Source organism: Plectropomus leopardus, chromosome 18 (genome assembly GCF_008729295.1).
Source record: "Plectropomus leopardus isolate mb chromosome 18, YSFRI_Pleo_2.0, whole genome shotgun sequence".
Classification (NCBI taxonomy): Eukaryota; Metazoa; Chordata; class Actinopteri; order Perciformes; family Serranidae; genus Plectropomus; species Plectropomus leopardus.
This window is the reverse complement of record NC_056480.1, coordinates 28592977-28737155: the sequence shown is the minus strand read 5'-3', so window position 1 is coordinate 28737155 and position 144179 is coordinate 28592977. Positions and strand designations below refer to the sequence as shown.

The 144179-nt window shown below is 40.9% G+C and overlaps 2 protein-coding genes across 3 annotated transcripts; both read right to left on the bottom strand.

Moving 5' to 3' along the window:
* Positions 1 to 31987: 31987 nt before the first annotated feature.
* trim71 (tripartite motif containing 71, E3 ubiquitin protein ligase) lies at positions 31988 to 80039 on the bottom strand. Its single transcript, XM_042506770.1, has 7 exons — positions 78356 to 80039; positions 54208 to 54375; positions 45089 to 45223; positions 39484 to 39726; positions 37894 to 38391; positions 36777 to 36917; positions 31988 to 35990 (listed from the first exon to the last, which is right to left on the bottom strand). Exons 1-7 carry the CDS (start codon positions 79085 to 79087, stop codon positions 35418 to 35420), a joined length of 2490 nt encoding a protein of 829 aa, XP_042362704.1. The 5' UTR covers positions 79088 to 80039; the 3' UTR covers positions 31988 to 35417.
* Positions 80040 to 85650: 5611 nt separating this feature from the next.
* topaz1 (testis and ovary specific TOPAZ 1) lies at positions 85651 to 105401 on the bottom strand. Of its 2 annotated transcripts, none has more exons than XM_042507245.1 (20): positions 104978 to 105401; positions 98949 to 101592; positions 98807 to 98856; positions 97624 to 97724; positions 97032 to 97078; positions 96870 to 96934; positions 96056 to 96114; positions 94552 to 94638; positions 94264 to 94321; positions 93646 to 93797; positions 93376 to 93468; positions 93171 to 93286; positions 92959 to 93022; positions 91258 to 91429; positions 90152 to 90252; positions 89628 to 89793; positions 89069 to 89221; positions 88235 to 88438; positions 87071 to 87257; positions 85651 to 86456 (listed from the first exon to the last, which is right to left on the bottom strand). In XM_042507245.1, the coding sequence occupies exons 1-20, from the start codon at positions 105258 to 105260 to the stop codon at positions 86258 to 86260; spliced, it is 5001 nt and encodes a 1666-aa protein (XP_042363179.1). In that variant the 5' UTR covers positions 105261 to 105401; the 3' UTR covers positions 85651 to 86257. The 2 variants fall into 2 exon arrangements, with proteins under 2 accessions (XP_042363179.1, XP_042363180.1); XM_042507246.1 differs by having other exon boundaries at positions 105313 to 105401.
* Positions 105402 to 144179: the final 38778 nt, after the last annotated feature.

The window sequence follows — 144179 nt, the reverse complement described above, 5'->3', positions numbered from 1 at the left end:
TGTTGGTGCAGCATCCTCCATGAGTAGTCTTGGCCAAAATAAATCCTGTTTCCCCTGAGTAAAACTGTTTTCTTCTGCCATGCTTTTTTCAATATCATCTCCTTCACGGTGAACTGCTGAAAGTTTAGAACAACAGATCAAGGCGGTTGACCAGCTTTGGGCTTTGGAGCTAAGGCTCTGTGTGCACGTTGAATCTGGAGGTCGGAGAACTCTTCACGGAGCCATTTATCCATAAACTGTGCAACCGACTCACTCTTCAGCTCTGCTTCCTTTTGTATGCCATAAATCCGTAGATTTTTCCATCTAGATCCCAATTGCGTCTAGTTTGTCCATCATCATCTTCTGTTCTTTCATTATTTCCTGCAGTGCACAATTTGCTTTGTGGCTCCACAACTCAGTTTCTTCTTTGCGTATCAGAGCGGCACCTGTCTTCTCATCTTGCTCTCTTGATTTCTGTGGTTATTTTTGCAATCTTCTGGTCAATGTCTTTTATGAGTTCTGTCAGTTCGTTTCTCATTTGAGTTGTGGTTTTGTCCATGAATGTTTTCAGGTCTGTTTTCAGCTCGTTTTGCAGGGCTTGAATTTGTTTACTAATGCCGTCCAGGCTGCTTTGAAAAGAAGCCATGCTAGCTTCAGATGTTAGCGTGCTCTCTTTAATCGACTAATTGTACTTTTTAGTCTTTTTTTGTTGAACCTTCGCTCACATTGAATGTTTGTTGGCCCTTCTGAGTTTATTTCTTGAGTTTTAGTGGAGTTTATTATGTTGGCTTGTGGGAGCTCTCGACTTATGCGTCCATGCTGCTCTACTGTCCCACTGGAAGTGGGCTTCTGTTTTTGATTAGTACTGCTGTAAAAGATTGAAGGACAATGGAGGCCAGACGCTAGTTTGATGAAGAAGCTGATACCAGTCAGGCAGGTCTGGATGGTGAAGGACTGGATTTTTAGGATAGAATGAGCTTGGGTGATAAAATTGCATATGGACATGACATCCAGAGAAGAGAATGGAAGCTGGTAAGTGGAGTACCCCAGTAAGTCCTAAAACCCAGAAAAATCAGTTAGCATTTCAGCACCACAGATTCCCCTGTCTCACAATGAAACAAGTTTTTTTGAATGGGATTTGGGTTAAAAACCTACTATACAGTCTATGGTTAACACAAGCTGAAGAGAATTTCGCGTTGTGCTCTACGGCATAATATGTGTTAGTATATACCCCACTTGAAGTTTTAAAGAGTCTTAAAAGGGCGGTTGCTAAAAAGTGGCTTAATGAGTCAGCAGAACATCATCACCATCATCACTAACTTATATCACAGCACTGTGGAGAGTGCCCTGACGAGCTGCATCACTTCGTGGTACGGGCAGCTGCAGTGCGGCTGACAAAAAGACTCCTCAGCATGTCGTGAGGATGACTGAGAAGGTCATCAGGGTCCCACTCCCCTCCACTGAGGACATTTTCAAAGAGAGATGCAGAAGGAAATGTATCAAACATTTTAACTTTTTTAATCAGGCACTTGAAAGTACTTTATAAGTATTGCATTTTATCATTTATTGCACTCTCTTTTTAACTGCTGCTCAGTGTCTTTTGTCTGTCTCTGTTTTTAGTTTTTTATTCTGCACACAGGTCCGGAGAAATTTTATTTTGCTTTGCTGTATGTGTTCCTACAGATACGGATGAAATGACAATTAATAAACTTCAACTTCAACTTGATCATCAAGCTAAAGTGTGAAGAATGTCTTATTAAACAAAATGTGTTTATCATAAACGTTTGGACAGACAATCATAAAGGTGGGAAAACACACAAAGGCGAGAAGTAAAATGAGACACAAGGAGCTTGACTTTCAAAGTAATAAAAGATTTAAAGTACAAGAAAAACAATCATAAAAGGGGGAAAACGGCCAAAGGCGAGAAGTAAAAAATATAGCTGCAAATTGTTAACTCATAAAGATTAAGAGGCAGGAAAACATCCTTTCATTTTATAGTTATAGTTTACTAGTGTCTGTAAAACTTATCACTTCAAAACCAGCCAAAACTCAGGCCTTAGCACATACTATTGATTCTCTACTGACCAGTGAACAGACTGCAGCGTTTATTGCTCTACCTTTTTGCGAGCCCTTGTATGCACAAACAGTTTCAGTAAGGGAGAGTGCATTTTAATTTTTCAATGCAGGACAATCCAGTATTAAAGTTACACAGTGCAGGTGGCAACCTATTCCTCTCAAAAAATATATGCTGATTACAAGTGGTTATTGTTACTAGCATTGGGTGTGTAGGGAAAATGTGTACTACTCAGTTCAGCTATGGATAAGGATACAAAAGCACTGTTGAAAAAGAAAGAAAATGAAGCAAAAACAGGAGAATAGGTACATCAACTTCTACGCCAGAGCAACTGAGTCTTTCTCACCCATCCTGGAAAACGCTACAGCCCATTCTATTTGTTATAGTTTACCGTGCCCCAGCCCATACTCTGAATTTTTATCCAGATTCTCAGAGTAAGAGTTAATATCAAGTTTAGTGCTTAAATCAGACAAAGTAATTATTGTAGGTGATTTTAACATTCACGTGTATATTAATAATGATAGCCTTAGTGTTGCATTTTCCACACTTTTGGATTCAATTGGCCTCAGTCTGTGTGAACATAAACCTACCCACTGCTTCAACCACACCCTAGATCTTGTCCTTGCGTATGGCATCGAAATTGAATAGTTTTCCCAGAGAATCCCACTCTGTTAGACCATTATTTAACAACTTTTGATTACACGCCTCTCAGCAACCAGGACCACAAAACAGGCACAGCTTCAGATAGGACCACAGAAACAGCAAAACAAAGACCACGATCAGGGCAAGCCGGGGGTACAGTATCAGTGCAGCTACAGCACGAGCACAACCAAAGGCAAGGTCACAGCACCAGCACAGCTATCACCACGATCAGGCACACCCAAGGTTGCAGCCAGGAAAACTAGGAAACAAAGGAGCAGGAATGCTCTGGAGAGGCAACAGAGTTAGCGTAATGCAGTAGACAGACATGACGTTTGCAGATGGAGGGAGCAAGAGAAGGAAAAAGGGGCTCAGTGTATCATAGAAAGTCCCCTGGTAGATCAAACCTATGTCAGCCTAACTAGGGGCTGGTCCACGCAACCTGAACCAGTCTTACCTTAAGTCTACTCTTAAAAGTGAAAACGGTGTCTGTTTCCTGACCAAAACAGGAAGATTGTTCCATAAAAGAGGTACATGGTTACTGAGGGCTCTGGCTTTTGGAGACTTTGGGAACCACAAGTAGTCCTGCATTTTCAGAGCGCAGTCATCTTGAGGGTTGGTAGGCGAACTATGAGCTGTGGCAGGAGCCTGATCATTTAGAGCTCTGTAAGTAAGGAGGAGGATTTTAAATTCCATTCTGGACTTTACAGGGAGCCAGTGCAAAGAAGCTAAAACAGGAGAAATGTGATTCCTTTAGTTGGTTACTGTTAGAACACATGCAGCAGCGTTCTGCACCAGTTGAAGAGACCTAAGATATTTGTTGGGGCAACTAGATAATAGGGAGTTACAGTAATTCAGCCTAGAAGTAACAAATGCATGTACTAATTTTTCGGTATCTGTTTGGGACAGGATATGTCTAATTTTTGGCAATATTACGCAAGTGAAACAAAGCCCTCCTTGAAGTTTGTTTTATATGGGAGGCAAAAGATAAATCTTGATCAAATAAAACTCTGAGGTTCCTTACAGTTGTGCTAGAGGCCAATGTAATGCCATCTTGAGAAATTACATCCTTGGAAAAGGAGTTTCTGAGGTGTTTGGGGCCAAGAACAATCTAATTAAGGCTGTTATGTCCTTAAGACATCTTTGAAGTCTAGATAACTGATTGCATTTAGTAATTTTATACCTATCACTATTACTATTATTACTAATATGACATGCTATTGTTAATGTTATTGCTGTGCATCTGTCCCCCTCTCCCTTCCCCTCTTTCTTTCTCTTTCTTTTTTGTCATTATTGTCATTTATTTGTCATTTACAACATCTATTGCATGTCAGGGTTCTTCCATTTTTTTCCCCTATTACAGGGTTTTTTTGGGGGACTCCTTTGGCAATGTGAGGGTCTAAGGACAGAGGGATGTCGTATGCTGTGTAGCCCACTGAGGCAAACTGTGTTTTGACTTGACATTGACTTGGCTTCCCTTCTGCTGCCTTCCCCTGACTGAAATGACTGGAGGCAGCAAGTTACTTCATGGTAATGTGAAAAACCCCAGATGTTAGCACAAATCAGACACACTAACAATATCATACTTAACTCAGTTCAACTATGCAGCACCTTTGGAAAGTTAATGAAAGAACTTCTCAAATGTTTTGTGTTATTCATGAAACTCTAACCCACTTGTCATTCAGTGAAAGTTGTGTACTGTAATGTTTAACGGTCCTCATTATCGGCCCATGTTGGGCAAGGTGAAGGGAATCGACACACTGGGGCACTTAAGACCAAACTCAATCTGAGGTGACATCTGTCTGAGCGGTTGTTAATTAGAAAGAGGAGACGATAACATCTCTCTGTCTGTCACAGTGCCCTTTCCTCTATCCCACTCGTTGTTTTTTATTTCTTCTTTATTGTTTGTAAGAGGGAGGTGCCACTACAACACACTATTATCAAAGAACTGCTGCAACGTTTTTGAAATTGTCCCATTGGTGGCTTTACTCAAAAAAGACGAGGATAGACAGCACAGTCCCTCATATTTGTATATGTGGTACACAGTCTGAGCTGTTGAAAAGTGTTTCGTTTGTATCTCATGCTGGTATAGAGCTTCTATATCAGCATGATCATGTTGATGGCATTGATACATTCCACATTTCTGCCAATTTCAATATCTTGGAGGTGTGGGTGCTCACAACAAACACAGAATTATCACTTGACAGCAATTCCCCTCAGCATGACTATAGCATGACCTGCAACTTAAAGTTTTGGTTTATTCTCACCACTATCAGCCTTGCATCCAGTGAAAGAAGGCATGTTTTCAGTGAATTAGCTGTGATAAACCCATAGCTACCTGCTCAGCGTCCAAACAGACAAAGCTCCCTGCTGAAAGAAACAGCTTGACCATCTTAAGATGGTTAAGCTCTTTAACCAGTTTGTTTGACCAGTTTAAGGTGTGTTTGGCACAATTTTTGATGGTTAAGCTGGTCATAACAGCTTATGATGGTCACTAAAGCAAGTTTATCCATTGATGTTTCTGTAAAACTCAAATCAAATCCATGTCCTTGAGTATGGAGAAATAACAGTGTCACAGGGGGAAGCATGGAAAGCAATGGGCATAAATCAGTAAAGTCTTCCATCATGTTTTATGCATAAAGATAAATGTTCGTAGCTTGATAGACTGGCCACACCAGCATGAAAAGCCTCATCACCAGCATGTCAGACCAACAAAGATCAGTAAGAACTGGGTCAGGACCATCTAAGACCATCTATGACCGGCTAAAACCAGCCACCAGAATATGTTTTTTTGGTTCAGCTGGGCAAGCAAGACAAAAATGGTGAGACAAAGATAGCAAGACAAAGACATAGTTAATGAAACAAACACAAGGCTAGCAGGACCTTGCTAGTGAGAGTTGACAGCAAGCGACAACATCTGGGACTGAAAAATTAAGCCAACGCTGAAGTGCCAAAAACTGCAGTTCCTAGAATGGCCTGAGGCTGGCTAAAAGAGTGAGCCAATCCCCACAGAAACCTGTAACTACAAACTTAACAGTGGAAATTTCCATTTTCCAGTGATACAGTTTTGGTCTCATTCACAAATTTCAGTTGTCATAAATTTCCCCATTCATAACAACTGTTCTGGGGGTGCATCTTTATATAACTCGCTGTTTAAATGTTATTAAGAGTTAAAGTTATGCAGAATTAAGGGCATTGCTGTTTTAAATGATGGGTAGGTAACAGATGTCTATTAACAAGTTGCCACAACAGCGAAAACGTAACTTAACCATGGCATAACCCCAAATTTACAGAATTCGATGTAGCTGTAGCTGTCGCTAATTCAGTGTGTATTTATGTCATGGAAGTCAACAGTCGCATTTTGGTCCTCTAAAAAACTGTTGTTCAGAGTAAGGTTGTACTAAAAGATCCCCTAAGGATAGGTTTTCCAGTTAGTACATTTTTAAACAGTTAATTAAGCCTGTTTTTATGCTTGCTAAAAATAACATTAGCATTAGTATAACCACAGTTAACCATAGATGTAAATGGACTGTGCTAACCAAGCTAGCAGTTAGTGTTAGGGTCATCTTTACCATGTCGTCTAAATATGGTTACATCTGGCTCCAGAAATCCAAGCTGACAACAGCTAAAATGCCAAACTCAAGGCTCCAAATTGGGGGGCCAAAAACAATTGGGTGATGTTACCGTGGCTATGTCTATTATCTTAGACAATCTAAGAGACAAAGCAAAGCAAAAATAGATTCAAAACGCGATTGGTGTCGACTAAGAGTGAATCCACTGTGAAAGGTCATGCTTTTGCTTTCACAGAGCTAAATCCAAGTTCCATTTATGTTTATACAGGAAATATTTTGATTCAGAATACCTGCAATCTAAAGCATATGTCTCTGTTAATTGTTTTACTCAATGTGTGATGATGGGGAGGCCTACACTGAAAAAGTAATTGCATTTCCTAGTAAGGTTTCAGTAGGTTTTCAGAATCGTGATCTATTTTTTCCATGAGTGAGACTGAAAGCTTCCTGTGCGTCCTATAGGACAGCCATGCTGTTGCCTGTGATGTTTGAGCTAGAAGTTCAAACTAGAATTCTATAACAAATCTAACATATGTCGCCCTATATAAATGGTTGCCTACCATTGCTTACTGTATTCTGTAGAAAGCCAAAAAAACAAAACATTAGTACTGTCCTTTACAAATCCAGTATGCGCCTGAGGTACTTCATTTAGGCTACAAACAAATGCTCCGACATTAAGCCACGGGTAAACACAAGCCTAATCTTTGTGTCCGAATAACTTCAACAGTCAACATTTTGAATTTTTAACTTTTACCCAGGAGCATTTCATGCTGGTGATGTTAGCACAGTGACACTGATCATTAGTGTCTTTCCTGCTGAAGTGAAACCCCTCAGAGAGCACCACACAAAGATTTAACACTGTGTGTGTGTGTGTGTGTGTGTGTGTGTGTGTGTGTGTTTGTGTGTTTGTAAGTAACACACATGCCCCTCCATAACAGGATCTTTAAAAAATGTACTACACTATCCCTGGCAGCGTCACATCGCTTGTCCTCATTGCTGTCAGCGAGGACAGCAGTAGAGCCTTTAATCTCTCAATCCCTGTCCTGTTTGGTTTGATGGATGCATCCACCATCCACTTGAGACAAATCACAGCAGCATCTGGTCGTGTTTCAGCTGCTGCGGGGGGATCGGTATGATGGAGTGGCGCACGTACAGTGGACGGTTAGTGCATTGTGGTATCTTGCAGTTGAAATATGGGTCCTTCCCCCAGTTATTTTCCAACATCAAAAGTGTCTCCAGCTCTGAGAAAGACTTTTTAAGTTGGATAATCATCATGATAATGAAATGTATTCTTAGCTGACACTCTTTCCCTTTCACTTTGTCTTTATTTATGTATGCCTGCAGACCTTGACGGTGACGTGCGATTATGAAGTCTCTCTGGTCTTCATTAGAGTTTTTATTCACAACTTTTGTTACAGAGAAAAAGAGGGAAGGGAATAGAAGAATAGGACTCAGGAGAGAAAAAGATAGAAGTGGGGACATAGGGAGATGGCTGAGATGAGAGAGACATTAGAAATTAGATTTTAATTTCATCATTCTCCTCCACTATTAGACACAGCAGAGTAAAGGTAGAGCTGATGAACTGTGTAAAGTATGAGCACATTTAATACAGAAAAAATGGAGCTCACTGTGGGTATGTGTAATGAAGTGTGTTGTCTAAATATGCATAATATCAGTGGTGTGTAATTATAGCTGCAGCTTGAACTGATATTCTGAGAGATGGTCACAGTGTCAGCTGAATAAAGATGTAGAGGAAAGAAAAAGAGGTTTCAATAACTGTATGCCTTTGCCATAATGAAAATAAAAACACAGCTATAATCCCTTTTGTTCCTGTTTACTTTGTCAGTAGGCTGGTTCCTATTAACCCTAAATTTGGGCAACTTGATACTGCAAATATGAAATATCCCTAATGGAAACAGGTCAATTTGGAAAAAAAACCAAAAAACAAAAACACTCACATTTATTGCAAAAAAGTTATTATGCTCACATGAGGTGGAATTTCAGGTGGTTAGAAAAAGGCATATTTTACAAAACTGCAATGGAAACACTTTTTTGGCTTTTTTAGGTCACATGATGCTATGACTATGTGCTTGTCAATAGGAACTGGCTCTCTCATGATGCAGCAGGAGCTACAAGAGATGTAATTGCATCACATTTCTTTCACAATTCTTTAAAAGTTGAGCAGATCTTCTGAAAGTTTTGAATCCACAATTCCTCTGTGAAGTCATGGACCATCACCTCCCAGAAATCCCTCTACGTGGCTGCTACCACCTATAAGGGGCTTGCCTTTCCATTATGGCTCCATAACACACCTATGTGGCCTTAGACTGAAATAATAATGGCTAGTGTGGTGGCTGCAATAGAAATAAAGCTGCTAATGTTTTGAACATCCATCACCATGCTTCTTGGAATGTTATCACCAGAGGAGAAGTCACAGAACATCACTCAGTGGAAATGCAGTCATCTCACAATTGTTTTATCAACATTTCCAAAATATGGCCTAAGTTTTGTGCAAATCTGCAATGGAAAACTGCCTGTTAGCATATATATTTCCTGGAGACCTAAAATGTAATAGAATGAGCAAGACTGTATTGGAAACCATTGGGATGTTGAGGGATGTGTATCTGTGAGCGGCTGCTTGTCTGGGTCCTTTAAACATGATCAGTAAGAGAAGGATCAGAGACAGACACACAGCATTGTTAACCTCGTACATTTTTAATGCCCATCTCTTCAATATTTGATGGGCCGAAAGGCTTCAGAGATATTGTGGCGTCAGCTGACAGATGCTGGCTTTGTAAGTCTGGGGAAAATCTCCCAGCTAAAAAGTTTATGTCTTAATTTTAGAAAAGTGTCTGTTCATTTAGTGTGCCTCCTCTCCAGGAGGATAGAATAGATACTAACAGAATATTAAAAACAAAACAAAAAAACATTTTAATGTTCCATTTTTCTTGTGGTGCTGCCCTCATTTTGAAACCGGGACTGTTTCTTTAACTTGAATGAACTGTATGTGGTCACCTGAGGAAAATGCATTGAGCTGTAAAAATTTTATCACCTTATAAAGTTAATGCAGCAAATGTGTTGGCCAATGCTGCCTTATTTACACATTGAGCAGACACAAAGTAAGTAAGTCTAATATTCACTCTTAAACTGTGTTGGTCCACACTAGATATCTGGCTCTTAAATGCTCCATTTTATGCACCAGGTAATCTCTCATTTTTGTCTGCTGTTTGTGTACTCAGCAGGTAGTGTACAGTGGAAACAGCATCTTGAAATGAGGTGAATGAGAGTGCTGAGACTGAACCAAAAATGTAATGTTGCTGGCTGTGAAATCAAACAATGACTTCTAAGAAGTTAAAGAGCTTTGTAGAGGTGAGAGGAACTGCAGAGTTGAGTGGTAATTCTCTCTGGCTTTGTCACTATGAACAACCTCTTCAAATTACACACAGACACACAATTTTTATATCTACCTTTATTGTTTCTTTCCCCTAAATTGTACTGGAACTGAAATTACACTCAGTTTTATCCAATTAAATAGACCAGAATCAGAATCAGAATCAGAAAAAGATTTATTGCCAGGTATAGTTAACACAATACGAGGAATTTGTTCTGGTGGGTTGGTGCAACATAAATATAGAAAAAAAAACAGATAAAATAGAAGATACAAATATAAAAAATAAAATATAAAATATAAAAAGTACGAGTCTAGCAGTGCAAAACAAAGCAAGTAACACAAGTAACAGTGTAACAGTGCAAAAAACAGAACCATGGAATTAAAGTGTTAGATACAAGAATGGTTGGAGTGCAAGATATATATTGATATTTACATTGAATTTCACATTTATACAGGTTTGAGTGCAACTTTATGGTGTGGATGTGCCGCATGACCAGCAGCAGTGCCGGTGATGTGCATTAAAGAACACGTTAATGTAACGTACAGTCTATGAGGAGAGTGCGTCAGTGGGGGACCTGGGCCTTGTTTATGAGGCCGGTGGCAGACGGGAAGAAACTGTTCTTGTGGCGTGAGGTTCTGGTCTTGATGGACCGAAGCCTCCTGCCAGAGGGGAATGATTGAAAGAGTTTGTGTCCAGGGTGGGAGGGATCGGCCACAATCTTACCTGCACGCCTCAGAGTCCTGGAGGCGTACAGGTCCTGGAGGGAAGGCAGACTGCAGCCGATGACCTTCTCAGCAGAGCGGATGATACGCTGCAGCCTGCGCTTGTCCTTGGCAGTAGCTGCAGCGTACCAAGTCAAGTCAAGTCAGTTTTATTTATAGAGCCCATTATCACAAAACATGGTTTGCCTCAGAGGGCTTTACAGTGTACGACATCCCTCTGCCCTTAGACCCTCACATCACCCAAGGAAAAACTCCTGAAGAAAGAACCCCTGTAACGGGGAAAAAAAAAGAGGAAGAAACCTCAGGAAGAGCGGTAGAGGATAGTGAGGGATCCCTCTTCCAGGACGGACAGACGAGCAATAGATGTCGTAAATAGCAATTGAACATAAGTATGGCAAAAAAGGGAAGGGAAAGGGGGGGGGGGGGGGGCTGGGGGGTAGGAGAGAGGCACAGCAATAATAGAAACAGATGCATGTCATATTACAATAATGGTAGGTGTGAAATTAGTAATTGCTCTCTATGATGATGTTGAGAGAGGTGATAACAGTCTCATGCATATGTTGAAAGGGAGGTGTCCAAAGGCAAGATCACAGCATCGGCGCAACCTGGACCAGACCACGATCAGGGCGAGCGAGGGGCACAGTATCAGTACAGCCACAGCACGAGCACAACCAAAGGCAGGGTCGCAGCATCAGCACAGCTATCACCACGGTCAGGCACAGTCAAGGTTACGGCCAGGATCCAGGGAAACTAGGAAACAAGGGAGCAGGAACGCTCCCAAGAGGCAACAGGATTAGCGTAGTGCAGTTCAACAGACCCAGGCTCTGTAATCGCGAGCCCCAGGTAGTGAGAGTACCACATGGCTATCACAGAGCTAAGCTAAGCTTGCACATGGCAATGCAGTTAACAGACATGCATGATTTCTGATGGCGGCATTGAGAGAAGGAAAGGAGCTCAGCGTATCAGAGGAAGTCCCCCGGCAGGTTAAACCTATGTCAGCCTAACTATGGGCTGGTCCAGGCAGCCTGAGCCAGCCCTAATTATAAGCTTTATCAAAGAGGAAGGTCTTAAGTCTACCCTTAAAAGTTGAAACAGTGTCTGCCTCCCTGACCGAAAATGGAAGATGGTTCCATAGGAGAGGAGCATGGTAGCTGAAGGCTCTGGTTCCTAACCTACTTTTGGAAATTTTGGGAACCACAAGTAACCCTGCATTTTCAGAGCGCAGTGATTTTGAGGGTTGGTAAGGAACTATGAGCTGTGACAGATAGGATGGAGCCTGACCATTTAGAGCTTTGTAAGTAAGGAGGAGGATTTTAAATTCAATCCTGGATTTCACAGGGAGCCAGTGCAGAGAAGCTAAAACAGGAGAAATATGATGGTGATGGAGGAGGTGAGGATGGACTCGATGATGGAGGTGTAGAAGTGCACCATCATCTTCACTGGCAGGTTGAACTTCCTCAGCTGCCGCAGGAAGTACATCCTCTGTTGGGCTTTTTTGGTAAGAGAGCTGATGTTCAGCTCCCACTTGAGGTCCTGGGTGATGATGGTGCCCAGGAAGCAGAAGGACTCCACCGTGACCACTGGAGAGTCCCTCAGGGTGATGGGGGTGAGTGGGGCTGTGTTCCTTCTGAAGTCTACAATCATCTCCACTGTCTTTAGAGCGTTGCGCTCCAGATTGTTCAAGCTGCACCAGGACACCAGACGGTCTGTCTCCCTCCTGTAGGCGGACTCATCTCCATCAGAGATGAGCCCAATGAGGGTCGTGTCGTCCGCGAACTTCAGGAGCTTGACAGACTGGTGACTGGAGGTGCAGCTGTTGGTGTACAGGGAGAATAGCAGAGGGGAAAGAACACAGCCCTGAGGGGATCCAGTGCTGATGGTCCGGGAGTCAGAGATGTGTTTTCCCAGCTTTACATGCTGCCTCCCGTCAGACAGGAAGTCTGTGATCCACCTGCAAGTGGAGTCTGGCACGTTCAGCTGGGAGAGTTTGTCCTGCAGGAGAGCTGGGATGATTGTGTTGAAGGCAGAGCTGAAATCCACAAACAGGATCCTGGCATAGGATCCTGGGGAGTCCAGGTGCTGGAGGATGAAATGCAAGGCCAGGTTAACTGCATCATCTACAGACCTGTTGGCTCTGTAGGCAAACTGTAGGGGGTCCAGGTGTGAGTCAGTAATGTCTTTGATGTGTGGAAGCATGAGGTGCTCAAATGACTTCATAACCACAGAGGTCAAGGCGACGGGTCTGTAGTCATTGAGACCTGTTGTCCTCAGCTTCTTGGGAACAGGGATGATTGTGGAGGCCTTGAAGCAGGCCGGTACGTGGCATGTCTCCAGTGAGGTGTTGAAAATGTCTGTGAACACTGGAGACAGCTGATCAGCACAGTGCTTCAGGGTGGATGGAGAGACAGAGTCCGGCCCACTTGCTTTGCGGGGGTTCTGCCTCTTGAACAGTCTGTTGACATCCTTCTCCTGGATGGAGAAAGCATCTATAGGAATGCACGAATGCATCTATAGGAAGCAACCCAATCGGCAAACTAATTGTTGGCATTGTCAGGCTGTTCTCATGCACTGTCTGCAAATTTTCCAATGAAAAGTAATGTACCTAAATTTATACATAGCCCACATAATCTTGAGCCAGTAATTCCAACACGTTCTCATCCCAAATTGTAACATATTGCCACTTTGCCATGGATGCAACAGGTTCCGTCCAAATGCATTCTCAACTGACGTTGCCCTTTCCTGTATCATGCTGCTGTGATAGGTGCTTTCCAGCAGCTTATAATAACACTGCCAACATTTGAATTCGGCTGCCATCTCAGCTGATGCAGTCCATGGGGAAAGTGGCTTTAAGCATTGGGATCTCTCGCCAAAGCAGTGCAAAACCAGTGGTCACGGTCTACCGGAAGTGAAGTAGTGAGCAGTAGGTTGGTAAATTGGGGTGGTGCATGTGTCATGGAACTGTGTGAGCTGTCACCATGTTTTTCTACCCAAACACAGCCACAGTAACTTTACTTTCCTAAACCTTACTTTACGTTAAGTAGGTAACAGTAGGGCACTAGTTTGTAGCATATCATTTAAACCGTTGTCTGGGCATTTTTTGTAGCTTATCATACAAGCTGTTGTATAAGGATATGTTGGCAATGTACGTTTCTACAAACCACGCATACATTGTATTTGCATATTATTACTATTATGCAGATACGTTGACACTTTAGATTTCAACAGAAGTGGTAAACTTGTGGTTAGGCAACATTGCTAAGATCATTCCGTAAACTCCCATTGTTAACCAAATAATACAGAGTTCTATCTATCAGTCAAGCCAAATGCAACCAGTCAGTTAACTAAACTTCAGACACATCTTAAGGAAATAAAAACCTGGATTAGCTGCAATTTCCTGATGTTCAGTTCAGACAAAACTGAAGTTATTGTAGTTGGCCCCAGACAAGACACTCTCGGTCTAAAGATAAAGTTTCGCTATATGGCATTGCCCTGGCCTCAAGTGCAACTGTAAGAAACCTCAGAGAATTATTTGATTTGTCCTTTAACTCTCATACAAAACAAACATCAATGACTGCGTTCTTTCACTTATGTAATATTGCAAACGTCCTGTCTCAAAAAGATGCAGAAAAATGAGTCCACATATTTGTTACTTTAAGGCTGGATTATTGTAATTCCTTATTATCAGGTTGCTCCATCAAGTCTTAAAAGACTAAACTGTTCCACAATGCTGCAGTATGTGTACTCACGGAACCAAGAAAAGAGATCATATTTCTCCTGTTTTAGCTTCCAGTAATGAAACATGCAAATGTAACATGTTAGTGGTTTGCAGAATCGTATAATACCAACATATTCCTCAGGGGACAAAACTGACAGAAGGTATACAGCAATTAATACTAATAATTCTTCACTTATTTGATTTTAAATAAGTAACTGGTGATGTGCCACTTAATGATGTGCCACTTAATCGATCAGTGATCTGTTACGCCAGTAGCACCTTGTTTGCTGAGCTCAATTGATATTGATTAAAACATTATCCCAGCAGGAGCAACAATACTGCTCCAGCTTCTTATCTGGCAATCAGATGACTTTTAAATGTTGTGCACACATCATTCAGTTCAATATGCTGTTTGTCTGCACCATGAATGAGACTTGAAACTTCCCCACATGTTCCCTGTTGATCATTAACACTGCTGCGCCTTGCCAACACACAACACATCAGACCCATCTAGATTTATTTTTTTTTAGCTTCTCTGCCCCTAACACATGGAATATCTTACAATCCACTATGGAAATTGGTTAAATCGTATCCATTGGTCATTGATGACCTATAATACTGTTAGAGTCAGCAACTGTTTCAGTGGGGTTTTTTTTATCTTTTATAATCGCATTTGAAATTTTAATTATTTTATGTTGATTGTATTTATTTATTTATTTGGACTTTTATTGTCTTTAAGGGACAGGACAGTTTGGGCGGGGGGGGGTGCAGGCGCTGTGGGGAGGATACAACCTCTGTATACCTCTGTATATGGGGTGCTGCTCTATCCACTGAGCCACCAGGTGTCCCAATTGTATTAATTCTAATTGCTTTTAGTTTTTTAGATCATTTTATTACTCTTCTTGTCGTGCACTTTTTGTTGTGTGATGTATTTTTATTGATGTTACTGTAAACAAGAGCTTGCTCTCAGTGATCCATTGAGACTAGAATTTAGATTTTCCCAAATGGAAGATAATGAGAGATTCTTTAAGGGGAGCACTTTCCTACTGTCATAAGACCTCCTACATAAAGCCTTTATAATTTGTAACTAATGGCTCTGTAAACACTCTGGAGAAGAAGCCGAGTTAGTGTTATGCAGTAATAGGACATGAATGTTCACAAGTGAAGAGAGAGAGAAGGAGAAAGGAGCTCAGTGTATCATAAGAAGTCCCCCGGCAGACTAGGCCTATTTCAGCCTAACTAGGGGCTGGTCCACATATCTATTTAGACAAAGCAAGTGTCATTAAAGAAGAGATTTTCCACAACCTCAACCCATTAAAAAATTCTTAATATTACTGGTAAATAAAACTTTAGGAAATTATTGATTTCCCATAGATTATTGAGTTTTTAGTAAGTGTGACATAAATATGAAGTGGTATGAAAAAAGTGATAACTCACTGCATGAAATATCTGGTCTATAATATCTAGTTTACTTTTTAGCCTGCATGTAGGACAGTTTTCTGTCAGCCCACTTTGGTTCAGACTGAAAATTAGCAACTAGTGGATGGTCCGCCATGATTTATTTTGTCAATCTGTGCTCCCCACAGAGGATGATGCTCTGATGTTGGTGATCTCCTGAACTAAGAAGTAACTTGACTAAAATGGACCCTTTCTTCCAAATACTCAGTGCATCCCTCTAAAGTCAGTCAGAGCTTTGGAATAAAAAAGCCAAGCATTTGCAACCCAACATGAAACTAGCTTTGATGCATTTCACCACTGGGTCTTCTGCTGTCGTCAGAGCCAGAGAAATCCTTTTGTTCAAACAGAAAAATCTATGAATGAGTGGGAGATGAAGAACACAAGGAGGATGGAGATGCTAGAAAAAATGGGGAAGTAACAAGCAGAAAATCCTGCTGTGTGAGGTGCAATACAATGCAGGTGTTTGATTTCTGCTCATGTAATGACCTACAGTATGTGTGTGTGTGTGTGTGTGTGTGTGTGTGTGTGTGTGTGTGTGTGTGTGTGTGTGCGTGCGTGTGTGTGTGTGTGCGTGCACGCAGTGACCTTTTCATACTGTGGCAACATGGGAAATGAGTTTTTTGATATGTTATGAGAAGTTCAGTTCCCCCTGGGTGTTTTCCTTTGAGACACACTTGTGAGAAACAAAAACAAGAGAGGAAGACAGAAATGCTGAATGAATAAATAATAAGATTATCATATTGACGGGAAGCACACCTATTTATGCTCGACTGCCTTCCAGGAGGTGTATGTAACAAACAAGAGGAGTTAGGGAATGGCAAATTGGCTGGTTAAACTGTAAAAAACACAGACACATGGTGAAATTAAACTACTCTCTGGAGAGACTGATAGCTTTTCTTGGGGCAAGATAAATGCCAAAAACCCATAAATCAATAGATGAATATTTATACTTAAAATGAAAGGACATAGGGATTCTTCAAGAGAATGCTGCTGGGTAATTAAAGGTGTCTTTTTTTCCACCCAATCATATTTTTCTTGCTGTGAGAGCTCTGAAACTGCCAAAATGTAGTAGCCAACTATCTTTATAAAACTGGTGAAGTAAATGTTGATCATATTTATACTATTTATATTTTTACTTTTGTTGCAGTAGCTCAAGTATTTTAGCACCCAAGCTAACACCACAAACTGCATAAATAATGGATGTAGCTACTGTGACATCACCCCTTGGTTTGTAGAATCACGTTTTGAAGCCTCGAGTTCGGCAGTTCAGACTTCACCATTTTGTTTTATCGCCAGAAGTGACCACATTTTGGACAAGATGTTGGAGCTTTGGAGGAGCGAGGGGTGGATCTAACTGGAAGCCGAAGATGCAGGGCAGCCTGTCACTCAAGCGGCCCTGCAATTATGCATAACTTTAGGCCTTCATTAAATGATGACTAGTTAATTCTTTACTTCTATTCCCTTTTTCTCACTTTATCTGTGGTTATTTATTTTCTTTGTTGGCATACGCATGCATGACAGAACTCAAATTTCTAGACAGGAACAGGTTATACATATCTGTTCAGGAGATGCGGTGATCCACAGTCGGTCTCATTTTGCTGGGAGGATGCATGGGATGGATGGACAGGTAATTTGTGCAAGCGAACACAGCGCCCAGAACAGAGCAGAGGTCAATGAGCTCTTACATGGCTCCATCTTGCATCTGTCTGTTTGTATGGATATCAGTCCACTGCCTGCTATAATGGCTTGGTCGGGTGTATGTACATGCATGCATGAGTGTGTGTGCCTAATGAACGTTTCTGATGCATGATGACTAGGGAGAGTAGTGGTCAGCCTGGACTAAACTTGAGGTTACAGGGCCACAGTGAGTCTGTGATCCCATCATTGGTTTACGTTCCCCACATTATTCACATTCAATCACATTCTGCCTGACGACACTGCTGCTAAAGTGGGACTGCCATGAATCACTGCCAGGAGGGGAGGGGGGTAGAGATCTAACTTGTCTGTGGAAGAAAGTAACCAGAGGATATCAGGTAATGCAATGGCTACAAGTAACCACATGTCCAACTGTTGCTACGTCAACGCAGTCATCCAAACTCAAATGTCCCGTCTTCCCTAACAAACTATCATGCAGAGCTTCTGTCTCTGGGAGGAAAATGAGCTGAAGCATGACTCAGTGTGTCACTTCGATCTGCCTCAACAAAAAAGTGGGCATCATGTTTCTGAGTTAAATCGATTGCCATCATTGAATGTGTTGCGCAAATGCTCTAGGTATTTTTCTGCATTTGCTGTCTATGTTCCAGGATGACGCTACATATGTACACGGTGGGATCGCGCTACATGTGGGAGTAGAAAAAAAAAACATTACATTCAAATGGGGAGCGAACACTGGACTCCAGCATAGAAGTCCAGGATTTGTTGGGTCCATCTACTGTCCCTCCCACCGTCGCTCTGGATCAATATTGATTCAATGATAAGTGATTCAATATTATCGATTCATATTGCCATCTTTAAGATGCACCTTTATTTTGAAATTCTCATGCCATTTTCGTCCAAGCGCACCAGACAGATAATGGCAAACAGCCAAGAAAAAGACTACGAGGATACTGATATTATTTTATCTATCGCAGGCCCCTGAATTGAAGACTTTGTGATATCAGAAAATTGTCTATCTTGCCCAAAAAACGGATATATTGTATTATGATGAAACATGTGATTTACACCACTTCTTAAAGGTGGATGCTCTTTTCAACATCAGATACAAGAGAGGTTCCATTGTAATTTACGACAGCTGGATAAAAAAAAAAAAAAAAAAAAAAAAAAAAAATACCCAGCAGAATCCATTTAAATGTGTGAGGTGGTATGATGTATGATATGATAGTATATGTACAATAGATGAGGTCATTGTTTGGGCATGCAGCAGCAACGGTAAATAAACAACATAAGGATGGTTTTTACACCTTATCTTTAGCAGAGCAGAATCTGTCTGTACGTTTCTGTCCACAGCTCTGCTCACAGTGTGACAACTTGCATGGAAGAGGCTACAAAAAAATTACATGATACACACATTACATGACACCACACACACATTATCTGACACTATACACAAAACAACATGGAGGGCATGGATGAAATCATTTTTTTGAAGAAAACTTAACTCAGAGAAACTTTGCAAATCTCAGCTCTCACCTCTAAACACAATCAGAAATGTTCCAGCAGGAATACAAAACAAAATTGTTTACATGTTTCTCTGACGCATTTAGCATGTTTACGTTAGCAGTATACCATCACATGGGAAATGACTGTAACAAGGAATGGCACTTGTTAATGTGACAAATTACCAATAAATGCTTCTGAAAACAGCCGGACATGTTCCGGCAGGAAGATGAGCTAAAATTAGGGAGAAATTAACAACATCAGCAAGCAAGATTACATGTGACGGAAGCATGTAGCACATTTATGTTGATATTGTACCTGCAGACAGGAAACAACTGTAACAGAGAATTCCAACAAAAGTATATGAAATCTGTGAGAAATAAACAACAATTAAGTTCTAATATTTCCCTGACGATAGCACACACATGTGAGCAGTGTACCTGCAGACAGGAAATGACTGCAACAAATGTTTGCCATGCTTTTTTTGTTATCATGCCAGTCAAGTCGGTTTCATTTATAAAGTCCATTATCACAAATCACAATTTGCCTCAGAGGGCTTAACAGCATACGACATTCCTCTGTCCTCAGACCCTCACAGCAACAAAGGAAAAACTCCCCTCCAAAAAACCTACAGTGGGGGGGTGGGGATGTACCTCAGGAAGAGCAACTATGGAGGGACCCCTCTTCCAGGACATGCAATAGATGTTGTAAAGATCATGAAATCATGAAAAATTACCAATAAAAGCTCCTAATGCAACTGGACATGTTACAATCTGAAACTGGGTAGATTTTTACAGAAGCTGCAACCAAGTGTCCCTGATGTTAGTATGTAGCTACATGTAGCATTTTAAGCTATGTAACGTAAACACTTGCAGCAGTGTACATAGAGAAGATGACCATGGGTGTGTTGAGAAATATCTGACTGCTGGAGCACACTCAGGCACAAATTGGATGGTTTGTAAATTTGTAGCACTGTACTGTTCGGTTATCCAGAGCACCACACTTTCGGAGTGGCAGAGCGCATACTGTTTGGGGAGACAGAGAAGCAGAGCAGTGAAATGAGTCAATCTGTGATGAACTACACAATTTGTTAATTCATGTAGATATAGAATGCTCTTTTTCTTCAAACAACAGCTCTCATATTTTAATGTAGACCGCCAGATTAGATTAACAAACGCACCCCATGGACAGAAATCTGGCACACTTTGACATCATTGAGTAGGAGGCCTGAGGTTTTTGCTCAGTTATTACCTATACATACTTTTTCCTAATTATTTGAAACTTTGGCCTCATTTAATATGAACATCCCTTATTGTAACACAGTCTACAAGTCACATAATACGGAAAAGCCTTTAACACAGAGCTTCTTTTACTGTCAAAATACTAACATAAAAAATAAAGTTAAAGCATTATCTTTGACTTTTTATGACAATTTGACACAGACTGAGTTGAGGAGAAAAGAGTATGTTTGCCTATATGAAATGATAAAAATGCTGCCCAGGCATGAGTTGTTTCACAAATCTACAACATCCGATAAGAAAACATGTTGCTTTCAATATTTTCACTTTGCACATCTTGTTATTGATATTGTGTTACATTTTTTTCTGGGTTTAAAGGCTCATTATCTCATGCTGCTTTCTGGTTGTCTCTGTGATGGGGCAGAGCACAAACATGTCTTGTTTGTGAGTTGGAGTCAATATGCTTGAAAAGTCTGTGAAGAGTGTGAAATCCAAGACAAAATCAATGTCTATCTCTGTGCATGCCTCCCTTCCCTTCCCTCTGCTGCTGCCACACATCTGCCTCCTCCGCTTCCCCTCCTCCTTGACACCTCCTCTCCTCTGAGGGACGACTCTCCTCAGGACCAGGGTGGAATTGGATATGAAGGCACCTCGGGGGGATCACGTACTTGAGGAGTCTCGACTACGTCACATTCAACATCACCCCAGTGTCAAGACTACGTCAGCTGCTCGCTCTACTTTGTGGAGAGGGGTCGGTCAATCCGCCCACGCCTCACTGTGTAAGGACCATCAGAGTCAAATACACTCTTACCTGCTCAGAAGCAAATCTTAGTCCAGAAGAAGTAATATACTCACTCAACACACTTATAAAGGGAATACAGTTTTCTGCAGGTCAAAAACATACATGTCTCACAACTAATGATGGCTGTCGATGGTGTTTCAAGATCTTTGTGTTATTTCAACAAACGGGAAGTTACAAATGATTAAAACTCAACTGATAAAACAAGGAACTGGCCTGAGTGTTTTGGTATAGACATAGAAAGAGGAAATAAAATAAAAGCAAGCACTGCAAAAAGTCAAGAGGCAGATGTAGATTGTGTAATGTAAAGTGTAATGTTATGACAATATGTATAATAGCCTTCATCCATCCATCCATCCATCCATAATCGTACGCTTATCCAAGGCTGGGTCACGGGTGCAGCAGGCTGAGCAAAGCACTCCAGCCGTCCCTCTCCCCAGCAACACTTTCCAGCTCCTCCTGGGGGACCCCAAGGTGTCCCCAGGACAGATAAGATATATAATCCCTCCAGCGTGTTCTGGGTCTGCCCTGGGGCCTCCTGCCAGTTGGACGTGCCCAGAACACCTCTAACGGGAGGCGCCCAGGAGGATCCTGATCAGATGCCCAAACCACCTCAACTGGCCCCTTTCAACGCAAAGGAGAAGTGGCTCTACTCTGAGCTCCCCCCGTATGTGGGAGCTCTTTACCCTTGCTCAAAGGTTGAGCCCTACCACCCTGCGCAGAAAACTCATTTCGACTGCTTTTATCCGCAATCTCATTCTTTCAGTCACTACCCAGAGCTCATGACCATAGGTGAGGGTTGGAACATAGATGGACTGGTAAATCTAAAGATTTGCCCTCTGGTTCAGCTCCCTCTCCACCATGACTGTCCAACACAATTCCCGCATTACTGCAGATGCTGCACCAAACCACCTGTCCATCTCACACTCCACTCTACCTTCGCTCCTGAAAAAGACCCCAAGATACTTGAACTCTCTCCCCACCCAGAGGGGACAATCCACCATTTTCCAGTACAGAACCGTGGCCTCAGATGTGGAGGTGCTGACTCTCATCCCGACCACTTCACACTCGGCTGCAAACTGGATGGAGTCCAACACCCACCGGGAACGTGTTTGACTTTACGCCAAGTATGCGAACACAGCTCTCACTTTGGTCATACAGGGACAGGTTCCCACCATAAGTCCACAAGGCACATAAAGACTGAATGGGCAAACTCCCATGACCCCTCCAGCAGCCTTGCAAGGTTAAAGAGCTTGTCCACCATTCCACTACCAGGATGGCACCTGCATTGTTCCTCCTGAATCTGCGGTTCGATTATCGGTCGGAGCCTCCTTTCCAGCAGCAGCATTGTGATATTCCGATAATTGGAGCACACCCTCCAGTCACCTTTTTTTAAAAATGGGAACAGCCACCCTGGTCTCCCACTCCACAGGCACTGTACCCGACCTCCATGTGACACTGAAGAGACGTGCCGAGGCAGCCCAACAATGTCCAGAATCTTCAGCACCTCGGGGCAAATCTCATCCACACTTGGCGCCTTTCCGCTGAGGAGCTTTTTGACTACCTCACTGACCTGGGATATGGACTAGGGTTCAAAAGTCATCAGACTCTGCCTCCTCTATGGAGGACGTGACAGCTGGGTTCAGGAGTTCCTCAAAATGTTCCTTCCACTGATCAACAATATCCCGAGTCTGGACTGGGGGTTTTTATAATTGCTGAAATTATTACATAACTTAGTGATTTGCCTCTATATTTTACACAGTTTACTCATATAATAATTTATTTCATGATGTCTTTTTTCATTGTTTCATATTGAACACTGTGGGCCCTTTTGGTGTCTTCTCAATGCTCAGTGAGTCATACTATGAACATGTAATCCAGCTCAGCAGTGACTAAAGGTGACTGATGCTCTCGGCTGACTCTGGCAAAGCAGCCAAGTTTGTGCCGCCACCAAAGTGAAACAATCTGGATTTCTGTGCTCCGTGGTGCCTTCTCAGTCTGCTACAGCTAATTGGCTCCTCTGAGAACCACGTACAGCCACACACGCAGACGCATCCACGCAAACACACACCAACCCAGGACCTCCCAGCCATCTGGTGGGGGCTTGCACATACAGGTGCCTCTCTGCTACTGCTGTCCAAATGCAGTGCTCGGGGAGTGTCTGAGGTCCCAGCAGCCTGATGTTGTGTTTGATCAGAGACGCTGTGTCGTGTCTTGTCATTGTAATTTTGCAGTTCATCACGACTCATGTCAAACAGCCACGTCTCTCATTGCCTCCTACCTCCTCACTTCTTACATCTGTCTGCCTGAGTTCGGATAGACACCCTTCACAGCCAGAGAGCTCAGACACACACAACGGTACATTACACTCACCTTCAGTCCTTACACTGTCCTCATCTTTGTCACATAAACATCATTCAGTGATCTACTGTAGCATCTGCTCACAGTGTTGCTCTCTGCCTGAATCTGAAGTGTAACTCTGCTGACATCAAGTTGTGGAGGCATGAAACTACAACTGCGTATGATTGTGATGCGCTTCATCATCCCCCTGTAAAGCTGGTCTCAGGCAGCAGTGGTCCGTGTTCTTAACTCTTGTCTCTTTGTGTGTGAGAGTTACTGCAGCTGCCCTTACAAAGTATTTACTGTTTCAAGCACTTTGCACACAATCAGGAGATACTACTTTATCACAACATTGCAATCTGAACTCTGACCCTTTTGCTAATTTATCTGTTACCATGGAGATCAAACAAAAAGCCATTTGCCCAGCTTGCTAAAGAAAGAGATTGACCCAAAGATCAGAGCTGTTTTTCCTTTACATTTTAAAAAAATTTTATGTTATAACTGTATTCATTGTGGATTCTGACATTTTATATTCTCAACAGTGAAATTAGCCTACAAATGCATTTCTACATTTCTTTTTCATTTCTTTATTGGTTATCTTTATGAATATTTTGTTCACTTAAACAATTAATATTCCTTACATCACCATTCAACTTGTTACAACATCATCCATCTTTATGTATTCTTAATGCTAACAGCTATATGGATTCAAAAGTTAGAAGACTCCAGAAAACTTAAATAGGAAGGAATGATTTAAAAAATAAAATTAAAAAAAACAAAAAAATGATAGAAAACAAAAAGTAATAAATTGAAAACTAAATAATTATGGCCATGCAAGTATATGTCAGGTTTGAAACAACTTTTTAGGAGCTCTTATAGCTATATTTACACCTGTGGTGCACCTTACAATTCTACTTGATTGGCTCCAGCACCAAGGAATGTCCATTAAAGTCCATTAAAGTCACTCAAAAAAAGGGAAAAAGATTGTGTGCGTGTGTGTGTGTGTGTGTGTGTGTGTGTGTGTGTGTGTGTGTGTATGTATGTGTGTGTGTGCTGGCCTGTATAAGCAGACAAGGCCAGCTTTAAATACACATGGCTTTGTTTGAATTAAACAAAATAATACATTCATACTAATCCACAGCTGTGTTAAATTCACAAACAACAATGACATTTTATTTAAATGAACAGAATTATTCAATCCAATCAGCATTTGAACCATTAATGTTTTATCTTAATGCTGTGTTCCATTGTACTTGGTAATCGGGAAAAAACGACCTCCAACTTGGAAAAGTATGATGAAACGGCCACTCAAGCCGGGAATTCCAAATTGGAGACATGACTCAAGCATATTTACAAATTCAGTTATGTAACAAAAAGGAAATAGGACACTGTAAAGAAAACAAAATAAAAAAAACAAAAGGACAAAACAAAGACAAAAAACATGCAGGACAAACTATATACAACTATTTACATATGTACATATATACATAGTTTTCGACCAAAATATCAAACAAAAATGTTTAACAAATTACAGACGTCCATTATTTTTTCAGCTTTGCTGTCTTTCTGTCCATGTAATGTTTGGACGTAGTGTTCTATTTCTATTTTGAGTCCATTTACATTTATGAATGTATTTTTTTCTGTAGAAAAAAATAAATACATTTCAAAATGTTTTCATCAAGTTAATTTTTATTGTACAAAAATATTATACTGTATTATATATATATATATATACTTTAAAGACGTGTGTTTCAGTGTTGTGAAACTTGCTATAACAACTTCGTAGCGGCATTTCCATTCAGCTGATTTTTGTTTGATAAAAGTCTTTGTCAGCATGCAGTAGCTTACTAGCCTACTCCTCCTGTCTCTGTTAGCTACCTACAACAATGAATCTGCATGTAGCTGACTGTAAGATCTTAAAATCCCCAAAAAGATCTTTCTGTGGGAGGTGGGGTGTCTGGTGCTGTGGTAGCTCATGTAGGTCCTCAGTACAAGCTGCTGATGTTCAGAGGCTAACCTAACAAACATGAGTTTCCCGCGGACATCCATGTTTTCCCGAGCAGATGCATTTGAATTGTCGACTTCCGACCTGCAATGCAACACAGCATAAAAACACTGCGCTCTGGATGGGTGTAAACTCAGACTAGCATTAGCCGCTAGGCTAAATATGCTACTGGCAGCCGCAAATACAGTTTGCATCAACATTTAACATTCAAGTCAAATCAATTTTATTTGTAAAGCCCAGCATACGACATCCCTCACATCACCTAAGAAAAACTCCCCAAAAAGAACCCCTGAAACAGGGGGGAAACAAATGGAAGAAGGAATGAGAAGGGGACAGGGGAAGAGAGGTGCACAGCAATTCACATTGAACAATACACATACTAGCCACTCTCACTGCCATGTGTGGTTCACAACAACACAAAATAACAGCATGGACAACCTACAATCACAGCGAAACTGAGGCTAACTGAGACGTTAGCAGCATGCTAACAACAAAAGCATTTCTGTGACCCACCAATTCAGGAGTTCAGCTCCTCTCTCTCATTAATAGTGGGCAACGGGGCATGGGACGCATCTATAAAATTGGCAATAAAAGATAATTCTGTACGTTGCATGTTTGGAAGCAATGTATTTGAGAGTTGGTAAGAAAGAGGTTGTCTTGTCGAGCTGCAGCATTTCTTCGCACCCAGCACGCCAGCCATTCGTGTCACTACACTGCGGCTGCTCTGATTGGTTGCTTTCACATCGCGATAGTTCATCCATGAGAATGTGCAGGTAAACAGGCTGGTATTATATTATACTTTTAATTTTAGATATTTAATTTTTATCAAAATAATAATTATTAAGATCTGTCCTCACTTTGGTTTGCTTTCCCTCACCGCTAAAGAGGAAGTACATCTTTCAGGGATTTTCCAACAATCATATATTAGAGATAGCAACCGGTTACCTTTCCTTTCCACTTCCTCTGTAATTCAGAAATTAAAACCACAGAACATCTTTTTCCTTTTAGTTTCACAGGGACCTTTGGGATGCTTTCCAGTACTAGATAACATGTAATGACCAAAATATCCCGCATCTGACATAGAATAATATAAAGTCTGGTATTCAATTGGAGAACAAAAAAAAAACTAATTTGGAATTATTAATTTGATCATTTTGGTGAAGTATTTCATTCACAAGTGTTGTTTTCTCAAGATCACACCCATATTTATTACTGTCCTAAATGAAATAAAGTGATTTCGGAGAACACTGAAACATTGTAAAATGACAAAGACTCTACATCTAAATCTACATCTAAATGGATTTCTATGTACCCAAACTCCTGAACCATTCTTGGAGTGCTATTCTTGTTTCTTCCTTTCTCTTATTTCTTTTCCATTATTTGTTTTTATGTTTTTTGATTGACTTTTTGGTTGTCTGGTTGCTTGTGGCTGTCATGCAAAAATCTGTACAAGGCTGCAATGTGCCTTCTTTTTGACTGTTCTAATTTAATGTTCAATTTAAAAAAAAAAAAATCTTGACATTTAGCCTATTTTACTTGGGGACCTGGGTCACAATTGCAGCTGCTGTCATCTTGCTGTATAGTATGGTAGTGTGGGTACCTGAACACAGGCTACATTACCAATTGCTTATTAATTCTTTTTACTTTTAGTAGGTTCTGCAGTTGCCCTTACAAAGTATGAGCTGTTGCATGCAGTATTCATACTACTTCTTCATAACACTGCACCCTGTAACTTTAACCCAGTTTCTCATATCTCCATTACCATCGAGATAGAACAAATCACTGTTCACCAAGCTCGCCAAAAGCAACAATTGACCCCAGAGAGCTACGCTGTTGTCACTTTGCAATATTTAACTTTTACCGGCATACATTATAGATTCTAACATTTTGTATATACATTTTTCCTTCAAATGCATTTCTCTGTCATTGTTTTCATTTTGTTGTTGTTGGTAATTTCTATGATTATTGTGTTCACTTAACACAAAAAATTATACTCCTAATATTACCATTCAACTGCTCATCAGTCACAATATGCCACTGCAGCTTCTGTCTGTCAATCAGCTGTGATGTGACATATATGCTGGGTCGGTGGATGAGTGGATAAAGCAGGCGCCTCGTGACTTAAGGCAGCGTCCTTGCCGCAGCGCCCTCAGGTTCGACTCCTGCTCAAGGCCCTTTGCTGCATGTCGTCCCCACTCTCTCTCCCCCTTTCACACTGTTGATCTGTCCTGTCTAATAAAAGACTGAAATGCCAAGAAAAAAAAAAAAAGATGGGACATATATGCTGCTGCACAAAGGATTGTGGGTCAGAATAGAAAGAAGAACATGCTGGCCTGCATACTGCAAAATCTGACGCAGTGGAACATCCTGGTATTTTCGGCATACTGCACTTGACAGACTATGTATTGGGACACGTATTAAAGATATCAAAGAAAAAAGACACAATATATACATAATTAGCTGAAGGTAATCTATATGCATGCATACACAATAAGCATTATGGGTGAAGGGTTGTGGAAATATGTAGATGATAAATAAGTATACATACAGTATGTATATGTACTGTATATGAATGTATGTAATATAAATATGTGCGTGGGGGTGCACTGTGTGTGCGTAAAGTGGGGACAGTGGAGGTAAAGTGTTCAAGTGGCTAATGATGATTTTTTATTCTGTGTTCTCAGCGTATTTTTTTTTTCCATCTTTGCACCCCTTGTCTACAGTTTTTCTGTTTTTAATGGTGATTTTTACTTAATTAAAAAAAATACTTTACCTTTTATATATTTTCTTTAAAGAAAAGAAATGATAATTACAAAAAATAAATTACCTAAATAATAAAAACTATAATAATTATTTGAACATTATTTCAATGTAACTGAATGATAAAAGGATGCATATATATATGTTTATATACAGAGGTAGGGAGAGGGAGAGAGAGATTTTTTTCCTGGCTCTTTTTCTTTTTCTCCCTTGAAACTTTTCCCTAGTTTTAAAAAAATAATTTATACATTTTCTTTTAGAGTGAATCTATATACTTTATTATGTTTTATATTTTACTGTTCTGTAAAGCAATTTGAACTGTCCTGTTGCATGAAATGTGTGATACAAAAAAAGTTGAGCGAGGTCTGTATACCATCACACTGACCCGATTTCAGATCAGTTAAATAACATTTTTCTGCTAAAAAGTATGAATCTCCAATCATTAAAAAAAAAAAAAAAGCTACTTTCATTTTGGTTTGGGTACATTTCAGGTCAGACACCCTCCGTCAGGGTGAACATTCAGCAGTATCACAAAGAGAGCCCACAGGTGGAGTTCATTTTAAGTCAACATATGAAAACACTTACAGTTAATCCCAGCAGGGGAAGTCAAAATGTATAAGACACAAAGTCACAGTAATACGTATTTAAATCATAAAGTCATAAAAATAAAAATGAAAATAAATCTACCACTACTACTATAATAATAGTAATAATAATAATAATTGTAAAAAAATCCATAAAGAAAACAAAGTCATCAAATCCATAAATGGCAAAAGAAGAAAAAAATGAGTATGTATTATACTTTTGGAAGTTTTCTTTATTGCTGCTTTGTGGCTGCAAAAGACAGGTTACTCTGTCTGTTGACGTTGCTCTGAACCAGCATCTGAAACAGAGTACAAGTAGCAATAGTTTATAATGCAGGTCAGGCTCTCTTCCTTCCCCCAGTGAAACCAGCAACTGTCCAAACCAGTTTGAGACTCCAAGTGAAGTAACACAGGGTGTGTTTGTCTTCCTGCCTCGAGGACAGCCCTCTGTGTCATCATGTGAGCTAACACTGCAAAGCAAAAGCTAGCAGGCACTGATTAGCTTTGGTCCCCTCTGGGGTGAATAATCAGACTGAGATATACTATCACTGTGCAGGCGTTGTGTACTCACTCGCAGTATTCAAAACTTTCAAACAGTGCGTCCTCAATCCTGAGCCTGTCTCTGTTGTCCGTGCTCTGAGACATTGTTTATGGTGCTCCTAATGTACAAACAAAGAATAGACTACTGTGTATGCACATTAACCCTTTGGGGCCTGCTTTCATATTACATACCTGTGTCGCTCTTCTCAAAATCAAGCTTTAAAAAATATTACACATTAATATAAATTTCTACTTTCAGTAGTTACAAGGTTGTTACAAAGTTGTTGTTTTTTTTTTAGATTTTTGAAAGATATTAAACGAATTTGCTTCAGAGGTTTAAATACCTGTGAAAGGCGACCGAATGCAGCAAAAGAAAGTGATGTTGTTCCATATTTGAAAGGGTTAATCATTTATAGAAAGTTTAAAAAAAAACAAAAAAAGATACCTGATGTCTGTATATCGATATATGGCCATGCAAAAATATTGTGATACTCTGCTGTATCAATTTTCCCCCCGCCCCTAATACTAACACTTTAGCCACAACAATGAGAGATTTTTGTGTGGAGCTAGGAAAAAAAAAAAAGAGTCACAGGTTTTGAAGTCAAAGAAATACAACTTTATTTAAGTGTAAACAAAAAAACAAACAAAAAACTGCATAGGAAATGTTTAAAGTCCACAGAGTGCAGAGCAAGCAGCAGGTGGCCAATATATTAGAGTCTCCTGTGCCTTATTTAGACTGAAGACCTGACATCTGCACTTCAACGCAGCACGGCATGTGAGTGTGTTAACAGGGAGGGAAGGTGTGCTGGCCAACACACACACAGACACACCGGGTTTGAGTGATACGCACACGCACACACACAGGGTTTGAGTGATTAACACACACACAAAGCCACCTGGATGAGGAAGCGCCAGCAGCAACCATCTAAACTCAGCTGGCCCCGCCGGCTCGCCCTGCCTCCTGGACTGTTAGGAGGATACATTCAGTGGATTTTTGCTTACACAACACGGATGCAGCGCACAAACACAATATCCACTCCGCACACAACCGGCTGCTGGGAGAACAGGACACAACGCAAACAAGAGTTTAGACAAAATGAGTCGGCTGTTGGTCCCCGAGGGCCAAACAAACACCCTGCGGCCGTCTTCGGAGGCCGATGTTAAAGCTGGTTTATAAACGGTGCTGCGTGTTCCACTACAACCACGTGATTCCACATCACACTCGAAGTATTGGTGGCGGGGAACAATCAGCACCACATGTTGTCAGTGTTGTGTCTCAGAATGCCGCCAGCAGCTGGTTGCAACGAGTGAGCATCAACAAGATCCCACTGAACCCTTTTCTTCACAAAATACATTCTAAAAGGGCCAATGAGCCTCAAGTGGTGTGAAGTATTTGTACTTTTGTAAAAGGAAATTGGCAAAAACAAAATTAAAAAAACAGAACCAAAACCCAAAGATTAATCAGGGGAAACTAATTGAAAGCATTATTGTTTCAGATTTAGAAATCATTTCTTTTATAAATGTAAATGGGCACACAAAAGAATCAGACTAGTACTGAGAGGTCATAACAGGGAAAAAGGGTCACTACATCATCACTACGGGACACGTTTCAAGGAGACACCTGCAGAGCAGGGCTGCTGAGAACTACCTGAGTTTTATTTTTTTCCTTTCTAAATTTTCCAACCTTTTTTTTTTTCTTTCTGTCTTTAGAGTATACAATCATTAAAGGAGGTCTACGACCTTGCACACGTCACCGGGTGCAGCTTTGCTTTTTCTCTCTTAAAGCCGTGAGAGGCCAGCAATAAAATGGTGGAGAAAAAACACAGGGGCCCTATTAAAGAAAAAAAACACCTAACAGGAGTGCAGTCAACCGATCACATGCTCGGCAGCCATCAGCACACTTCTTCTTAGAGCGATAACAAAAGGGAGCTGACTGCTGGTTTGTGCCGGAGAAAGCGAGCTGCTCCTCACATGGCAGTGAGACAGCTCCCATTACTGGGTCAAACACAAAATGGCCGCCTTGTGGATTTATCATTGTTGGAAAAGGGAAATGTACGCTCAGCAGGAAGCTTCTACAGCCTCCTAACATTACAGAGTGTGACAGAACAAAAGGGAATATGACTAATCATATTCTGCAGACTACAGGAAATGAAGCACTAGCAACGTGGGGGGCACTGATCTGAGCAATCGGCCTCTGCTGTCGCTCACGAGTCGAGGCACGGCTCTCGAGAACAGGAAATACAATCGCAAAGGTCAAAGGTTTATCCCATCCAACGCAATACTAACACACACATACACATCTTTGGGTCTATATTTTGGTAAAAACCACCCCAACAGTGAGTTCCCCACCCGTCTGAGTTTTCAACACCTATCTGAGACATCAATATAATACAAGGCCTTTTTAAAGCATGCAACAAAACGAGAAACAAAACAAAAACGTTTAAAATACACTTTCCTCTTTAAGAGTGAAGACCTAAGGATCTTAAAGATAGAATTCTGCAATTTTTTTTTTAATTCAAACAAAAAACGGATGCAACATGAATGAACATTTCAAACAGTTAATACTGAAAAGCACGAGACAAATTTTACTGGTGAGAGAAGGTGTTGAGCTCAAAGCAGCTGGGTCTGTGGAATCAAACTGGCTCGCCATCACTATGCTAACAGCTCCGCCTCAACGAAAAAACAGGTGCCTGATGTGTTTAACTCTTTAAAACCCGAGCATATCGGCTGGATTTCTTTCAAAACATGGATAGAAAGTTAGAAAATTAGCCAAAACGTTGTCAAAAAGTACAAGAAATTTACTTTAAATTTGGAAGTGTTGGAAAAAAACCCCCGAAATGATTCCGAAAAAATGTTTAAAAAAAAACAGAATTTTGTGTCATAATTTTAATCTGTAATTATAATAATACAAATTTTCCACAGCTTTTTAAAAATTATTTTCTTTATTTTATATACCAAGTTGCTAGTTGCCTTTTTCTCCACATTTTTTTAAAAGAAATCGCACCAATTTGCTCAGGGTTAAAAGGTTTAAATTCTTTAACACAAGAAAAGTGATGTCACTCCAGGTTTCAAAGGGTTAAAGTGAGTTTAGACTTGTCTCCATGTCCTCCAAAACCAACATCAACCTTCCTAAAATCTGCGCTGAAATATTGGTCAATCGGAGATCATGCTTGTGCGTTAAAAGGCTGATTTGTGAACTTCTAAACTCTTTCAAAGAGGCCACCTCCTCTTCCCCTCACCCCTTGCACACAGTATTAAAGTACACATGGAATCTGCCTGTTCATCATCATCATGAGGTAAAGAATAATTGGGCCCAGCCCTCTTAAGTGCATCCAATCAGAGAGAGAGGATTTATCCTCGGGCACTCTGATTCAACATTTCTATGATATAATGGTCCAGTGACATTTGTCGTCTTCAACAGCATGGTCCCAGTGCCAACCCCTTTTGGCACAGAACTCTCACAGATCATTTTGGCACAATGCTTTCATCTGAAATATTTGGTTTCTTGATGATAAAAGGCAAAGTTGATCAGGCATTTTTACAGTAGATTCAACAAACCAGGAGCTGTTCAGGGCTGCCAGATGGAGCCATGCCTAGAACACCAATTTTATTCCACCTGGAGATGGTACCATGATCTTTGGTCCTAGAGCTGTGGGACATGTACTGTAACACAAGAAGATTCAAAGAATGAGGTATATTTGTCATGCATAAATATCTGACGAGGTATGCTTCATTAAAATCACGAGGTACTCAGGATGTGTAACACGTTGAGGTATTTAAACGTTTCAATGCACAGAAGCTATGAGTGACCACACTTGAGGTATTCAGGAGTCGAGGTATATGAGAGAAGGAGGTACACGATATCTGAGATATGAGGATGAAGATCCTGACCATGTGCAGATGGGCCCTCTCCTCAGAGGCGAGAGCCGGCCGGACAATCTTTCCATAGGTCCCAAGATTCTGTCAGGCTACAGAAGGTAGCTAACGGAACCGTAATTGTCTAGTGCTTCCAGTGGGACACAGATTTAAAAAAAGGGCAAGGGGATTCAAAACCCCACAATGCTTCCACCACAAAGGGTTAGTAGCTAATAGTTTCTATGGTAATAAGAAAAGGAAAGAAGGGGCCTTCTAATATAATCAAACTGGGCTGAAGCGATAAATGCCAGGGGGAGAGAGGGGGTCTCTTTGGTGCGGGTATCTTCTGTTCTCTACACAACTTTCCAGCAGCAAGTCCAAGCAGGATGTGGAAGTACTCATGCACAAAAAGTCTAAGCAGGCACAGTCAGTACGTTTACATGCGCAGTTAAGTGGAGCTACGGTTAAAGCTCAATCAGGCCATAAATGGGACTACTGTCCTTGTCTCAGTATACAAGCAGCGGGGGAGAATCCATTTATTGACGGAAGTATGTCCGAGCTACTTGCTATTGGACGTTCTTCCAGTTGTCCTATTACATCACATAACCAACAAGCTTGCAAGCGGCAAACAGGTTTCATGTCAAATGGTAAAAACATGGATGACTTTTCAGCGTTGAACATTATGTACTTTACACTTTACTTTGTACCTTCCTGGCACAGGGACTATGGAGCATACGCAAAACGCAAAGGCCAGTTCAGGTCTGTTGAGGCAAATATATGAAATCAAATCCACCCCAAATCGCTTTATCTAAGTGTGTTAGTCCAACTTTAAGAAATCCTCTTAGAACAATTTATTTTAGTACGATGTAATTTAAAAGTCGAGTTTTAGTCAGATTAACACAATAACTTGACTTTTTCTCTCATGTAAACGTACTGACTTCTTCTTCAGCCTAACATGGACAGTGCTCTGAACTCAACTCCATGCCTTCGATGAATCTTAGGCTTCCAAGCAACAATGATTATGCAAAGAAAATGTCTTTAAAGGGGATTTTTAGTTTCTTTAATCTACAGTTGGCCATTGTGCAGAAATTCTAACTTTGGTAGACTCCAGTAGTTGGTCTATAGACCTCCGTCTTTAGAGGAATTGGTCTACTAGCGCTCATTCTGGAGATGTCTCCTCAACTCCAAGTATCAATAAATAGGGCAGGGCTTTGTGATCCTAGGCCCATGAGCCAGGGGGCGTGGCTTTCAACCACAAATCCAAAGGATTGTAATGTTAGGCCTTTCATTTGATGTCATTACTGTCCTCTGGACAGCCAAATTAGGTGTCTACTTGTGAGGCTTTTGTCACACAGCATACCTCATCAAAAAGGTGTCATTCAATTAAATGATTAAATCTGTACGATAAGATCGCCAATAGAACCAGATCTTTAAAAATTTGTCACCAAACTCCTTTGGTGGGTCCTCCCTGTGGAGGCAGCGCTGCTCTCCTTGCATACTTAACTTTGCATCTTAGTTGTTCATGCAACTGGACTGGACAGGAAGGACACAGGCTGTCTCATTTTGTCATCCAGTCTCATGAGACACGATTGGGGGCGGGGATGGATAATTAAACACTTTGGATTATTTTATTACAGGGCTTATTTCGGGGATCATTTGTCAGATGATTTTCTAAACTTTGTATTTTTTATTTTTCAATAAATTCATCAAATTAGCTAGTAAAGCTAGAGGGAGAGCCTGCAAAGTACTGATTATTTTAATCAGTCCTAGCGCGACCTGAGCTAACTTCTGATTCTGCAGCTGATTCTATCTAGTTTGGCATCGCTTCGCACACTCTTCATGAAACTATAAACTCCACAGAGCCACAAAGAGAAAAGGGTCGATACATAAGCCAAAAAACTAACTAGCCTAAAAACATGAAAAGGACACTACTGTACCCTAGTCTCCCCTCCTCTCCGAGCAAAGCCCTCTAATGAGAATAAATCATGCAGCCTCTACAGCGGTCTGAGTATTGTCTCAGCAACAACATTCAGGAGGTTCACCTTAACTCATATTTCAAAATGCACAGCAAGTATTCCTTTAATCCTGTGCAAATATCAACTGAACAGTCTATTTTTTGTCTCTCTTAAATAACAAAGTATAGAGGTAGACTTTTTCTTCTTTGTAAAACTTCACGGACTAAAACCTCTGCTCGGTGACTATGAGTACATTCATAAAGAGCTAAATGAGGTAGGTATGGAGCAGAGGATAAAAAGTGAAAAAATCCCTGAGATGGATACGTAAGGAGAGCTCGCAGAGAGAACTCAGAGCAGCTGAGGCCGAGGAAGGGAAACATGGCTCTTGTTCTACTGATTATCAATTTGTAGAGGTCCCCTTTGTCATACACACCACAGAGATCTGATTGGGAAGGTATCAATGGATATGAAAACAAATCTATTGTTTTAATTTCCCTTCACTTCAGCGTGTTCTCAGTCCTCTCTGAGCTCGCCTCCTATTGTGTCTGTTGATTCATTCTCTCGCCTCCATTTCCTTCATCAAGAAAACTGCAAAAGGCCAAACAGAGGGAGAGAATGCAAAAAATAAACTTTTCTTTTAGAATTTGAGGATGCGATTATTTCCAAAGTCAACGACCACAATGACTCCGTCAGGCGTCACAGCCACACCTGAGGGGCGATCCATCTGTCCAAAGCCGCTCCCCTGGGTGCCGAATTTGCATAAGAAGTTTCCATTGGGCTCAAACACTTGGACTCGGTGGTTGCGGGAGTCAGCCACGATGATGCGGTTCTCCTGGTCCACAGCAACGCCCTGGGGCCGCAGAAACTGCCCGTTCCCGGTGCCCTCGGAGCCCAGGAAGCGAGCAGACTGGCAGTCAGGCCGGATGACCAGGAGCCTGTGGTTGTTGAAGTCGGTCACCACCAGGTGGTCTTCGTGGTTAAAGGCCACTCCTCTGGGAGAGTCAAAGTGTTTCCACAGGGCCCCCTCAAAGCCGTACTTGTTGAGGAAAGAGCCGTCAGGGGCGAAGAGCTGTACGCGGTGATTCCTGGTGTCCGAGACCAGGATCTTACCCTCAGAGTTGACAGCCACATCCCAGGGGTAGTTGAACTGCCCGTTCTTTGTACCCTTCTCCCCAAACTTCAGCAGGAACTGGCCCTCGAAAGTAAACACCTGTCGAACAAAGCAAATGTCTCAGGGCCCAAGATGTTTACATGTGCAGTACAAAGAATGCACAGGAGGCGCTGCGTGTTTTTAAAAGCTAACATGCTTTTGAACATCAACAATTTTACTTTTTTTGTCTCGTGCAACTTTCCTGTAGCTTTTGGCAGAGGTGAAGAACCTAAAAGTCACACTTGAGTAAAACCTGTTCTTAAGAATTAAAAAGTACTAAAAGTTAAAAAAAAAGCAAGTGGTCAAACTTTTTAGAACATACGCCACCTTGAAATGGAGTGCACATTATGCTTGAAGAAAAACAAGGTCTTTTTCACAACTTACAGGATTAAAAGAACAAAATCCAATTTTTCTAAAAAATACTTTAACTTAGGGTTGATGTTTCGAAAATGTCACTTTGTCAATAAAACAAAACAAAAAAAATATACACACACACACACACACACACACACACACACACACACACACACACACACACATATATAAATCAGCATGTTGGCTGATTCCGATATGATGTGCCGAAATCATCCTTCATTCTCCCCTCAGTCCCTTCCTACCCAATTTTGACATAAGTAACTTAAATACTTCGGGGACAATTAATGGAGTAAAAGTATACATTTTATATAGGAAAAGTAGTGAAGTAAAAGGTAAGTTGAGTTAATGATACTCCCAAAAAATAGTTCAGTCCAAAAGCTAGTAATAACTACTTTTCAATACACGTCAGTACAGTAGAATTCCAGCAACTGTGCAAGAAATTAGTGAGTAGAAATGTGTTGACTGTCATACCTGCACACGGTGATTGTCCTTATCAGCCACAATGATTCGTCTCTGACTGTCACATGCGACCCCCGCTGGACGATCAAACTGTCCCGGCCGAGAACCCAGAGAGCCAAACTTATGGTGAAAGGCACCGCAAGGCTTGAATATCTGGAGAGAGAAGGAGCAGAACCATCACTTCAATGTTCCAACTGTGAGCCCTCACAACGTACAAATATGAAGCTGCATTTCAAATGCAGTGGTCAAACTTTGCTGTTTTTTTCAATGTAATTTATACCGACAGAGTGGATTCTCCACCTGGCTTTCTGCAAGACATTTTATGTGTGCACAGCTAATGTCTTTACCCAGCAGAGCAATACACACATGTGAGATCCACAGAAGCATTAGAGTGTGGTGGGTTCTCAGGACCATTTCTTCTGTTGAATACAGTGCTATTTATAGGTTTTAGATTTACAACATTATAACACTAAGAACGCTTTTACTGACATCAATCCACAGTTACAATTATGTATGCAAGTGTGTGTGTGCGTGTGTGTGTGTGTAAGGAGAGAAGTAGCAGCAAAAAAACTTGATGCACTTTTTTAATAAGAACACAGTTTGCTTGCAGACTTTCTGTTATGTTAACATTTCAGCTCAAAAATCAACAGTATATAATTATCATTAACAGGTGAGTGGAGTAAATTACATAAAACCACTAGAAATGCCATTTAAGTGTAAATGCATGTGGTGAGTAGCAAAGACTGAAACACAGACGTTGGTGATTCTTACATATTGTCTTCAGTATGAACATCTTTACAGATGAACATCACCTTTTAGGATTTTTGAGATGTAATGTAATCATCAGAAGTAAAACTCTAACATTTCACGTCACCACCACATTAAGGCTGTAAAGCAGTGTTCAGTGCAGTTAACAAGACATGTCCCAAATATTAGCAATAAATTGCAAAAACATTACAAGAAAATTATCTTAAACTAAGAAAAAAAGTAACAAACAAAAAAACAAGAAATTAACTTAAAATGTGCTGAAACTGTGCGAAACTGGCCAGGAAGAGGTGTAAAATTGGGAACATGCAGCCCACCACACATGTGACAGTGTGAATGCAGAGAGAAAGAAGCGGTGTTCTACCTGTATGCGGTTGTTGCTGCGATCGGCCACCACCACGTATCCCTCCTTGTCCACGCTGATGCCCCAGGGACGACACAGCTGACCGTCTCCTTCCCCCTCACAGCCGAAGGACGACACTTGGGAGCCCAGGGAGCCGTAGCTCCGCCCTGACTTGACCATCACCTTGAAGGGGCTGCCCTGGATGTGCTGGTTACACACCAGCACCGACATCAGGTGCTCCCCTTCACATTTGGGCAGGTAGCCGACGGTGTATGAGCCGTTCTGGTGGTCCGTTACCTCTGCAGAAGACAGGGTGCCATCTGCGACAGACATGACTATCGCAGACACCGTGTCCCCGCCAGAGAGACGTGGCTCGCCATCATGGTCGTATCCAATCACAGTGAAGGAGGCGGGCTTCCCACGAAGCGCACCTTTGAGGCCCTCGCCGTGAGCTTTGGTGACTGGGGCAAAGGCTCCGCTGCTGATCAGTCCCATGGACCTGATGGCTATGTACAGAGCCTGTGGGAACCATTTGTGTGTTTTAAAGGTTTACTTGTGAACGCATCCCCAAAACAGAGCACCTCTCCACCAACTACTATCATTTACAATCCATTAATCTGGCTCGATATATCAATTTAATGAGCAATGATCACAAATCATCGATGCAAGGAGTAAACATCGATCCATATAACCCTCTTTGGGATGTGCCTTTATTTTGAAATTTGGTGACACTGTCACAGAGTGTCAGGCACATGATGGTAAGCAGACAAGAGAAAGACGATGAAGAGAACGTTATTTATTCATTTGGGAATAAATTGTCAATGTGGAAATGTTTTGTTTTTGGAGAAACTCAGGGTTGACAGACAGAGCACATGTCATATGTAAACGTCCATGCCGGGCATCTCACTTTATTAACTTCTTGCAGCAACATTAGCCTCTTAGTTTCAAAAATGCTAGACTGAAAAAACGTGCAGGCAGACTGAAATTCATCCGTGCTGTTCTCTCAGGAGACACAGTGACTTAAACCAGCCGTGCGAAAGAGAAAACATAGTAATACATGTAAACTGATTAAGTTTTGATCAGAGGAAAAGTCTGCTAGCCACTAAGCTAATTTATGCAATGTAAAATGCCATAAACCTATGCTAATAATGTTAACATGTTGCATATGTTGGGGAACATGACTTACCAAAGACAGTTGTTTTGTCCATGATCCTCAACAGTTATTATTAAGCAAAGTTTTTTACTTTTTTAAGTGCTTGTGTTGTTAATCCATGTTAGATGGCTGATGGGATAAATTTGCTGTCAGGGCTTTCCATTAGATATCCCTGAAGTTTTAGGAAAAAGATCTGTGGTCTGGGTTGAAACTAAAACATCTCCTTTGTGGCAGCTTATGTTAAATGAGCATATAATATCTGCTCATATCAATGCGCCCCCTAATCGAATCCAATCGAAATCATATTGTGGCAGACTGTGTGATATCAACAAAAATCGTATCATTGTCCGAAGAATTGATATAATATTGTATTGTGATGAAACTAGTGATTTACACCCCTACTATTATTACATAACTCAACATGTCTGATCCATAACTGACAGAGTGTCGGTGCCTACCTGGTCTGGAGGAGTGAACATGAAGCGGTCGTCCTCCTGGGCCTGTAGCAGGCCCCGCAGAGCCTTCAGTTCATGGATCTGGGTGAGCATTCGCTCTCTGGCCAGCAGCACGTCGAGGTGACGGCCCTCGTCCAGCACCTGGCTGACGGCAGCAATAGTGCTGTCCAACTTGGTCAGACTCTGGTGCAGTTTCTCCACCTGCAGGTACAGAGACTTGGCCTTCACCTGACGGATCTTCTCAACCTGAAAGGAGACAGAATGTCGATGACGGTTACCATTTATTATTACAGGACAGGAGGTATGATACAAAGTACGCATTATTTTGTAGAACATGTTTAGTCATCATGGTCATGTTGGCAGCCAAAACATAGACACTGCTGTTTTTTATAAGGTGACGTACCTACATGAACAACATACCAATACATGAAGTGATCTATTTAAATGAGGCTTAAAAAATCATTGATGTCAGACATTGCACAGTCCAGCAGTAATAGCCAGATTTAGATCACTGTTTTGAGTTGTGGTAGGGCTGGGTAAGATAGTAACACAGTATTGGCACAGTGATATGAAACCAAATATTGTCATAAATTTCAATATCATAAAATTGTAAGTGTTGTCTTTTTTTTATTTTAAATGCTGCATATACAGTAAGGAGATGTCATTTTCTAACCTTACCGGACTGTTCTAGCTGTCCTATTATTTGTCTTTACCCACTTAGTCATTATATCCACATAAGTGATGCTTACTTACCCAAAATATTATCTCTCAAAATTAAGTCAACCAAATAATATTGCCACAATGTCAATTGCAACCAGTTCTTCCTCATGGCCTAATTTTACAAGTGAAACTGAATGTGGACTGTTATCAGCCAGTCTGCCCACAGGATGGCAGCAATGTTCTGACCATGCCAAGTCTGTCAGATATTCTCAGGAAGAAGAAGAGGAGCATTTAGATGGCATATAGCCAGTAATCTGCAAGTGATTTTGACTGGCTGTCTATCATATTTGAATATTTTAATTGCAGTGCAATATTCATAAAATGGAAGGGCAACCTTTATGCATATTCAAAAAGAGCTCAGAGGGTTTCTGTTAGTTTATTTTGCATCACAGACAACATTTCTTTACCTGTTTTAACAACAGTTTGGCCCTTTTAAACTGTCTGTTTCAAGGCAGGAATATTGTTCCCTCATGCCGCCTCGCCGCTCTGTACAAAAGGTACAATTGCTTTAAAGCTGGCATCGGAGGAAATATTCACCACATTGAGGTCTATGTGAAGCCTCATTCACACATGCAGCATTTCCCAGTAATATTTTAATATTTTTCTTGTAAGAGTTAATGTGTGGATGAGAACCAGAATACACATCATAAGGCAATAACATTACAGAGAATATACCAGTCAGGTTGTGTTGTGAATGAAAGCAGGAACATCACTGAGAAGGCCATGTTAAGAGTTAGATGTTGATGACACATTTTGAAGTTGCGATTTTCCTTTTCCCCATGTTTTTGACAGAAATCTCAACAATGTGCACAGGGTTTAAAGGGTTAGATACTTGTCAAAGGGCGTATGAAAGTAGAAGAAAGGGTTTAAGGGTTAAAACAAGCTAGCAGCTAACTCAAAGAGAAACAGCACCTAAAATATCTGCAAATTTGGAAAACAAAGACATTTGGCAGCTCCTTACCCTCAGAGAAGAGGATAAGATCAGCCGCCATGTAACAGACAGTAAACGACTGTTACTGACATGTTAAGCCTGTGTTATTGTTTAAAAAGCACTGCAGACACGTATGTTATATGTCACACCAGATGCAGACTTTGTATTAAATGTAGTGCCTCCGTTGTTTCCCTGATGCTGGCATGCTGTCTAAAAATCACACACTGAAGTGGCATAATGCCACCGTTGTTTGGTTCTGAGTAAAAATGCAAAAGTGGCATAAAAAATGGACTTTGTGGCTGCTCTATGGGTAAAAAGGGTTTATGTAACAGAAGACAACAAGAGAGCAATGTAAAACACTGCGTACAACATATACTATTCAAAGGGATGCCAAGGTCTGGAGCTAAGAAACCTGAAAACTGCTGAAGTACTAAACTATTGCTGAGGTGATTTATTCAGCTAACTGTAAAAAAAAAAAACACACTGATCGTCATTTCATCTTGATACATGTTATCCGGAAAAAGCCAGATGAAGTTACAGTAGAGTCAGTAGGAATGAAGCATTAGAGGGCAGTAAAACCTGAGAAGCATGGATTGGGCTCTTACTTACCATCACATAACAAAAAGAGGAGAACACAATAGCCTGACTGCCTATATGCTTGGAAGGACTCTGAAAGAAACAAAGAGTCCAAAGGACAGGGCTCTTTTGTTAATTCTTGGCATAAGTGGGACTCCAATTTGCATCTGTGAGACTAGAGTTACACTTTAAAGTCACTGAGGACAAAGACTCGAGTTGGGCTTTCTAACAGACACACATCTAGTTTTAGTTCCACATTGGCTGAGTTGGTTTGTATTTCAGAGTAAAAACCTGAGAGACAGAGAGACAGAGACCTGGATGTTGTCTGACCTCCTAAGTTAAAAGCTCACAGTTTAGCACAACTCCTGTGCTACACATTCGCTACACACACAAGACACACCCAGAGCTTTATGGGTCAAATATTTAACCCTGGAGTCACATTGTGTTGCTTCTGCTGCAAAGTCACAATCGTGAATCTCTCTAGATTAGTGCCATGGTGCTGACTCATCCCCTGGATTCAGTTTCTGTATCCCTGACACCACTGTGAACAGAGGCGGCCAGCACAATGGCACGCAGTACAGGGTGTTCATGCCAAGTCTTTCCCAATACCTCGAATTCAGGAGTCGTACAGCTCAACTTGTGAGCTTTCTGCACCTGTAGCGAGGACGGCAGAGGAGCAGAGCTGCAGGCAAAAGGGTGTGGGTACAGAGTAGGCTCACGGTATACCAGAATATTTAGAGATCCCTATGGCATGTTTTACAAAATTGAAAAAAAAACCTGAAAGGTCCACACACCTGGGAGCTCCCCTTAAAGGATTTTATTCTGCGAAAATAAGTGACATTTCAAGCTAAAAAACACTTATTTTTTATCCAAGGGGAGCTCCCCAGTGGATCCAGCACCCACTAAGGGATGTGTGTGTCTTTTTGAATCTCTTTGCATGTTACAAAATTATCATAAATACAGGCACTCCTCTTTCTTTTAAACTCACTGTATGTGGTGCACAACATGCACCACCAGAGCTCAGTCTCTCTTTTCCTTGTGGAACTGGCAGCTGAGCTAAACGACACGGTGACACCTAGTGGTGGAGGGAGAGGTTACAGGACTATAAACAGCCGGCAGCCAGCAGTCAGAGAGGGAGCGTGGGGAAAAACAGCATATTTCTACATATAACTTCGTGAATTAAGGATTAATTTTGACCAAACTGGAGCTGGCGATTGTTGGAACAGTGGGCTTACTGATATACTTACTGACTAACATAACAAATTAGAGTAACCAAGATGGTTTAGTTGAGTTTTATTTTGTTTCTGTTGAGTTTGAATTATGTGTTTTATGATGAGTTCATGAGGCAGTTAAGCCTTGTCAGTCTTCCATGACTGAGGGAAAATTGTATTTCTCTGTTTAATAAGGAAAATAGCCGTGCATATTACTTTTCTTAACATTTTGTTGGTTTCTATTGTGTATCTATTAGTCTGAAAAGCTGTAATAAGTAGCACACTTGCAGTGGGGGATGTCTGTCATATACTGTAAACCCTAGAGAAATTTCAGGAAGATATGAAAGTATGAAAAATTACATACCAGCCAAGCCTCATACAAAGAGCACAGCAGAGCAGCACTGAAATGACCAAGGTGCCATCTTCACCTTTACTTCAAATGAAAAGATTGCTGATGATTAATTTTCTAACCAATTGTCTCAGTCCTATTCAAAAGGCATAAACCCTTACACCAAACAGAGAAACCAAACACACTGATAACAAAAAAAGTATTAAGCAGTGGAGAGTCAGCCTCCTTCCAGCTCTACAAGCACTAATTCTCAGAATCTTTCCATTTTACATGAGGCCTTCATCTTCCCCCAGGTACCACTGAAATTCTCAGCATTTCTTAAACAGTAGTAAGACTACACACAGACATTACACACATACCAAAATGGAACGTTTTAAGATTGACTCAAACCTCACTACTTAGTTACTTAGTTACACTGAATGGTAACCTTGTGCATGTGTGTCGTGTGTCGTGTGCCTTGTGTGTGTCTCTCTCTCTCTCTCTCTCTCTCTCTCTCTCCTCTCTCTCTCTCTCTCTCTCTCTCCTATATATATGGATGTTGCCTTCATGACATACCCGATTCGTTGGTTAAATATTATATATGAGTCTACTTGGGCTGGTATAAATATATATATATATATATATATATATATATTTATACCAGCCCAAGTAGACTCATATATAATATTTAACCAACGAATCGGGTATGTCATGAAGGCAACATCCATTATTTTATACTATCTGAGCTGCACATTTACACAGTACAGGGAGTGTGTGTGTGTTTGGGGCGCTCTGGTTGCCTGTAATGACTTTGTCAGGTGAGGTATATAGAGTGAGTCTTGTAATGGTATAAAAAGAATTAAAGAGGGAACATGGGTAAGTGTAAACCTTTTTTTTGACACTTTGACCTGCACACACACGTACACACATCAGAGCTGTAAGATCTAAGGCTGTAAGACACAGGTCAGTTTTTACTGTGTCACTGAGCCTGTTCTCAGGAGCAGAGGAGAAATCAGAGTGAGGCAGACTGCTGGGTGTTAGTGTAAACCCTCAGCTATGATCTGTCAAGGCCATGGCAGAAAATTTGCACATGTAAATGCACATATTTTATAATTTATTGATATGATATAGAGATTGTGGGTTAGAGATTTGATTGGTATCATGTAATGCATGTGGTGCAGTCTCCTTTTTTGTGGTGACTCATTTGGGGTAGGGGGATTTGGAGGCAGGTTTTAGTCAGGGCTGAGGGGCCTCAGGGGTTGAGGGTTCTTTCTTTCACCCAAAACCCCACTTGTTCCGTGGGTAACTGTAAACCTGGGAGGCCCTTGCAGAGGGTTCCTGAAGCTTAGGCTGCAAGCTGAACTTCCAGGTGAACAGCTAGCTCCTTGGTTTTGTTTAGCTTAAAAAAGATGAAGATGAGTTCTGACAAGACATTACATGCTCCACTAAAATCAAACATCCTTCCTCACCATGAGGGAATCTCAGGATAAGATCCAATTTAGTTATCTATAACAGACGCTTTCAGCCTGAGATGTTCCTTCAAAATAAAAGCACTGTGCATCTCGCTTTGATTTATCTAATTATAACTTCACAATTTCATTATAAAAGTACTTTATTAAACTTCCTTATAACCGTATTTTTAAAATATTATTCTAACAGTTGCGTATTAAAGTTTATTTTTTGACAGCAGCTACTTTGTTATTAAACTTTAGAAACACAGCGTCTCACAGTTAATGGACGATTGTGTCACATTGAACTGAAAGCTGTAGGCCTCAGACCAAAACCTAAGTGCCCAGTGAAGGAACTGACGTGACACTGATTAACATGAGGGTAGCAGCTCACCTTCCACAGCAGTTCACACTCCCTCTCCTCCAGCGCTTTCTTGTGTCTGAGCACCAGGGCCTTCACTTCAGTCTGCACCACTTTGGCTTTGATTTCCACCTGCTCTGCCATGGCCTGGACCTTCTCCATGCTCAGCTGGGGAAACAAAACACAAACATGTGACCATACTGATGTGCCAGAGCGCCCTGTCAGATTATTTGGCAGTTAGTGACAGGATTTTACAAATGACCACTTCCAATAATAACAATGAATCAAACAGTGAGACAGAAATAAAAAGACACTAGGTACATGATTATTTAGGCGGTTTTCCATTACAGAACTGAAGCGAATTTTTTGAATATTTGTTGATTAAACACAATTACAAGATGACTGTGTTTCCATAAAGTGATGTTCTGCGACTTCTCTGGTGATAATATTCAAAGAAGCATGGCGACGGATGTTCAAAACAGCTTTATTTCTACTACAGCCACCGCATTAGCTGTCATTGATTCCAATCCAAGGCCACCTGTGGTGTTATGGAGCCATAATGGAAAGGCAGGCTCCTTTTATGTGGGACCGCTCTCACATAAAAGGGGAGGGATTTCTGGGAGGTGATAGTCCTGTTTCCATTAAGCATATTTTATATTCCCAATTTCAATTCGCCCAGTTTCAGGGTTAATGGAAACCCGTCTACTGTGGAGTGTGACTCAGGACCGGGCAGGAGTGTCTAAATGCTCAGACAGATCAGTGCCTGGTCTGTTTTCTAACTCAGATGGGACACAGATGACCCTCAGCAGCAGGATGCAGAGGAGCAGGAAACATAAAAAGAAAGGACACTATATGTGACATCTTCCTGGTAAACACCTGCTCAGTGTTTGTGATCTATGACTTTCTCACAGTTGGTGCCTCCTTTCGAGGGGAAAAGGAAACATGGGTCAGGAATAGGAAGTCACTTCACACTGCACACAATGATGCAACTTCCCAGCTGGCCTGCTCAGTCCTCAAAACCCCTATCAAAGTGTAGCCACTGTCAAAAAATACTTATACAATACGCAGCCCCTCAGAGCAACATGTCAACATGTAAGTTTAATAGTTAACACTGCTGGAAAAGATTCTCTGTCCCCCAGTGAGTGTTACTACACAGACAAGAGTGATATCTAATCAGGGCTTTTGCACAATGACATGAGGAGACTGTTTTCTTCATCACCTTTAGAAACACAGCACTGAAACTGAACAGCATCAACTTTAGGGTTACAGCTTTTACAACCCACAATTTGAGCTAAAAGCACATTTACCTCTTTGTCTTCCTCCCTTCCCCCGCCGTGTTTTATCTGGCTTTTCCTCTGGCGTTTTTTCAGGGAGGTCACAGGGTGAACCGGACCTCACAGGGACGCAGGGGAGGTGGGATAAGGCCCTCTTTGTGATATTGGCCGCAGGGATCAAAGGTCACCTAAACCTCTACAGGTCATGATCTGCAACCCCTGTCTTAAGACACATACCCCCCCCCCCCACACCGCCCCCCCCCCCCCACCCCAAGAACAAAGCCTGCCAGCAGAGCCCTTTTCTCTTGACCCCCAGAGAGGGAACAGCAGGGAGGGAATCCTGGAGGAATCGGGGGAGTGTTATCATGACGTAGTGTGGGAGGAGGCACCGCCACCTTCCCCAGTTCTCTCTAAAATGCTAATTTTCCTTCTCTAATACTCTTATTAATTTGTGCGTTTCCAATGTTCTTTTACTTTTTACCTTTACTCATTTCCTCACTTCAGCTCAGTCTTCTTCAGCTTTTAATTTTTATATTTCTTTATTTTCTGTCCTCTGCAGTGTGAAAAAGGCAACAAGCAACTTGACAAGAACTGTTCCACAAATGCAACAAATTTGTAGATTTAGAGAATTATTATTAAGAAGCTAGGGGAAATGTCTAGGAAAAAAGCAAGCGAAAAACTATAATGCACATTTTTTTTTTCAAATTTTTGTGTCTTTCATTGCTCACTGCCTTCTTCCCATGTTTCCTTGTTCCACGTTCCTTCTCCAATACTCTTCTTAATAACAAATAATTATCCATCGTTTTTTTTCCTCCTTTACTCATTCCCTAACTTCAGCTCAGTCTTCTTTTGTTTGTTTTTAATTCCTTTTTTTCTGTCTTCTACCAAATGCAAACCAAACCATACCTTTCAGGGGAGCTCACAAGTTTTAAGGGGGCATCAAAACCACACATTACGTATGACAGGGCCAACTAAAGCAGGACACAAATACTCTGCAGAGTGATGGACAATACTATGAAGGTTCTCAGCACAAGCAAGAAACAGATGAGCCAAATAGCTCAAGCTATGAGCATGAAATTTCAACAGTTTGCTGCTGACCTGTTCTCCAGCCTGTCGGTGACTTCAAATGTACACATCATAAAAAAATGTTTAAAAACACACACACACACACACACACACACACACACACACACACACACACACACACACACACTCTGAAAGACATACTTGTCTGATGCAGAACAGTGTACACAGCTCTGCTTTCCTGGCAATGGGAAAGTGGTCTATAGCCTATTTTTAGTGGCTTGACCCATTTTGAAAAACCTGCATTAACATGTGAATCGTGGTGGAAAAGAGGTATGAGGAGCCTAGTTCTCTAGTTCACACCCTGGCCCACTGCTTCTTGGTCTCATAATCTCCCCCTCTGTCTCTGTGTCTCCATCTTCTTTTTTTCCCTCAACATTCCCAGAAGAGCACAGCTTGGAGCACAAAGAGCGTTAAACTGACCAATCAAAGCGCAGAGGGAAGGAGCTCCGGCCAACCAGGAGGTCACAAGCAAAGGTCGGAGGTCAGTGAAGATAATGGGTGAAATTTCCTACCTCAGGGGACAGGCGCATGTGTGTGTGTGTGTGTGTGTGTGTGTGTTTACATATTATCTGGCGTCAGCATTTACTCCCATGGTGACCTGAGACAAAATGGACAAACATTCACCAAACACCAGGACGCAGTGCCAGATGGCAGGCGGCGTTTCCTGTGACTCAGCTGCACATATGCAGGTGATTTTTCTTTAAACACATTGCTGCAGTTGGTGATATGACTCACTGGTGGAGAAGACGTGTGTGCTGGCGGTACACTACACGTGGCCTGATGTCTGGCATTTAACTGAGCACGTCCATGTTGTGATATGCTGGAACTTGAAGAACACCCAGAGTGACATAAGTACCCATCCATTAAGGTACAGAGTGTGACCCAGTCACACAGAGGTCAAGCTCTGCTGAGGAGATAGTACATGCCAGCGTCATGTTTCAGGAGAGGCTTTACCTTCACTGCCCCACCTTCCAGGCTCACCACACAACACTCATGTGAGTGACCTATCACTGTTACCCCTTTTGGCTAGGCTCTCAACACATCGGTCACAGACAATATTTTTTCAGACATTCATGTCCACCACGGTATAAATAACTGTTGTGATACTTTAACATCAGCTCACACTCATCAGCACAGCGTGGCTGGAAACTCTTTATGTACTTGTTTGATAAATGATCAAAATTAATTACCAATTAAAATTGCTTGAATATAAGTTTTTGTTGTTTATTGACTCATCAATTAATTATTTCCACAAAAAAATATTCCCTTCAGCACATGCAACTCATAGTGTTTTAGACATGGGCATAAAGGCATGACTAGGGGCCTGTGTCCACCTAGTGTTTTTCCCCAGCAGAGAGGAGGTGGCAGGGCGCTGGGAGCGCTTCATAAAAGACAAAGTGCTTCCAGTGCTTTTTAAAAATGATGTCCTGAAGGTTTTGTTTATGACAACAACATCTCAGCATTAGCATTAGCTAGTAAGCTAACGTGGCTCTATGTTAAGCCTTGGGGTCTGTTTGGTGCATTTCACACACTTTTGATTCTTTATCTTTTTTAAATTTGGCTTTATTCATGCATATAGCATACATTTTGTCAAGAGTGTGTATTTTTGTTTAATCCTGGAACTTCCAGCTCAGCTCCTACAATAAGTCTAACATACACTGTGGAAACTAAATTGTTACATTCATACTGTTAAGTCCAAAAAATGCACAATTGAAATCCATTAAAACAGCAATTTTTGATCCAACAGCCATCAAAGCAAAAAACATGCACTGTATTTTTCTTGCCTTTTGCCCTTGAATTTGTCATTTTTACAGATGACATCCAATCCTGGCTTCTCTCCACCTGCTCCCTGTTTGTTTTAGAATTGATTTTAAGATTTTACTGATCACTTTTACAGCTTGTCTGGGACTGACCCCTAGCTACATAAAGCCTCATTCCCACTGCACAAAAATTCTTGGCAAAAACACATGGCTTTTTAACGATTAGCATTCACATCCGGGTGAATTGACTCTGCAGCAGACAGTTTTTATCGCCTCTGTCTCCCATCAGCATTGATGAGAACACAACACCCGGGTGAACTTGGTGATTTCAGCTCCTTAACCAGCAAGATGCAATGGCATGGCACCACTAATTACAATCTGTCTCTTCCCAAGCTGCACTAAAACAACGACCCAAATACATCTGCACTGAGTTCGAAAGAGAGACTGAATAAGGAAGAGATATTTAAAGAGCAGAAACCACTGAAAAGTTTTCAGAGACCTCTGTTCATACTGCTGTTTACTGTTTTCCTGTTCACCTGTCAATGAAGTGGCATGGACACACACACACAAAAAAAAACAAAAAAACCAAAAAAAAAGCAGACAGAAAGGCAGACTCGTGTTTTCACTGGCTGGGTTTCCATGACAGATTTTCATAAAACTTTATTCATATTTTCAAAATGTCGATGAATCACATTTTCGAGATGACTGTGTTTCCACTGAGTGATGTTCTGTGACTTTCCTCTGGTGATATCATTCCAAGAAGCATGGTGATGGATGTTTAAAATATTAGCAGATTTATATCTATTGCAGCCACCACACTAGCTGTCATTATTTCCAATCCAAGGCCAAGTAGGCATGTTATGGAGCCATAATGGAAAGGCAAGTATGAGGGATTTCTGGGAGCTGATAGCCCACAATTTCACAGGGCAATGTGGATTCAAAAATTCTGGATGATCTGCTCAACTTTTGAAGAGTTATGTGATGCAATATCACCTCTTGTAGCTCCTGCTGCATCATGAGGGAGCCAGTTCCTACTGACAAGCACACAGCCATAACATCATGTGACCTAGAAAAGCCAAAAGTGTTTCCAATGCAGTTTTGCCAAATATGGCTTTATAAATTGCCTGAAATACCACCTCATGTGAGTGTAAAAATTTTTTTGTGATATATTGGAGTTTTTTCAAGATTGATGTGTTTCCATTTGGCATAATTTTTATTCCCAATTTAAATTCGCGCAATCTGAGGGTTCATGGAAACCCACCCGTGTTTTGCCATTAGGGCCCCTCAGCTATAGAACGACCTGCCTGAGGAGATAAGGCTTCAGAATCAGGGACTTCTATTAACATACTTCTTAAAACCCATTTAATAGCCTTGCTTTTACGTCATTTTGTCTTTTAATTTGTCTTTTTATTAGTCTTTTAATTTGATCTTTTAAGTTTTTTTTTTATTCTGTCTCAATCCTGATTATTAGGGCCCGAGCACCGAACGGTGCAAGAACCCTCTTGAAACTGAAGGAATTATTATTAGGGTCCGAGCACATAACAGTGTTTTATATTTTGATGTGCACCTACTTACAGGTTGACCATATTCAGCTCAAACTTGGTAAGAAAAGTTTTGAGACCTTGATGATGCCTGCTTGTGATTTCAGAGCTTATTTCATGAACATTGTTGCCATGGCAACATGGTCTTCGCTGACAAACAGGAAGTTGTTCTAACTTCACTTTGCATCAACCGACTGGCCCCAAATTTTACAGGTGTGATCAAGGTGCAGCCCTGAACACATCGTCATGTCAATTAAGCATGATAATCACAGCGCCACCAAATGGAAAAAGGAAGTAAGCCTCTTAACACAAGCATACTTTGACATGACATTTGATGACATGACATTTATATGGTTTGGTGTACAAATTATGTAGCCCAAGATGACTTACATTTTGTGTGGTCTCTAGCTCCACATAGTGGCCACAAGAAGCATTACCCCACATGAAATATCTAACTGAAGGTTTGAAACTCTGCCTGCTTGTTCCGACTTTCACTGAAATGAAAGATCATGGGACATCAAAAGTTATTCAATTTCTGAGTTTTCATCACACCATGTGGGCGTGGCTAGGTTGTCAACTTTGATGTTTGGCCATGAAACAGGAAGTTGTTGTAACTCAGCCAGACATTGTCCAATCTTCCCAAAATTTCTCATGCTTGATAAGAGTGCAGACTTTAACACATCTGCATGGCTCACTTGACTTTTCGGCATGCCGCCACCTACTGGAAACAGGAATTTACATGATTTATATTTTAGGTTGCATCCCCTTACAGATTGACCACATTCAACTCAAACTTGGTAACAAAACCTGCTGTAAGACCTTCATGATGCCTCCTTGTGAAGATCATACGTTTTCAATGAACTTCGTTGCCATGGCAATGCAGTAGTCGCCATCAAACAGGAAGCTTCTGTAACTTCAGTTTGTAATAACCAATTTGCCCCAAATTTTACAGGCGTGAACAGGTTGTGGCCCTGAACACATCAACATGTTATACTCAATGCACCACCTACTGATAACAGGAAGTATGCTATGTAACAATATCATCTTTTGATTTACATGCAATTTACATGGTTTGGTCTAAACATGATGTAGACCAGGATGACTTAGATTTTGTGTTGTCTCCAGGGCCACCTAGCGGTTTTAGGAAGTACTACACCGTGTGAAATATCTCACTCAATGGTCTAAACCACTACAATTTAAGATTGGGGAAGTTGGAGTAAGGCCAGTTACCCCGAGTTGCGTGGGGGTGCGAGGGCCCGTTCATCGCTGCTTGAAGCTTTAATCATTCTTATTATTATTGATGCTCTGTGTTTACTACCTTTATATAGTTATTGTATTTTTTAACATTTTTCTATGTTTAATTCTACCTTAACTCTTGTCTGGCCTCTGTTCTGCATTATTCACTACCTTCTGTTGTTTTACCGCCTCTAGGGTTTCTTGCCTCTGCTTTGCTTTGTATGTCAAAACGCTTCATAAACTGTGATTTTAAAGGCGATATACAAAAAAAGTTATTTTATTAATAAGTAATACCATTATCATGCTATTTAACAACATGATCGTATACCAAGCAGCTCTCTGTGGGAGTGAGAGTAGAGATTGGGGGTGAGAGTGAGTGAGTGAATAGAGGGAGGGCAAAGTGTTCCACTTCTTTAAAAGAGGAGGGGAGTTTTCCTTTCTCTGAAATCCTTTAAATACCTCATATACCCTCCCCCCATCCTCTTCTGCTCCTCCCCTTTGACCTTCAGCCCCTGCCCCCACCAGACCTCACCCGTGCGACCCACCCCCTTTCAGGGCCAGCTGGACACCTCTAACCTCAGGCTTCCCAGCAGCCCGCCGCTGGTCACTTCTCTGAACCGCTCTGTGCTGAGGGACGCTGCAGAAACACACAGCTGCTGTCCTATGCTTCTCCTCCGTCTCTCTGGGAGACGGATGAGTGAGGACTTGTGTGGTGTGGTGTGACCTTCTTAAGGATTTTCTTTTTGTCAGACCTTAAAGACTCATGTGAGAAGCTCTTGGCTTCATTAAGTAACGTCACATCAGGTTGGCCGATTTGAATCCAGTGTAGTGATATAAGACCACTTTGTCTTAGTTCAATTCTAACAACATCTGGCCTTGTTCAGATATAAAAACACAACCGAAGACAAGAATATGAATTAGGGCTATGCAATATGACAAAATATATCATCTAATGATTAAAAAAAACTTTATTTTTTATACTATGCTGTATCGTTCATTTCATTTATGTCATCTGACGCTTTGCATCCCTCCACGTGGCCGAGGGGTTGTCTACACAACACACGCCAGCAAAACAAAGAAATATTGAGGTGCTGGAAAGCGATACTGAACGCTGGGATTTAACAGAAGACACTGACCAGCTGACTCAAAACCAGGAGGAGCTCCTACCCAAAAGAGGGGCTCCTTCTGTCGTTTGGATTTGTTTTGCGTATGAAAAGTCAGACACAGAACTAAGGGAGTGTGAATATACAAATATACTTGATGCACTTGGTGCAGCTTTCTCCATGTTTTATTTAACTCTACTTTGACAGTTCTTTGTTTAACTTTATACTTTCATTTATCTATAGTTCATGTAACTTTATTTTATGTAAGTAGCTATCTTATTAGTAACTGCAGTTCATTTAATAATTATGTATATTAGTAAGATTTCAAGATATATATCTTGTATCATGGATATAGCCTCAAAATATTGTGATATTATTATAAAACCATATCACCCCGCCCTAATGTGTATTATTTTATGATTGCCTCAATACTGCTCTCATTCTGGTAAAAAAAAATACAACATTAAAGGTGTCATTACCTGTAACACAAAAAATGTCATTTTTATGATCAAATGTCCTTGCAGCTTAGCCTATATAGGAACTGTGTTATTTGTCTGCTTTGTCCTCTTGTCCTAGGTCCCATCACAAAAACTGAATTTGCCGCTATCTCTAAAAACATTTTGGGAGAATCATTTATTACCCTTCTTCTTTTTATACATGTTTTTTCTGGATTGTTAGTTTTGATGATTAGTGTTTTTGGATGATTTGTGATATTTGCTTTTGTTGTGTTGTACTAAGTATACTGTACTTTAAACTTTATATTCTTGTATAATATTGGTTTCTTTTCATAGAAACATGTTCTGTCCCCCATGTGCGGGCTGTCAGAGAGTGACAGCTCTGCTCTGATTGGCCAAATCCATCTCTGCCTCAGCGCTGCTGAACGATGCCATCAGCAGCAACATCACCAAGCAACTGGATAGAATCTTCATAGTAGCTGCTGATTTTAACCAACTCAACCTTCAACTCCAAATATGTAGCAGGATCAAGGACAATTGTAATTTCATTTTTTAAACTCTGTTGCAAAAAAGGACTAATAAATCTAACATCTAACTTCCTGGTTTCAGATAAAGAGGGAATAACAAGCAAACAAACAAATAAATAAATCCCTGAATGACTTTTATTTAACCCCTGAGAAAGTGTGTTCTGTCTCACCTGCACAGCCTGACGTCCCTGCTGCGCATCTGCCAGCAGCTGGATGGTGATGGCCCTGCAGTCCTGCACAGCGTCTTGTAGATAAACGAAGGTGTGGCCGATATGACGGCCCACGCTGCACTCCCTACAGATAGGCACCGAACAAGATTCACAGAAGAAGAGAAATACCTGCAAAAACAGGAAGACAGACGCGCACAGATCAGTTCTGTGTTACGAATATGTATATATGTGTGTGTATTCCCTCTTGCCTGTAGCGTTGCTGATCAGTCTAGATAGTTTAGATAGAGTTGTTGAGTGTTGGAGATATCAGTCGTAGAGATGTCTGCCTTCTCTCCAATATAATGGAACTAGATGGCATTCAGCTTGTGGTGCTCAAAGAGCCAAAAAATAGATTTGAAAAACTCAAAGCAATGTCTCTTCAAAAATCATGACCCAGTTACTCAAGATAATCCACAGACCTCTTTGTGGGCAGCAACTGTATCACTGAGCAGAAGGAAGTGTGCACCTAGTTACTGACATGAGGCATGTGATGGCGCAAGATGTAAACATTAATGGCGTCCTCCTTGGCTGGGCTGTAGCATTAGCTAGCTCAGTGGTGCTAGGTGAGCTAGCAGTAGATGTACGCTTTATTCTGTATCGTGATACCCTTGGTGGGTGTAGTCCCTAGACAGAAAATAGTTCCTACCTGAAACTACTCAAAACAAGCTCTGTGAATTATTTCGAGTAAGCAGATTATGATTTCTGGGAAGAGAAATTACTATTGAATATTTCAAATATTTTGGGTTTTTTTGGTGCTTTGAGCTCCAAAAGCTGAGTGCTATGTAAGAGGGAAAATATGTGTTTTTGATTCCGGGGTGAACTGTCCCTTTAAAGAAATGCAATCGTAAAATTTCTATGCAGTACTAAAACTATACCAAACTGACCCCAGATCAACAGAAGTGAAGGACCTGTATATTTTGATTGTTTTGATATTGACTTGTAGCAATGCGATCATTGTCAATGTTTAGTTAAACACATACACGGACATCTCAGTCATTTGTTAGAGGACAACTCAGCAAAGCTAACGTGTTTTACTCTAGTGACCCAGGCCGACAATGGAATGAGAGTGGCAGGATGAATACAGAAATTGAAAGTGTCACTCTCTCCCCGACTTTCTCTCTCTCGCTCTCTCCCCGACTTTCTCTCTCTCTCTCTCTCTCTCTCTCTCTCTCTCTCTCTCTCTCACACACACACACACACACCAACACACCCCCACACACACACACACACACACACACACACACACACACACACACACAAAGCTAATTAATGAGAAAGGACCATGAATGATAAACAAGTCATGCATATGCATGTCTTTCCAGGGAGGCCCATAGAGGCCTGGACACCCCAGAGACAGTCTCTCTTCCAAAACACAGAGCAAGAAGAGGCACAGAGGGGCTGAACAACACCACTACTGGATCAATACTCATTCTGAGCTACCTTTGAACATCTGTGCAGGAGGGCTATAAAGGGATGTCACATTTTTCACACCATTTATTACTGAAACTATGTTGGCAACAGACTCATGGTTGAGATTTCTGCCTGAAAGAATTAAGTAAAGGTAGCTGAATGTACTATTTTCTTTATTTCCCTTTGATACCTGGAGCCACACCACTTTTTTGTGCTGCTTTCAGATGCAAGCAATTAAACCTTTGAACCCTGAGCAAAAAGGTGTGATTTTTTGGAAGACCCAGGACACGTTGGAGAGACTATGTCTCTCAGCTGGCCTGGGAACGCCTCGGGATCCCCCAGGAAGAGCTGGACGAAGTGGCCGGAGAGAGGGAAGATTGGGCTTCCCTGCTTAGGCTGCTGCCCTCGCGACCCAACTCCGGATAAGCAGAAGAAAATGGATGGATGGATGGATTTTCCATTTAGAAAATTATTTCAAAAACAAAAAGAAAAAATTATCTAGGGAAAGAGAAAAGAGCTTGGGGAAAAACTTTAATTTATTCTAACTTGTATGTATGTTGCTGCTTTGTTTTTACCTATGTTGCTCTCTCTCTATTTAATATGCCCTTTTTTAAAAAGTTATTTTAGACACAAATCTCAGGTATTAAGATATTTCTAGTTCATTTATTTATTTAATTAACTTTTTTGTAATATTGTTAGTCATCGTAGCTGCTAAACCTGAGTCATAACTTTTGTTCTTCTCATGTGTCAACATGTACAGACTGACAGTACCAATTACATATTTAAAATTAGATCACAGAATTGTTATAATTTTTAAGCACCTTTTCCAGGTCATTTACTTCTTTGCAGTTGTTTTTTTCATTTGTCTTTGTTTTGTAAAATGATTTTCAGGTTATTTTCATGTACTTTTTACTAATTTCTTTCACTTTTACTAATTTCTTGCAAATTTTTGGGTAATATTGTCTTTCACTGCTCATTGCCTTCTTCCCATGTTTTTGACAGAAATCAAGCCATATTGCTCTGGTTTCAAAGGGTTAATAAACCTTAATTATAGGTCTTCTTTTGCAACTTTTCTCACATATACACCTATGTACCACACTACTGTGATGAAAGAAGGAAAAGCTGCACCAATCATGGTTGACAAAAAGTAGTCCCTCAGGATGAGAAGAAAATTGTCACTGAAGGTGCTAAAACCTCAGCTTTGCTTCAAAGCTCCTGTCTCATGCTGATTGTTTGTAATGGAAGGCTAATTAAATATGCACAAGCCTCCATATCCCAAAGAGACAGCAGATTAATGGCCTCCAATAGCAGGAAACCTGAGCGGAGGGGGCGGGGCCTGCAATCAATCCATCAATAATGGCTGTTCCCCCGGGGAGCGGCATAATCAAATGAGTCTCACACACCTCCCCCTTTATCTGACTTCCCCCTCCTTTCAGCCTCCTCCCGCAGCTCCTCTCAGATCCTTTTCTTTTCTCGTCCTCTTCTTGCTGTCCCTCTTTCTGCTGAGCCCTGTCCTCCACTACAGCCTCTGCACCACTCCGTCACTCAGTGCTCTGCCCTCCTGTCCTATTCTACCCCCATCCACATCTCAAAATTCCAAGGGGATGGGGACACACAAAGGCAAAGAATGCAGCTGGGCTGGAGCGGAGGAGGAAGGTGGAGGTGGACGATGATGGACACAAGGCTCAGGCAGCTGGGGGCTGAGGGACAGGCAGATTGATGGGGTGGATTGTAGTGAGCGATGGAGCCACAGTATCTACAGGACTGAGATGTGAAGCTCTCAGATCATCAAATGACGTTGTTCCAGTATTGACCATTACATGACGAGTGGTTTCATGAACTATAAATTCTGTGTGGTGATAAGAAAGCAGATCCTGACGTAGAAACGCTGACTCACTGACTTGCTATTAGTGATGTTTATAGGCAGCGCACCTACTGCTCAAGGGAAGAGGCTGAGGTAACCGCAACTGTATCCCCACCACGGTCACATGCACAGCCACCAACATTTCCTGCTGCTAATACAAAGGTGTTATGCTAGAGCACAACTTATCATGCTCTGAAAACCACATCCACTGGGAGGAAAACTATCAGCAATATAATGTGCAACCAAGGGCTGAAAAAGCAGCAAAATGGGCCAGGTCTTTAAAGAATGTAAGCACTGAGGAGGGACTTGTGTTTTTAATTTTGGCTTAGGTGAGGGACATACCAATTGAAAAGGCAGTATTTTCTATTAATTTTAAGTAAAAAAAAGTCACACCCCAGCCACCCCCCTCCTCTGATAAATAAAGTACAGTCCCACAACACCGGCACAGAGGCTAAGTGATGTCCTGCTGTGGACGGAGCCGCGGCAAAACATATTCTAGCCACCTAAAAAAATCAATATCAGTGTAAGTGTTCACTATATTGGATCTTGGATCACCATCTTGTCTCCTCTTTACCAACACAGCAGCAGAGCAGCAGCTCCTCTGTTCAGTGGAGTAAAATGACTTTTTCTCAGTGGAGTCTGGTGTTTTTGATATAACAGCTTCAAATCCCCGTCAGTAAGAGGTGTCTGACAGCAAGGTAAAGCAGTAAAAATTTTCTAAATATAGCGTACACTTAAACTGATTAGATTTTTTTTAAGCCGCTTAAAACTAATCAATGAGGGCAGGGTTTTTTCAGCACCCTTTGATGTATGTGATGCGGCAGTTTTTTACCCTGAAGTTATTGTATAAACAGTTATGATTGTGGTTCGGTCTATATCATAGAATGTATAAATAATATAGCAACTAGCTTAAAGGGGGTATATCTCCACCTGTCGTGGTGGGGTCGACATACTTCAGTCAATAAATGAATTCTCCACCAATATTTGGATACTGGATGTTGGATGGATGGATATTGTTGCCTACTGGAACAAAAGAATCAGTTCCTTCTTCCAGTATACTAGAAACATGCTGTTGCAATAAAACTAACTGAAGTGAGATGAACAGACTGAAAACCTTTACTTCTTAGATGTTGACAAAGTTTTTTCTTAATTTGCAGTTGAAAAAAGGTAATAAATTGCAATATACTGTCAAATATGTTATCCCAATACTAGGAATATTTTTGAAACATTTAAAATTGCAATAATATTATATCATGACTCAAATATAGTGATAATATTGTGATTTCCATACCTAAAAACTATATATGTAACACACATTATATTAGAGAAAACAGTTGACTTGTTGGTTTGACTATTTTAAGTATTATCATATTTTATTTTATTTATTGTATTGGTTTTTACTTAGGTGTGTTTTTACTTTTACTGGTTTATTGGTTAATCTATCATGTAATCTTTTTTTTAAATTGTCTGATTTTAGTATCATTTCATTTAATTTTAACTTTTTTTATCAGTTCTGATTCAGGCTTTTGTATGTTTTATTGGTTTATTCTTCATCTTAATTAATATTTTATGAGTTTTATTTTGATTTTTTATAGATTTGAATCTCTTTTGTCTGCTGACAGCTTTGTTTTGAGCCTGCAGCTTGTAACTCACACTTTGTGCAACACATTTGGCTTTCACCTTGAATGAAATGTGTTCTATAATTCAAGTTTTGCTTGCTTGCTTGTTAAAAAAAAGGAAATCCATTTTTTTATTTGAACATCTATACAAGCTTTATTTTAACTGTTCAGAAATCAATGTGATTGTGTTACCTGTGTTAACATTCAGGCTTTTTGTATGTGGAAACAAAAACAGCAGGGCGTGTTACTGAAAACACTGGAGTCATATTTCACTGAATTCGATCCTATGACAAACAGCTGCAAGAGGCTTCAGATATATTTAATAAATATAATAAAAAACTGCTGCTGATGTGCCATCAACAGCTCAACAGTCCTCGAAGTGAAACACACTCACTCATACACACAAGGATGTAGAATTACATAACACAGCAGCCTCTTGGAATGCCAGTCAATATTATTGACTCATACAGGATACTGGCTCTTCCCAAAGGTGCTATGGAGGGATGCTGTTCCCTTTCTGCCTGCCTCTGTCTTTATCTGCCTCTCTTGGAAACCCATTATTTACAAGCCAAAAATTGCATCCAATCCATGAGGATATAAAAATGCACAAGCCAAATGCTTTGCAAGCCAGGAACACAGCTGCTCCGTTCCACATGTGGTACGAGAACAGAGCAGGAATTTCACAGCCATGCTACTCACTGGCCATGCCGGATACCCTCACACATGCAAGAACACACCCAAAAACTTCTAGAGTGCATGTGACGCAGACATGTGAAAAACAACTTTAAAAGATGTGGAACAGGCGTGGTGTCATGCTAAGAAAGTTGTAAATTCCACAGAGAACAGCCTAGAGGGGGAGCGATCAGTCAGAGGTGACTCACCTCCACAGTTTGTCCATTACACATTAACATGTCGCACGCTCGCACAAAATATACAAGGAGAAGCACATACTGATGTACTGATGTGTGTGCAAAATGCACAACAAACGGCTGCACAGACACACGTCGTGCAGAGTGAAGCTGAAGTATGTTGGGTGTTTTTGCTGCTTGGGGGGGGCTGCAACAAACATGCCATCAGCAGCTATAAAGCTCGGAGCAGCAGGGCTCGGCCACACTGGGGGAAGTGAGTTATTGTATTTCATTAGTGCACCGGATGTTTCTCATTCTCCTTCTCTGCCTATTACACTCGTCCATTATGAATATACACACATACACACTCACATATGTTGGGGTGTTTGAAAATGTCTCATCATAAATTAAAGAAAAAACCTCCTGAAGAACTAAAGGACTATTTTTGTTAACCTTTTTGTCATTTTTTGCAGCCACCTATTCCCGCTGAAAACCAGTCAAAAAAAGCTGAAACAATGTAATTTGATAGGTTGAAATCAACAAAGAGATCAACAACTACTTTCATAATCCATTTGATCTCGTTTCTTTTCACTGAACATTTTACATCTTTGGGTTTTTGGGAATGTTGGTGAAGACGTCACCTTGAGTAAACCATAGTGGGCATTTACCATTTTTTTTGGCATTTAATACAATCATTTAATACAGCAAATTATATCAAGAATAAAACTAATTGTTAGCTGCCACCACAGACACAATTAGATCTAAGTCCTATTCAAAAAGGACGAGTAATTTGTAATAATTGTAATAATTGCAGAGGTCATCTGTTATTTTAATCCTGTGCAAATCTCTGCTATTGAATGCACAAGGTAACGTCTTAAATCAATCATCACATCTTAAATGTCAATATGACAACTTGATTATTACATATACTTTTTAATTTTTTTTTTTATTATCTATCTTGCATGACATCAGCTGTAGTAATTGGATCTTTGAATGACTAAAAATGTAAATTAATTTCAACCATAGTTTGTGAAAAAAATGTCAGTTAATTCAAGTAAAAAACAGACTATGCTAGTCATGCGGGGGTGGAAGTACGATTTTCACAGTACGATAGCTGTCTCAGAAAAAAACAGTTTAAAGGAATAACAGTATTTCAGAGTTGTTATTATGGTCAGTCAGAAACACCCTAAAACAAGTAACAGAAGGGTTAGTTTTGGTTAAACAAATGTTTATCACTATAATTATGACTTGAAACAATTTTTAAATGGAAGTACATGTAAAAAGTCTCGGTTTTGAAAATAACTAAAATAAAGGTGACATTTTCCATCCAGTTGCATTTTTTTAAAATACTGTATACAAGCAATTGTGATAATAGTCAACATTTTTTATTACTGTTTTGTACAAATGTGTCCCTTTGTATCATTGTTTGTCCTCTCTCTAAATTCTGATTTTTTTGCAAATCCATGAAGGCAGTGCAGGCGGAGCTCTTCAAGAGTTCTTTTTTCCTCAGCTGTAGTTTGTGATTGGTTTGGTGGATAATCGATCTGTTGATCCACTTAGAACTGATCAGATCAGATCAATGGCTGAGAGGAGCAGCTGCTGCAAGAGAATGCAACCTTTTAGACCCAGCAGAAAAGTTTCAATTTTACTGCGCCTCATGTTCTACTGCTCTGCCTGTGCCCAGAGTACACTCTGCGCTCCAAGAGTGTGGTGCAATGTATATTTCAACATCTCTCCTAATGAACATTACAGAAAATTCCACTCCAAAAACAGAAAATCTAATAGTGGAGGCAGATGTTTCAATCTGCAAAATAAATATTCAAATAAATAAATGTGTGGAAAACCTTGGTCAACATAGCAATAGTGCATATTTAAAAGCACAAGGGTGGATGTACCCATAGCCTCTTACTGCAAATGCACAAGCAAGCCAAGCACTGAAAAATACTAGTCATGGAATAGTAATTCCAGCAGTTGAGTAGTCGAATATTTTGTCTCTGCTTAACACCACAGTCAAATTGTTAATAATAATGTAAGCTCCCTTCAATAAAAATAATTTCACATAAATACAAACTGCAAAGAAGCAGAGACGCACAAATCCAGCAAGTGAAAAACATTTAATTTTTTTCTATGGTAGCAACGTACTAACACACAATCACATTCTTATTTAGCTAGTTGGCAAAACACTGAAATCTGGAGGAAAACAATGTTAGAATAAATATGTGATGGCCTCGTGCTCACACAGTGGGCAGGCAGCAGTAGGATCAGCCCCCTCTCCTCCCTCCCTCCCCTCTAGGTACTGGGAACTGGGGGAGAGGGCACGAGCTGAAGTAGCCAGTAAAATCACTCGCTGCAGCACTCCCTGCCTGCGTGCACAGCCGAGTGGGGGGAAGGGACAAGGGCCATGTAATGTCACACTGTGGTGCCAGAAAAACCAGGGCCGCTCTGAGAGCTGTGAAAGCACGTTCTCTCCACGAACTTCACCACTTTTCACTGACAGTGAGACACTCACACCATCTGCGATGATCACGTCCAAATGCCATCTCTCAACACTTTCCACCTTAATCTGTACCACGTCTGTCACATGCCAGAAAATGTATTTCACATGTACTTGCACATGTTATGCAATGCCTTTTCAAATTCATGTCTCACATGACTGGAGACTCAATATATAACTAAAATTAAAGGACTTCTTTTGGTAAGTAAAATTATGTTTTTAAATTAAGTAACTGACAATGTTTCAGGTAATAACATGTTAGTTTGAAATCTCATCAAGCCGTGTGCTAAAGCTTCACTGAAAGTTATTGTCTGTCAATCTTTCTCAAATGGAAATTTCCTGCCATTCATCTGTACAGCACCTAATTTCCATTTTTCCTTTTTTCCAGGCTTACAGCAGCAGTGGACAATTTCATAATAAACATAATGAACAAAGTAATTAAAGATAATACTGTTAGTGACCTGATGTGAATGGGTATGCATGATAACATTGGCAAATCATTGGTATCGATACTGCCGATACTGGCTCTAAAATGAATTATCGGTATCTGCCAACATGCTGATGTCTGTAGATATCACAAACAAATATTTTAATTTTTTTTTTTTTTAATTGACAACATAAACATCCACAAAACATCAACCCTAAGTATTTTTCTCAATGGTCAATGAATGAATATTACACACGGGGGGGGGGGGGGTATATATATAAAAGTGGATATATCGATATCAGTATCTGTTATGAGCCAAATGATATGCATATCGGATATGGACAAAAAAATCCAATATTGTGCATCCTTACTTGTGAGGTAAGTAGAAAAGTTTCGAGCCTATATTTACAGATGAGATCTGACTGTTTCCTCTGGCTGTGAATTTTTTTTCCAGCAGCACTGAACCGCAGTTTAGCTAAATGGGATTTGTTCTACAAAGAAACTTTTCAGACAATTACAGTTTTAACCCAAAGAAACAAATTACTTGTCTGTTTAAAGTCGTATTATGTAGGGATTTAATTCTGTTAAATTCTGAAGGTCTTTGAGTATAACACCACAGAGGTAAAACACATAGCACTGTTACACCTCCCCCTCATACACAACATGCATTTGTTGACAAGCTGAGGGATGTGGAGCCGACAAAGACGTTGAAACGCCAGAGAGCCATGTGGACTAACAAGATGCAGCAACATTACCTGATTATGCACAGATATGACTCAGCTCACGTCTACACCCCTTTGTTTGCAAAATGTTTGCATGTGGAGTTTGTGTGTATTCAAATAAACTGTTGCCATGATGTCTATGTACTGTGACTTACTGGTTACATTGGAGAGGGTCATTTATTACTTGCTGGTGGAAATAGGTTTGTAAGGTATCAAACTTAGAAGGCTTACTGGAAAACTGAGAGACAACTTTATGGCATTAGATGGAATTGTTTTTTTATTTGTATGCAAGCCTGCGACATAACTTAGGTTAGATGACTTTTAGCACCTGGGAAAGCTGCTACACACGAAACAACAATAACACCGATAATACAGCCTACATTGCAATCCATTATAAATAGCATCTGCAGAAGTGTACCTTGCTTCTTTTTAGCTGAAGGCTCGCGTAAGACATAAATGCCATAAAGCTGTTCACACTTCTCGCGAGAGGACAGCACACTGCCGATCAAGGCCACATATAGACAATAGTGGCCCTAATAAAAACAGAAGTCTTTCCTTTCATATGATAACATCGTGAGAATGATCCCTGAGTGTACAGATATGCAAAAACATCCAAAAACAGTAGTATGCATGCAAGGGCCAGTTGTTGGAGATGTAACTTTGTGATGACCAAAGTGCGGCCGTGACGTCACAGTTGTCACAGGATCTGCACATTTCCAGTTTACACAGCAACAGACGGGGTTGCGTTTTAAAAAGATTACATTCTGGAAGCCAGTTTCAAAAGTTTGTGTTTTCAGGCCCCCAAAACACCGTTGTCGTGTGAATGAAAGGCCAAACCGCAACCAAAGTTTAATGTTTCATGCAGGAACTGTTGCCATGTAAACGAGTCACATAGTGCTGAAAGCAAGCGACCACGTCACTCTGTGGGAGTGGGATAGATGCCGTTCTCCCTGTTAAAAGTAAGTGTTCTATTAGATCAACTAACAAACTGCTATTTTTATGTGGAAAAGCTACAGGACATTGCTTTAAGTCCACTGGCGAAAAATGCATGTCCCAGAAACTTTGCATGGATCTTTAAAATGTAGAGTTTCTTAAGTCAGTTTGTTTTCTTTTATTACTGTTGTGAACATTTAAGTCTTTTACACCCTAACTGCTGTAGGCCTGTGTACTCTGTTGTCTGCCTAAAGGAGTGAATGCAAACAAACACACTGCGGGGACATTTCTAGGAGCCGATGACAGATATGAGTTTGCTCAGCGGCTAAAGACAAACATATGTAAAAATGATGGATTGCTGTAAAGAAACAGACAAACTTTGTGGAAAACACTACATTTACTGTACTTCTACAGCCTTTGTTTCCTCATGATAATCTCTTTATTTTAAATAGTTGTCTATCCAGAGTAGATTCAAGGAGCCTGAATGCACTTCTTTCAATGACCTGCTTTATAATCACTTACTTACGTATAATGTCACCTGGAGGCTGTTGCCACTGAGTAGCCCACTGCAGCAGTTAGAGCTCACTTTAAAGTTAGTTAAGAGGGCGAGCATTACATCTTCATAACCCAACCTGGAATTATGCCAGTCCAGAATAGAACGAACGAATGAATAGAATATTTTACTCTTACCTGTTGTGCTATTTATCGGTCTACATAGCATTTAAAAACTCAATAATGTCACTCAAGACAATCCACAATGCCTGCTGTGTGCAGCTTAATGTCGAAACTATTTTCTTTATATTTAACTACACCCACCAATCACATCACTGTGCAGAAAGAAGCGGACATCTGCTGCATTACAGCACAGCCCAGAGGGATGCCATTGACGCTTATATCTCACGCTATCGCAAGCACGAGCCTCGCATCCATGAGTAGATGCACGCTTCCTTCTGAGCAGTGATGGTTCCTCCATAAACTGCTGACAACAAGATCTGGTACAGTCAGTAAAAAATTTATTTTACACCCACGCTGAATAAGATGACAAATGTGGGCTCTCTTTTAACTGTATTATTCCCATTTGATGCTTGTTAAAAAAAAGAAGACAATATTTAATCATTTGAAAATTAGTAAATTTGAAAAACGTCACACACATCAACAAATACAAGAGCTGCTGTAGTTAACTACAGAAAACAAATTTGTCATTACACAGAACAAAACTTATTTTTCAAAACACTCCCTGATTTATACTAATTTCATGTGTTTTTTCAGGCCTAGAGAATACAATAGGAAAATACCATGACTTTTCCACGTTTCCCATGATTGAGGAACCCTGTGAATTATGGTTTAATTTTGAGGATTCCATTATATTCCAGATAAAAGTCATGTCAGGTAAGACTGCAGAGCATTTGAGAGATTTGAACGCAAGTGAGTCTCCGATATGCCTCATTCCAACACATCAGGCAGAAGCAGGTGTCAGCACGACCTTGGTGCAAAAACACAACATTTCTGCCTCCTTGAACAAACTATGGCAGTGATCGTGCTGTTAAGTGTTTTCTGCACAGCAAAAAAAATTGGGCAGATTGGGAATGTTACAAAACCAGCTGTCCTGTCTGCATTATTATCTGTCTGTGAGGAAACTCTCATCAACGTTCTGCAGCTGTTACAGTCAGGGCTGAGAATTAAGCAAAGAGAGAAAGATTAGCCAAGTTACTTCACTTATGAAGCGCTAAATAGACAGCACCGGCCCTAAGCCAGTCTGGTATGTCCAGGCTAGATAATCTGAGGAATACCCAATCCAACATTCCCAGCAATCCCAGAACACCATCTGCCAGACAAAGCTCCTCTTATGAAGCTCTCAGCAGACACCAACACTAATCTTCCCCTAACACCCTCCATATCTTGCTCACATGTAGTTTTTCCCCCTCTCTCTCTGTTCCCTCCATCATTCTCTCATAGCTATTTTCCTTACTCCTCCACCGCTGCCCCGCCCTCTCGTGTCGGCAACCCCTGTTGGCTTGTTGCCACGGACACAACACGCATACGGACATGCCTGCCGATGTTTTGAAACTCTGCCAGATACGACGGGGGGGGCGGTGGCTGCAAGCCGGCCGTCTGATTGGATGGCCCGACAGCGGAGAAGGAAAACAAACCACAGTCAGCTGGCCTCCTTAGCCAGCGAGCATGTGACTGACTGTTGTGTGCTTAATACTTGAGTAGTAAAAAAAAAAAAAAAAAAAGGAGCAGAGGAAGTGAAAGGGAGGTGAGATAAAGACCAAGGGATGGAGAAAAATGAGTTAAACAACAATATGAAAGAGGAGAAGAGAAAGAGGGAGAAATGTGAGCGGGGCTTACTGCTGCCGGCAAACATGAAATGGAGAAGCTGTGTGAATCAAGTGTGCAGCATGTATACAGTCACAAACCAGCTATTCCTTGTTACTGTGACATTAGAGATAACAAAAAACCCTCATCCATAGTGCCTAAGGTACAGTGCATTAACATGCTCCATTCACAAGACACATGACAAACATTTATTGCTTTGTACTCGGCTCAGTCCCAAAGCCCTCGTATATATTCACTGCCCGTTTGCTGGACACTTACACATGTACATGACTGGCATACCAACGTGGCAGCCTAAGGAGCATGACCTTTACAGGTAATGGCATGGTTACACAAGTTAGCTAAAAACATCAACATGTACAAATCCATGGCAAAAGGCAGAATTACCCATGAATACAAAAAAAAAAAAAAACACGTTAAAACTTCCGAAAATTAAGTGAACAAAACAATCCAACAGTCTTTACTGAACCCTTTAACAGGATCCAGGGAGACAGAATTGATTGATACATCCATGAAACTGAAGGCATATCGGACATCTAACCCAGCGGTTCTGAGGGGCTGTTCACAAAGCAGCAGTTCTTGCATGACACATTAAACTTTTGACAGGTTTGGCCTTACACTCTAACAACAGCATTTTGGGGGCCTGGAAATGCAAACTTTTGAAACTGGGTTCCAGGGTGTAATTCTGTAAAAACGTCGTCCCTTCTGTCGTTGTGTAAACTACAAATGTGCAGAATGTGCAGAGAACAGAGATGTCACAACCGCACTTCACGTATGTGAATTATGTTTCAGACAAGTAGCCATGTGTGAGTAGGAAGACAACAAAAACAACAATGGCAAACAACTGGGCTGTGTTTCTGCTGCTGACTCTACTGAGTTTACTCACGCTCCTCCAGCAAAGTGCAGATTGTCAGTTCTTGGGTGTGCGTTCGCCATTGTTTTCCTGTTGGTTTATACCCACCACTCTGTAGAAGAACTCCTTTATGCACAGGAGTGTGGTGTTCTTCGATGGTGTATCATTAAAAAGTTGCACTGCCAACTACTGGCCTGACATGCATACGGCCATACGGTTGTTTTTTTCGTATCCATGTACACGAGGATCATTTTCACAATGTTATCATAAAAATGCAGATTTATTTTTTTACACAAAAAAAGACTTTTCTGTTTCTTCCTGTTCCCCATGGCTGGGGGGACGTTGATTCCTACCATTAAATTATGTAGGTTAAGTCTAGGTAAATAAAGTTACATATTCTAGGTTCAGGTTAAAAGTTAAGTTACGTAGATTAGGTTTAGGAAAAGTTAAGTTACGTAGGTTAGGTTTAGGAAGTAAAGTTATGTAGGTTTAGTTCAGGAAGTAATGTTACATAGGTTGGATTTAGGTAAGAAAATCTGCCGGGAGTTGTCATGTAATGTACTTAAAGTTATGAAGAGAAGGAATAGGCAAATAAAGTTACAGAAGTTAGGTTTATTACAGTTAAGTAACGCAGGTTATGTTTAAGAAAAGAAACATGGCTGGCCATAATCACGTCACATACTTATTATAATGACTTACCTCGAAATATCTCAAAATTCACTTGGTTTTTACTCGGGACACAAAAATTTGTTTGTTTGACCCATCCATCAACCTTAATCCCTACGAGGACATTCCCTCTTAATACTACTTTCTTCGCTACGCCTCTTAGCACTTTGGCCATGTGATCACAGCCTGCATGATTACTTGGGGTTTTTAATAGGAATTCTTGTGCATTAATTTTTGTAGGTATGAAAACAGTAAATGAGAACAGCCTGATTCTTTTTTTCTTCTTCCAGCACTGTCACTTATCACAGCAAGACCTTACTGTAATGTATTTAATTTAGGAAAAATACATCAAAGTCTGAACAGCAGAAATTATTCACTATTCAAGAACTTTAGTGTAATTATGCAAGCATAACTAAACTGCAAATGTGTTATCCTCAGTAGAGCATACTATTGGAAATAAATAAAAACTTCATGCTTCTTCTTTTTTTTTTTTAACAGTTGGTCAGAATAAATGTAGAGCTGCAGTGTTCAAATAACCTGGCTCCTTTTACACCAGTAGTTCCTGACTGGTCCAGATTTCTAATTAGTCATGAGCTCAAGGTCCACAAATTAGAAAAAATTACTGCATATTGAATTTTACATCACAATATGTAAACAACCCATTAGCTAAAAACACAAAGAAACAAAACAGATTGCAAGAATAACCACAATCCACCAGTTGGGAACCATTGTTTTACACTATCATGACCCTGGCAGGTCAGGAGCTTGGGAGCACTGCATGTCCAAAATAGAGCGACTGTGTTCACTGCTATAACAAACAAGCAAAGTCTCAGCTTAATATTAGAAAACTTTTAGGGTTTGCAAAGTGTGGCTGGAAGCTGTGCAATGTCCCCCAAATAGGGTTGAGAGCTTTTACGTCAAATGTGTTAACAGCTCAATCTCGTTGACTGAGGTCAAATAATGGCCAATTAAAACCCCATTTGTGCCCAACCACTGAGTAGGAAGTGGCAGCTTCCAGCTTCTGAATGGGTTTTAAATCCCGTTGTCAAAGGGAACGTGATAAATGCCTCCCTTTCTATCCATTAAATTTATATGGTCCAAAGTCCTCAAATGGACATCAAAGAGAGGACACACACACATACATACACACTCCCCCTTAGCCTACATGAAACACATTCACAACACACAGGAAACAGGGAATGCTCTCTAATTACTGGGCACATGTTGTGCATTAAAACCCTGGAAGTACAACTTCATATAATCTAACTCTGCTGGCTGTGTGGAAACACACACACACACACACACACACACACACACACACACACACACACACACACAAAAATACTCTTCAGCAGATAACTACCTACAGATGGGAGGTGCTCTTAGAAAGGAAAACTCTGCAGCCACACACTCACACGGATACTTCCAGGAGTGATGAAATGTAATCATTTGGCCCTCAACGGCAACAGCTGCTAAATCATGTTGGGGAGACTTTCTGCATCTATAATGTCCATTGTCTCTGACACAGAGCAGACAGAGAGCGCTGATGAGAAAGGCAGGAGTCGGCAGAGGAAATACCCAGTGAGAGAGACACAGAGAGAACGGGAAAGAGAACCCAGGAGGTATAAACTCAAGTTACAGGAATTCCTCTGGCCTTGTATCAGCGTCAGTGTTGGGTTAGGTTTCCTTACAAACAGAGCTCCACAGAGGGGGAACAAAACTGGTGAGCACCGATCCAACCCAGCATATGTTTGAGGAGATGGTCTGCCCCTACAGAACTACATAACAGTGCAGTCACATTTTAAGAAGAAAAGTGTAATGGGGGAACGTGTGGCAAACTGCACTCTTAGAAATAAAAGTGCTAACTAGAACCATAAAACGTTCTACAGCTTATTCCCTTTGCAGAAGTTCTAGCCAACATAAAGGGCAATACCTATTACCATCTTTGAGAAGTTTCACCCAGAACCCCCAATGACAGGTTCTGCAAAGAACAATTCTGTGAAGTATTAATTCCATCCAGAACCCTCTTAGGGTGCTAATAAAATGCTAATAAAAATCCATGCAAGAGATTTTACCAAGAACCCTGTCATATTCCAAGGGTTTCATCAAGAACCCACCCAGAAGGTTCCTTTGAGAACCCTTTAATAAACCATGGATTTCATCTGGGACCCATCCAGGATGTTCTACTGAGAAGTAGAGGATGACATTATGAAGTTAGATGTAAGTTATTCATTTTGTTTCCACAGACCACAGAAATCATATCCAAGAGAACAGATGCCATTTTTTTTGTTAAACATATGCAGTAAAATGGATCATTTGTTAAGATAATAGCCTACTATCACAACTGCAGAGCTAATTTGCACTAGAGTGTTAATGGGAATTCACATTGTGTGTTAGCATCGAGCTAACTGACACTGTGTTAGTTGTTTGCCACATAGTTCTAGCAGTCAGAATTACAATCAGAATAAGGTTTTTAAGTATCACTTGAAAAGAATATTTGCAATAAAAAAATTTAGAAGCTATGAAAACAATAAAAAAAAATCTGTGGTATTTTGTCATTCTACTTTGCTCTACGGTTGATTGAGTAGTTTTTATGTAAAAATATGCTCTTCTAATATTAGCCAAAAAAATTGTTAGGCTACATTATTTTATACAAACTCAACATGGGAAGGGGACGGGGCAGGAGTCATTCTTCCAGGCCTGGGATGGTACAGGAATTTGGTTTTTACTTTGTCATGTGACAGGGACGAGACAGGAGTTGTTTTTTGTTTTGTTTTTTTCGTGGGAGCGGGATTGGGCAGGAGTAAAAATCCACTCCCGTGCCATCCTCTACTGAGAACCCATTTAAATTCCAAGGTTTCATCAAGAACCCACTCAGGGAATTCTATCAAGACCCCTTTTATATTCCATGGGTTTTGTCTAGGACCCACTGCGGGGGGCTCTAAAATTTCCAATTTATGACATTACCTATCAATGTCTCACCCACTATTCACAATTTTAGTTTTCAATGGAACTCTTTGTCTTACAAAGAACCCTTGAAGAACCCTTTTTTAAGGAAATGGGTCTGCAGAAGCAAATGGTTCTAGGTTGAACCCCAGCCCTTCAGGAGGAACCCTTTAGGAACCTCTATTTCTAAGAATGTATAATAAAATTCAGAGACCTCCCACTGCATTCCCACTGTCTTCCTCATTTTAACAGTGGACAGAAATGCTCCCTGAGGAAATACAAGAGCATTGGTAGGCTGTCAAACTAATTAGTTCAACTTCACCTCATCCTTATAAACACTGTGTATTGTAGGCGCTCATTGCCCAGCAACCTCTTTCTGTCCGCTCCCAGTCTGCTCCCCCCGCCTCAAACCCCACTCTATAAAGACTTTGTGTGCACCCACGTGCACGGCCAGGCGCGTAGTCATGGTGACAACAATTTAATCAAAAGCACAGAGTGACACTTTGTGGGATTATCATGTCATTAGCAGTCTCTGGGATGGGGCTGCGTATGTATTTGGATGTTGGAGGGCTGACATCGCAGTAAGCAGAGGGCACTCCTTTGATGTAATCCAATTTTCCATTTCCACTTCACACACAACGAGGGACCCTCTGTGACTGCCGGGCTTCAGATGAGTATTTATGCTGTTGAAGTAGGCCAACGTATCCACTCATGTGTGCACTGACCCTATATTCTTATCAGTGGGTAGCCCTCTCCCTCCCGCAGCCTCAGAGTCTTATCTTCCAACTGAAACCTTCACTTCCCTCTCAATCTTTCTCTTTCCATCATTTGGGAATCAATGAGGTTCTGCAGTTTCTGGTACATTCTAGTCCCAACTGATCTTCAATTGGAGAGTGTTCTTTAATAATGTGGTTGCCTCAATATTACAGATGTATCCATGTGCACAGAGCTGGGAGAAAACTCAAGCCAAAGCAAATAAATATGATATTCACTCAACGGTGTCCATAAGGATGAAAAAACATGACCTCTCTCTCCATTACAGTTGATTAAGTTAGACATGAAGGGAGAGACTTAACATGTTCCTGCCTGTCAGAGTTAGGAATAATGAGAACTGAAACTTTGGTACCAAATCCATGCCCAAATTCCAAAAACATGGCTACTAGGGATGCATTCTTCAAGACCTGATGGGGCAGCATTTTACTATATTCATAATGTTGATCTAGTGTGCCGTTACATGCCAAAGGAAGATGAAAGACCTACCGGCAAAGAAGCGCAAAATCACGACGTTGTACATGTATTTTATTGTGCCTTCTGTGTTTAAAGTGTATTGTGGTTTCATGATGGTTGAAACTAAATATTTTACATATTATTTACACTGTACGCCTACATGCTAAGTCAAACTACAAAGAAGAGTTCAAAATTAGCAATACCTATCAACTCTGTGCACAACATCAGTGCAGGCGCAGCGACAGCTCGGCCTCAACTCATTGAAAAAAAGCTTTTCCTGAGGTCAGTGGATTTTGTTAAATCTTTGCCATTTGCAAAGATTTTTCAAAGAGTTGGCTATCTTGTTAATCTGTTCAAGAGCAACTTTTTTGCCAAGATAAAGGCAACGCAAACTTTGGCTTTCATTGCCACTAGGGGTACGATGATGGTTTGGTTTGTCTGTTTGACATTCTGACTTGGAAGTGCAGCAACAGTGGACGTTTTGCTGATAACTGATATAATTCCATCAAATACTGAACAATAGCAGGGCCTTGAAACTGAACACCTCAGAGCAAAATAAGCATTGGTTTGGTTTTTGTGTTTAGCCTTTTCACAAACCCTTTCCATGACCACTGGCACTGTGTTTGTGGGCCAACATGATCCTCAAAAAAAGGTCAGTGATTGGTCATTTAAGTGACCCTTAACTCAACTTATTTCATTCATGTAGCCCTTTCAGACCCAAGGGACTGAACACTTCCACAATAACCTTACTAACAAAAACTTCTTGTTATCACAACCAATTGCCAGGGAAAGGAGACATTCCTTGGCCAGCTCACATAACACTCCAGAGGGGATAGATCCCAGCTCTTGGAAGAAATGCACACTACACAGTCCTCTTATAGGGCCCTGATACACAACAGTGGTGATGTCAAAGATTTGATTTGTCGGTGCACAGCGAAAGGTCACAATACTCATTTTCCACAGTACCGACATACCGGTACCAACTGCGTTTCTCTCTTTCTTATTGTTAATGCTAATTTCAGTCGTTCAGCTGTTTACTGTTGATAACCAAGATACGTTTTTGTTGTCATGTTATAGCCTTTTTATATTTAATTAATGATTTATTTGTCACAAAGAATTACACAAGGTGCAACTCTAGTGAAACCCACCAGCTCCTTTAACTTTCTGGATAGTTTTGGTAATCCATGGTTTCTGGTTGTGGTATGATTGAGGCGTCCTCACATCCTGACCTCAACAAGACAACCACTTGGTCACCTCTTCTGAACACTGCAGCGCCACGTGGCAGCCGCTGTAAGCGGTGAAGAAGGTATGTTTCTCAATACCGTCATGAATACAGGTGGTCTTTTTTCTATTAAACCATTGTATGCAGTGCACAGCACGCACCACCTTTGCTTTTAGATTTAGATGTTAGATTTTTCTTTGTAGTATCAAATACTATTGAATATCGATATTTTAAAAAAGGTTCTGTATAAAAGTCAGAAATTCCACTAATGTGACAATACCACACCACTGCAAGCTCAAGAGGTAGCCCAGACAAAAGCGTGCCTTGTGTCTTCAGTTAAGAGTTGCACTTGAATACACAGCAGAGGTTACAGCTGATGGCCAGCTGACTGCAGACACGCATGCATGTTCTGCTCTTGCGTGAGAGGAAATAACAACTTTGTGCTTTATATTCCAGAGAAGGAAAACAGCGCGGAAGGAATAGCCGTAAAGACAGATGACAGAAATATGTGGTTGGAAATTTTCTGGACAATAGCATTCAAAATAGAAACATGGTCTTTCCTTACTGCTCACACAAGAACTTCAAACAATATGAAGGTCAAATCTAAAACCAACTACTTTCAATATCCATGGAGTGCTCAAACTTTAGGAAATGACAAGTTTCTGAAGGAACCAGCAGGGTCTAAGGGTAAGAGTATACTCAATCAGAACTAGGTCGCGGGGCGTGTTTGACCACGTTGGAAATCAAAGTTGTCCAACAGGCACACTTGAAGGCAGAGTGAAAAGTCAGCCTTCATAAAGAGAGGAGACACCTTATATATACTGTTATTGTCTCTGCTGGAAGGAATTGCAGTTTCATGTGAAAACTAACAAAAATAGATGCGTAACCAATGAAACAAAGAGAGCCGGAGAGACTCTCTCACCTTCACACAGCTGAGGTGGGTGTGAATGACATATCGACTTTTTCGGAAAGTTGCAGGAATGGTCGGACACAGGAGTATACTGCCTCCTACACAGACTTAGAAGTGGAAACTTGTGCATTAAGCAAATCTACATTGGATAAACAAACCAGGTTTAAGAGGTCAAAAACTATAAACAGAGATTAAGAAAATTCCACTTGGCACATCGTCACCTAATACGGAAATCCTAAAAACAAGCCAATGCTGGTCCCTCCAACAGAATGACTGGGTATAAGCAGAGTCTAACTGACATGTGATGGATGTGGAGCTGGGTAACGGACATTGACTGTGCTTTCTCAGTGCTCATAGGTAGAGAGAGACCAGCCTTCTCCTGTGTCATTCCCTCCCCCAGGGCTGAAGCACTGTGATGCATTACTGGGAAATGAGCCCTTACTGGAAAACTGTGCTCACTTATTTACTGGCAATGGATAGACATGGAGTGGGGGGTTTGGAAGGTCAAGACAAAAAGTTAATTGGAAATGTGAACTGAGCCTTTGTAACTGAGCTCTCAAAGAAGTTTTTCACTGGTGTTTTCATAAAACTGGGCTGTCGCTGCAGTAGAAAGACACAAATACTTTTTGAAATTGATGCTATATGACCAGAGAAAACAGACTGCAGCATTCACTTTAGCTCAAGAGGTAAAAAAAAAAAAAAAAAAAAAAAAAAAAAAAAACAACTAAAATACAACTACCACAAAGCACTGCACCACACAGGACCAAAATGCTCCCACTGGTGAGTGACATAGTCCATTTTGACATAGAAAACAATATGGGTGTCGGCTGCAAACAAGCAACCTCATTTTATAGCTAAACAGTACACTAAAATATGTTTCTAAAAACAGCTGAGTAGAAATAAATAGGCCACTCTGACAGAATCTCGGTTTATAAAAGCTGCCTAGTTTTACCATTTGATCTCAGTTTTTTCAGTCCTCTGTTCGATATATGAAATGAGCCCACTTCTTGTACACAAACTCTTGTATTGCAGCAAACAGTATACTAAAATATGTTTCTTAAGACATTTTTGGCGAGAAATAGACAATACGGTAACAGAATCACATACAAATATGTGGAAGTACAATCTGTAGTTCAAGCAAAAGACGTAGAACCAGCAAAAATCTGGAATTTTACCACAGTTCACTTACTTTTACTGCCCACACTGTTTTGATACAAAGCTGGGTGAAAATCTGCAAAGTATCCTTTTAATTTTTTGTCATCTGCAAACAAAATTAATCAGTAATTGATATCGCTGCATTTTTGTTCAGGGTCAACCAATACTGGTTTTTCAGGGCCGATAGTTAATGAGACTTAAAACTGATATTTGGAACTGATATGCATTTACGATAAAAATAAAAATCTTTCTGTCAATACTTAAAATTTGGAATATAACAAATCCAACACAAAACTTTGTTTAAATGCCTTGGCAAATGTTTAATAAAAACTGAAATGTTCAACATCATTTACAGCAAGTTCCCAGCTACTTTTTTAATAAACAAAAATAACTCCATGAGATTTTACAAAGTAAAAGTTCCTCCAAGGCTGACACTTTCTTTGCACTTTTTAAGTAATTTTGTTGGCAATCATTAAAATAAAACCCTGATACAGATAATCGGCAAAATGCCAAATATCAGCCCCAATAAACGACCAGGCCAATAATCTGTCAACCCCTAATTTTTTTAATATCCAACACATTCAAACAAAACACCAAATATCTCTGAACCTAACTAGCCTTTCTCATATAAGTTCTGGCAACTTGTTTAAGTCATGTCAGAGGATGGAGAGGCTGTATTGGGATGATCAACTTTTTTTCTCAAAAGAAATTCAAAATTCTTTTACATAGTTGAGTAGAGCAGTAAATAACCATGCGCTTCAGTTTCTCAGTTGATACAAAAGGTGTATCACCAGAGCTTTTCACTAGGCTCTTGTGCAACAAATGGCATTTTCATAACATCAAATCTCTCTCAACCTTCCCATGTTGCACCACTACACGTATTCTGAGTTTTTAAGTCACAGTGGGCGGTGCAAGCATGTTTTTCAAGGTTCAGTTAACAATGAAGGCATCCTGCTGCGTCTCAAGTGTTTCACTGTCTGACAGGTATGACGGCATGCACATGCTGCTGTAAAGTGGAAAATTTATGTGTAACCTCAGTCTGCTGATTAGTTATGTGAGAGCGTTAACAGGGCTATAACTTTTGCAGTAGTATTACACCATTTGATTAAATTATTACAGTGCACATAAATATGCCGTGATCTCGGCACTCAAAATTTGCTGAAAGACCTCACCGTGCTTACAGACATTTTTGATAATCTACTTAGAAAAAATAATTTATTTTTCATGCTGCTGTGGGCTTGAAGTGTATTCTCCAGCAGCAGGGACTTCCTGAGCTCCCCAACACAAACCAGAAGTGGTGCAAAAATGACATTCCAAGACCCCCTACCAATGCTATTTGTTATTCTTCCTGACCATATAACTAAACCAAGAAAAGCTGGTTTCCTGTTTTACAGGCCTTTGTAGTTTGCTTTGCCCGGATCACATGGTCCCCCCAAAAAAAGCCCTTTGGGCCCCTAGTTCCAACTTGTCTTTCCCATTATCAGAGAAAACCTAGATCTCCATAATATGTCCATGCATTGGACTTCTAACAGTCATAGAAACATGTGTGCAGTTACTACAGGGGCCTCTCTGCACTGAATGGATGGTGTGGTACAGATTAACCAGACTCTGCATGTGTCTATGCTTATAAGTGTGTGGGTGCAGGGTCTGTGTGTGTGTGTGTGTGTGTGTGTGTGTGTGTGTGTGTGTGTGTGTGTGTGTGTATGTGTGTGTGTGTAAATCCAGCTCCGCACACGTGCCTGTTGGTCTCCAGGGAACTAGGTGAAGAGCCACTCAGCTCCCTTTGAACCTGCGGCCATATGGCCCCCAGTATGCTTCTAGTCTACACACTAGGGCTGGGCAAAATGTTAATATTATATTAGTATCATGATATGAGACTGGGTATTATCTTAGATTGCGGATATCTCAATATCGGAAGAGTTATTTTTTCCTGCTTTTTAAGGCTGCTATTTTACGGAAGCACTAATAGTCAACCCTACAATATCATCACAATATCAACTTTGAGGTATTTGGTAAAGAAAAAACATCATCATATTTGATTTGAACATATTGCCCAGCCCTAAATTATGTTATGTCTGTTATATTTACACTGTCAGCTAAAACACTCACAAAATGTTTAAAGCCATCTGCACAAAGAGTTTGACCCGCTGTTGACCAGAACTGTCATTTCTTGTCTACATATTGTTTTATTTATTGACATTTTTTGGATTAAAATCATTTTTGAATCTACTTCTGATTTGTGAAATGTTGATATATTCTGACAATAAATAGTTTGAACTACAATTAACCCACAAGTTTCTTCAACTTTCAGCAAAACATCAGCCTTTGAACTTGAAAACATATAATGATTTGTCTGTTTTAGCACAATAAGTATCAATATCAAATAATGTGTTTATTTTTTACATCATAACATTTTTAGCCATATCCCACTAGCCTGTGTCACTCAGGTGCAGTGGCTTTATTTTGCTCCACTCACCTCATTGTCATGGTGCTGGCAGAAGCTCATGTGGTCCTGGAACAGGGACAGCAGGGCGAAGTTGTTCTGCAGGGACTGGGCGAGCGACACCGACACCCCTGGCTGGCCCGGGTTGCTGTTAACATTGATACGGCCCAGGTGGACGTTCTCTCCCAGGCGCTCAATGAAGTGGTCCTTGGTCAGCCGAACCCTCTGGTGTGCCCGCACACAGTTGTCACACAGGTACTCCTGGCAGTCAAGGCAGTGGGAGGTGGCAGGGTTCTCCTCGTCGCAAGAGCTGCACTGAGGCTCTCCCAGGTTGGGGTGCAGCAGGCCTCCATGGGGGTGATGGAAGCCGGAGGAGCCTCCGCCTAAGCCTCCCCGGTGGTGGTGACCGTTCTTGTTCTGAATCTGCTCCTCAGAGCTCACCACCACGTCCAGCAGGTTGCTGAAGAGGAAGTTTGAGGAAGGCAGGGAGTCCACTCCGGCCTCTGAGATGCACACCTTCTGGTCACAGGTGGGGCACCGCAGCTTGAGCGGGTCCCCAGGACTGCGCTGGCCCTCCAGGCACTGCCTGCAGAAAGCGTGAAGGCAGGGCAGGACATGGAGCCTCCTGGTGGTCTGGCTGGAGGAGGACGAGGTATGAGAAGAAGATGAGGAGGTGGAAGAGCTGGAGGAAATAGGAGCAGAGGAGCCGCACAGCTCCTTGCAGAGCGGGCAGGTCTGCAGGTCCGAGTCTGGAAACGAAGCCATCTGCAGCAGCGGCGTTACAGGGGCTCAGTTTAAAACAGATGGAGCTGAGGTATTTATTTGGGGACACATGGGCCCGTTGTGTTGTGTAGAAAATAAATTTGAGGTAGATTCATGAGGTATTCAAGTCAGTTCAACAGTGAAAACGGTGCTCATCGGCTTCTGTATTATATAACTCTGACCTGATGCAAACACAAGGAGGTAGTCAGTTCTTCACACAGTTCTTCAACGATAGTTTATGAGGTAACAAAAGAAATACTTGTTGTTGTGTAAGGCGTTTTGGGGTGAAGCATCCGCGTCACTCTTTCAAAACAAAACCAGCAAGATGACAACGGGCGAGAGAAAGTGGTGCTTGGTTGAGGCTCATAAAATAAACCTGAAACTGGAGTGACACTGGATCGACGTCGTAGTACAGGGGGCTCCGTTTCTCCTCCCCCACCGACTCGACAACATGACTACCGGGCTCTGCGCTCCTGAACACCACCCAGACCAGCCCCGGAGAATTCACACTGTGGCTTTCTGTTCTGCTGTCCGGTTTAGGTCCGTGTCGTCGTTGTGGCTTCTCTCTCTAGTCCACCATCGGGGCCCATTCAGGCGGCGTCGGGCGCAGCCAGCGGTCGGTTGGTAGTCGCAGCGCGAGCCTCGGACCTTGAGACCGTGAATTACTCATCAAAGCAATAATCTCATAACGAGCTCGAGACCGTCCGAAACTAACACGGGGAGTCTCCGGTAAGTCTCCGGTAGAGCCAACACATCAGACAGGACGTGTATGAGGAGCCTGTGCGGGTGAGGAGGCCGCTTGCAGCCTCGGCTACTCTCCCTCTCTGGCTCTCTGCGTGGAGGAATGCAAACCGTGTTTCCACCAGCAGCGCGGAGAAACGGCCGCCTACAACCGAAAGAAACTCGGTCCAGTGACCGTACGGACCCGAATCACGTCCCTAACTTGGTTGTCGTCGCCGTTGTTTACCTTCGGCTGAATTCACGTTAACGTAAACAGAAGGTGTGTGCTCTCGTGTTGCTCCGGCTGCAGCCCCTCGAGCCGCTCTTATCCGACTGAGAAAAAATGGACCCACTTCCGCCCTGGGGAGGAGAGAGGGGCGTGCGTCAAATGCTCGTTCCCGATAGAGAGCGGAGCTTGCGTGGTAGTGCGCGGGCGAGCAGTGCTCAGTGGCGTCAGTATCGTGACCATCGACACTCGCCCCCAGCGCGAGACTAACTGCTGTAAACAACACAGCAACAACAATTAAAGGTGACGTGATGACTTCAACGATTATTGAGCTTAAGGATATTTATTTAAGTGGAGCAGATAGACAAATATTAGCTTATAAACATTCTCTTGTAATCGGTTCTCAAGTTTTAAAAAAATAATGATTTTGGTAAATACATCCCACAAAACATCTAGAATATTTAACTTGATAAATGTATTATTTAAGTAGGTATATGGCCTAACATAATTAACCAATTGACATAAATGATACTGAACATTTGCAGACTTCAGCAGTAGGCTGTGTAAGTAATGGGCTGCATAGTGTGCATATTGGTGAAGTGGGACACCTGGCATATTTTTTTATTTATTTAGTTTTATGTTATGTTAGAATTATTGCTATTTTATGTTATTTTATTTTTAATTTATTCATTTATTTATTTAGGGACAGTTGAGCTAAGGATTTTTTTTTTCAGTGAATAAACAAAATAATCCAAATGCAATGATTATGCATTGCCGAAATGGCATCTGTTAAGGAAAATTAGGTCGCATGGATATGACATACAAGTGGGTGTGGCATCACATACACATAGCCCATGAGAGAGTGCCCCAGGGATGATGTTTTTTTCCGTAAGCCAAAGCTAACTTGACTCTGGTTCCCTTATCAAAAAAACTATGGGTTTTTTCCATTGGATTTTGGATCATGCAGAAAATAAGCTCTGTGAACAAAATGTTTATGATGCTTATATGTTTTGTTCAGCAAGATCATCTTCACAAATGAACATCTTTTCAGGATTTTCAAAGCCGAAATGTAGTCACCAGAAGTAAAAAGCTATTGCTTGGCTAAAATAAACAACACTACGTTTGCGTCCCCACTGTTACAAGGCTGTAAATCCTTTAAAAAAAATACTCAAAGTACTTAATTAATAATCTTATTGATAATGAATACAAAGAGACACAAACAACAATATAAAGCGGGTAAACTGTAAGTCTGTGTTTCCTCCTATGGAAGAGAGGTGGGGGGGGGGCTTCAGCATGCCTGTGCCCAGGGGCCTATTTGTCTCATAATCCACCCATGGCCTAATGGAAATATATCATTTGTCTGATGCACTATTCAGACAACATGCAGTACAGGAGTAAACAGTGGTCTGTGAAGCACAGAGTGGTCTAGTTAGAGTCCAGGGAGATGTATCTGTATCGATTTGCTATCTGCCTTTTTCTTCACTTCACGTGAAACACAGGAGGGGACTGTGAAACAAGGAGGACTCATCTCAAAACCCAGAGCCGCAACGACCTATTAAACACTACACAGTCAACACTTTCTGCACCCAGGATCTAGCATTTTTAGAATTTCAGCAGTTAAACTGACCATTTTAGAGCATTTTGAAACAAAAATCTTTTTGATGACCTAGAGCCATTTTAGGGAGCTGTCATATGACTGAAGGCCACATGATAGAAGTGCACACGCTGTGATGTTTTTTATAATGACATGACTAAGACCTTACAAAAACTCTAACAGTCAATATTGATAAAGGCTACATAATAACTATATTGCATGCTAGTTTAAATACATTTGAAAGTAATTAAATAGAGACAGTACACTGATTTTACACACAGCAGTATGGCAACACCTCTTGGACAAACCACACCCAGAACTGCCATGCACCACAATACGCAAACCAGTAGTGAAAATAATGGCAATTTTTAAAGTTTATTTAGGACAATTAAAAGCATTTATTCGCTAATGATTATTTTGGACAGCAATGTATGGGTGCCAGCCAGCAATTTTTTTCTTTGCAATTTTTAGCAAGTAAAAAGCCTTACAAATTCTAATAGTAATCATAGACTGTGCATAAAGATAAAAAGTCAAAATATCTCAGATACAGGTGTTTTGGCGGAGTTCCAGCCAAAACACCCGTCCAACCAATTGCGAGCAGCCCCATTATATGCCAGCGCATGGATTGGCTGTCACAGCTGTCAATCATGGTGGAAAAGCCCCTTATTGTAGACTTGAATTCCTCATTAAAACCACACTTATAAAAACAAACACTTGAACAAACAATTAATAAGAATATATAAGTGTGTACTTCATCCTACTCCATGATATTTAAGTTTAAGTGACCTTAGTATTTGTAATTGAGACAGATGTATAGGTTCTGGATATACCTTTTTTGTTCATTGCAATTGCTGTAAGGCTTGTTTTCTTTTCTTTGTGTATTTTGTCTTTACATTGTCAAAATAAAGATTCATTCAGACATCAGGGTGATGAGAAATACCTTCAGTGACAGAGACCATCTTTGGGAAAAATTTATTTGGCGTGTACTTTGAGTTTTTAGTTTGGCCTATGTCCCATTCACTAACATGGAGGCGCATGCTTTATGACCAATAATGCAGACAGACACCAGGGGGTGATCCAGACTGGAAAGCTTGACTATGAGGAAACTGCCATGTTGTCCATCTTTACATACAGTCTATGATTGTATTGCCATGAGATTTTCAAGGTCCAACCATTCCCGCTGTCTTGCTGTTATGGTGTCAGTTTTGGTGAAATTTTGGCCCATTCATCACCCACATGCCAGATGGACTGGAGAAATGTGTCAGAGAAAGTCCAAACAGTAGGTCAGTAACTGTCAATCATATGAGCCACTTCACTGAATTAATTTGACACAAATGTGACCCCGTTTCTTTCAGTGTTAAAGGAAAGAAAACAGAGTGCTGAGATGGTGAGCTGATTTGCAGCAACCTCTCAGAGTGATCGAAGTAAGCAAGAGCAGATAAAAGGAGGAAGAGTCTGTAAACACGCCAGAGGTTATGCTGATACGCCATAGTGAGAAAAAAATCCCTCCCCATGGAATAATAATTTCACACAGCAGGGCCCTCAAACACCACTGCAGGGTGAGTCTGTGTGACGCTAGCTGCACAGTCCGGCTGTTCAGGATGGTTCTTTAAGTCTAAAGAGGAGGACATTGTTTCATATGACAGATGACACAGGCCTGAAGAACAGTGGAGTTTCTGAGAGACTGGAGGCGGTGGAAATGATGAAGACAGCACTGCTCTGAGCAGGACGAATCACACAAACACTCCCTTGTTAGGGTTATCTTTGTGACCAACATTTGCATTATTACAGCTTATCATCTGACTGGATGGTGTGAGGGCAACACTTAACTTTAAGTTCCCATATTCAGCATTTATAAGCTTTATATAAACATTTCATAATTGTTTTATGACACCCCATAATATAGACAGTTCAGCCGCACCCTGTTACAGGCTCCAGTTACCACTGTACAGATATTAAAGGACAGCCTGTCAAGAGTGATACACGGTCCATGCACGTTTTCCATGACTTTGAGGCAAATTTTAAAGACCATGCATTCTCTGAAACGACCATCCATACTCCTTATTGTTTGTTTTTATTACTATTTAATAGCTTTTTTAAAAATATGTTATTTGAAAAATTATACATTTTGAACATAATTAAAAAATGAATGTTTAAAAATAACTTAGGGACTGTTCATTATTTATGACAGGGGAGGGGATGGTGCAAAAAGGGAGGATCAAATTAAGCAATGGGGAGGGACTTGTGTTTTTTATTTTGACCTTATGGGAGGGGCATTCAATTTTAAATGGCTTCATTTTGTATTTATTTTACTACAGAGTTAAAAAACAAACAAAAAAAAACATGTCTAGCTTTGAGAGACATGATTTCCTCAAAAAAATTGGGCTATTTTTTGTCTTTAATTTTTTTTGGCTATTTATTTACCAAAAAACAAAGAATGCCTTCCAAACCCTTTCTTTAATAAAATGTTGGATTTTTTTTTCTTCAAAATGTTGGTAATTTTTACAAGAAAATGGCAACTTTTTTCCCTTAAGCATTTGTGGTAATTTTTTATTTAAAAGATTATATAGGGCTGTGGGTTGGAATCAAACCCGCGGCTGCTGCAGATAGGACATAGCCTTTGTACACAGGGCACCTGCTCTGCAAGATGAGCTTGTGGGCACACCAATATTTGGTGATTTTAGAGAAATTACAGAAGAAGTTACTAAATTTCAGGGTATATTTAGTTTCCAAGATTTTTTTCCAGGCCTGGAGATTACTGTTTGCAAATTCCATGACTTCTTTAGGTCTTTCATGACAGCACGAAGCCTGTTGATATAATACATCAGAGTAACTATCCTCACATCATGTGGTCAGCAGTGTCGTCCCTCATGTCTTTCTCATATTTGCACAAAAAAAAAATCAATTTTCATTGAGTAGGCCTCTGTTTTAACAATCCTCTTTGGAGACTTCTACTTTGTAAAGTTGTCATCAGTTGAAGAAAACACAATTCTGAGTGAAAAGAAGCTTTTCAGGTTCACTGTGGTTACCTAGGTCTACTTGGATGTAATTTCACTTGCCACCTTTCTTCTTCAACATTTCTGTAATCACCGTTGGCTGTTTTACATTCAGCTCAGCCCTGTGCTTCCCCCTGCTGGTCCCTTTTGCTCTGTGACACCTTGATCCAATGATGTGGGAGGATCTGCACTTCTCTCCTTATCAATCTCTGATCATATAAAAAGACTAGCAGGTCATTTTCAATTTGTGTCATGTGAAAAAGGCTGTGATGTGTTGACTGTCACTGAAGAAGAGGAAACTGATAACTCACTGAGTAAATTACATATTTCATATGTATCATATTTAATAATATTTGTGTCGATTACTATTTTAATATATTTTTTGTTACTATAATTGTTGCTGTGCATCTCTACCTTCCTCTCCTATGTATCATTTTGTCGTATGCCACCGTCATTTTATTGTTCATTGCGACATTTTTTTGGCATGTCTGTCCATTTTGGAAGAGGGATCCCTCCTGAGTCACTCTTGCTGAGGTTTCTACTGATTTTCTGTTTCCTGTTTTGTTTTGTTTTTCTTTAGATTTTTTCCTTAGTCACTGCGAGGGTCTAAGGACAGAGGGATGGCATATGCTGTGAAGCCCTCTGAGGCAAACTGTGATTTGTGATAATGGGCCTTTTAAATCAATTTTTATTTTTAGCAGTCATACACAAGAGCCAAGTGTTTTGGCAAATTCAGTGTTTTCTTCTCTTTGACACCTCACCATTGTTCCATTTCTTAATAAAAATAAACGAAAAGCTGAGATATAGTTACACTGTTGTTTTTTCTTGCACCCCTCAACATCAAGAGGGCCTTAAGGTTTCTACCATTTTTGTCCCCCATTAAAGTTTTTTTTTGTTTTGGAGAGGTTTTCCTTATCCACTGTGAGGGTCTAAAGACAGAGGGATGTCTTATGATATTAAGCCCTCTGAGGCAAACTGTGATTTGTGATAATGGGCTTTTTAAATAAAACTAAAATGACAAGAAACAGAGTGGAGAACAACGGTTTTTATAAAAACGTTCTACAAAGAAAATGTAAATCACAGCTGTGGAACGAGCAACAATTGAGGTTTTGACAATCAGTAAGATGATACAGAAACTTAATACTGTCAAAGACAGTTATAAATATAGACCTATATACACTTAGGTGATATTTATATTGTTAGAAACTCAATCTAATACTTTTAATAACAACCCGACAAAATTATGCTACACTCTGTTCCCCAACAGACTTTTTTTTTTAAGGAGTAAAACTCACAAACACTGAGTGACAGAAATCAAGGACAGATTAGCTAAAAGAACTCTTTAGGAAACAAAAAAATCCTATAATGTATTTTAAAACAAATCAGAACAAAAACAGTTATTATTCTTTTTTCTGGCGTCAGTCTTTGGTGGTGATTTTCTGCTTCGGAGTCAAATTGAAAAATTGAAAGATGACTATTATTGCAACAAACATAGAGAGAACAGAAACACGCGTGTTGGTTTTCCTGATTTCATTGGTTGTTTTCCCAGAGTCCACTGATGTCTCTGGAACATAAGCAGTTTGTACAGGAAGGAAAGTCAGGTTCTTCCAGGGACTGCAGGGGAATAAGCGTTTGCTTCAGTGCATCCACACTTCATTGGCCCATAAATGATTGTGGCGCAGCCAGCATCGAGCAGAGGAAATGTCCACTGTGAACACCTGATCGTGCGCTGCGTTCACGGCTGTGTAGTGAACTGTGAGTTTGGGCTGAGGGATACAAGCTGCAGAGAGGATGCGGCTCCCAGCAGAGAGGTACTCACTCTCACAGCTCTGAGTCCTGGAGGAGGACGAAGCACAACCATCGTGATACACATCACATCATGCAGCCAGTAGGCAGGTTTCCATTAACTAACTCTGCTAATCGAAATTTGGGAATATAAAATACGCCTCACGGAAACATGTCCATTTTGAAAAAACTTCCAATTATAGCAAAAAAATGTTTACGCTCACATGAGGTGGTTTTTTTTAGGCGATTCGAAAAAGCCATATTTCACAAAAAATGCAATGCAAACACTTTGTCTTTTCTAAGTCACATGATGCTACAAACGGTGTTATTGCATTGCATTCCTCTGTGAAATCATGGACTATCAGCTCCCAGAAACCCCTCATATGTGGCCGCTTCCACATATAAGGGGGCTCGTCTTTCCATCATGGCTCCATAACACGCCTACGTGGTCTTGGATTGTAAATAATGACGGCTAGTGCGGTGGCTGCAGTAGAAATAAAGCTGCTAATGTTTTGAACATCCATCACCATGGTTACCATGGATGTTATGAGAGAAGTCGCAGAACATCACTCAGTGCAAACACAGTCATCTCGCAATTCATCGACACTTCGAAAATATCGCTTAAGCAAATCTGTCATGTCCTCACACACAAACACATGCGTTACCTTTTCAGAGTGATGCTGAGACATGAAGTGCTGGTCTCTGGAAGCTGGATGATGTCCGTGGCGTTGACGGTGATGAACATCTCGTAGCTCAGAGCCAGCTCCACCTCCCCCAGCTGACAGGGGACGATCAGCGTCATGAAACCAGGAGGAGCCGACACCCCTGGGTAGTAGCCCTCACTCAGAGAGTCTGAGGGACACACACATTGGTGCAGCCATTGAATTAATAATCACAGGTGAGATATAAAGGCTTTGACTTGTCTCATCTTTCTGCTTCTCCTAAGCTGTCTTTATGATCAGTATTAAATGGTAGCACCATCTAAATTCAGAAATCCAATGTTATTCTCAATGTTATTTCAATGAAAGTTGAGTAAATATTTATGAACACAAGCTACTCTCCTTTAAAAGAAGAAACCAGAGAAGTCTCTCACTTGTGACGTCATCATGCACTGTATAAAGTCTGGAGCTGCTCAACAGTTCCTGACTGGATGTTTGATTTTGTGGACCCACAGAATGTTTGTTTTATTTTTTATACATAAATAAATAAATGTGTTTTATCATGTTGTAGAGTTCTCAGCTGTGAAACAACAGTCACTGTCTATAAAGCAGCTCCTGACTGAAGACCTCTCAACAGCTGAGACTCTTCAAGTCAAGCAGTGCTGTTTTTCATTTTTTTACTTTTATCAGTCACTGTGCAGTGAACATCTGGGGATGTTTCGGTCCTCAGTAGAGCTCTGATCGGGCCCAAAGTATCTACATCTCTTCCACTGCTGTAGGAGGAAGAAGCAGAAACTGCCAACCAAGTCGCCGGCTGTCCACATTTTCCATCACTCCCCCTCTCGTTCCACGTCTTTCTCTCTCTGTCCCTCTTGTTTCAGTCCATTAAAACTCCTGCCACAGTGCCATTTAGGCATGAGACAGTTCACAAAAGTTTCATATAATACATTCATAAACAGGTAATTTGGCAAGAGCCTGGCCTGATTAAAGCCCAAGGGAATCGAGAGAAATCATTACTGGTTTTGGGCAGAGAATCAACGCTCTACATTCATATTTTTAAAATATTTTCGGACTGTCATAGACCAGAGGAATAACGTGAATTTTGAAAGTGGGTGTAGTTCCTCTTTAGAACAGGTGGAGCAGCAGGTAAAGGCAGAGAGTTCTACTTACGTCTGAAGACTTCCCGAGCCCTGAGCCAGAGGTTCTGCTTGCCCAGTTTTTGCAAAAGTGTCCGCAGCAAAGTTTGGTCTACTGCCAGATTTTTAGAGAGCATGAAGTCCACCGTGTCTGACGCCACGGGCAGAATCTGTCTGTCCTCACACACTTGAAGGTGAGAGTTAAACAGAGGAACGTACCCGGAGATATCCACCAAATCTGAGGAAAACAAAACATACTATTAAATGAAATCATATCTAATGTAACCACTGGACTCACCTGTCAAACTGGACTTCAAGTCAGCGCAACACATGAAAATGCTGGAAGATTTTAAAAAACACATCATTGGGTTTTACCTCAAAACAGCATTTTTATCTCTCGATTTTCTACTTTTCCTAATTTTTCAACCAACATCAGTCCTAATCATAAATATATACATAACATATATAAATATTTCTTAAATTTCAGAGTTTTAACCATTTAAATGTCAGGTTTTTGTCATGATGCCACAATGTTTTTAGATGTAAAAAAAAAAAAAAAAAACATAAAAAATGCTGAGAATAACACGCACAGCTCTAATTTGACGTGCACTACCGTGCATATGCACGAGGCCTATGAAATGTTTTGAAAAGTGTAGTGAGCTTATAGGTTTGACTTTGTCATTCACAACCATGTCAAGTGACAGCTCAACCAAATTCCATTCCAGTTTTTCAGATTTTTTTTTTGGCACCATCTGAGCCACGTTTCACTGAACCTCAACATACACACATATCATAAAATATTTGATTTAAAGTGATAAAACCGGCATCTTGACCTTACACATCCAATGAAAAGACTTGTGTCTCTCACCGTTTGGCTCTTTGAGTCCAGGGAGATTACTGAGGACCTCCAGTGTGTCTCTGTGAGAGGTTTTCTCAGCCAGACGGATCAACACTCGAGTCCTACTCTCCAGATCAGCAGGCTCACACGGCCACGAGCATGAACTCAGGAACCACTTGTTCTCTGAATGAACAGAAGCATAAACAAACAAACACAGTACTTGACAAAAGGCGCTGTTTTTTAAAAGACACTATCCAGTGGAAAACCTGCATACGGTGGGGCTGCAGTGTAAGGCAGCTGAATAAATTCAACACAGTAAGATTTGCTGGAATGAAGAGATTAAGCTACATAAGCATTCAAGCCCACATCACAGACCACTTCCTGTTCAATGAAGTTATTATTTTATCCCAAACAGAATGCAGCTTAACAGACAGGAAAAACCAAACAAATGCAAGGGGTCGTGAGACTATGTTTGAAAAACACAGGGTGAAAGAGACACTGGGCAGAAACACAGGCTACACTTTGATGCATTGGAAAGTCAGTAAAGTCAGTCATAGCTCTCTATGTCGTCCAGGGTCACAGCAGTTACCTCGGAGTGTGTTCAGAGCTCCCTCCACGCTGCCACTCAGGAGGAAGAGCTCAGTAGCCACGGTGACCAGGTAGCAGCGTGATGCTCCGTCCTCGTTCCCAAACAAACCCTTCAGTGTCGAGTAGTAGACTTTTGAAACGGACAGCACCTCGACCACCCTCCGACCCTTCTCACACACACACACACACACACACACACACAATAACTAATATTTCTCTATATTTAAACACATCTCTTCAAGAATGTGCTGTTCTGTGATTACAACGATAAAGCTGTCTTTGGATATCTGCAGTATTTCTCTGGTACCCTCACACCAAAAAGATTTACAATGATATAGATAATACAATAAAAGATATAAAATAAATACATATTTCTATTTTTTTATTTTCACTATACTTTTTAGGTCATTGACTTGTTTGTTTTTTGTTTTTTACTTTGTTGTGCAACCGGAATGTGACTCGAGATGGCTTGCAGGCCGTGACAGAAATGAGATGTAAACAGGAGATAGAAGACAGCTTATTTACCTTGGCCCATTGATGCGTTTTGTGGTATCTCAACATGAGAGAGACTCCAATTCTGCCTAAAAAAGTCTTCATCAGGCTGTCCTCACCTTCGGTCAGACACACTAAAAATCACAATAATCACATTATTAGGAATCATGATTTCATTCATCCATTATCTGAAGCTTTAGCTTTAACAGGTTGGATTTATGCAAACTGCCTGAACTGGCATTTGTCATTATGTCATGTCCTGGCAATTTTAACAGTAGCTTTAGTCACAGCACCACCTAAATTGTATTAATAATAAGCAATATGACAGCATGATTAATATATTAACATGCTTTTAAACTTTAGAGCTGCCCCTTCAAAGTTGAAGGCTTGAACCGTCAGTCGAAGACCCTCAGTGGACTCAGATTACTCAAAGTTGAGCAGTTTCTTTGCAGTGTACTTCTGGGGACGTTTTGGTCGCCAGATTTTGCTGTGGAGTGAGCGCTCCTGATTTTCACACTACTTTTTGCAGCTGCAGACATGCTGCAGCGGCACAGAGGAGCAGAGAGACAGCACCTTAAGTTGAAGGAGTGGTGAATTTAAGACTCGAAATAAAGTTACTACACTGCAGTCTCTGGCTTTTGTTGATATCTAGTGTTGGCAAAAAATGTTGCATATTTATCATCTCTGGTTAGCACCGTCAGCCTGTTTACTTCATTACATGGATGCCGCTGTCACACAGAGCATCCCGCTTAGCCCGTTCAAACTTCAAAACTTTATATGGTAAAGAAAAGGAATTGTTGAGATTGAAATCAGCGAGAAGCTTTAAGTCTCTGCTGAGGTAAATGACCATTGCTAAAAATAAGCTTGGCTAAATTTCTTGCTGTTGGCTCAGTTTTCAGATCTTGCTTTGTACAGATAATTTATTCTTGGCCATATAAATGTCTAACTTGCAAACACAACACCAAGCTTAAAGGGCCTTAGTGTGGGCCAGAACCCAGGACCCAAAATCTGGAACCCGCAACCAGAGAACCTAGAGAAAACCCACACTGACACTAGGAGAACATGGAAATACAGAAAGCACACAGAAAGGATAATATCACAAACTCAAAGGCAGTTTTTGTTGAAATGTTAGGTTTCACCTGTCTCAGCAAAGGCAGCAAAGGGCAGAGACAGCTTGTCTTTGCTCTCAGAAAGCAGAGCTATGGCAATGTGACCGCTGATTCGCCCAACGTGGTTGGAATGTTTGCTGGACTGGCAGATGGACCTGAAAACCTGCCCCATCCTCCTCCAGTCCTCTTGCTTGGTACACAGCTGACAGACAGAAGACACAGAGGCAGGCTGGGATACAATGACAGACTGAACACAAAACCAGTTCATCCCTGGATCAACTGATGACAGTGATCTACTGAGGAGCTGTGGTAGAAGAAGTATTCAGATTTATTTAAAGCAGTACTTCAACAATGAAAACAGTTTAAGTAGCGGTAGTGCAGTAAAATGTTGCATGCTGTCAGTGTTTTCTATTCTGATTATTTTGGATTAATATTACTGCTGCATTAATGTTTATTTTACATTATACTGCTGTAGATGCTTAAGGGGCTGTGCACATGCCGCAGCTTTTAACTGCCTGGAAAACGCGAGGTCGGGCGCTGGATGCCACTCTTATGTCCACTCTGTGCAAAGTTTCATGAGCATGGAGGCAGGTTGCATCTGAGGTTGCTAAGCGACCATAAAGAGCACTGCATCGCAGCCCTTTCACCAGAACTCCAGAGTGCAGAGCTGATCTTCTTCCAACTGTTTAAGTGTGTATTTGCCTAAAAATAGTCAGTGGGAAAGATGTAAAGTTCAGCTTAACCCTGCATTAAAGAGATCAGCATCTCCTCTGGATATTTACTGAGGAAAGGAAGATATCTGCTGGCTGTGACTGGTTGTTCCTCATCACATCACATGTACAATGCGCTGCATTCCAAAAGTTGAACTCTGTTTATGTCACGACGCAGGCGTTGGTAATGAGTGCGCCTGCCGCATGTCTCCTTTGAAAACAATAAAGATGAGCCCACAAATAAAACCACAGCATGTGTACAGCCCCTTCAGGAGCATTTTCCCATGGAAAGATGATCTTTTTATCAAACTAGGCCGTCTCTACAGTAGAAAGATGCTAATACTTCTGAAAATGGTGCTTCATGACCACAGAAAACAGAAAAAGGACTGCAGCATTCACTTTTGATCAAGAGAAAGAAAATGTACAGCTACCAGAATGCACTGCATTGTACAGGACCAATAAAGGCTTCAGCTGGTGGCGGCCGGCTGGTAACAAATGCATTACAGTCAAACAGTGAGCTAAAAAATGTTTCTGAAAACATCTGAGGTGGGAAATATGCAACTCAGTAACAAAATCTTGCTTTATATTTGATCAGCACTGCTTAGTTTTACTGTTTCATCTCGGTTTTTTAGGACTCCATTTTCACTGCAGAAACAAAACGGCACCCACTTCCAGTTCACAAATTCTCACTACAACAACTAAACAGGGCACTAAAAATAGTTTCTTATGACATTTTAGGAGAGAAATAGGCAGGGCAGTGACATAATCTTGATGTCTATTTGATCAGCAAGAGAGAGAGGTCTTTCTCCTAATCGGCCCCTTTGTTTCTGCTGTGGTGGCCCGGGTGGTGGGCGATACGAAAATGCAGGAGCACAGCCTGAGGTTAAAGCAATAGCCCTGGAGAGTCAGCAAACACCATCAAATGATGCGTTATTTGTCATTCGGTCATCAGGGGGAGTTTTGCCAGAAGAGGAAGAAGGGAGGAGGAGTGAAAGTACTTACATCCAAGAGAAAAACTAACCTCTATTTCCACAATGGAATGGGCCAAATTCAGATACTCCGGAAAGGGTGCACTGGTGGAAAACCTTTGTGAACAAAGAAAGAGCAATTAACTGCACCACTTATAATATTTGTCAAAAACAATTTGAATCCCACAAGATTTTGGACAATGGAATCATGAATTAGTATTGGTGGTTGTTTTTAAAGAGTGCTGTGAGCTGCACGTGGTCTTACATGTGGTTAGCAGACACTGAAGCAGCTGAGTTTGGATGGAGGGTCTGCTGGAACTCAGGAGTGTTTCTGACACAGTCGAGGCAGTCCAAGCTCAGCACCAGGCCAACACTGGCCATCTGTCAACATTCATGTACAATAAATACTTTGACATACACAGAAAATGCAAATCCTACTGCTCTACGGTAAGTTTCTGGTTTCCAGATACCTTAAATGTGAGCTGCATGAGTTCAGGTACAAAACCTGTGAGGCCCTTTTCTCTCACAGTGTTAAAGAGGGCCAACAGGAACTCATGGCCAGGCTGGGAAGAGAGGAATAAGGTCAACATCTGTTTTATGCCCACAGTGGTGATGTGTAATATGAATATTATTACTGGGAGCTTGTGAGAGCAAACAGAACATGCACTGTCCTCTACTGGACATCACACTGTACTGCAGCCTGACATGACTGTTAAAAGATGGATGAAAACCACACTGACCACGATCTTGTGTGCCAGGCTGACACTGAGGACTGAGAAGACATCAGAAACCATGCCGGCTTTGAGCAGAGCCCAGAGGAGGGACAGAAAGATGGACACAGAGAAATACACTCCTGGTGGGTTGTTCTGGTAGTAGCCTGTGTACACAGCTCCTGGAGACAGAAGGGGACGGATAATTCACGGACAGACGCCCGTGGACTCAGACAGATGAGGCACTGTAGGAGGAACTGTAATCTTTTTCTGTCTTGCCCCACTTGCCCAGAGTTTTTCAAACAGTTCAGACTGACACTCTATTCATCACATAATTTCAGCTAGTGGGCATACATGAAAAGAGAGACTGAAGAAAATGAACAGACATACATGGGGAGTAACAAAATGTTGTCACACATTGTGGAATATTAAAGCTACGTTATGTCTTCTCCAGAAAATAAAACTGCAGTTATGTTACATTACCTGGAAGGTTATCCATGTAAGATTATTGTAACACTTTCATATCATGACCATGACTTTTACAAAACTTTCAACGACTTTTCCAAGTTTTCCATGACCATGGGGACCCTGGCACTATATAAACTGTGTCCATTCAGAGTTAAATTATGTGTTACATCGAAAAGTTACCTGCTTTTTGAAGGCACAGTGGATTTTTGCTGAAGCGTGTCACAGTTTCGATGCACAACTGAAAGAGAGAGGCAGTGAAGTGACTTGTCCATTCTGAATGCGAGTGTGAGATTACAGCTATGGCACAGCAGAGGGCGATGTTGCCTCTCTGTTTAACAGACATCTGAGGGCTTTACACATCAGCTCTTTATCGGACAAAAAAACCTAACATTCATGTTGTACTTAATCTACTTCCCTTGATGAGGGAACAGGAGCAGCACAAGCTGAGAAAATAGAACATTCACTCACCTTCTCATCCCCCTTCACAGGCACGTGCTGGAAGCGACACATCTTGAACCCACAGGACAGCGACTCACTGAAGTACTGCCTGCAGTACTGAGGGTTCAGAGGAGAGGAGCTGCTACATTACTCCAAAAACATGTCTGCAGCAAATACCTCCAAAACCAAATATTTGTTTGGATGAAGCTAGATGACAGACACCCTTTGAAACTTGGATCACCATCATTTTTCTTGTGCTGCTTTCAGGTGCTTTTAAAAGCTATTTGACTCTTTGAAACCTTAACAAAATGCTTTCATAAACATGGGGGGAAATGCAATTACCAGGTGAGTTTTTTTTTTATAACTTTTTAACTTCTTTTATTTTGGGTAATTTTTTGGTTCATGTCTTCTTTTGCTCATTGCCCTGTCCCCATGTTTTTGAAAGAAATCAAACCAATTTCCTCAAGTTTCAAATGGTTAGACAAGGTAATCAATTTAATTAATATCAAATGCTACAAAATTGATTCTACAACTGGATGGACTGCAAATAGTGAACAGAATGCATTTATATTGCACTTTTCCAGTCATAGCAAGTAGCAACCACTCAAAGAAGACGTGAATAACCATCTGGTCCCTAAGTTACAAATATGGTGCTTTTTTTAATTAGGAAAAAGAAATCATTATTATATATAAATTGTAATAATGATTTAGTATCAGCCAAGATGTTATTGAAACATCGGTATCAGCCCAGGTTTAAAAATCAGTGCATCCCTTAATATTAGCGCCCTGGGTTACTGGTTCATACCACACCACCTACAGTGAGTAAGATGTTTCTAAGAAACATGTGCAGCACTGATTAATTAGTGTCAGATTCTTTGGAATAACCAACAAATACAATCCAAGGCCAAAAAAGCATCTTTCTTTGTGGAAAAACAGTGACTTATAAATAACTAACAAATACTGGAACAAAATCACTAAATTACAAAGTAAATTAGAATTTCATCTGACCCTAAACAGAGAATATGTGCTGGCAGAATACCTGCCCACCGTGACAAATATAAAACAAAGAGAAACGCTGACAATGTACAGACTGAGTGGACACAGCCTGGCCATAGAAACAGGCCGTCACAGGCTGAACAGAGGCTAGGCTGTGTCCGCTCTGTCATCAAACACAAGTCCACACTGCATCTCACTTCCTACTAGAATGTGAGAAATACAAAGATTTAAGATTTCTTTGAAAAAATGAACCACACATCTTCAGATACCGCCGTATATATGCATGGAGAAAAGTCAGTGTGCAGTTTTAGTTGCAAAATATGTGGAATATTGTCATAAACAAAGAGAAACAACAATATGTTCTACGATAAATGTTTCCATACAACTAAAACAGTACGTTTATAATATGTGTCTGAGACATATTTCTGTAATTTATTTGTTCATTTAATAATCTGTTGTTTTGCTCTGGCAACAAAAGATGCCAATAAAGCTGATTTGAATTTGAATTAACCTGCTCTTCATTTAATGAAACACTTACAGCATTAGACTTCTGGTGCCTGAACTCAGTCATGTTTGCTGGGGTTTTGAGCAGCGACCCTGTGGAGAGAGCAGACAGGAACAGTAAGACATAGCAGTTTTTTCTAAAAAAAAATAATGAACACTGGGCCCAACATTTGTTTTGGCAATTAAATAACAAAACAGGGAGTTATCAATGCAAACAAGACACTATTTGATGACATTTCATGCTTAATATTTAGAACAGTGAATTGAGGACGTTTTAAGACTTCTAAAAACCTGCAGACACCGTGAGGCACCCTCCCACTGCTGATTCACAAGGTGCCAAAGTGATAACTAATGCAGATATCTGACCATATACTGTACATCATAGAGAACTCCAGATTAAAGCATATGGTCTAAGTGCCTGACCCCCACAATGTGACTTCACGTATATTTTAGTCTATCCATTGTGCCTGCTCTGTACAATCGACCGCAAGCTGCAATTCAGGAAATATCCACAAGTCAGAGTCATATGATGGAGCATTATATTACATTGTTGACGTGTCATTTTATTTTTGAATTATTATTATAATTTGAGGGCCTTGAATGTTACAGTAAGAATAATGGCAAATGACCCACCTCAAGTCTAATTATATTTAAAGTTCAAGAAAATCTGCACTTTAAAAGGCGTTTTGGGTTCAAAGTTCAATAAATGCAGATGTTTCCAAAATCAATGAGGAACCTTGTTCAATAATTGTGATCTCTATATTGACCAAAATAATTGTAATTATTTTTCCCATAATCTAGCACCCCTACAAGTGACTATTTAAAATGTCATCTCTGTTTCCCCTCACCCTTTCTCACACTCATGAGTGGAGAGATGTGACCGTGCAGGGAGTTCACCGTTGGGATGGGCCGGCTGCAATCACAGGACAGAAACACACACATTATTCAAACAATGATGGGTTAAGAGAGCCAAAGAAATGTTTGGTCACGTGATGTGTGTTAACCGCTACCTCTCCAGGACCCCGTTTACATGATTGTTGTTGTTATCAGGATGACGCTGTTCAAAAACACAAAAACAGGTTTAACATGAGCAAGTTCACAGTTAAGACCACACGTTAATCCTGTGACACCTGGATTGATGTCACTTTTCTTGTGCAGCGTTCGGATGCCTTTCACAAGCTATTTGACTCTGAAACCAGCGCGAAGTGGTTCAATTTCTTTTGAAATCATGGGAGAGGAAAGGCAGGGAGCAACTTGGCAAGAAATGTTCCACAATTGCAAGATATTAGTAAAAGGTAACAGGAAAATTGCTTGAAAACCAGTTTTAAAAAAGAGGGACGGAATATTAGGAAATCATCTAAAAAATAGGGAAAACATGTCCAAAAAACTACATATAATTATATTTTCAAAAGTATTTGATAAAAATGCATTTTATTTTTCAGATCTTTAGGTGGTTTCCTTGTACCTTTTTTGTGATGACTGTATTTATCTTTTTGTAATGTTGTGCAATGTGCATTATGCTCTCTTAATCCTGGACTTTGTCTCTGGGAGGCACAAAGAGCATGTGTGCACGAGACATTGTGTGAATGTCTGTTGTCTTACCATGTTCTTGGTTTGCTTTTCTGAGGCAGGCCCCGTGCTGCTTTGCGTTTTGGGAGAGGCGATGCTGCTCTGGGGTCTCCATGGCCTGCTGTCACTCTGCTCTGTAAAATGTGCATGAAATAATGCAATCGCAAGATGATCTTCAGATGAAACTGAACAGATTTCACACCATTGCTTCTCAACTTTTTTGACAGACATTAGGTCAAGAACTCTCATTTGATGAGATTTTGCTTCAAGGACCTCCACCTGAAAACATCTGGGGTCATTAGATATGATCAAGGCCCTGTCTATACAGATTTTTTTGTAAATGGATATTTCCCTCTACGTTTCGTCCACATGCAAACAGAGTTTAAGGTCACTGAAAGTGACTTTTTAAAATGCCTTGTAAGCTGAAGACTAATCAAAACTCTGGTTACAGTTTATCAGTGTGGATGTGTAATATGAGCGTTTGAGAAATTATGTCATCTTCTCAAATCATGCATATCCATTGTTGCTTTGTGCAGTGAGCGAATGCTGGAAACAGCTGCTGCTCAGCTGTGAAACATCTAGAGAGGAGTCTCGTCTATTTTTCCACCTGACGCTAACGGCTTTCCCCAAAAATAAGCAGTGAAAATGGTTGTTTGATATTCATATTGATGTCGTATCTCATTTCACTACAGTTTCATTGTTTTTTCATCGGTCACACACAATAAGAAATAAAAAATATTTATTTTTAACTCAACATTTCCTGTTTGCATTTCAAAGTAAAAGCCCTCTGACAAGTTTACGCAAGGCTTTTTATTGTGAAATATTTGCAGGACCGTTTTGATGACAACTGAGTGGTTTGCACAGCTCCAAATTAGTGGAGTATCAGCTTTTCATAGTATAAGTACAGCAGTTACAGCAGCAGGCAGCTCTGCTGCAGCAATGCTGTCTGTGTGAATACCACACACATGTAAGTGGTTGGACCCCCTGAAACTCCCTGAAGGCCCCCTGGTTGAGGACCACTGTTCCACACACACACTACACAAATCCTTTATATGCATTTACTTAAGTTTACACATTAGTAGTTAAATTGATGCATCGACATTAACCGAGTCTACAAGCTTCTTTTTCTGTTGTAGATTTGTAAAACTTTTTTGCATGTTGTGTCGTGGCTTAAAATGCCTCTGTTTGTGTTTTTTGACTGGTGCGCTGGCCGTACCTGTCATATCAGGGCTGTCGCAGCGAAAATGTATCTTAACTGGGGTAAAGCTGAAACACAAATTTTGAAACAATCATTTCATTTGTAACAGAAACAGCTACTCTGTGACTGTATTGACATGTTATCAAATATGAGAGCTTACCTCTGTTTCAGTTCCGGTGATGCTCCGTCTATCCTCACCACTCCGATGGATCTGCTTTTAGGGGCCTCAGTGACCCTGGTGGGTCCCAGTTTCAGCAGACTTTCCTGCGGCATGTTTTCAAACAGCTCTGGGTCGTCCTGGATTACGTCGACAAGAAGGATATCCTGTTTGAAAGCTGTGAACTCGTTCAAAGTGCTGTGCTGAGGATCACCAGCTGCTTCTGCTCCGAGTCCATCTGTTTCATTGCATGCAGTTTCAAATGGACTTGATCCATCTTCATCAGCAGAACATGGCTCTTCTTCATCACTGAAGGCCTCATTATCATCTTCATCACTGCTGGGTTTTGACCGAGCACCGCAGGTAAAACTTGTTATTTTAGGGTTGGAGGGAGCTAGTGCAGAGTTCTTGCTACCCTGTTCCACAACATCTTCACAGTCAGTTTCATCCTCGCTTTCCTCTTCATTATCATCATCCACATATTCATCCGGGCTTCGAGAGGACTGAGGCTCACCTGAAGTAGTTTGGAAATTTGTTTGGACTCCTTCAAATTTTCCACGATCACATTCAAGAGGATCCATTGAGTTTACATAACTGGCATTGAAAATTTGTGCCATGTGACATCCAGGTGAGATTTTGAATTTGCTGGTGTTGTAGTTAATTTCATCCCCCTCTTCTTCATCCAAACAGCCTGAGGTCTGGGACAGGGGGCTCATCTGTGAGGGCCTTCGTGGTGACGTGAGAGGAGAGAGCACTGGTGGAAGAATTACCTCATCTGGATCTATTTCTAAACCCTTTTCTGAGAAGACGTTTTGCAGAAATCTCTTCTTTAGTGTCGTAAGATCATGGCTAAACGGGCTTGTTTTATAATACGGCTCCAGTTTTGGGGGGCTCCTGCCTGTGAGCCATCCCTCATCACTCTCTTGAGGGAGGAGGAGGGAGGATTGACATGAATCTAAGGAGTCAGAGTTGTGTGGAGGATTGGAGAATGAAGTCCATGACGTCTTTTGGTTTTCTTCACAGTGGAACAGAGTTTTTTCTGCAGCTTTGACCACACGTTTGGGTGAAGACGATGCAGACAGAGTGGTGGCAGGTTCCCAGTCACCCAGGCCGAGTGCTGAGGAGGAAGGTGTAGACGTGAAGCTGCCCGTTTCAGGGCCATGTGCTGGAGTAGACGAGGGTGAGTATGTGTCAGTGCCACGCTGACTTGGGTTGGAAAGGGTGGCAGTATCTGAGCAAAGACTTCCTGATGATTCCTCAGCCTCCAAAAAGGAAGGTGCAATCTTCACAGAGCATGAACATGCACGTCTTTTCCAGTTTCTCTCTGCTAAAATGCTCTCTCCATCACCATCTTGCTTCTCTTTATTTTGATAAGGAATCGGGTGGGCTGTGCCTGAGGAGGTGTCTATAGATGCATTTGGGAGCATGTCACTGGTTTGGTTGCTGGATGAATATTTCTGATTCTCATGAACTTGAGAGTCGCCTTTATCTCTGGGCTCTACTGGACAGCCTGTGGTAGCAGCATGTGCCTTAAGGGTCCAGCCACTGTAAAAGAAGGGCCAGGACATGTACGTGCGTGCACAAGAAAATCTGATCTTTCTCAAATAGACCCTCACTCTCTGGCAGGTGAACGACTCCGGTCTATCTGTGTCCACCTCGGTCCCCTGACAGGATGGTTCAGATGACATTTGCGCTGCATCAGTTTCTGCTGGATTGTCTGTCTCACAAGAAGGCTCCTTGTGGACACAGTTTTCTTTCATAGTGGAACCAAAAGAGCTGCTGCCCTCAACTGGATGCTCTGAACATGAGTGACTGTCATCAGACATCCAAAGGTATGTCATCTCATGGTCTCTAGAGTCACTTTTTGCTGAGTCTTTGCAACTAATGGTTTCTAAATCTGGAGTGCACGGCAAAACTCCATCTTTAACACTATCAGCAAGCTTTATTCTTTTGTCTCTGTGAATGTCTGCTCCTGTAAGTGGCCCAGGACGATCCTCCACATTTCTATCCCACATACCAGTCCTGCAATCCACCTTTTTCATACATTTACCTGGTGAGATAGAAGCAGAACAGACTGCAGAGCCTACACTCGTCCGACCGTTGAGGAAATGACATTTGGTATGAGTGGATAACGTCTGTACGTCTGTGCGTTCACTCAGGTGTCTCTGCTGTTCAGTTACACTCTGAGACTGACAGATGCCCTCCTCAGACTGACACTCTGTGTCTGCAGCCAGAACATGTTCCTCACGTTCATGCTGTTCACGACCTAAACAACCAGGCCCAGCTCCAGCTCTCATGTCCTGCTTGAAGCAATGCACAACCTTGGTTTTGAGAACATCCGGTAGCACGTAGCCACAGTCGTGACTAAAAGAATCACATTTTTGGGCTACATCGCAAAGCGTCACCTTTGGGTACTGGTCTATCCATATGACAATCTTCTTAGAGGACTCAGTGACTGCGTTTTCCAAAGGCTGCTCTGGCCCTGAGCTACTGTTTTTTCGCCCTTGTTCACCCAATATCTTCCGCTGGGGTGAAATGTATTTACAGTCACCGCAGAGACCACAGCCGGACGTTCTGACAGCTCTTCTCAAAGACCCCTCTGAACCAGCAAGTCCAGGGGGGCACAGTAGCATATTTCTGGCAATGTCTGCAAGAGATTAAAAAAAGGGCAAATAATCATCATCTAGAACTTTTTAATACTAAGAAAACCCACTTTATCACCATGGTAGGTGTATTATTTGGTTAAACCGATTGGAATACCCACCAATGGCAGCCCCATTTGGGACTGGGGAGCAGCTGTGCACCGCTTTGCTCAGAGTTATGGATGTTAAATATGTAAGACATGCATTTACCACATCAACCAGTTACTCGTCACTCTGTAAAGGTTGAGTGTGTAGGATTCAGGGGGACAAATTGGCAGAAACTGAATGAAATATATTTTCTTAAGTGTATAATCAATCTAAAAATAAGAATTGTACAAGGTAACTCGTCATTTTTCTTAAACATAGTTTAAGAGGAAATTAATTTAAAGTTGATCCTAAATCCTGCTACATCTTTTTGGCGTTGAAGGAGGAGTTGAGGAGTCTCACAGTCTGGGGAAATAAGCTGCTCTGTACTCTGGTGGTTCTGCAGCAGATACTTCTGAATCTTTTTCCAGATGTCAGCAGGGTGAACAGACTGTGGCTGAGGTGGTGGCTGTCTTTCAGTATTCTTTGGGCTCTGTGCAGACACCTCACTTCAGCGAGGTCACTGATGCTCTGTAGATGGGAACCAGTGATGTTCTGGGCAGTTTAATCACCCGCTGTAGAGCCTTCCTGTCCTGGGCCGTGCACAATCCATGTCAGTGTCTGGAATTTAGCCTTCCTAAGTTTTTGTAGGAAGTAGAACCCTTTCTGTGCTTTTCTAAACTGGGTGGTGATGTGCGATGACCAAGATAGGTTCTCAGTGATGGTAATTCCAAGCAAACTATAGCTGTTGTGTCTTTGCCTCCTTCTTTCTAAAATCAAGAATCAGCTCCTTGGTTTTACTGACGTTGAGCAGTAGGTTGTTCTCTGTGCACCACTCTGCAAAATTGTTGATTTCCTCCCGCTATGAACGATCATCATTGTTTGTAATATGACCAACGATGGTGGCGTCGTCTGCATACTTCACAATAGAGTTCTCCTGATGTCTGGGAGTGCAGTCATGGGTGAACAGTGTGAACAGAAGGGGGCTGAGCACACATCCCTGGGGGGCTCCAGTGTTGAGCACTAATGTAGAGGATGTGAGACTGCCAATCCTAACCCTCTAGGGTCTGCATGTAAGGAAGTACAGTATCCAGTTGCAGAGTGTTGTACTGAAGCCCAGAGTGTTTTCCAATCAGCTTCATGGGAGAGATTGTGCTGAAAGCTGAGCTGAAGTCAACAAGCAGCATCCTGATGTAGCTGTTCTTATTCTTGTGTTTTCATTACCTTACAATGAGCCGCTTATATCTACTTAAGCAATGGATCCTTGTCATTTGCATTACCGTTGGCCACCGTAGTTAGCAGCCCGTCTGCAATAAGCACCAGAAAAACTAATTTTTTAAAACTGAAACTACATTTTTCACTGATTGAGCAATTTTAATCACCTGATCCGTTTGTTTTGGAGAAGAAGAGACCTCTGATAATTCCACTCCTGGTTAAAACTTCCTAAACAATGAACATGGGAGGAATTCTAACCAGAAAAAGTTTCAGCTGGTTGCAATTTAGAGTCGTCACTGCTGGATACCACTAAATCCCCTGAAATCTTGCATACTGGACTTTTTAGTCTTTTCCCTTGTAAGACTGAAAATACAATTTCAAAACACTTGAAATGAAGCAGGAATCTAACCTTTCTGTGGCTTATGCAAACATATTTTTGTAGCTACTTGTTGGCCTCATTCTCATCCACCAAGCCTAATGGGTTCATTACTGTCCACTAGTGGGTGTTTTACCACAGAAAATATCCACTGCTGGTGAGAACCACAGCTGCAGTGGTTGTCTACCTCAACACCCACTCCGGTCCCTCGACAACCACAAGGAGCAGTAATGAGCCCATTCCACATTCAAGACTTGGGACAAGCCGCACAAAGGTGAGTTTTATTTGAGGCTTTCACAAACAGCATGTTTCAATTTTGCTAAAGATGGGGCTCTGATAATGAGTATCAAGTGGCTGTTTTAGCAAATATAGGTGTGGTTAACTTCCCAGCCTCCAACAGAGAGCTGTGCAGAGCTGTTTCACCGAGCTTTTCAGTGGAAACTATCAAAAACTGACTGTGGATAAGACAAATGGGGCAACATCAATGTATAACCACTGTGCGATATGTGAAGTGGAAAAACTGGAGAAAAGTTGGTTTATTTGTTGTTGTTTTTTTAATGTAATTTTCTTTTACTTTCTATTAATTTCTTGCTAATCTTTGTGTCATTTCTGCTTTACTTGCTTATTGCCTTCCCATGTTTTTAGCAGAAATCAGGCCAAATTGCTCAGGTTTCAAATGGTTAAGCAACTGAATAAACTCAATTGGTAAAACAACAAACCAGCTATGAAGCAAACTGTCTCCCCTAAAGTCATCTAAATTAATCTTATTTTAAATCAAGACCTCCAAAGGGTCGGAGCTAACAGTCTAGAAAGGATCCCTGCAGAAAATGGCAGTGTTAGTGTCCTGTTAGGGCTTCTGTTACTGCTATTAGCTGTAAGTTAGCAAAAATCAGTACTCTTTGATTAACGTTATCATTTTATATAATTAGCATTAACCACCCCCTGTGCAGTAACAATTTGCAGCGACAGAACACACCTACAGTAACTAACTTTGTGACAGGCGTGAACGTTAGCCGCGCCCTTAGCTTAGCATCAGACACGATTCAACACACTGAATAAAAAACAGGGATTTAGCCAAAAGCTAACTCAAAACTTTTACCGACAAGTTGTTTCTTAATAAAACACTTTAGTTGAAGTCGAAATCCAGTAACCAAACATACGTAATTAGGGTTGAATAACTAACCAAAGGTGAGCAACAACAGAGCTAAAGTGCACCTTACCGGTGGACCGTGTTCCCGTTAGCCGTGAGTGTGCAGCCGCAGCCGGCTGAGGGTCGCGGCCGCTGGACCTGCTGCCCTTCACCCTGCTCTCTCCCTCTCTATCCCTCCGCACGCGGCTTTTAGCAGCGCGGCCCACGGGAGGTTTATGGTTAATATTAGTCCCACTAGAAGGTTCGCCCACACTAGACTTTGACCTGCTATTTGCAGCCTCGCTAACGCTACTCAAACTGACGTGACAAGACATTTTGGAGATTTTGGCCCTCGGTTTGAGCCGCCGGGGGAGCAGAGCACCTTCTGAAGCGGAGCAGAGGCACCAGGTGAACCTCAGTCTGAGGCTGCACAGCTTCCTGAGACGCTCCAGTCTGCGCTTGCTCCTGGTGTTGGGTTTGCTCTGTTGATACCTGGCTCTGGTGAACGGCCCCTCGTGTTTCAACTGCACACTGTGGTTCACACTACATAACTGACATTTATTTCTGCTCTTTGTCCTCTGCGTACCTATGCCGTTCTCCTCCGGCTCCCGCTCAGCGCTGTTACCGGTCGTACCCGTCACACTTCCAGGGCCCATTTGTTCCGTTACAGAAGTCTGGACGGGGTCGTTGCTGTCGGGGACGGAGGCCGTGGCTTTCTCCGACACTAGCTGGCTCTTCTCCTGGTTTTTGCAGGCGGTTGTAACATTATTTAATGAATGCAGGAGTCGTCTTCGCCGCGGCTCCACGTTCAGCCCAACGTCTTCCAACGCGGCTCGGTTAAGTCTGACCCTGTTAGAGGATGGTAACATGCTGACAATTAAAACACTAACTATCGAAAGTTAGAAAATAGTGCTTTCTTACCCTAGCTACCATAACAAGTGCTGTCCTGTAAAGTCCACATTTGCTAGGGCGTCCATCTTTCCCTGCTGCTCACTTTTATCAACTACAGGTTAACTTAGTTGTGTGGGACACTCTGCGCATGCGCAAAGTGATTTGCTTTCTTCCACAGCATGGGAGGAAGACGTGCAATTAAGTAACAAATAAGCAGTAAATTAGAAAAAAAAAGTACACAAAATTACCCGAAAATTTGTAAAAATCAAATAATCAAAAAGGAAGGGGGCAAAAACAAACAACACAAACAAGATTAAGTGTGCAGGGCACACATGCACAAGGACTTAATTAACCCTTTGAAACCAGAGAAAAAGGCTTGATTTCTTTTAAGGCATGGGCAATAAAAGAACAAATGACATAAAAATAAGCTAGAAATAAGTAAGAAAACAAAAGAAACAACTCAAATTATCTGAGACAACAAACAGGCAAACTAACAAATTAAAAGAAAGGGGAAAAAACAAGCAAAACTTGGAAAAGTGCTTAAAAATGTATGAGAATTCTGTAACATAACTTTAAATATATAATTATGATACTTTCCTAGCTTTTTAAAAACTTAAGTTCTACCCCTAGTTTTAAAAATATATATAATTTTGTAAATCTCATAATTCCTTGCAATTTGTGGAACATTTCTTACCAACTTGCTCATTGTATTTTTCCCATGTTTGAATTAAATACCTGTGAAAGGCATCTAAATGCATCATCAGAAAAAGGATGTCGTTCTAGGCTTCAAAGGGTTAAGCATTTGGGTTTTGCTCTCATTTTTTAAATATGTAAATATTTATTTCTAAGCCAGCACATACTGGCCATACAATTTAAGGATGTGACATGACAATACAAACACTATGTGTTAAGGCATCGGTGGTATTTATGTCCATAGGACATATAGTAGGCTACATTCTGATGGCAATACACTTTATTCAGAGGGGTAGCACTAAAACTTGGGCCCCGTGTAAAGCAGTATCTGAAGGCCTCCAGCCCTTTTCTCTCTTGATGCATGTCTCCCTCACGCATCTTTTGAATTGTATTTTATTATTATTATTAGTTTATTTTCAGTTTCTTTCCCTTTCCTTTGTTTCATTCTTTTCTTTTTTTAAATCCCAATTTCCCTTTTTGGGAAGGAAAAAATGACTGTTTGTTGGGACTCCAGCAGCATAAGCTTGTCCCTCTTGGCTCTGTAGCTGCATTAAGAGACAATCCAAGTACAGCAGCAGACTTAACTATTGTTTCACCCTTAAGGTGTAAGAGGTGCCTTAGAGAGCTTCCACTATTTTTATGCAAAATTTAGTGCTTTAACTGATTAATTCAGCCAATTTGAATTTAGTTATGGCACTAATGTTCCATACTTGCCCTGTAAATCTGTTTTTTTTTCACACTCGGTCACTTTGTAGTTGTATTTTAAGCTTCTACACCTTCTATAGTTATTAAGATGCTGTCTTTATGACTTGTTTAATTATTTATCTGGTTTATTAATTTATTTAGGCAGTATTTTCCCCCATTTTTTACCATTTTGTCTCCTTTATTAGATTAATGGTGACCAGCCCAACAATGTGTTACACTAGAGACATAAATGAGTATATTTTAATCAGGGGCATTGTATTGGTGGGACTGATTACTAAGGGCCCCTACAGGAGTGAGGCCCTGGAAAAGCCTGGAACAAAAAGCTTTGTTTTGTTTGCACCTTTACATTTCTAAGTAACCCCTTAAAATTTGGATTGACATCACTTTTCTTGTTCTGCATTGAGATGCCTTTCACAGGTACTTAAACCCTTGGATATTTTGGGAAATTTGCTTTGATTTCTTCAGAAAATCCGGGGGGGAAGGCAATGAAAAACTTAAAAAGAAATGTAGAGAATTATATTTTTTTTAAAAATTAAAATGTAATATTATATATAAAAAGCTAGGGGAAATGTCCAGAAAACTGTATTACAATAATTCATAATAATATAATCAAAATTATATTTATTTAATGCACTTCAAATTATTTTCTTGTTTGTTTTCTACTTCCTTTTTTAAGGTAAATTTCTTGCACTTTTTAAACATTAATTTCTTGCAATTTCTGTTGTAATTTCTTACCATGTTTTTGAAATAAACAAAGCCACTTTGCTCTTCTTTGGTAGGTAGTTATACTATAGATATTTCAATTAAAAAAAACTACAGGTGAACACTGGTAAAGTGGGACAGTTAAGCATGATCATTTTTATCTTTGGCATTCCATTAGGCTAAAACTCAACACTGAACTCGCCATTAGTAAGTATATGGTTAAAAGTATTGCACCCTTTCTTTAAAAAAAGTGATGTTAGTTGTTTTTGTTTATATCATTATTTATACTGTATTGTATTTATATTGCGTATTAAATTCATTCATTCATACATTTATCATAGGATGGTTATGTTATGAAATACATTTATTAAAAAGAAAAATCCTAAATGTACATGTCAACTTGAATCTGACACTCACCATAGCACACACTGGGGGGAGGCAGACTGTTATTCAGAGCTTTGTGTAGGAACACTGATGCACAGAAAATGCAGTTGTTATAAGAGTGCTGCTGGGAGTCCGCTAGACAAATTGATAATATATTTTATCCTTAAGTTTTTTCTTTTTCATCTATAAGTTTTATGCTGCCTCTGGTGTTTTCTCACTTATGGTAGAGTTTCCACAGTTTCTGGTTTCAGTGACTAATTCTGCTTTAATTAATTGCAAAGTCTTGCTTTTTTTTTATCCATGTGCTTGTATACTTGTGTGTTGTGTGTGTGCATGTATGTGGGGGGACCTCTGGTTTTACTGTACGAGGCACTTTGTGTTACAGTTTTGCTTGTAAAAAAGTGCTACACCAATAAAGTCTGATTGATAGATGTGCTACCATTGCCACACTGAGCACCCAGCTGTTGATGAAGAGGGCTAAAATAGCCTATGCAGTATAGCAGCCTATATGAAAAGCCTACATTCAGATAATTTTTCTGGTGAAGCATTTTAACTTTCGTTAAAATAATGAAATAATAGACATATTGTGAATGCATTGTGTTCAGAGACTGAGCTTATATAAGCAAATGCCTGTACAACTGCAGCCTTCAGAGGAAAGACCCAATAACTACACAGAACAATATACTGTCTGCTCCAGCATTTCAATATAAAGTCACATTTTTTCAGAATTCATTAGGGATGCTCTGAGCAGCTGATATGATCATCTTTGCAGGACTGTAGCACCTTTAGACATTAAATTCAGTAACATGGGGACAGGAGAAATACAAGATAAAGAAGGAAGGAGGGGGAGCATTCACACGAGGGAATGACGTTTTGAATTTTTAACGTATGTCTCATATGTCCCTCATAGGATGTAGGCTAGGTGTCAATGTGGACCTGCATATTATATTTTTCAGTCAGAATTACAGCGTAGAATTATGCAATCACATCTGAAAATTCATCAGTTTGTACTGAAATTTGAATGCTGAGAGCACTGTTCATTGAGCAGGTGGATATATATATTCCCTAAAGCCATACATGTCTGGTAATGGGCATATTGTTACTAAATGGATGGTAAATGGACTGCACTTGTTTAGACAGAGTTAATTTACAGTTGATATGTTTATAAGGACAATAAAGTCTGATTCTGGTTCACACACTGGTGGCCGAGGCCGTCATACATGGTGCCACCTGCTATTCAGTAACCATTCACACATTCACACGCACTCACACTCCAACAGTGCAGCATCAGGAGCAATTTGGGGTTCAGTATCTTGCCCAAGAATACTCTGACATGTTGCCTGGAGGAGCCGGGGATTCAACTGCTGACCTTCCAATTTTCTTTTCTTTCTTTTTTTTTTTTTTTTTTTTTTTTACTTCTAAGTAAATATTGGAAATTAACATAAGTTATCTGTTTTCTGGACCATTTGAATAACTTTACCATGCTATTAACAGAGACCCAAAAAATCAAAGAAACAAAAGCCCCCCAACGGAGCCCTGTGGGATCCCTTTGTCACTTTATCACATTTGTCATCATTTATTTAGGAGTGACTGACAAACACCATCTTTGATGGGTAAATAAACGCAGCCATTTTGAAATAAATTTCAACACATGAAACATAACATTTACAACCAAAGGCAGACATTAACCATTTAAAATCTGAAAAATGGCCAGAACACAATATTTGATTGTTTTTATAATTATTAATGATTTTTTGTTGCATTTTTTTCTTGTCTTTCTTTATTTTGCTAAATTACAGGAAATTTTCTTAAAACTTCTTTCCATGTTTTTGAAAGAAATCAAGCCAATTTGCTCAGCTGTAAGAGGGTTAACTTTTATGTGCTCTCCTTTTCAAAGCCATAAATTGGGTAAAGCCACAGGCATACTTATGAAATGTATATTTCATTCCTTTAATTGGGACAGTTTTAATGTAAATAAACTCATCATCCTTGTTGTATGTGTTACATGGAGTGTGAAATTTTATTTGAGTTATGTTCCGTACTCTCTCTGCTCTCTGATCATAATTTGAGAGGAAAAAATGCAGATGAAATATGCTTCACACAGATTTGGACAAACAAGTACTCATATTACAAGTCATTAATCACACATACATGGGGCAAAAGAGAGCAGAAAGCAAAAAAAAAAAGTCATATATGCAGATTGAATCGTTCAGGTGAGGAGAAAGCCAGGGGAGATGTGAGGGGTGAGGGTGAGACCCTGGTGTTGGGAAGTAGCCGGTCCCTGGATTGCGGCGGCCTGATTCACAACACCAGCTGTCCCGCCCCACCGGGCCAGCAGATGGCGCTCTGATGGTGGAAGTTCTTCTCCTCTGGAAAGCAGAGAAATGGTTCCATCTCATTGCGTCCTCCCCCGGGGGCGCACAGTCAGCTCTCCTCGTCCTCTCTCTCCTAATCTTCGCTACATCTGTGACAACAGAGAACATGCAAATTAGACTGGGAGGCAGCCATAGGAGGTGAGGAGAGAGAGACACTTCCAAGAGACATGAGGGAACTTTCTCTGGTTTCCTCTTGTTGAGTTCTCATCATAAATCCAGACATGAGGGATTCTGGGAGTCTCTGCCCCACCTCTCCACACCTGACAGGCATTAGACCACCCACAACCCCCTGCTTCAGCTCTGCACTCCACAGCTCCAACAACATCCCCTATGCAAATTTTATAATCACAGCACAGCAACGAGGGTTAGCTGTGTGTGTACGTACAGTGGAGAGGGATATAAGCTTTTACTTAGCATATGAAATGAGTTGGGATTAGAATGAGATAAAGAGCAGAGTGAGGAGCACAGGGAGTGTTAGCAGAGAGGTCACTCATCATTTTGTTTCTATGAAGCACTTTAAATCTTCCTGACTGCTCTCACAGGCGCTAGAACAGCACGCTGGGCTCAACCCAGTGATAACACAACACTGGCAGTTTTCACTAATAATTGTGCACTTCAAATTAAAATGTTGTAGAATATCAGCATGAAAAAGACAGGACGTCAAGATCAGGAGCGTTTGTTCACAGGAGAGGAAGAGTCACCCATCAACCCTGTGAGACCAGAGATGAGGATGGATCCTACAAATCACTCACACTTTGGATTTCAGCCACTTATCTGATGCTTGTTTCTATAAAATGTACAAAATGTAAGAGTTCAGGTTTGACTATTTGAACTTTTATTTTTTTATTTAAATTTTTTTTAGTATTGGATAGAGGAATATTGGATACAATCATAATATTGCCTGTTTTTAGTGTTGATTACACAAAGTTATATAAGTACGGTTTAAACCAGCATTACATCTATACTCCTCTTTTTATTTATCTATCCATCTCTCTCTCTCTCTCTCTCTCTCTATATCTCTCTATATATATATATATATATATATATATATACACACATATTTACTTGCATATGTACACTTTACTTTTATTGGTTTATTATTTTATCTTAATTTGTTGGTTTTACTTGTGTGTTATAATTGACTATTTATCTTATTTTACTTTTTTTGTAGTTTTTTTATTCATTGTAATTCATATGTATTATCCTCTTTTAATGTTCTACTTTTAGTTTTATTATTATATTTTATTTTAACATTCAGTTCTAACTCGTGTCTTTGTATCTTTTATTAGTTTATTCCTCATCTTATTTATTATATTATTAGTTTATATTTTTATTTTTAATGGATTTGATCTACTTTTATGGGCAGTTGACGGCTTTGTTTTGTGCCTCGCACTACAACACATTATGTTTTGTTTACTTCATTGTCTTGTTCTGCCACTGCTAGAAATCTTTAACTGTCGGCAACTAACGGCATTATCAATACATGTACTTTTGACAATTTTCAGAATTACATATTTAGCAAACACAATGTCAGAAAATGCAGAAAATATCACAAAAGATAAAGAATGGCTTTAAATTTGAGAAGCAGAACTAAGTTATGTTTGGCATTTTTTCTTAAAAAAAAAAAGGAAGACTTAAAGGATGAATTGATTATCAAAATAGTGAATAGCTGATTTATTTTCTGGAAACAGACCCTGACTGCCACTCTTTGTGTCCAAAAGTCTAGTCTTACCACACAAAACATCTTGTAACAATATCTATAAAAAACATCAGGTCAATGTTTGATGTAAATCTTAATGTGTTGACTGAGGAAAAGCTCACTACTATAACCTCAACACTGTGTTTCAAACTGCTTCGTTTAGGTGAAAAGAGCAGAAACTGCTGATCATTGGAGGGAGAGTTAGTAGGGGCGGGAGAAAAAGAAAAATTGATATGACATAGTATCACAATATTTTCCATAGCAATACTGTAGTGATACACGAAAAGAAAGTATTGTTTTTCTTTGAAATTATTAGTAATAAAATCAATCGCTACTTCACTCCACTGGATACTCGGGATGCACGATAATATCAGCACATCATCTGTATCGGCAGATATTGGCTTTAAAATGAAATTTTGAAATTGGCCAACATGCTTATTTCTGCCAGCGTCACAAACCGATACTTCTTTTTATTGACATAGTTACATGTACAAAACATCAACCCTAAGTTGAAGTATTTTTCTTAATTTGCACATTGAATAAATATTACACAAAAAGCATTGTATTTCATGTCTCCACCTGCTGATGGGCCATCATAATAAGAATATTCATAATTTGACAGAAGTAACAGAAGACACTTGATGATCACTAAAATTAGGTGGGAAAAAGTGGAAATGTCAATGTCGGTATCAGCCAAATGTGTTCTAAAAAATCCAAGATATTGGTATCAGTTATCAACCAAATGAGTTATATATCTGTATATCAGATAACTGCAAAAAAATCAATATCCTTCATCTCTACATATGATGTGACAAAATTTGCAGCTGAAAAAAAGGAATAATTTGCAATGTATGGCAGTATATGCTGTATGGTGATCTGAGTATTGTGACAGTATCATATCGTGGGGGCTCAGGTAATTCCCACCCCTACAGGGTTAGGTTAAAATACAGCAATTCCCTCAGCAGGTGAGGGGTAATAGGTGTCAGTTTCCTCCAGGTGTACATCTGACAGAGAAATATGTGTATACAGGCGGTGTGTGAGAAACTGCGCTTTCCTTTGTTTGCTCTGCCTCGCTCTGTTTGGCATGCAAGGCACTGTGGGTGCACAGCAGTTGTTCTTCCTCTCACACTTGCCTCCCCATGCGTTGCTGTCCGCTGAGAAATAGCTCTCTGGAGGAAAAGTATGCTTTTTTTAAATTATGAATAATTTGACATTACAGTGGCCCCTTCTGCGAATAATTCAAGCATATGCACATTAACGTAAAAAATAAAATAAAATCTGCAAGCAAGCACTGGCTAAACTGTTCATATTTGCTTATATTGATATATATTATAATGAAGGGGAATATTTTGCTGATGTGCATCTGTTTAAGCAGGAAAGTGTGTGGATGCATGTTCATTTTCTGTGAATGGATTTGAAATGTGTGCAGCTTGTTCTCACCAGGATGACAAGACGGTGCTTTCACATGTTCTGCTGTGTTAGGTGGAAATGCTGCATTTATTTAACAGGCACAAAAATACGTTCTACGGACTGGTGGAATAAATACTGACATGAATTTAAGGGGTAGGAGATTCAAAATAAGGAGTCAAATGACATAAATGTTGAGATTCTTAACGCAGCATACAAGATAAAACGTATGAGCGTAGTTCATTTGAGTAATATAATGGAGCCTTTATTGAGTGTGTAATTGAGGGATTTGTTCCTTTTTGTTACCCAGCCTTAATAGCACACATCAAGCTGTAGGGGTGGAACTAAGATCTATATTCTCCCGCATTCACATCTACGTCTTTGTCTTTCCCTGGACCGGTGTGAAGCTGACGGGAATGCGAGCAGCAGCTGAATTCCTTTAAATAGCCCTGCCTGCCTCATCATATGGTTGCTATGGCAGCCAGCCCCTCATTTCAAGATAACGTCCACATGCTTGGCGAGCCCTCCTCCACCTGAACATTATAGATCCACGCCGCTGCTCGGCAGAAAAGCGACTCGCCGAAGCCATGCAGCAACTTAACGCCACATATGAATAATGTTTTGTGTGTCTCTGTGTCCGCAGCGTGGGAATAATCAATATCTGAGGCGTGCGTTTGTGTTTGTGTGTGTGTGTGTGTGTGTGTGTGTGTGTGTTTGTGTGTGTGAGAGAGATCAATCTGCGGTCGTCCTGGCTTCACTTAGTGACTGAAAATAAAGCACATATTGAATAAAATGAAGAAGGAGATGAGGAAGGAAGAGGAAAATGTTAAGCAGGTAAAGAAGGAATGTGAGGGAGAAATCTGAAAGGAGATCAAAAGTGAAACAGATGAGTGAACAGCTGGTACAAGAAATGGAGTGATACAGAGAGAAATGAAGGGTGAAACAGAGGATGAATGATCCGTGACATTTTTGAGGGAATGAAGGAAGTGAAAGACAGCTAAAGATATGAGTATAATAGCAAATGCCATCTTTTCAAACGCGTCTTTCTTTCTTAATAACTCCTTCATCTCCCTGACTTGTTTTTTTTAACCAGCTCCTCTTCTCAGTTCTGCCTTCCCAGCCCCCATCCTTTGTCTCGCGCCTTGCTTCCCTCTCCTCAGTTTTTACCCAAGCTCTCAATTAGTCATATGTTTAGCTGAGGGTCAGACAGAACATGAACAGAGGCGGCTTGTGGGCAGCTGGTGTGTGTGTGTGTGTGTGTGTGTGTGTGTGTGTATGAGGAGGTCTACATGGATGGAGCTCTCAGGCTGACTTTGTCCTGAATCTCTCCCCTAAGTGCACTCAGGAAAACTATTGTGAGGCTCAAAGGTGTGAAATCAATTATAGGAGGGGGAGAGAGGAGAGAGGTGCACGCTCGGGGTATCAGCAGGTTTCACAAAGCCAAATTTAAAGAGCTTTTTAATACTACCTCGAACTGAATTCAAGATCAATTTAGCATCTAAAATATCGAACGAGCAGCTGTCCAAACTGGCTTTTTTTCTGACTGATCACAAAATATCAAATGTAAAAAGAAAGTATTGCATCAATCTTGTTTAACCTGGAGCCACATCACTTTTTTTTTGTGCTGCTCTCTGACGCTTTTCACAAGTATTTAAACCTTTTGAAACCGCAGCACATTGGTGCAATTTCTTTTGAAAACATGGGAAAAAAAGGCAATGAGAAACTTGGAAATTCTCATCAAATTGCAAAAAAAAGGAGATTTAGAAAATTATCTTTTAAAAAAGTCAGGGGAAAAATAATTGTTATAACTATCACGATTACATATTTAAAATGATGATGATTTGATGTTACAGACAATACAATTACATTTATGAAGTACTTTTTCCAAATCTTGTTTTGTTTTACAAATTGTAAGGTAGATTTTTTTTGTATTTTTTACTCATTTCTTTCTAATTCCTTTCTTTTGTTGTTGCTCAGTGCCCTTTTCCCCTTTTTTTGAAAAAAAAATCAAGCCAGTTTGGTCAGCTTTCAAGGGTTAAATGCAAAAAGCCTGTATTGAACTCAACTTTCATTTAAAAAATCAGAGATAAGTGCTCTCTATTAACGTTGGTAAAAATGCCCAACTAGTGGAGTTGGCAATATTTCATATTATTTTAATCTATGTCAAATTATGCCATTAATTCATTTCAAATTACATCATCAGTAAATATGATCTGTAAATTTAGGTGCCATAAAAAACTTCATTAAAAAATGCATTGTGTGTTGAAAATATGAGATTTGGGGCTTTAAATTCAATTGATTAAAACATTTCAAGACAGACACGTTCAATTTGTATTATAGCAGAGGGCCATAAAGCAGGCAGGCACAGAAGGACAGATTTTAGTTTGCAGTTTGTAGCCAGACATATTTTCAACTTACCTCAGGAAATCTGAATCTATCTAAATCTTTACGAGGTGAGTCTACAGTCCTCACAAACATCCTCTTTGTCTTTCTTTCACATCGCCTGAAAGGGAGACAATTCAGTTAAGGGTTGTCATGGAAAAAAAAATCCATATGCAGCTGTTTATGTTTTGAAACGGTTTCAGTGAGAAAATGGAGTCTGCGAAAGAGGAGAAGTCAGAAAGACTTCGATAAAGATGGCACCCTCAATTTCCTCTTAAAACACACAGGCAGGCTGATTGCATTTGAGAGAGTTGGGCGCGCCTCAGCATCTCCTAATGCGTCTGTAAATTGAGTTGGAAAATGACGACGCCTGTTGTCTGCACTCGGGATGGAAGCCAGCGAGGCAAAAAGCTTCGCTGTGGAGAACATCCTCCCCATCACTGTGTTTTAGACCCACACTATTAACCAGCACACTTGTGTCAGTTCCCTTTTATTCCATATAGCGTCGTGCTGAGAGACAGAAACTTACAAGACTAATTTCTTTAGTTTGGGCTTTTTATGTGCACTGCATCGCTCACATCTCTTTTCATCGGATGATAAACGACTGCGTTAATAGGAATGAACGGTCTCCTGGATTAGGAGACATTATTTGGTGCATTAATATTATCTGTAGCAGCGACACACTGGGAGGCTGAGAGGTGTTGGCGAGTGCATAAATAGAAACGTCTCTGTGTTTTGGGTCCATTATTAAGGAGCTGTGGTGGTCAGCTCCGAGAGCAGCAGCGATAAGGATGCTGGCCGAGCGTTTGCCAAGCATCCATTTCCTCTTTGCTCCGGTCTAAAAGGCCCTCTGCCAAACACAGGTACACACACACACACACACACACACACACACACACACACACACACACACACACACACACACACACACTGGTGTCCTCATGTTCCCTTTGCTCAGAGGTGGACATCAATATCTTTCCAATTAAATAGGTTAACAAAACAAGATTATTTCTTTACCCTGGCCTTTCTTACTTGATCTCTTTTATGGTCTGATGTTTAAATTGTTGTAAGCATATTGCTGAATACCAGCAGCTCTTTATAATGGGACCCAATAACACTAAGTGGGCCTCTGCTCGTTCTGCTTGCTGTAGCTTTGCACCATGATTATTAGATAATATAACAAATATTTTTAAATGTGCTTTGTGATGATTGATAACGCAGAACTATTTTAAGTATAGAACATGACACGTTAATTCAACAGGAGGCCATTTTAACATTATGAAACATGGACAGACATCAGTTTTCTTGTGCGTTTGGATGCTTTTCACATGCTGTTTAACCCTTTGAAACCTGAGCAAATTGATTTGATTTCTTTCAAAAACATGAAAAAAGCGAAGAGCAACTTGGCAAGAAATGTCCCACTAATTGCAAGGAATGATTGAAAGGTGACAAGAACATAGATTTTATAAGATTTTTTTTTTTTTTAAAACTGGGGAAATTTTCCAGAAAACTATAGTTATTTTATAGTAAAATTATGTATATGTATATATATATATATATTTTAAAAAGTTACAGGAAAAAAATGTAGGATATACATTTTGTTGAATTTTCGGGGGTTTTTTCGTGTCATTTTCTTGTTTTCTTGAAATTGATCATCACCTTCTCTCCATGTTTTTGAAAGAAAACAAATCAGTCTGCTTGGGTTTCAAATGGTTAACATAGCATTTTGTACTATCTTCGACTGCATTCTGAGAGCTAGTTAGTTTTGGCCTTTTACTGTTTTGATTTTTTGCATTTCTCGCAGTAAAGATGCCAGCCTTTAGCTGAGCTTTCAGCCTGAGTCGACTGTATTTATAGACATTGAACAAATGGCTCCATTATATCTATAGAGGAAGGGCTGACCGAGAGAGAAAGAGCAAAAGAGGGCATTATTCACCCCAATCAATAGCAAATTGCAGAGGTATCTCACACACACACACAACTATGTGCACACATCCACAGACACACCCATTACGGTCTGTGGCGTGTGAACATACAGCAGTGCGTCCCCTCACCACCGTCTTTAATCTCTCCATGGTGTGACCGCACCACTGCTGGGCCAATGCATCAGAAAACGGCGACGAGAGATTTTAATGTGTAAGCCCGACCCTCAGCTGTCACATCCGAGACTGGCATTCACACGCGCTCTTTCTCTCTCCCACATGAGCACACAAGCCGCACACCCACACAGCTGAGATAAGGCCTGAGCGCTGCTAGTCATTTAGTTCAGCTTTGTCTTTTTACAGCGTCTCCCTGATGAACTGCAGAAAATGCTAGCACTTGCAGTATTCGAATTATTAGCAAAACGGCACAGCTTTAACTTAATCCAGTGATGCTTATAATCTGCGCTCTGTGTGTGTGTAGTGTAATATGAATGGGAGAAATAGTGGGTATGTAAATGAGAGGATGCTGCTTATCTCGGTGCAAAAATGTGTGTGGCTGCATGTGTGTGTGTTTAAGAAGGTCCCCACCTCAGAGAGCTGCTGAGATATTATATCGGACTCACAAGAGACCTGATGTGGGAAAAAATGAAGTTAGGACCTAAGAGGAGTCTCTTTGTGTGAAAGCATAAAGATATATGAGCATAAATCAAACAAACAATATTGCCATCCCTGGATATCTGCTGTAAGATTAGGATGAAACATTGGTTTTTGAGCTCCAATAAGACCTCTGCGTGTCTCTTGACTTATAAATCAGGAGCAGTAGCCGTGCTTTATGGACAGCTTCTCTCTCTCTCTCTAATGTAAGTTTATTATTTCATCGTCTGGCCTTTGGTTTAAGTGCAGATCTATAAATTTACAAGTTCCTGCCTGATGCTTGCGGATGATTTTGGCACAGAGGCGTGCCAAAGGCGCACTAACCCTGATGACTCCTGCAGGTTGACAGTGGTGGGCAGGGCAGGGCCGGCCTGGCTGGGTGGATGCTGGGCGGATAGATGGTTGGCTGGCTGGCCGGCTGGGTGCTGGGCTGGCGAGGCGGAGAGCTGTAAAGAAACAACAAGGTCAGCTCTTTGGGAAAACACATTCAGCACCTTAATGCTGACGTTCTGAAGATGGTGGACGTGGAGCTAAAAAAGGGTGACTCCCAGCGCCGTCGCCATCTCGAGCCGAGTTTTATTTCCAAAGCTGCATCTTCTTACAGGTTGCGGGAAACACAATCATCAGCTGTTAGCGTTTGACATAATGGCTCCTACAGTGGAGGTATATTGAGGTTGGTAATTATGGATTAGCAGAGATCTCCGGTGAGCGGAGACTTCCCCTGACACAAAGCAGCCAGTAAAAGGCAAAAGCAGGATTACTCTCACATGGAGTTAGCACAAACACACAGGCACACACACACACACACATAGACAAACAGACACGTAGACAGCTATACACGCACACACCTTAGACCTACACACTCTTGTCGGCCATCACAGACAGCGTGCCGGCTCGGCAGCCATTTTGCAGGGCTGCTCTGGAATGTTCAATTAGGGTAATTGTTGCTTACGCCATCAGTTCTCGGCGTTACACACATCATATACGCAATAAAGTACCATTTCAGCCACCGTGCGACTGCGCTCACCTCCAAATGATAAAAAAGAATTCTGCAATGTCTTGTCTCAGCAGAGGCCCCGCAGTGTGAACCAGGACATATATGACGGCCAGTTATTGTGCAGCCATGCGTGAACGCCACATGGCCGTGAATGTATGTACGCCGCATGGCTCGTTGTAATGTATGTGGCGAAGAGGGAGGGGGGGGGGGGGGCCACGCCCTACAGCTTGTCAGTGCACATATAGAGGAGGGGATGAGTGTGAGCACAGAGAAAAGGGAGAGGAAATGGCAAGGGTGAGAAATGGAATCAAATAGCAGAGGAGGGAGAGAGAGAAAGAGAGAAAGGGGCACTGGGAGAGAAATGTACAGCCTGTTCTCGTCGCCAACGTTTTCACACACACACTATGCCATTTGGTCACTGCTAATTGGGTTTGGGAGACGCCATAGGCTGAGGATATAGATAGCTCTGCTCTTGTGATGTATGCAACACTCAGACAATAGAGGAGAACAGCAGCACACACCTGTCATAGAAAACATTTCGGTTTCAGAACAAGTGATGCTGCCTCCGTCATATTCTAAATTCCGCTTTTCCTGGTTATGAATGGTCCGGTGTCAGTGCAGGTGAATGTGCAACCTGTGCACTTGCATGTCCAGAGTTCGAGCCCAGCTGTCCGCCCATCTCCAACCTAACCATCCTGTCTCATCCACACGGCGCTCACCGAATAAATGCCACAAAAATGATCTAGAATTCTTACATAACAGATATTTGAGTCCAGAAAATCTTTTTGAATATTGTCATCTTTGAATGCAGCATAAGCATTGACCTATCTGACAGAGCATTTGTTAAACCAAACAGGCTTTGACTAGTACCAAAATCTGCATACTACAAACTCCACGAGACTGCACCCCCGCTCCAAAGATCTGCAATCACATGGGCAGGATTTAACAAAGGCCACATAAGGATAAGAGCACATCTACGACAGCAGTTGACACAAAGAGGGGATTGATAATCTCGTGTTACACGGACAGGGCTGAAGCTGTCTGCAGCCACCGTGACACTGAGGCTGAACACCGGTGCTGCATGACGGTGGAGGGTCGGGGTGGGATGACGAGCGGCTGTCAGACGGGACAGGTTGAATAAGGGCGTCAGGGACTGAGAGGCAGAGGGGAGCACGGCAGCGCAATGCGCACATGTGATCATCTGAAGACAGCCGCCACCTCGCAGGACCGGCTCACACATGACCGTCAGACATACTGTACACACATGCTTATGGAGGTGCTCTGCGTATACGTGACCATTCAACATATGAGCCCTCCTCCCTCCCTCCCCACCCCCTACATCTCCACCCCCCCACCCACCCACCCACCCCCACACACACACACACACACACACACACTCACTCACTCACTCACTCACTCACTCACTCACTCACACTGAGAGTATGACACGAGACTGCACATATGATCCGCCGCCCTTTGTCTGGGTTTATCGGTCAGTAATGGCCGGCACATCTGCATATTACGCTCTTGCTCCCATTCTTTCTATTCTCTCTCTCTCTTTCTCTCTCACACACATACACACACAAACTCTGACACACACACACACACACACACACACACACACTCTGACACACACATGCACAGGGCAGTCATGTGAATGGCAGATGACCCCTCCTCGTGTATTTTAACCTCATTCTTTATGGTATGTCTATCACACATTACAGTAGTGTCATGACCACCCCCCCCACCCCAGCTCCCCTTAGCCTCCGTGTCCTCAGAACGCACCCCCACCCCCACCACTACCCCCACCCCCACCCACCGGGTGATCATCTGCTGTGACCGTGTCCTCCTATCACCGTGAGTCAGGAGTGCTCGACAGCGATGGGTGGGTGGGAAGGTGGGGGTGGGGGTTCAGGGTTGGGGGGGGGGGGCACCCTATTTGACTTCTTTTCTTTTTCTGATCAGACATGATTGCTGACGGAGAGAACTTTCCCACCCATCAGCGGCAGTGTGAGCTGCTGCCGCCGCCGCGCGCCAGACAAGAGGGGACCCTTTGTCTCCACCATCCATCACGCTGGGAGGGACGCCGTATGTACACACACATATACTGTACGTTCTGGCATGGCTACAAACACACACACACATACACACACACTGACAGCTCATACGCTCCACTGCTACACTTTTGTTAAAACACATGATGCAAAAGTGACAATACACACATCCTGGAGCACATCAACCGCTGTACACCTGTGTTTGCAAATCTCTTCAATTCAACACATGTGAAAACACTCACCTTATTGTCCACACGTACAGCATGTGTCTGTGTGTGAGAGTATGTGTGTGTGTCCTCAGACTCACCTGGCAGCACCCCTGGAGCCGGTTGCCGTGGTAATGCAGCCTGAGCCGGGGCTTCAGAGCTGTGACACCTGATGTCCCTCTCTGTGCTGTAGTATAGGATCAGTAGCTACACCCTAGCACTGACAGAAGAGGGGGAGACAGAGAGGAGGGGTTCTTATCCAGCCTGGCAGAGCATACCACCAGCCGCACGCAGACGAGGGGGCGCCGGGGGGCAGAGCTGGTAGGGACAACCCTGATAACGCTCCGTCGAACCGCCTCCGAACCCCCCTTCTGTCTGCGCCGAGATGGTCTCTCCCTGCTCCCACTGCTCTGATTGGACAACGTGCTTCCTCCTTCATCAAAATGTAAAATTCCAAGACAGAGAGAGTAGTGCAGCGTTCATATGTGTGTGTGTGTGTGTGTGTGTGTGTGTGTGTGTGTGTGTGTGAGAAAAAGAGAGAGTGTGTGTATGTGTGTGTCTGAGAGAAAGACAGACAATGCAAGGGGAAAAAATGTGTGTACCTTGTGTGTGTATTTGAGAAATATTTGTCATGCAGACTAGTATGACTGTAGGCATGAATTTGAGTGTGTGTCTGTGTGCAAGTGTGTGTGCCCGAGTGTGCATGTAAATGTGTGTTTGTGCCTTTGTGCCAGAGAGACGATATATACAGGATGCCATTGTCTGTGTGGGCGTGTGATAGAGGAAGAGGTAGCCGAGGGGAGAGACACAAGACAAAGAGAGCGAGAGATGGGAAGACATAGTGTGTTTGTGTGTGTGTGTGTGTGTGTGTGTGTGTGTGCGTGTGCGTGCATGTATTTATGTGAGGAGAAAAAGAGAGCAGTGTGTATGGCCTGAGAGCTGTCATCATTAGTCTCTCTGCAGTGGCTGGTGTTGGGCTGCAAAGGGGCTTGTCAGTCAGTTTCTGTCACAACATGTCACACTGAACACACACACACACACACTTTCCCAGAGGAGATCATGTCAAGATGGGGGCCGGCTGCTCTGACAAGCTGATCTAACCCCCACGCAACCTTTCACCCCACTCTTCTGACTCCACATGCTGATTTTCACTCTGTGCTGAAAACATTCGACAAAAAGGTGGAAAAAGACGAGGTGGGAAAAGGAACACAGAGAGGCAGCGAAAAGGGCGAGAGAGTGGCGAGAGGCAGAAGGCAGCAAGCGCTCACACACGGCCGAGTCTCCTGAGAACTAACCAGTGAAATACTGCTGACTCACTGCACTCTGGCAGGCCCTAAAACACACACAGATCAACCTCTACATACAGTAGATTCACTAAAGACTATTACAACCAAACAAGAAACCTGTCAGTGATATTATCAATGTTGGGGTGAGGGGGAGAGAGCACACGACAAACTGATCCTGTCCAGTCGGTCCCCTGTAGTTCGCTGCAGAGGGGAGTTTTATCCTCACATAAAACAGACCATCCCTTTTCCCTGGCTTTTCTCTGTCTCTCTCCTGCTGCCGATTTAATTACCTTCTATATTTATCGGAGCTCAAGATGCTATTTTGGTTTCGAGACTCTTGTCACTGATATCGGGAGGCTACATTATTCAGAGTGAGAGCACCGGGGGCCGTCACACACAGAACAAGAGCGCTGTTGTTAACCCTGTGGAGAAGGGACGGAGGATATGTCACACTTGCAATATGCTGCTGGTGTTTATTCGTCCAACATCCTTATTTTATACGCCGTGAAGCCAACTGCTCTAAAGGTGTGGTCCATCTTTCTGTTTTCTGACTGCTCCATCTCAAATCTCAGCTTCAGGAGAAAAAGATTTCACGCAGACACACAGAGACGCCTGCATATACAGACACAAACAGGCTACCACAAATGCACAAAAACACGTTGAGGCGCGTGAGTGTGCTTGTGCATGGCGTGCCCGCGCGCACACACAGAGCGACGTGCGCACAGCTGGTATAGATCGGTGTCCTCCATATTTGGTTGTGATTTATGATTGCTCTTCAGTAGAGGCCACAGTCATCTGGGACATGATGGCCATATCGATCTGATAAACAGTTTCATTTACTGCCAAAGCCCGCCATTCATACTCACACACACACACACACACACACACACACACACACACACACACACACACACAGCAAAGACACATAGATTCACAGCAGGAATAACCCAGCTTTCTGCTTCATCAATTCCCCACCTCCTCCACGTCTGCTTTTCTGTTTCTCTGCTCTTTCTCTTCTCCTCCCCCCAGGCCACCTCACCCTCTCCTCAGCTCTCGATGCTTTAACCCGTTCCTGTTCTGCTGTCGTTCTCGTTCTTTCTACCAGCATCCTCTGACTGCCATTCACCTGGTTCTCTACCGATCTCCTCCCCCGCGCACCGCGGCCTCTTTGTTTCTCCATTTAGCTCCGCACGGCTTCGTGCTAAGGTTAGATCTCGGTTTGCCAATGTTTGCCAGGATGCATCTGACAGAAACATGCAGGAGGTGGCTCACTTTAACATGTACAATACTATATCACATCTTGTTTAAAGGACACATTAAAGACAAGGTTCTTTTCACTTTCTGGAAGTAATACTCACATGCCATATGTACGGTACACACTAATGGTAAGCCATGTTAAAGATGGGGGACAACATCTACAGTTCCACTTAAAACAGTATTTCGCTGCTGGAAAGATGGACTTTTAAAAAAACTAGGCTGTCTCTGTAGTGGGGGGATGCAAACACTTTTGAAATTGGTGCTACATGACCAGAGAAAACAGAGAAAATTGCATCTCAAGAGGTAGAAAAGCTACAACTACCAGAATGCACTGTGCAGCACCAAACCAATAAATGCTGCAGCTGGTGGGTGATGTATGGGGATGGGTATTGTTAATTTTCATTGATACTGAAACCATTATTGAGACTCCTTAACGATCCGTGTATTTATCGATACCACCGTCTATACTTTTCTAATATTTAGTGGAAGGACGAGGCAACAATTAGTTTTTAACAGAGCAATTAAAGTACAAGTGTCTGTTTCTTTTATATTGCTGGGAAAATAAATGTTTCACCCAGACAACTGTATTATTCAAGTTTCTCGCCAAAAACTAAATTTTCTTTTTCTTGATGTTACATCTGAACACATCATGATGACCTTATAGTTACCTTTGCCTAAGGCTCATTTTACTGAGTCGACCTTGAACACATCACAATGAAACTTTATGCAGCCTTGTTTATTCAGCTAACTAGCTCTTATCCTGCCAATTTCAACTCTGATTTCAAGATTGGATTACTATTTTTAACTGAAGGGACTTGCTTCAGAGTTCGCGTGTGCTTCCCATTGCTGCTGTGAGAGGATGATGATGAAGACTGAGTCACAGCAGCAGCTGACAGAGTTGACGGAGTTTTATTTAATTTAGGTTTATTTAGGGTTGATTTGATGTACAATTGATGTATGTTGACCAGTGACTGGAAATAAATGACGTGACTCGACCTGAGATGTAATTTTACTCTATAGGACAAATGGGACTCAACAGCAGTATTGATAAGCTCACTTCCTGTTCACAAACTCTCGGTATTACATCTAAACAGGACATTAACTGTGTTTCTAAAAAAAAATAGGAGAAAAACAGGCATAACAGTAACATAATCTTGATTAATATTCAATCATCAGTTTTACCATTTGATAGGTTTCTATATGTGTTCGAGATAGAGAGGAAGAGGCGGGACTGTCCAGATGGGGTCCTTTTGTGGAGAATTTTAAACGGCGCTCACCTTAACTTTTCACAATACACTATGTGTGGCCCTTCCCACTATATTGGTTAATCAAGCAATATCGCATCACATTTTTTCTTGACTTGAGGCTTCCAGTCAACAGTTGGATGTTAGCATTAGCAGACATGAGTATTCATCCACTATGAGCATGTAACAATTTAACTCTCCATTTCTTAGACTGCAAACATTTCACTCAGAGAAGTCGCACTGGTACTACGTGGTCGCAAAATGTGACTAAAAAGTCTAGGTCTGGAGCTCTAAAAAAGGCCCTGTTTTTGTGTGTGTGTCTGTGAGAGGTAGAGAGCCGTAAGAGAGAGAGGGAAAAACAAAATGCTGGTGTCCTGAATCCCCACATTCAGTATTGCTCTCCAGCTCCTCCATGTTATATAAGGATATAGCATAATATGAAATGATAGATGTTTTATATTGTCAGATGATACACTATATTACCAAAAGTATTCGCTCACCCATTCAAATGATCAGAATCAGGTGTCCTAATCACTTGGCCTGGCCACAGGTGTATAAAATCAAGCACTCAGGCATGCAGACTGTGAAACAAGACATTTGTGAAAGAATGGGCCGCTCTCAGGAGCTCAGTGAATTCCAGCGTGGAACTGTCATAGGATGCCACCTGTGCAACAAATCCAGTCGTGAAATTTCCTCGCTCCTAAATATTCCACAGTCAACTGTCAGCTCTATTATAACAAAATGGAAGCGTTTGGGAACAACAGCAACTCAGCCACAAAGTGGTAGGCCACGTAAAGTGACGGAGAGGGGTCAGCGGATGCTGAAGCGCATAGTGCAAAGAGGTCGCCGACTTTCTGCACAGTCAATTGCTACAGAGCTACAAACTTCATGTGACCTTCAGATTAGCCCAAGTACAGTACGCAGAGAGCTTCATGGAATGGGTTTCCATGGCCGAGCAGCTGCAGCCAAGCCACACATCACCAAGTGCAATGCAAAGCGTTGGATGCAGTGGTGTAAAGCACGCCGCCACTGGCCTCTAGAGCAGTGGAGACGCGTTCTCTGGAGTGATGAATCACGCTTTTCCATCTGGCAATCTGATGGACGAGTCTGGGTTTGGAGGTTGCCAGGAGAACGGTACATTTCAGACTGCATTGTGCCGACTGTGAAATTTGGTGGAGGAGGAATTATGGTGTGGGGTTGTTTTTCAGGAGCTGGGCTTGGCCCCTTAGTTCCAGTGAAAGGAACTTTGAATGCTTCAGGATACCAAAACATTTTGGACAATTCCATGCTCCCAACCTTGTGGGAACAGTTTGGAGCGGGCCCCTTCCTCTTTCAACATGACTGTGCACCAGTGCACAAAGCAAGGTCCATAAAGACATGGATGACAGAGTCTGGTGTGGATGAACTTGACTGGCCTGCACAGAGTCCTGACCTGAACCCGACAGAACACCTTTGGGATGAATTAGAGCGGAGACTGAGAGCCAGGCCTTCTCGACCAACATCAGTGTGTGACCTCACCAATGCGCTTTTGGAAGAATGGTCAAAAATTCCTATAAACACTCTCCTCAACCTTGTGGACAGTCTTCCCAGAAGAGTTGAAGCTGTAATAGCTGCAAAAGGTGGACCGACATCATATTGAACTCTATGGGTTAGGAATGGGATGGCACTTCAGTTCATAGTATGAGTAAAGGCAGGTGAGCGAATACTTTTGGTAATATAGTGTATATCTGGCACAACCCTACCGCACTGTAGTTTGAGCAACATCACAGCCAGTGAAACTTTGCTGGATGACATGCTTTGCATCAATTTGCGCTATCTGGTGGTGTTTTGTCAGGGGAAAGGGGGATATTTAGGCACTGGTTAGATGGAGGGAAGTTTACCACAGTTCATTTACACATACTATACACACTGTTTTGATACAAAGCTGGTTGAAAATCTGCAAAGTTTCCCTTTAAGCCAACTAATATGAGACATGTTGGTCAGACATACCTTCAAGGCAAATCTGTGTCAGGAGTATCCCTCTGATGCTGCAGCAAGTAAACACTGTCTGCGGAAACACAAAGAAGGAATTATGTACAGAGAGATGGTGGAATTATTACAAATTGATTAAATACGTCACATTAGCTTCAGATAAACCCGTGAATTTTTCACAGAAAGGAATCAGTGGATGCTGTTTTCCATCTTTTACAGCATGCTGCATTCAAAGTGCTGTCTGATGGCTGAACAGCATCTGAACTGTTCAGTGCACCTATAAAATAACGTCATCTGATAGCCATCATATGTGTGGAAGTCTTCAGTTGGCTAAAATGATGCCACCAGATGTCACAGGCGTGTTTAGCAATGTTTTGGAACGGTTTTTGTGGTATCTGTTGCGGTTGTATGACAATCTCATGTTGAATTAAAGAGTGATTGGCTGCAAGCAAACCCATACAAATAATAATCTTTTCTAGATCCGGGTGCAAAAAGGATCAAATGCAGGTTTGGTTCGACTGGAGAAGTTCTGACATTACTGCATGATTTTGGTCAATTGCCTTAAAGGTGTTTTTAATGCAATTTCTCTTTGTTTTTTACATTTTTTGAGTGCCTGAATTTCCCTGCTGTTTATCCCATTAGTTTTCAACGAGCACCCGACAAGTTTTTGACCTACATTTGATTTCATCTCTCTCTTTTTCTAACCTTAAAGGGATAGTTGACTCTTTTTTTTAAGAGGGGTAATTATCCATAGTCAGTGCATTACCTACAGTAGATGTCAGTCGGCATGCTCCCTGTTTGGAAAGGCAGGCTGGAGTCTGACATAGAGGCCAGCAATGTACTCAAAGCCACCAGACTCCATGGAGAAAAACAGTGATTTTAGCAATGGGGGAGCTGCTGGTCTATGCTGCTGGTTCAATTAGTTTGAAAGTTTGTGTTTTTGTGTGACTTTGGTGAATCCAGACTAATCCTTTTAAACACCAAAGTCACACAATAATACAAACAAAATACTCGATCAAGTTAGTTAGCAACAGACAACTCAGCGATATTTAATCATTGTTTCTCACTGGAGTCTGGCTTTGAAGGGTAAAATAACAGATTCATTTTCCTGTTGGAAATCACTGTGGGATGGAACAATAAACCAGTGAAAATATTATCAATATAGCATTCACTAAAAGTGATATAGATTTTTTTGGTCTGACATTTTAGGTGGCTGAAATACACTTTGCTGCTGACCCATACACAGCAGCAGCATGTTGGAATCCAGCCTGCTTCTCCAAAGTCGGGGCGTGCCAACTGACATTTACTGTCTGTAATATCCTGTCTATGGATAAATAACTTATAACCCACCTGAAAAATCTGAACTATCCCTTTTAAAGGTGTCGAGCACTGATAACCAGCCCTATCTTCCTGTCTACGTGTTAACACTGACAATTGAGTTTCTGAAAATCTTCTGGATGGAGGTTAACAAAAGGTCTATTCAAAAGCAAGTTGTGTGCAAGCAAAACCAAAGCACATAGAAAGAGCTACGTTTTCAAATATACCTGTGTATATTTGGGCAAGGCCTTAGTCAGTGTCGTCTACGGCAGCAAAAATGGACCACAGTCACATCAAAACAGCCTTTATTTCATTAGTCTATTATATTTTTTCATTTAATCTTTTTAATACTGATGTCAGGAATTAATCCGGCACTAGAAAGACTAATGTTTTCCAGAGTTTCACTACTGTTTAATTGGTGTGATGGGTCACACTGCCTTAATTAGCCCTGCTGCTAACTCTGAAATTAGTGGGAGAGTTTTAGTGTCGATGTCGATGACGGTGTCTAGATGTTCATTTAGAGGCTGTTCCAGTCTGAAAAGAATCACATGCTGGGATCAAACTTTGTATGTGTGTCCTTTTTGCAAATAAAAATATTCAGATTTAAAGATATACTGAATATCAGTCTTTGAAATTGGCTAAACCTCCTTCATATGTGTCTTTCTGTGTATGTGCATGTGTATGTGTGTGTGTGTGTGTGTGTGTGTGTGTGTGTAGTGTATCATTTGTGAGTAAACAGATAATGTTAGAGGAGTGGAAAAACACACACCAGTGAGTGCACAACATATTCACACACACACACACACACACACACACACACACACACACACACACACACACACACACACACACACACAGACTAGAAGGCTTTCAGTTTCTAAATCAATCCCACATCCGTAGCTAATGCAGTGCTGGGCCCTCTTCAGGAAGCATTAGGCCTATTAGTCAAAGTGCGTACGCATTCCTGTGTGTGTGTGTGTGTGTGTGTTTGAGTGTGTGTAGAAGCCGCACACTCAGCAGTAGCCGATCTCAGTGGATCCTGTGGGGTCAGCAGGTGCAACAGGGAATGAGGGACCATCTTATTGTGTGTGTGTGTGTGTGCGTGCCTGCGTGTGTGTGTGTGTGTTCCCTCCCCTCCATATCCTCTGGGCTCTTTATCGCTCTAAAATTATGTGTGTGTGTGTGTGTTTGAGTGTGTGTAGAAGCCGCACACTCAGCAGTAGCCGATCTCAGTGGATCCTGTGGGGTCAGCAGGTGCAACAGGGAATGAGGGACCATCTTATTGTGTGTGTGTGTGTGTGCGTGCCTGCGTGTGTGTGTGTGTGTTCCCTCCCCTCCATATCCTCTGGGCTCTTTATCGCTCTAAAATTATCCTCCATTTACTGGAAGACACTGGAGCAACTGAGAGGGAAAGAGAAATATGGACACTCTAGTTTGAATGCCTTCCTGGATCACTTATGTGTGCACAACTAAGAGACAAACAGACTTCTTGCTTCGTCAAATAATCTAATTTAATGAGTGTGGATAAGTTAAGAAGTCTAAGAGATGGTAGGCCTGATGGGCCCTCAGCTGACCACAGAAGACATTTTAGCTCCGTAGAACATTAGAGCTGTGCGTTATGAGGTTACATAGCTGTGAAGCATGTAGCCAGCGTACCTACGCTGTAGGCTACTTCATATGCTACAGAGATATAACATGGAGACAGCAGGAACTGTGATCGGTAAAAACAGGCAGTATGTGTTTTCTTCCACAGATTTCTAATGAAAGTAGGATTACTAATAGTGAAGACAACACTTAAGGATAGGTTTTTTAATGGCAGTCATGTTAAAGTAATTTCACATATATAATCAGGGGCTTCACATACCAACAGTATGTCTGTGCAGTACAAAGACGCAATTTCTTCTGATATTGGTGCTACATAACCAGAGAAACCAGAGAAAAGGACACATTTGCTCAAATGCTAGAAAACCTACTTTACCTGAATGCATCACACCCATACTGGACCAATGCTGCCTTAATGTGTTCCTCTGAAATACTGTATTTACCGAGTTGCCGAGTTATGACGTTTATGTGACGTTTCAGGGCAGCAGAAATAGCAGTAAGCATGGAAACAGTGTCAACAACTGATGGTAAAAAAATATATATTTCGTTATTTTGTTCCTCATAGCTATCATTTACTTTCAGTAGTTCCATATTTTAGTATTTGCATCTATTAGCTGTAGCAAGCAAGCAAACTTTGAACCCTAAAAACTCTTAAAAACACTTCATCCGATAAATGTAAATTTGGGGGACTACCTAGCCACATTGTTCATGTAAAAGTGGCCAGGCTTCAACTACAGATTTACGCAAAACTTAAACAATTTTTTCAAAATGTGGATAAAACACCATTGTGAGATGACAGTGTGTTTCCATTGAGTGATGTTATGCGGGATACTTTTTTTTTTTCTCTAAATAGACGTGTTTCCATTTGGCAGATTTTATATTTGCAATTTCAACATGCACAATTTTAGGGTTAATGGAAACCCGCCTTGTGATTCTCCTCCTCCTGATCGAATGTCGAGGGACGTGTGTGTAGAAGTAACAGTCCGTTAAGCTGCGGATTTCACTGTAGCTCCGTATCATGCTTATCTCTAAGCCCGCCCACTTTTTAGCAGTCCAATCGAAGGATTGAAATCCCTCCTGTAACTGTACACTGCTCAAATATTCTGTCTCACTGGGAAGAAACTATTTTCCATTTCACTGGGACTTTAAAAACTCACATGCTCACGTGTTGGTTGCTGTAGTCAGTCTCCTGTCCATGCTTACTTTTTAGTACAAAATTCCCTGTTGGTGACATTTTTTCCCTCACTGTCTGCAACTGAGCAAGTACACACTGTCTAGCCTGTGGATTGTGTTCACCATCTGGTACACTGGAGCTGCTTTAGGAAGGGTTCTTCACAGCCAGGAGGGCTGATTACAGTGACCTGTTGATGAAAGTTGTTCAAAGACAGACTTGAGAATGTGAGCCTAAATTTTAGAGGAGCTGAAGAAAGACTCAGCAGTCTTTTTACACATCTCACAGAGCCATTCCCACTGCAAACACTGTGCTCACCTAGTCCTCACTATTCATCACAAATCAAGTCATTCAATTGTAGTGTTTTACATTCAGTAAAGAGATATGTTGAAATAGAAATGACCAGGATGTAATGTCAGTGCATGTGTAGCCTACTGTCACTGTATCTCACACAGATACAGAGGGGACGATAATTAAAGCACAGAACGGCCTGATCACTACATCTGAGTAGAGCTGCGGTGGTTTTATCAGCAGGTGAAATCCATCACTGAACTATAAATCAAAAGCTCCGCCGTAGGTGTCTACAAGCAGGACTCCCATTAACCCCTTGTGTCAACTATAAATCCAGTTTAAGTCGTACAGCATTGTTATGCCCCCGTGGTATCATCATGAGGAGTTCTGGTCTGAGGTGGGTAGTCTGTTTGTGACAGGGGTTTTTCCTGCCTGTGCTGTGACACGTGCATGGAGCCGTGGAGACTCTGCTCCCGAACCACTTGGGTCGTGAAGAAAAACGATGATTGTGTCCTTCTGTACTTCTTTTGGCCTTGTTTGAAGCGTGATGTTGCAAAGTATGTGAAGTCATGCCACATTTGTCAGCTCGCTGGAAAGCCCAGTCAGTAAAGTTGAGCAGCGTCAGTTTAGTCCAGGAGATCAGCTGCTAGCCCTTTTGCCGCTCCAGGCATCACTGTTTCAGGCGAAGTTTGCTGGTCCCTTTACAGTTGAGAAGCAGGTCTCAGATCAGAACGACTTGATTTCTACCCCAAATCGGAGGAACTCATCTCAGCTGTGCCATGTAAACTTGCTTAAATCTTACTATGCTGGTGACTCAGTTGCCCAGAAAGTGGCTGTTGACCCTGCATTAACTGTCGACTCTGTACTTTCAGGTCCTTCTGTACCAGGGTTGGCGTAGGACAGTGAGAGGGATGCTGAAGGGCCAGACGATCCTGTCATGTGTGGTAGGCTAAAGAATTCTGAATCATTAGGTCAGTTGGCCAGTTTGTTGTGTCATTTGCCTGTGTCGCAGAGAACTGAGTTAATGGGGGAGGTCAGAAAGTTCCCAATGTTGTTAAGCGTTACACCGACGCGAACAACTCTTATCGAGCATGATATTGACGTTGGTGCCAGTCCTCCTAACAAGCAGCATTTTTATCATTGTTCAGCAGACAAACGTAGGGTACTGGAAGCTGAAGTTCAGTATACGTTGGATAATCACATTGCAGTACCATCTTCTTCCATATGGGCCTTACCTAGCTTGCTGGTTGGTAAGTCAGTAAGCCCCATGGCTTTGTAATGACTACCGTAAGGTTAACAAGGTCACCAAGACAGATTCCTTCCCCTTGACCCGCATGGAGGACTGTATAGATCTGATTGGTTCTGCTAAGTTTGACATACTGAAACAGTACTGGCAGGTTCCTTTGACCGCTAGAGCACATGAGATATTTGCCTTTGTGACACTGTTTTGCCTGTTTGAGTACACTGTAATGAGTTTTGGCCTTCGCAATGCCCCTACAACATTCCAGGGCCTCATGAACCTGGTGGTTGCTGGTCTGGACGGCTGCGCTGTTTACTTGGATGACGTTGTGGTGTTTAGTGACACATGGGATGATCATATCCAACGCGTCTGTGCTTTGTTCGGCCGCCTTTTCTATGTTCACTGAGTTGTCTGAACCGTCGTCTGATGAGGTGGACATTGTTCCTCCAGTCTTACTGTTTAGACATATGACATATCAGAGGCAAGGATAATGTTGTTGCGGTAGGGTAGTACACCTCTTTCGCTGTAGTGAAAGCTCTGTAACTTTGCTGTGTTTTTTATTTTGTCTTGTTTAGTTGGTGTGCCTGGTTGTCGCTATGGTCATTTGTTGACCCTGTTGGGGTCTCAGTCTTAAGGAGGGAGTTGTGATGCCCCTGTGGTGTCATCATGAGGAGTTCTGGCAGGAGTAGGGGTGTCGAACCTGTGCTTCCTTTGCAGCTTCACTGATTAGTAAGTCAGCACACCAGGGCTCGGTGTGCTGAAGTTACTTAAGCTCCTGCAGCCAGCCAGCTCTCCCTCTCTTTTTCCCCTGGCTGACTCCACAGGCACACCTTGGTTTGGTTTGGTAATGTTGGTTTGAGTTTTCCCTTTGGTTATGTATACACACACATATACAACTCATGCACACCGTACACCACTGACATTACTGATTTCCAAATTCCATCAAGTGGTTATGTATTTTGTTATTTAACTTGGCTTAATTTGGTCTAATTTGAGTTTAGTTGCATTAATAAAATATTGTTTGAATGTGCAATATGGTGTGTGCTCCCCTTTTTGTTGTGACTGCTTGAGCCAGGTCATGACAGCATGAACCGTGAAGGCTTACAGTTACAGAGGACTCTCACTGGCCTTGTGCTAAAGGATCGGTACACCTAAATTTACATAGAACACATAAGGCCTCACACAGGAAGCAATATACAAACACGTTATCTTATTTTTGCTCGTATCCATGATTTGTTCATATTTTGTTCGTACCTACTATTTTTTGTGTTTTATTATTTTGCTTTTGTCTTAGGTAGGCGGTTATTTTATGAGTGGGTAAGAGCTCTCTTATCAAGGTGAGAGAAAAAACATCTCATTTTCATTGACTATAAATTGTTGCCCAGCACAAGGAAAAATAATCTTTTTTTTTTTTTTTTTAATATTTACATTTGAGGAACATCTAAAAGCACATTAATATAATTTAATCAAATTTAGATAATGTTTCAGAGTAAATATAATGACTGGATTATTAAATTTCTGGGCTAAAAAAAATATTTCTTTACTCCATTTATTACTGTAATATCTGTCAGTGTGTCACTCTCAGAGCTGGAATGTAACTAAGTACATTTACTCAAGAACTGAAACAAATCTGTGGTACTTCACACTTTTACTTCACTATACTTTAAGAGGGAAATATTGTACTTTTACTCCACTACCATTATAAGATAACTACATTACAAATTAAGATTTTTGCACAAAAACCATATGAAAGTATACAAGTGCAGCTGAAACAAGTACTTAATTAATTAGACATTTAATTGGCAACTACTTTTATGGTCGTGTAAGTCATTTTTCATGCAGACATTTCATGGTTTCAGCCCCTCATATATACTGTATGTATGTGGACTTGCTGCTTTTGTTTTATTATTTTGATATATTACATTTGTTTAAACCTTTTTGCATGTGTACTTCTACTTTTACTACTTTAATACATTTCCATGAAATCACATTTACTTTGTTTAAGTTGATTTAACAGTAGACCTATGTCAGTTCCACTACTGCAGAGTTCTTTTTTTGGTGTCAGGTCTCCAGTCTCGGCCATGTGTCATAGTTTTTGCACGCAACACATTGCCTGCCCTTATATGGTGTTTAGGGGGCATTACCTGTGCTAACAGGTGACTTAAGTTCAAGTGGGATTTATCACTGAGCACACCTGGTAGATTTGGATGGAGAGAGAATGTTGCTGCATGAGGCCTATTCTCTGGTACCTAGCTATGGTTTTGCTCAGGTTTTAAGATATCTCTGGGTTTGAAACCAGTTATTTTCCAAACCATTTACCATTTGCCATTTACACACACACACACACACACACACACACACACACACACACACACATGCAGCCTTTCAAAACCCTCAACATCGCATGTGACAGCATGCCCTTAGTTCCTGCATTGTCCTGTCTTTGCCCTCCTAAGTGTATACACGTAATGTCATGTCTCCCACATAATGTTGTTTTCGTCATGTCCTCACTTGTTCTGAAATGTGCTGTATCACTATATAAAAAAATAAAGAAAAAGTTATCTCTGGGTGATCTACAGACCTCAGTGTAAATAGTTTTCAAAGGGACTGTTTTGTAGAAAGCAGTTCTGGTCAAAAATGTTAACAATGAGATTATTGGATCAATGGGGACATGGTTTCAGGAAAAACAAGTTGCTGCTGATTTTTTTTTAAAGGCAGAATCTAAGAGACAAGTATCTCAGAATCTGAGTAGATAAAACCCAAACTAGCTTGATGAAAATCAGACAGCAGTCAGACAGATTCATACACAGCAGTCATTTTTAGGACTGTAAACTCCTGGTCCATTGTCCACTGGTTGGTCGAAATGCTTTTCTCTGACCATATTCTCAACAAATTAACAGCTCTCCAGTTCATATATAAATAGCTTTTGCAAATACCTGTAGTGCTCCGTGGTCGCAAAATGTGACTAAATACTCATGGTCTGGAGCTCTGCAAAAGCCCTGCTCTCTGTGTGTGTGTGTGTGTGTGTAAGAGAAAGGCAGAGAGCTGCAGGAAAGGGTGAGAGAACCAAAATGCTGGTAGCTTACAAATACATGACAATTTATACATTGAGTTTATTCCATATATTGCCCACCCCTAATGTAACACTGAACATAAATGATCCCTTCATGTCAAACCCTGTGCCAGGAAAAAACACGTTTATGGACACAAAACACGACCAGGTTGGCAAATCTGTCAATCCTAGTATAGCAAATTAATGGGCTGCCTTTGCCTCTGATTGGCTTACAATGACATTCTCACCCTAACCCAGACTAATTGCAGTCCTGTTGCCTAAATCTAACCGATCCAACCAACGAAAGTAACGAGTACTAACCACTCAAAGGGAGAGTAGGCAGATCATTCTGTCGCTATCCTAGGATTCACAAATTTGCACCCAGTAGAGTGCACTCTCAGTTTATCTAGAGATAAGTGCAAATTATTTCCAGTCATCGACCAATCGAATGGTTGAAGTTTAAGTATTGTAGAATTACAGTCAACCAAGATTTTCTTTAGTTGATCACAGCCTGAAAAATTTTATTAGTCAATCTTTTAGTTGAAAGATTATCATGATGGTCTGAGACAGATTCTCTTCTTACTTTCTGCACTTCAGGCACAAAAAACATATATTTGAAGAGCTTGTATCAGCCTTCAGAAACCTATCTTTATCAAAAACTACACTGTAAATCACTGCTTCCCTGTATAATGTCCTTTCATCTTACATATGACCCTCCATCTCCCCCTTTCATCTGCTTCCCTCACACAGCCTCGTGCCTCCTCCTCCTCACACTGGATTTGTCCCTGAGGATTCTCACATCCCGAGGTGGATCGAGTCTCTGCAGATCAATATCATCCATTCATGTGGGTGCAGCTCATGCATGATCATGTGAACACGCACGCTTGTACATACACGCACCGATGTGGCTGCACCTTAATTACACTCTGTATGTACGAGAGAAAAGATTCAAATGAGTCGGTATTGCAAATAAAGTGAAGTTGCTTGGATTTGTCTCAGTGTGTGCTCATGATGGATGCAGCAGAGTATATCAGGAGCACCCATATAAATAATAGCCTTTACTAATGCCAGCAGTAAGTACTCATATCAGTCAGACAGGGCCAGTTAATAGACCCGTAGAGATGCTGAGGGGAGAAACAAGGGTAGAGGATGGAGAAAGTCAGTGGAAAAGTGAGAGGGAGGAGAGGAAGGAGGAAACTAGCGGCGAAAGCGAGACAGTGAGACTGGCCATTATAAATCATATCCGCTGTTGGCGCCGGCCATGTATCCTAGCAACCAGACAGACCCTCCGCCTCTCCTCCATCCCCTTTCCATCTTCCGCTAACAGCTTGGTCACTCTTATTACCCATACTGCACTGGGCCATGCCCCAAAAACTCATGACAGAGTGCAGTTTGTGCTTACAGCTAACTGACTAATCTACAGTGGGTCTCTATTAACCTTGTGCTAATCACACCTAATAGCAGCTGACCCCAGAACAGTGCGCCGTGAGCAGAAAATAGACATACTGCAGACCAGGTCTCTCTCTCTCTCTCTCTCTCTCTCACACACACACACACACACACACACACACACACACACACACACACACACACACACACACAGACACATGATAGGAAATACAAAAGTAATGGTGTCCAGTCTTGATCCCTTACTGTCCTCCTCTTACTCATTGACTGACTCACGCACTAACCTAAATCCAAAGTTCCCCTCTGTCTCGGTGGGCAAATAAAACTAACTACAACCACAAAGCGCATGCAGCATGTCACATCATCACTCACACTGCATCCATGTTGTCCTGAGCTCCAACACATGATATGTAAGAAGCATATATTACTACCTATATTTATTTTATTACAACTCATTAGGGTAGACTTATTCCGATGCCATCTTTTCTTTCTTGATACTGATTCCCCCTCTGATTCGTGATCTTGCACATTGGCCTTTAACGAGTACTGATCCAATACCACTGCAAATTTAACAGCTTTATACTAGGAATGAGCATGCGTACTCCTTTAGATGTCAGTATTAGTTCAATGTACTCACCACTGCCTTTGCCACATGTGAATATGAAATTTTTTCCCTATTTAAAATTGATAAAATCTTTTTTAAACCCCTTGAAACCTGAGCAAATTGGCTTGGTTCTTTTAAAAGCATGAGAAGAAGGCAATCAGCAACTTAAGAAGAAATTACCCCAAAATATGCCAGAAATTTGTAAAAAGTACAAGAAATTTACCTGAAAATTAATAAAATAATAAGTAAAAAGTACGAGAAAATTACCTGAAAATTTGCAAAAAATTCATAAATAAATAAATTAATTAATTCAACTATGTGGTATCAGATCAGTGCATAGACTTGTGTTCTTGTCAATCTTAAGTTATTTGACATCATATAATCTACTTTTAAAAAAAAGCTAAACATGTGGCATGATACTGATGTATAACTGTTGTATACTTTTTTCAATAAATCTTTTTTTTTTTTTTTTTTAAATCTACAAAACAAAACCACAAACCAACAAAAAATTACACAGTACATCCTGACTCAAACTGACTGAATGTATTGTGTCTGAAATAAAGGCTTCACAGCCATGTCCCCAACAGAGGACATATATGAACTGCAGGGTGTCATGAGACTAGAACTACACGAGGTCACCAAACGTCATGTATTAATTAGAATGATGAAGGTTTAAATTGCTTGAGCTCAACTAGAGCACCAAAACAGAGACAGAGTGAGAGACTCTGCACAGGCACATGGAGGCTTATTTAGGTCTAATCTGGCAGAAGTGAAAACATCATACTGAATGTATTAAGTTCGTGGTACTAATTCTCATAGTGTATTGTTTTTTACTTAGTATGTTATATACTTACAGGCCTTTTTTACTGAAGACAGACATATTACATTTGAAAAAGCACTTGTCTTAATCATCACATGAATGATGGCTGAATTCCATTTAGCTGTGTCAGTTTCAGGGTCCTGTTATTACGCATGCTGACTCATTGTCATGGCTTACACAATTTTGATTCTTCATTTTTTGATTATTTTGGTTGCGTTCATGCATATGCCATACATTTTGGCAAAATTGAGTATTTTTGTTTAATCTTGGAATTTCCAGCTCAGCTCCTACAATAAGTCTAAAATACACAGTGGAAACTAAATTGTTACATTCAGACTGTTAAGTGCAAAAAATGCTCCATTGAAACTCATTCAAACTGACTTTTTTGATCCCATAGCCATCAAAACATAAAAACATGCATTGTATTATTTCTGGGGGTCATTCTGAGCTTTTGCCTTTTAATTTGTAATTTTTTACTAATTTTCACCTGATGACATCATTTGTACCATATTTGAAGAAACATACACGCTACATGCTATTTCCACTAGGTGCACTGTCACAATCAATGTTGCTGCTAATCACTGACATATCCCAGACTGTCAGCAAAAAAATCTACTTAGCAAGGAGTATAAATCAATTATTCTTATTTCTTCTAAAAACAGTGGCATCATGGAAAACCTGGCATTTAAAGGAATAAAATTCTGATAAATGTTTGATATTAATAATTAGGACTGCTGTTAGTTAAAGAATAAACTCAATGAAAGTAGAAAATAATATTATTATAAAATGTTTTTTAAAGCTTGATTTTAAAAGGTGCATTTTGTGCACAGAGCAATAGGAGTGTATATAATATTAAAGGGGGCCCTAAGGGTTAATGATACCTGTGCTTTTCCTTTTAAGACAAGTCAAAATGTCTGCTGCAGGAGAGGGGCTGCGGTCAAATAGTCTAATAAATCTCCTTTCCTGACCGCTTCTCCTTAACCTCGATGGAAAATGTCATGAGGTCGAGGAAAGATATGAAATAGAAGCCAAGAGGACTAAGGAAATGACAAGTGAAGTGTTTAGAGAATCAGACTGCACTTAGCCTCGGCTCCGTAATTATGCAACAGTGGATGTTATTGACGTGGGTCAGCTGTGGTGAAACTAAAATGTTCTGAAGATGGACTACTAAAAGCACATCTTCAATGTAATGGTTTTTATACTCCAAATTGTTTTTTAGTTGTTTCTTTTCTGTTTTCTTTAAAAACACGATTTAATGATCCATTTTGCTGCCAGCTTGAAGCATTAATAATAATAATAATAATAATAATAATAATAATAATTATTATTATTATTATCTTACTTTTACCAGTCAAAAAGTGAAAAGAAATAGTTGTCACATTGAGAATGGTCTCTTGCGCTCGCTCTGCTGTCCACTATATTTTGACATGAATCCTAATAATGTTGTATAAAAATAATTTAAATCTTTGCAAGATAGGGTTAACATGTCAGGCCTAAAAATCTACTACTGTAAATACATCATTTCACATTGACACTTTCTGTGCGATGGTTAATATGCTGATTATGATTTTGCAGATTCAAGATTCAAGATGTTTATTGTCACTACAGCTTTATGAGTACAATCATGTATAATGTTCAGAAAATATACAATAAAATATATAATGTTCCTCAGACACTCACTCATATCCCACAAGACACTTTAAGGAAATATTGCCAGATTTCCCTTAATCAAAAAAAGGACCATCTCTTTGAAACAACCTACTTCCATCACTATAGTCGATATTGACAATATAGCTATTTTGCAAAGACTCGTAGCACATTAATTCATTTGTGATGCATTTCACATTGTAAATACAAACTTTTTGTCATTTGTGCATTTTTATCAACTCTGTATTACTACTTAATCTTGAAATTTTGATCAACTATGCAATCTTTCTTTTTTGTTTTATTAACAATTACAGTTATATAATAGGGCAGGTTCGTCCATAAGCCATTGTTGGCTTCTAAACTTTCGTGCACACTGTTAAAACTTTCTTTTTTTATTTTTAGTCTTTTCTCTATTATGTATATTCTAATAAAAACTAAACTAAACTAAAATATAAGAACAGAATAAGCATAGGCTTTGAAAAGCAATAAAATACAAAAGATGTTTTTGAAAAATAAACCTCTAAGGCAAAGGTTAATTTTTTTTTCAGCACACAGCTCGGTAAACACGTTCACGCTGGCTTGATTGTGCTTTAAAGTTGTATCGGTAATTTGACAAAAACGGTGTGTCAAAGCCAAAAAGACTACTTGATAGCAGCCAGGGTTTTGTACAGGAAATGATGCAATAATTACACCGACAGACATCAATTAAACTGCGAGGTAGAGAAATCAAATTATTCCATTTCTGAGATGTAAAAAAAAAAACGCCGCCAACAATTAGAGCTGGGTAACATGGCTGAGAGCTTAGGTCGGGCCTAAAAAAATCAGGCCTGACCCGACATGAACCCACACAGTTTTTGTCCAAGCCCGACCCGAGCCCGACCCGCAGTGGCATTACACATGGTGATGGCGATGACGATACAAAGATGATGATTATCACTCTATACTGCATGTTATTTACACCTCTTCCACCGCTTTGGAGGGAGAAGCAGAAACTGCCAACTAATTCACCTTCTACTTTCGCTACTTTCTCTTTCTCTCGTTTCCCATCCCTCTCTCACTTACACTGTCTCTCTCTCTCCCAGTTCTCCACATGTTCTGTCACTTTCCCTCTCTCTCCAACCTCTTTCTCTCTCTATCTCTCTTGAGTCAGTCCTTTAAATCTCCCTGCCAAAGTGTAATTTAAGCATGAGACAGTTCACAACATGTTTTTCACAGTAATGGCAGAAGGTGGAGCATCTCAATAGTTCCCGGATGTAGCATTAATTGCTAGCGGCGCAGTGGAGTTACAGCAGAGAAGACCATTTATGATGGGCTGTAACAGGGAAACACATCTAAAGAATCATTCTTTATATGATCAGCATATATATAATATGGTACAAAAGTGCATGTCAACAGCATGCATAAAAACTGAACCTTTGTAAAATGTGTACTGGCTTTCATGAGTATTCTTCATTTTGTCACCTTTCCAGAGTGAACACACTCCACCCAAAGCCTGCTTAAAACTAGTCTAGAGTATGGAAGTGGGACACAGTTTTAATTTATTCCTGTAATCACTTGAAATCCAAGCAGGTTTTTTTTTACAATGCCCGTGCTTTGTTAATTCTAATAATGTGAGGAGTGTATTTGGTTTCAGTTCCAACTTTAGCAGGGTATCAAATGTATTCATGTTGAGACGATGATGTAAGCATGACTTTACGACTGCATACAAGCCTAATTACTAGGTAGAAGAAGGGAGAATTATTAGTCATTTTTTAAACAAAATTTAAAAACAAAATGACATTTGTCCTTGATCTGCTACATAATTCCATACTGCGTGAGCTTTCGTCATATAGACTTCTGCATGCAAGACCTCCACAGGATGCCTGCTTCCAGAAGAGTAAAGTGCTTCCTGTGCTGACACTATACTCACCTCCAAGAACAATCAGATTACACAATCAGACAACTGAGACCAAATCATGACGGCTTGTTTTGTGAAACGTCCTCCTGATTGTCCCAGCGCTGATTACACTAAACACACTCCTTGTTCAGCTAATTTACCGCCAGACCACGTTACTGATTCTGAGCCTCTGAGAAAAATATACGCCGTAACCTCAAGCTAGCATGACTAGAGAGAGACCGAGAGATGCAGTGAGCAGGCAAGCTCCGTGCTTCAGCTTTACACCGTCTCCTCACTAAAAGCTTCACCCAGTTACTGGTCTCCAGACAGCTACAGACTTCATACTAGCACTGCACCTCTATGGGCTTCACTACAGCCTCATTGTCTGCTGGCTTATGAAATTTTGAGTGCTCAGCAGAGTGAACGACAGTAACACACGGGAGGAAGAGTGTGTGCATGTGTGAGAGCGAAGGAAATGAAGCACTCAGGAACCACTCAGTCAGCCCATAGTCCGAGAGCCACCAGGAGTGGGTGGTATGAGAGGAAAATTGTGTTAAAGGAATGAAGGACAAAGTAGAGTGTTTGTGTGCGTGTGTGCGTGTGTGTGTGTGTGTGTGTGTGTGTGTGTGTGTACTACCAGAACACAAGTACGCCACCTTGTGGAGTACGGCTGGTTTGGCTCTCCAAATCGTCCTTGACCTGTGAGAGAGAAAATCAAAAATCATTTACAGGAAACAGAAGCTGTTTTGCAACTCATCACTGTGTTTAAGTCTTTGAAACATCAGCAAATTGACTTGATTTCTTCCAAAAACATGACAGAAGAAATTACCTCCAAATTAGCATGCCAATACTTAAAAAAAAGAAAACAAATTAAATTAACCTAAAATTAGCAAAATCAAATGAAATGAAAATTAAAAAAAACAAGAACATAAATGACCTGGAAAAAGTGCTTAAAAATTAAAATACTGCTGTAACATATTTTTAAATATGGAGGGGGGGTATTCCTGTACATTATACCCTTGACATTTTCCATAGCCTTTTAAGAAATTGTTTTCTAAATCTATGTTTTTGCAATTTGTGAAACATTTTTAACCAAGTTGTTAATTGCCTTTTTCCAATGTTTTGACAAAGATCTCACCAATTTGCTCAGTATTTAAAAGGTTTAAATACTTGTGATACTTGTACTTGTGCATCCGAAATAAACACAACGAAAGTAATGTCGCTCCAGCTTTGAAGGGTTAAAAGGGGATTATATGCCATGTGGGAGGAATTAATACCTGAGTTATCCCTTTAAACAATTGCCTTGATTTCTTTAAAAAAAAGTTAGAAATAAAAAAAAGCAAATGACCTGGATATTTAAAAACAAAATATATATATGGTTTACATTTGTATTTCTAACAATATCAATAGTAATATATATTGTTTTTCCATAACTTTTTTGCCTACACATTTTCCCTATCCTTTTAAAGATATTTTTCTAAGTCTACTAATTTCTTGCAACTTGAGGGTCATTGTCTTATTATGTTCACAAAAAAGTGATGATGCTCCAGGTTTAAAAGGATTAAGTTTGTCAAATGTTGTCTTTTCATCCCTCTGACACTATGCACACAAAATGTATATAATGCATATTGTTTGTAGGTTATTTCAGCCCTGAGAAGTGGCTTACAGTTCCTGAAGACACAACTTAAAAACTCTACAGCGAACACTGACTACAGAATCATTTTTGAAGGGTGCTCCTGACATTTTCAAGGGTAATACCTCTGTAAATCTATAAGATAAACCTCCTTTTAAGATTTAATGAGATTCACTGTGAGAGTAAAAGTTAAAAAAGGGAAAAAAGTGAGATAGAAAAAGTGCTACTCCTACAGCAGCAGGATCACTCTATACCACTCAAACCCTTGAGGATAATGAATTAAATTAACTTCTCCTTTA

Coding starts and splice junctions, on each gene's coding strand:
- topaz1 (XM_042507245.1), bottom strand. CDS start 105,260: ATGTTACCATCCTCTAACAGGGTCAGACTTAACCGAGCCGCGTTGGAA. Junction 94,322..94,551: donor CTGTGAAGGGGGATGAGAAG/GTGAGTGAATGT, acceptor TCTCTCTTTCAG/TTGTGCATCGAAACTGTGAC. Junction 89,222..89,627: donor AGCTCTGAACACACTCCGAG/GTAACTGCTGTG, acceptor CTGTTCATTCAG/AGAACAAGTGGTTCCTGAGT.
- trim71 (XM_042506770.1), bottom strand. CDS start 79,087: ATGGCTTCGTTTCCAGACTCGGACCTGCAGACCTGCCCGCTCTGCAAG. Junction 54,376..78,355: donor GCCAGCACCATGACAATGAG/GTGAGTGGAGCA, acceptor CTGTTTTTGCAG/GTATTTCTCTTCTTCTGTGA. Junction 38,392..39,483: donor TGTTCACTCCTCCAGACCAG/GTAGGCACCGAC, acceptor TGGTTCCCACAG/GCTCTGTACATAGCCATCAG.